Raw genomic sequence first — 144179 nt, 5'->3', positions numbered from 1 at the left:
CCCCGAGCGGGGAAACCCGGCCCAGCGTGGGCGGGGCGAGAGCGGGGGGAGCGCTCCCGTCAGGGCCGGGCCCGGGAGCTCTGCTCCGGCTGCCCCGGCGGTGGCCGCGTCGGCCCCGGGCAGAGCGGTTGGGAGGGGAGGCTGCAGTGCGGAGCTCGGGGGGCAGAGGGTGCCTGCGCTGGGCTGGTGAGGGCAGGGTGCGCAATGGGCAGGGCTGCGCTCGGTGCGCCCCGGGGGAGGTCCTCCTGCAGCAGGGGCTGAGCTGCGGGACGCTGTCGGTAAGCTAAAAGATACCGGGGAAGTTGAGAGGGAACCGGACTGCTTGCCCAGGCCCAAACTGTGCAGGGCTTGGGGCACCATAGTGGTGGACCCAAAAAAAAAAAAAAAAAAAAAAAAGAAAAAGAAAAACATTAAAAAGAGGAAGAGGACAATTAAAGGCAAGGGGCTTCCTCCTAAATCCCATGTCCCTACCCAGAACCGCTTTGTGTTTCTGCAGGGGAATAATGAGGAAACACACACCTCACCACATGAACAACCGCCTGATGCACCGGTAAAGAGAATCACTACTGGTGCCTCCAGGAAAAAGCAGTGGGTCACAGTAGTAGGGGACTGAAAGGCACAGAGGCACCCATCTGTCAGCCTGACCCAGTCTAAAGGGAGGTGTGTTGCCTACCAGGGGCACGGATCAGGGATGTTGCAGAGAGGCTGCCTGCACTAGTAAGTCCCACTGACTATTACCCACTTCTAGTGATCCATGTGGGTGCTAGGGATATAGATAGCAGGAGCCTGGAGAACATGGAGAAGGACTACAGAGCCCTGGGAGAGGTGGTTAGGGGCTCTGGAGCTCAGACTGTCTTTTCGTCAAGTCTCCAGGATAAAAGGAAGGACCTTGAAAAGACCAGGTGGATTTGGCAGGTTAATAGGTGGTTAGAAGGGTGGTGCCATAATCAGGGGTTTGGGTATTTAGAACATGGGGCTCAGTTTGGGAGGTAAGGTCTACTGGAAGTTGGTGGAGCTGGTCTGGTAAGGGGAAAAGTTGCTTTGGCAGGAGACTTGCCAGGCTGGTCAAGAAAGCTTTAAACTAGATGTGTTGGGGGAGGGGAGCATCATTCCATCCCAACACTTCCAGTCAGTTGCCAGCACCTGTAGTAAACACTCAGAGCGATGCTAAGATATTTCAGCTGCTTCACCAATGAGCTCGGTTCATTTGGAGGTTGGCTCAGATGCCTCTATACAAATGCCTGTAGTATGGGGAATAAACAAGAGAAATTAGAGATGTGTGCACCCCTACAGGGATGTGATATCATTGGCATCACAGAAACATGGTAGGATGGCTCCCAGGATTGGAGTGCTGGAATGGAGCATTATAGGCTCTTTAGGAAAGACAAGCCAAGCAGATGGGGAGGGGGAGTTGCTATTTATGTTAGTGATAGACTGGAGAGTATGGAACTCTGCCTGGGGATGGGTGATAAGCCAACAGAGAGCTTGTGGGTCAGGGTCAAAGCAAGAACTGCAATGGGGGGATGTCCCGTCCAACTGTGAGGATCTGTTACATACCTCCTGATCAAGAGGACTCTCTGGACAAAGCATACGATAGACAGGAACAGCCTCACGCTTGCAGGCCGTTGTCCACATGGGTGACTTCAACCATCCTGATATGTGTTGGAGGGACAGTACAGCCCAGCACAAGCAATCCAGGAGGTTCCTTGATCATGTGGAAGACAACTTCCTCCTGCAAGTAGTAGAGGAGCCGACAAGGAGAGGTGCCATGCTTGATCTCATGCTCACCAACAGGCAACGGCTGGTTGGAAATGTGATGCTCCAGGGCAGCCTTGGATGCAGCGATCACGAGATGGTTGAATTTGAGATCCTCAGGACAGTGAGAAGAGCGTGCAGCAAGCTCACTGCCCTGGACTGCAAGAGAGAAGACTTTGGCCTCTTCAGGAACCTGCTTAGTAAGATTCCATGGGATAAAGCCCTAGAGGGCAGGGAGGCCCAAGACTGTTGGTTGATATTCAAGGATCACCTGCTACAAGCTCAGGAGTGTTGCATCCTGACTAGAAGGAAGTGTGGCAGGAGGGCCAGGAGACCTCCATGAAGGGGGCCTACAAGCATTCCGGGAAGGGACTTTTCATTAGGGACTGTAGTGGTAGGACAAGGTGTAAAGGGTTCAAACTTAAACAGGGGAAGTTTAGGTTAGATACAAGAAAAAAATCTTTACTGTGAGAGTGGTGAGGCACCGGAACAGGTTGCCTAAGGAAGCTGTGAATGCTCCATCCCTGCAAGTGTTCAAGGCCAGGTTGGATGGAGTCTTGGGTGACACGGTTAATTGTGAGGTGTCCCTACCCATGGCAGGGGGGTTGGAACTAGATGATCTTAAGGTCCTTTCCAACCCTAACTATTCTATGATTCTATAAGTTCAGTAGGTAGCTTGTTTTCATGGTAGGTATACAATACAACAGATAGTTTTTAAGAGTTTATGAATGACAAGTAACTTTAGCCATAATTTTGTGATACCATTCTGGCAGGATGCCTGTAAACATTTCTGTCATGTGCACTTGTCTGCTCTGATTTGCTTGAACTTTGAAGTCTGAGTAAGCTTCAAAATATAACACAACTTAGTCAAAAACATTCACCTGTTTTCTAAGAAATTGCCTGTGGTATATCTAAAATTAGGTGCACCTGAAAATTCACTGTCTTTCAGTGATCCTGCAGTGCTTTCTGAATATTCATCTAACTCAGATTTTTTTGTATTTCTAGCCTGTATCTCCAGCTAGTGCCCTTAGCAGCCACACTTAACATTCAGTTCAGCTTGAATGCCTGTAAATGATGTACAGGCCTAGAAAAGCTGATTAAATGTATTCCAAATTTGCATTCCAAATTTATTTCTAAAGGAGCTAACAGCCGTAAAAATTGCTGAAAATGAAAATTGCTACTATGATCCTACAAACATCCAGAACTTCTGAGAAACAGCAGCTTCAGAAGTTTCATTCATCAGCCGTAAACTTGCCCATCCTCATTCAGCATTTTTTCTTTATCTGCAACATATTCTTAACAGTTATCCTGAGCAGAACAATGTATTTTCTTGCATTATTCTACCAAAGTCTCATTTTCATCTGACACAAAGCCAAAGTGATGTTAGGCCAGACTGAAGGAAGTATTTTCAAAATCAGTTTTCTGTAAAGGTTAGTGGCCAAGGATTTCATACTGCCTTTATTTTATTTTTTCAATCATTATACATAAAAGACCTGAAAGATTTGAAGAGGATTTTTATTTCAATTTCCTGAGATTAATGGTAGAGGATAACTGCAATAGAAGAGTACAATGCCAAGCTTGTGATGAAGGAAGAATCAACAGGAAATTATAGAGAAGTCAAAGAGTAAACATATATTTGAGGGGTAAAAAAATTTAAAGAAATTCTGAAACACTTTTAAAGTAATGCCTGCAGTGGAGTGCTGGGCAGTTAGCTACTGTAGGATCAAGGAATTTGTATGCATAGAAGAGGAGTTCTTTGGCTGTGTGTGCCAAACTACTATGTATTGACCCCCCATATGAATTAATCTAATCTATGAAAATTAAGTTAATATTGACCATTTTTAAGAAAACCGTATTTTTTGAGAGGGTGATTTTTTTTTCTCCAAAGTCTTGTTATGTTAGCAAAGGAAGAACACTTCATATAAATTTTAGCGAAGAAATAGCACCAGATATAAATTGCTCTGTAAGGAGTTTCAAGTAGTCTGTGTAGTGCTGCTTAAAACATGCTGCAGAGTACATTTTTTTAAGGACTACACTGCTGTCTGCTTTTACAGTGAAAGACATAAAATGACCTTTAATTTTATAGCTTGTAAAAGGGTTTTAATGAAATATCTCCAGCACTTACAATGAGTAAGGCAAAGTAGTAAGTGTTTTGGAGATGAAGATCTTTCTTCTGTCTCTCTCAATCCTCTGTAAATATGGAGTAATTCAACAGAGTGCAGCAAATGTAGCTGAGGGGTAAGACTGAAGGGACAATTTCCCGTCTGTGACTTTAAAATTTGATTGACTTACTAATGATTGCACAGAAATGGCCATTGGCTTGAGCAGGTGCTGGATACAGCAATCTAGACCAGTGAGGTTGTCCTTTAACTGGTATATGAAATGCGGTAGTATTCACAATACATAAATGTGCTGTACTGGGTTTATGAGAACTTTAATGTAATTGGGAAAGGTATTTTCCATTCTTTTCAGCTTTGCTTTAAAATGTGCATGCTGTGAGATTGTCATAGTAGTTCTAGGAAAGAAAAAAAATACCCTTCTGTTCTCCCCAAGATAGTTTGTGGTTTATATTATCTAGTTGGTTAGGCAGCAAGCAGATTTGAAACTATTTAACAGTTTTTATCACCTTTCAAATTATTAATCACTTAAATGCATTTCACACCTTGTGCGTGCTTCCACTGTGAGTTGAGCTAAAGTTCCTGCAAAAGTGGAAGAGAACAGCTTTCCCTTGAAGAGACCGTGGGGGTGTTTTGCCAGAAATTTTTATGAGAAAATGAGCATGAGCCGCCTTCAGTGTGCGCTCGCAGCCCAGAAAGCCAACTGTATCCTGGGCTGCATCAAAAGGAGCGTGACCAGCAGGTGGAAGGAGGTGATCCTGCCCCTCTACTCTGCTCTTGTGAGACCTCACCTGGAGTATTATGTGCAGTTCTGGTGTCCTCAACATATAAAGGACATGGAGCTGTTGGAACAAGTCCAGAGGAGGGCCACGAGGATGATCAGGGGACTGGAGCACCTCCCGTATGAAGACAGGCTGAGAAAGTTGGGGCTGTTCAGCCTGGAGAAGAGAAGGCTGTGTGGGGACCTCATAGCAGCCTTCCAGTACCTGAAGGGGGCCTATAGGGATGCTGGGGAGGGACTCTTCATCAGGGACTGTAGTGACAGGACAAGGGGTAACGGGTTAAAACTTAAACAGGGGAAGTTTAGATTGGATATAAGGAAGAAATTCTTTACTGTTAGGGTGGTGAGGCACTGGAATGGGTTGCCCAGGGAAGTTGTGAGTGCTCCATCCCTAGCAGCGTTCAATGCCAGGTTGGACGAAGCCTTGGGTGGGATGGTTTAGTGTGAGGTGTCCCCTCCCATGGCAGGGGGGTTGGAACTAGATGATCTTGAGGTCCTTTCCAACCCTAACTATTCTATGATTCTATGTTTATAAAAAAAGGACTATATTATCAATTATTACTGAGCATCAAACAAAAGGCTTAACTGACAGTAACATGCAGATTACTGATATCTTGAAATCAGAAACAGTTACTCTATTAAGTTTTCTGCTAGGATGTGTGACTAAAAGGTCATCTGCACACCCACAACAAAACAGAGAGAGACAATGTTAGGTGGAGGACCCTGAATAATACTGTCTCAGAAGATCCCAGGCCCACCACAGGACCCCTAAGTGCATCACAGCTCATCTCCACAAGCCCAGAGAAAAGCAAGGTCCAGAGGTAAACAGGAACCAAATGAAGGACTCAGAAGGGACACCTAGTACCTGTCTCTCACAGATGTCTCCCCGAAAAGTCTCAACCATCTGTTCAGGCGTGAAATTCATCAACCCTAGAGCACCTTTCGGACTGAGTAGTGTTTCTGCCTAGGTGTATGGGAGACAATGTGGGATGCAGGGGAAAAGCATCCTAGAACTGCAGAAGACTTACAATGGGATGTTTAGGGGATGAATCAAAGGCAGGGGAAGGAATGGATCCTAGGTGATTTGGGGAGGAACAGGGAAAAACAGGGATAAAGAGTGACATTTGTGGGTGAACAGTAGGCTGGTTGGTACACTTGCCTGGCCTTGCTGTGATCAGGATAGTCTGCCCTGTCTTCTCATTAATTTCCATTTCTACCTTCTGCAGGCAGGGATTGTGTGCATGTTGGCATGGGGTCTGAGTGCCAGCAACTGGAGTGAGACCATGGGTCAGATGGATCATCTGACTGGTGCCAGGAACTGGAAAGACCAGTAAGTGAACTTAAGCACCATTAACTGTGGTATGACCTTGAGCCATGGGTCCCACCTGTCTGTTGTGCCAGCAACTGAAGTAAGTGAGGGTCTGAGTGTCAACTATTGGTCTGGGGCCACAGGCTAGAGGACCTGTGTGCATGGGTGCCAGCAAGTGGAGAGGATGGAGTGAGTGAAACCAAGTGCCAGTGGCTGGGCTGGGAGTAGGGGCCAGAGTGTGTTCATGATGCCAGCAACTTCAGTGAGTGTGGGTGTGCAGCGGGAGCATGAACACCAGCAAACATCAATCTGGACAAGCTGGTGAGGAACCATAGGAAGTTCCACCTGAACATGAGGAAGCATGGAAGCATGAGGAGCATTGGAAGAGGTTGCCAAGAGAGGTTGTGGAGTTCCTTCCCCAGAGATATTCAAGAGCTGTCTGGACACAACCCTGAGCTATGTGCTCTAGGGGACTGTGACTGAGCAGGGGAGTTGGACTAGATGACCTCAGGTGCTCCCTTCCAACCTCAACTAATCTGTGAGTCTGTAACTCTGTGAGAATAAAATTCTGGGTTCTGGTCCAACTTGTTTTTAAAAATGCATTACGTGCTGAATCAAAACTTCAGTGAAGTATGCCTGTACAGAGATGACTGAGCAGTCCATGCTGCATAATGGGACTCTAGCACTACTATGTAGAGAACTCTGCATTGTTAAAGATAATAAATTCTATTCTTGCCAGCTCTGTAAAAAGCTTAACTACTTACAGCTAAGTCCTAAAATATGTTTTTCAGTTCAACAGTGGATGGTAGAAAGTAAGTGCTGTCTGAAAGGTTTTGCAAAAGGTATAAATGATGTTTTTAAAAATAGATATGTTCCTAATTGAGGCATGTAGCAGAAATAGGCAAACATCCAAAAATTTTTAAAAAATCAGCTTGGATGACTATTCAAAGCTGTACTGAGATACTGCATTTCTTTGATGTGAAAAACAAGCTAATATCCTCAAAGCGCTTTTGCAAGTGTTGTGTTGATCTTTATATCTTCTGTTATGATATTTTTTAACTTTTGTTTCCAGTCACCAATCAAGACAAGAACAATATGTAAGTTAACAAGTGCTGCTTACATTATAAACTGCCCATTTTGTCTAATTAATTCGATCTGCCACTCAATTAACAGGTGTATTAAGGTGATTAGGCTCTCCAAATCCACCATGAAGTTTTCAAATAAAATTATACTTTCAAAATATACATAGCCTAAATTTAAGATATAAACTACCTTACGTTCTTCTACTTGCTAGCATTTGAAGAACCAGATTAAATTATAAAATTACTCATTAGACTTTGCTGATAGGACAGCATATATTGAGAGAAAGTGGTTGCAGTACTAAAATGAAGATAGATTGGGAAGACAGTGTTTTTTCTCTCTCTCAGCTCTTTTCCCATAAACCATTTGATTTCCCTTCCCAGTTCCCTGTTGGAATAATTAGCATTCCTTTAATTCCAGCACACTTTTACCTTAAAAAGATTTGAGAAACAAGATGACTTTAAGATCTCTGGAACAAGAAATACATATCATTTTGCTATTTAACTGAGGAGGGAAAACTATATTCCTAGTATTTTGATGCAAAAAACAGTATAGAGACACTCAAAAATGAAACAAGAGGAGGGGGAATGAGGCTGTAACACTATTTTGGAAGATCATTCAATTTACGATAATCCAAACAAACAAAACAGAATGAGTAAAAACGATCTATCAGTCCATAAGGTTGATAACGGACCTTGTCAAAACCAACTCTGTGTCACTGGAGTGCCATTGGCAGGTGGTTCTTCTCAATAACACATCTCACAGAATATGTGGCAAGCTTTGACAAGTGAAATGTAGTCATTGAGAACTAAAACAATAAACTTTCTAGCACAACTCTTCTTCCTGAATCTTAAATCAGAAACACCAAGAATTAGAAAAAGGAGGTGTGATGTTATTAAAAGAAAAAAAAAAAGGAAGAGCTTCCTGTACAGGTGTCAGTAGGAGTCAGTTAATCAAGGCCTTGCTGCTCACTGAAATACTTCCTTAAAAAAATGGTTTAGCTTTTTTGTTTGGGGTTTTGTTTGGTTTTTTTTTTTTTTTTTTTGGTGGGGGAGGGTAATGGTTAAGTAAGGAATGGGGAATTCTAAATATGTTTTGATTCTGTTAGCTCTTAGCTAACCAAGCTAAAAAGAAGGGGGAAAATGCAGATAAATTCAAAAGCATTAAGTGCTTTAAGCTAATAGGAAGCTCTCGGTTTCAGCCACAAGCTTCATCAAACTTTAAATTACACATTATGTTTTCATCTTCCACAGCACTTAAAATATAAAGGAGGCATTTTTATATATATCGTAATAATTTTGCTGCACACGCCTGAGGAGGAAAGCCCCATGTGCCCAGGTCTCAGCAGCTGGAAAGATCTGATATATAGGGTATGTTACCTGGCAGACTGAGCACCTGAGTTAGTTCTTTGGAGAGCAGACTTGTGCATACATGTATTTCCCACTAACAGATGCTTATCTGACAAAGAGGAGGACAGGACGAGGCCACTGATGCTTTTTTGCATTTGCAAGAGTAAGGTGTTTTTTTGTCTATGACCTGTGCAGCCTCCTGTGTAAATCTGGAACATATGCCTGTCTTTGTGTTTGTCTTTTGGGAATACATGCACAGGATTGGTATTGGTTGGGCCTAGGGACACAGAGCAACTGTGTGGTACCAGATTCAGCAACCCCTAACACAGAGGATCCTTCCAAGATTAAATATTTAATACAGGTGTGGGGTTTTTTTTTGCTATATATACATATGAACAGAAGAACTACATAGAACTACATCATTCAGCATTAGAGTGGTAGATGAAATTGAGTGTAGTTAATGCTTTTAACATAGCTGAGGCAGTTAAACAAAGATTAATGAACATGGCAAGTAAAGACAGCTTTACATTAAAATCAAAGTTATAAAATTACCTTTGCCATTAAGGAGTAAAATCTTGGGATCATGGCGCTTAGTTCCATGAAATCACCAGCTTGGTGTTCAGTAGAAGTCAAAAAGCAAGCCACGGATTACAGTATTAAGAAAGGAAAAGACAACAAAACAGACAATACCGTAATACTGTGGTATAAATTAACATTTCTTCCAAAATTCAAATCTTATGTGCATATCTCCTCTCAACTTAAAAAGGACACATATAAATGAGAAAATGTTCAGAGGAGGGTTACAGTATGTAGAGATTGGCTATCTATGAGATCTGACTGACTAGGCAAACACTTTTCTCTATGGAAAAAAGATAACTTAGGGACCAAATGATGGAAGTATATAAGCAAGCAGTGATATTGTGAGACAAAAAAAAAAAAAAACCAGTCTTTTCCAGTATGAGAGTATGAGTTCCAGGGAACTTCAAGCAACACAACTGAGGGTCAGATCGAAAGGAAATGAAAGGAGGGAAATCTAGAGCATAGAAAAGCATAGTGTGCTGTGGATGCAGAAGGTTTTTATGGGTTCAAAGGGACACTGAATTATTACTTAGGGTCATTAAGTAGACTGCTCATAAAGTGGAAATAGTCTGAAGATGAAGACTACTCAGAAGCATCACACATATTTGCTTTCTCCTTATTCTTCCATGAGTGGTTTCCAGTTGTCTGTACAAGAAAAAGCAGAGTGCAAAACTTGGTCTGAATCCATACACCTACTCTTATATTTTCCCAAAGCGGGCTAGATTTTCATCCAGTGCCTTACCTTGAGCAATTTTGTCTAAACATTCTACTCCCTTTCTGACGTCCAGTCTGGTAGCCCACTTAGAAATATCAAATGTAGTATTTTAGGCACTTAAGAAACAACTTTCAATCTTGACCCATTGCAAATTAGCATCAGTGCCCATAAGGTCAAATGGTACACCAAAAATAAAACAACTCAAGAAATTTCTGAAAGTTTTCCCCTCAATAAACATTCAGAAGTCAGCATGTGTTAAAATATAGGTTAGTTTGGCAACCCAAATAGTAGTAATCCATAAAATTAGCTTATACATATGTACTAACCACAGTTTCCTGCTTAGCTGTGACAGAATCTCTGTCCTAACTCTAATCTGTAAAAAATTCCAGGTTAGCCAACCTACATATTCTCCTCTCTCCACCCCAATTTAGCATCAGTAATAGTGAATGTGTAGCCACCACACAAGTGAGGTCAGTGTACTGATCTGCAAGAAAACAAACCATTTCCCTTTTTTGGTCAGTTCATTCTCAGCCAACTGACTAAACTCTCCAGACACAGTGTGTCCACATACTTAATGAAGCTGATTCAAACCAGGGGACAAAGATGGCCCTGGCACTGAAGGAATGGCTGTTAAGCAGAATGGCCTTCTGACTGTGAATTTGCACATACAGTTAGTGTAACTTTAATGTAGACATCCCTTTACTAACATGGTGGAAGTTTTGTCCCGAATGTGGGCTCATTAGCTGATGCACAGCACTAATTCACACGCTTAGTAAAGATATCTCTATTCTTTCATTCTAGTTTGCACAAAGTAGGGAGCTAGATAGAAATCCACAAATGCCTAGCTCACTTTCAACTTTTACACTATATACATGTTAGCAAGCAAAGACATCGGCCTTCATTGGTTGCAAATTACATAAATCTTTCATTACTTAGTGCTCTGTTACCTATTTATTAAACAGCAATCTTCTTTCTCATGTTAATTAGTCCACATGCTCAGTCTCTGCTTCTGTTTGGGTCTGGGGTGTTTCTTGAGTCAATGGTCTATGAGTCAGTGGCCACAATCTACCCCTGCCAGAATTACCTTCCCCAAGATAGTGCTTAGTTTTGCTGAGCTCATTTCTTGCGGTAACATCCAGTCAGTTCATCTATCTTGTGGTCTTGTGGCAGTACCTCCTTTTTGAAGTTACTCCTCTAAACAAAGGATTTGCTGGTGCTTAACGGAGCATACAGAAATGCTTATTACCTAAACTATTAACAAATTATTGCACTTAAATATGAGTTCCTAGCAATGCATTTAATTTTATTTAAAGTTTGGTATCAGAAGGAATTAATTTATTCCTCCAAGTTAAGCCTTATAGAGCATAACAATCCCTGTCAATAAGGTTGGATCACTGTTTTATTTTTCTTCTGGAAGGTAGATAGAGGAAAGGGAAAATTATATTTAAGAACACTATTATACCCATTTAAGGTGGAGCAGCATTCAATCAGCATATCAAAGTAATGTTGCGCTGTTTCGCTGAAATAACAAAATGGCTCAAAACTGTAGATGACTGAAACACCTGTGGTGCTATTAGAAAGATTTACTAGAAGAGAGACAGCAGTTTCCATATATGCTGAATGGCATGGAGATTGTTTTGTTAGAAGGTCTGTAGAAAGAGTAAAAGTAATCAAATACAAAGGCATTTTAGAGTCTCTTAAATTGAAAAATGTTGGGGAAAACTCCTTCTAATTATCATTTCAGCATTTATATGGCATCTTTTCCCAGCACCCTGACACTCTTCCCTACTAATTTATTCATATTCTTTTTGCTGCAATAACAACAAAAACCTGATCAGGCATGGAAAGCTCGATACCATAGACAAGATTTTAAAGTCAAAACATGGTTGGATGCAAAACAAAATATAGAAAAAAAAAACCAACAGATGAAACCCAATGTTAATTTAAGTCATTACACCACTGTAATTAAAAATGTGAGGGTTTTTATTCATGTCATGCATGGGTAATTCAGAAAAACCTCTGTAAACTACAGAAGTATTCAGTGTGTAGAATGTGGAAACATCACTTTTTGGTCTGTAAAAGTCTGATAACAGATGGTGTTTTAGGAGCATTGTGAGTTAGAAAAAGGAGAAAATTCTCTCTGAAACAAAATAATCCTGTAAAAGACAGCCTGCGATGTGTGCTTTTATTTGCTGGAGATGTTTCATAAGTAATATGCTTTCTTAAATGTCAGAACAAAACTAGTGTTTCAACAGGCAGCAGTGATTTCAAACTACAGAAAAGGAAATACAATCAAATACAATACTTATGAGAAAGTAACTACCTGGCTAGAAAATTTAATACCTGACTAAATGTTCAGCTCTTCTAACTTAATCCCAGCCAGGAGGCATGTCTGCAAGGCACCTCTCCGTAACCAGTATTAGGTCTACCCTCCAGTGATGGGGTCTGTAGCATAGGCCTATTACCCTTTACTTGATCATTTGTGTTTATTTAGTAACACCTTACTCATCAGAGTAGCTCTGAGCATGGAGAAACATGTCTTGTTTTGTGGTGCAGACTCTTTGTATAAGACATTTGCACGCAACACTGGGGCCTTACTGCAAAGCTTGTACTTAAGACAGTTCTGGACAGTTCAATGATTCTTCCTCATCTGTATTTCTTCTAGGCTAAGAAATTTAGTAGCTAGTATTTCACAGTTTGAGACATTTGTCTTCTATTTCTTTTTCTTCCTCATTCCTTTTGCTTTTATGCATAATAGTATCTCCTTGAATCTCACCTGTTGATTTGGTTACCTTTGGCCTCTCTCTCAGGACAGAATGTATAATTTGATTGATTTCTGAAAATTAAAAATCTGTTTTAATTTCCTGAATATTGTAAGTTGGAAACATGATATTCAGACTTCAAGTATTTGTATACAGCAAATACTATCCATATTGTCCTTCTTCTAAGTATCATATTATTTCATCTAAACTCTGGTTAAACTCACTCAATTTTCACCACAAAGGAAAAACACAGCATACATTTGTGTTTTAATATATATGTATAATCTTTAATTAAAACCTTCAGGCTATAATATCAAGGTTGACTCTTGTTAAATATGTTTATCTACTTTATATAGTTGTATGTCAGGAGATTTAAAGTCTTGATATACACAAAGCGGAAAACTGCCTTTCTTTTCTGAGAAATATCAATGGATAAAACTCAGTGGGTGAAACACTGATAAGCCCTAGGATTGTAGAAACATAGAAAACATAAATTGTGGGAAACAAGGACTGAAATCTGTTGCCATGACAACAAAATCCTAATTCCATTTTCAAGAGGAAGTTCCTCAATGAAAAATAAACTGCCTAAGCAAGTTAAAAAATTATGTTTGGGCTCATTGGCTCACATAAGTGCACAAAAATTACCAATGTCTCTACATAAGCCCACTTTAAAACAAGACACTTACCTCTACTAAAAATACTGGAAGCGCCTCCTAAGTAAAAAACAAAAATAATAAAACCGTATGTCAATGTGGCAAAGAAACTCCAATTTACAGAATCAGCAGCATCACTGATTTCAAAAGAATCTAACATACTGAAGACATTGCAGAAAGTATTTTCTTCCAGTTTGGTCTCTGAATTTGACACTGATGCATATCATGTTGTGCCTTTACTAGCCAAATACTTCTGGCACTCATACCTTCTGAAGGGGTCTTGAACAATACCTGATTCAGTGTGAATCTGTCAAAACTTGAACCCACGGTTCCTGCAATTTCCCTCCACTGCCTCCTAGCAATAATTATTTTTACATCTGGATTTGTTTCAAGTCTTTCAGCATTAGCCCAATGCGGTAAGAACAAAATTAGGATGCCATTTTCAATTATATGTTAATATTCAACATATAAAGCCTTTATTGATACGAAAAACACATCTTAAAATAATAAAGGGTGAAGAAGTAATTTTCTGAAGAAAAACAGAATTGGAACTTGCTCTTAGAATGAGCTTTTTTTTTATTCTTGTTGATGCTCACTCGTCACAAGCAGCTGTACATTACTGGGCACAGTGCTTTCATCTATGTTGCTAATAATATCACATCATCATCTAGTGAATATAATCAACTGAACATGCACATCTTCTTTAGCTGTCAGTCTTCATTTAAATTACATTTTTTTCCCCCTTGTTCCAGACCTAGTACAGACAACATTCGGTTCTGAAGAACAAAGCTCACATAAGGGGGAAAAAACGTGGAAGTATTAACTTGATGCTACCTTCCTTCCATTCCATTCCATGTCCCATAGAAGTTACAGTTAGTAAAGAACTTCAGAGACTTACAGAGAAACGTACATGTTTGAGAGTCTGGAAGTGTGGTGTGTTGCAGTAACTACACAGGAGTAAGACACAAATTCTACCAAGATCTCAATTTTTTCAGCATGTAATAAAAGATTTTTTTAATCCCACATTAGTGTATCAGTTGTAAAGCACTCTAATTAAGCAGAGTTTGTTAAAGAATGTAGTGGGAAGAAAAATTGTAGGCTTAGATTCATAAAATGTCAGAGATGCTAAATGCACTCATTCCAAAACCGGCAAACTAATACCTGTTTATGTGTCACAATGAAATGCTACTTTTTCACTGAACTTTGAGATCATATAAAGCCCATAAAAACAGAAGGATTACCGGGGGGGGGGGGGGGGGGCGTAATTCGTTTTTCACACCGCAAGATGCCCTTCGGTCGCTCTGCCTGCTTCTCCTTACAACTGCGGCTATCAGCCTGTGTCCCCCCCGGTTCCGCCGCGGCACAGCGCCGAGGCATGGGTTCGGCGCGGGCCTTTGGCGACCCCTGGCGGCCGCTGCGCTGAAACGGGCCTCTGCAGGGCACGGACATTCCACTAGCCTTAAGGGCTTCTCTTCGTGCTCGGTCCTTTCACTCGTGGGTTTAGGGTCTCCAAAACCACCTCTGAGTCAGAAATTGTTAATTTATTTTTTTTCTCAGCTTTGGAGAAGAGGGGTTTTTTTGTTACCTTCATCTTGAAAAAGCATACCACTATTACTAAAAACACCAGGGGAAAAAAAAGTTATAATTACAAAATTTAGTCCTAAACTTGTTTCCATCATTGCCTCTCTTCCTTTGGAGAGTCATTTTATCATCCCTGGCAGTGTTCAAGGCCAGGCTGGACAGAGTCTTGGGTACATGATCTAGTGTGAGACATCCCTGCCCATGGCAGGGGAGTTGGAACTAGATGATCTTAAGGTCGTTTCCAACTCTTAACTATTCTATGATCCTATATGTTTTAATGTCAGTTTTATCTTTGATGTGCATTAATGAGGTTTAACCTGTAGCTCTTGTCAAGCAGGTCAGACAAGTTTAGTATAGCACTCTGAGACAAAAAAAGAAAGGGATGAATACAGAAATAGACAGAACTACACTTCATTCCAGCTATTTAGCAAGTTTACAACCCTGTTTGTTCATCTATGCAGGTGTTATCCACAGAGATGAATAGTGATTCACCTGTCATTTCAAAGTCAAAATAATCAGATGTATAGGAAAGTTGACATAAAACAAGTAGAAGGCTGTAGAAGACTGTAATAGCAGCTAGCATACCAATAATCATAATACAGTAGGGACCATGAACCTTTGGGCACCTATTAGAATTAATTTTGAACGACCATTTAGATTGCTTTGGAATGCATTTTCCACACTGACCTATCTGGAAGGATCCAGGATATCTTATTCATAAATTTATCCATTTTTAAAGCTTAATAACAAATGTTAGCATACTATTATAGGTTATTCAAGAGAATATACAATTTCATTTTAGATACCAGTTTTTCCAGACTGTATAAAAAATTGTTATTAATCAAATTATATTAAGAATTAGTTTACATGTCTGCATTTTCCATTTTGTAGTTCTAAGAAAATTACAAAATTAATTTGTTATCATGCTTGCTTCCAGAGAGATTATTAGTCTTCAGAAATACGAGCTATATTTGAAAACTGTGAATTGATATTCCCTATGTCCCTATAATATTTACTTAATAAACTCAGATCAACAATAGAACAGTTGTTAGAAAAATACTAAACAACTCACAGGGTGCAACGGGAACAGATTTGAAAGTAGTTTCCTGAAGCTTTGAGCTCTGTAAGTGAACTGAAATGCCACCTAGTGAACAAACTTCATGAAGGTTTTTGTTTGTGTGAAAGGCATCACTGCCCTACTGCACCACACACAGCGTCTCAGAAGAAAATTCATAGGTTATTCAGGCAATATTCCCAAAGTGAAAAGTACCAGATTTCGCTTTCAGTCAACACTGACTAAACTTCATATTTAACAGGGCAGCTCTCAGCTAGGAGGCAGTGAGTGGGGTGTGAAGGGGGACAGGAAACAAACGTGTTTCACATTCTGAGCAACAGGGAACAAACGTGTTTCACATTCTGAGCAACAGTTTTGAAGATATAGTAACTAGTTGTACTGAGTTCTCATTCTTAAGTACCATGAAACTAAACAACTACAGAAAGTTTATAAATGACAGCACTGTAGAGACGCACCATAGAGATGCACTCACGGGTTTTTCCACGCAGATTACAAATGTACCTGACATACCTGACATAATATCTACATGCCAGTTTTCATAAACTTCTTTCTACAGGCTCTTGCCATCATTTTACAGATGTGAATCTTGCTGCAGTGGTTCAAAACATAATCCCAAGCTGTTTATACTAATTTTCTGCCCGGCTTCACACTTCTGTAAGATGGAAAGCACAAGTGCCTGCTTGCACTTGAACCATCCCAGTTCACAGCCCAGAAATGTCACTAAAACCTGTCAATGCTGCCTTCCAATAGATTCACACTGACACATGCTGGGGAACACTAGCAATATAATTCCAAAGATCAGCAGGCTGTACTCAAGTGGTCTCATATTTCTGTGGACAGAATTATGTTCATGGTTTGTTGCACTCAGAATTGTAAAGGACCACAAGAGTTCAATGAACAGTTCCCACCAAGTCCTAACATGCTCTGCCATGTAGCTCCCTTTAAAATCTTTGCCATAACCGAGTAAGGAAACTTTAGCCTCCAAGAAAACAAAACAAAATCCCCACACATTAAAGACAAATTATGTGAGTCTCGGTAAAGGTGAAGAAATCAAATTTACTTGTCAAGGAAGTGAAATTACATTCACTAATCAGACATGAGAAAAAAGCCTTAATCTTCCTACTTGTTGAAGGATTTAAGTTATGCAAACTTTAATCAATTGACATATTTTACCCTGTTGTAAACGATTTTTAAAAGTTAGCAAAAGTCTGAATAAATCTATAATATTACTGTTTGGGGTCCAGGAGTTCAAAAAAAAGAATGACACCCTGTCTCCAGAAAGTTAGAAAAAGGCTGAAAGAGGCTTGTACCAGGTATTTTAAGCTCATTTCTGACTTTATTTGCTGCTGATGCTCATTTCAGTTACAAAGACCATGACTGCTTTGAACAGGAGCAAGTCAGAGATGGTTTGTGTAGATCTACAAATAAGCAGGAAGTGAGTTAGTAGCAAGACAGTATCTGTGAAATAGCCATCTCAAAATTGTCTGTGTCTCCTTTATTAGACTATTGTTAGGTACATGAAGAAATGTCCCCAGAGTCTCAGTTCTATCATTTGCAACAAGGATCTCCTCTGCTGTACTCCAGAGGGTCATCAAGCCATGGTCAAGCATCTACTTAAAGGCTGTCTGATATAAGGAAGAGACTATGGAGACCCTCATAGGCATGCTATTTTGAAACTCTTACTTTGGGTTTAACACATCCTTGCAACTTTCTTGTAGTGAAATCATATCTCAGTGTTTCAGGAGTTTCATTATAGTTCATTCAGGAATACACATATTCAAAGCTCAGAGTGAGCAATTCACAGCAGTCTTGAAACTGAGAAGTTTCATTTGGTTTAGGCAGCAGTATATTCTAATAAAATTGAAAACTCAAAATGTAATTTTGTCCTAGTCTAGCATCCTTCAGAGACAGAAGATCCTGTAACATGGGATCTCGGGGTCTTTAAAATTGTTTTGCTTTCTTGTCAGAGTAATACAGAACAATAATGAAGATGTATTTTTGGCCATAAACTGAGAAAAGCAGTAAGACTACCCTAAAAAGCAGCACAACACATTTGAGATGCAACTGGACAAAGCAAGGACCTCACAGCTTTCTTTCAGGATCAGCTGTGCATTTTTCAGTTTTGTGTCTACTATCCACATTGCTGCTAAGCCTGACTTCCCATTCAGAAAAGAAACAGCATCTTTTCATTACAAGGACAGGTAGGGGAAAAAAAAAAAAAAAAACAGCTTGTAAAGACTGTTTCACTGAGCAAAACCAAACCAAATGTTGTCTTTTAAAAAGTCACAGATGTTGAACAGGATCAGTCCCAACACCGACCCCTGAGGGACACCACTCATCACTATTTCTGCTTATGCAAGAAGCCTTATCTTGACGATGTCCATGTGCTGTACTAGGTTTCAAGGACAGTCCTTCCTGACTAGAGATTCATTAGCTCTGTTTCTTAATCTGCCTACACAAGGTCAAAGCCGCCTCTCCTGCTGTCAGTTCTTTCTTCATCAGTGATGTTCATCCTGACCTTGTAGGAGGCCTCGGATCTGTCCAGGATTCTCCATTGTAACACAGGCTTCAACTTTTTAACTCTCTGCGTACGGAGCTTGAGTGAGTCTGGTCATACACATTTTGTTACTGATGGGTGTAAAATCCTCTCACTTTGATTTTACAAATACAGATCTAGTTTCCTTGTTTGGCAGCTGCTGTGTAGTTTAAAAGTACATGGTGAAGTTCCCGCTCCTGCAGGGAGTGTAACAGAGCCTGGCTGTGGGGCCTTCACTGTGCTCCTCTCTCTGTTCAGTTTATCTCAGCATGTGCCAAGGCTGCAGGATCACCTGGAGAACTGTTACCGGGTAGATTCCGTGTATGCCAGCTGCATCCCATCCTGGGAGTAGAAGCTGCGTTTTACCCTAAGGTTTCCTTAGCGTTATACCTTTGGGATATAGACTGGGGGGAAGTGATCTCTAGTTTCCCCTATTTCCTACACAAGGGAAGGATGTGAGGAGTCTCCTTCTGCCTGAAGTGGCTGGTTAACCTGGTCCCAGAGGAGGGTCTGTGAGGTGCAGAGGCTCCCTCAGGAAGCCCCTGGCAAAGGCTGGCTTGCTGCAGTCAGCAGAATGAGCCACCACTGATCCCAAGAAGCGCTTCCTCAAGGGCTTCTGCCCAGACAAGCCTCCTTTCCCAAAATGCAGCGTCACCTTCGTCACACTGCTGATTTCTGCCCTCAGCTGAGACATCTCCAGCAGAAGCTGCAACTTTGGGTTTGCTCCATCAACAAAGCATGCAAATTCCTGCAGGAACAGGAAAGCAGATGTTGCCAAACAGCAGCCCGTTCTCCTGGGAAGCATCTGAGCTGAGCAAAGAGCAGAGACACAGGTGCTCTCCCTGCTTTGCAAGTGCTTCCATCCCTCTCCAGGCTGAGAGAAAAGCAAAGGATGGAGGGAAGAACAAGAGCCCTGGCCGTTGAGAAAATAGGTGCAGGTAGCATGAGGTCAGCTGACACCTCTGCCCAGACCCAATTCCAGCTCAGGAAACATCTCTTACCTCTGCATCTTTCTTTCTGCTGCAGATGCCCAATTCAGATCCTGAAAGGGATCTGACCATTAGAGTATACACCACCAGAGCTGCCAGGGCAGCTTCCCTAGGAAGCTCCAGCAAAAGCTGCTGCTTCTTTGGGTTGCCCTGCATGAAAGCAGAAGAGCCCGTGATTTAGCCATCCACTGTCAGCAATGCTCCCTTGCAGGAGGTGCCTGTCCCACAAGAGTCAGAGACCTCCCTCCATGCCTTTGCCTGCATTGTCCACACTTGCAGTGAGGTCCCGCAGTAGATAGCAGCACTGTGCAGCTGTGATCTTCAGGTGTGCTTGGTGCCCAAAAAACTATTCCCCATTTCCCCTCATTGCTTCCCTGAGCCCTGAGACCAGGCTGCGTTGGCCAGGAGAGGTGCCTCTCCACTGCTCGCCCTGCATGGCCTCTCTGGAAATCCCCCGGCTGAATCTTGGAAATACATACATCCTTCTCTCACAGCCTTGCAGACTAAGCAAGCCCTCTGGTCCTGTGGCAGGTGCAGCAGCGTGGCTGGGAGGCTACCAGCCTTACTGGTAGTCCAAAAGCAAGTCCCCATCCGGGACATACTCTGGAAGCACTTGGGCCATGGAGTTCCACACCTCTGAGCCAAAAAAGAAAGCTGGTATCCAGCCCAGCTGTCACTCTCAGATGTTTGTTTATGCAGACTCATCAAGAACCACTGGGAGCAACAAGAAGACAACTTTCAAGCACCTCTTCTAGTCCAGGACCATCTTTTGCCTGTAAAAGTGGGAGTCCTTTGTCTGTCAATGAGCCAAGTCTTGAGCCTCTTTACAGGTGGATTTTCACTTTTAGGCCTCAAAAGCCATTGTTTCAGAAGCCGGCTGCTGTCAGAGAGCTGTTAGAGCAGTGCCCAGGAGGAATATGCTTTCTATCCACGCTGTTCAACACTGCCAGCTGCTCTTACCCAAAGTACAGGCTCCAGGAGCACCATCACTACTCTTGAGAAGCAGAAAAGTTGAGCAAACCAAGGCTTTTGGCTCTGCACCCCAGCACCTCTTTGTTCTACCTCAGCCAAAGTCTGGGCCTCCGGGAAACACACAGCAGTGCGACTGCTGAGGGGCTTTGCTCTTGGCCACAACAGGAGCAGTTGAGAGCAGGCAGCTGGCTGAGGAACACCTCCTGCTCTCCTCTTTGCTTGCACTGGCCCTCAGACATCCCCTCTCTCTTCCCATCTAAAGCAGAAATGTGTAGTACATGCATACTCCTTTCCCCGCCTTTGCTTTACAGGCCTGCAGTGGAGGAAGAGGAAAGAAGCTGGCATCAGCAGCAGCATTCCCCACCACTGGAAGCGCAGCTGGCAGCACAGCCTGATTCTCACCCCCTCCCTCCTACTCCCTCCCCCTCAGCCAGGCAGGTCCCAGGGGCTTGGCAAAGCTGGGCCCTGACCAGCACATGATTGAAAAGAAGACTCTGGAAAACACACACTTTAAGAGGAAACCATAATTGCACATAGAAATTAAATATAATGAAAGGAACAGAGGGAAAGCCACCCTTTGGATGACTGGCTTCTTTAAATTTATTTCCTTATGAGGAAGGACAGGTTCCATATACCCATCATAGTATCACCAAACTCCAGGAAATAAACTCTCCAGTCAGAATGATAGGTTTGCAAGTGACATGACTTTGTTATGGTACCCGGTGCATGGGGGATCGATTTGCCTGTCACACACATCGAAGAGACAGTTCGCAGCTCACGTATCTTCAGTACATACACATTCATCATAATTCTGTGAAATGCCCACCCAGCTCCTGTCACTCATTGCATATGGTAATTTGGGCAGACAAGGCTGTGGCGCAGGGGCTGTGAGCTTGAGGAGTTTTCTCTGGGGGTTGCAGTGCTTGTCTGGGGAGAAATACCCCCACTGGGTTTACCCTTCTATGGAAATCCATTCGTTAAGGACACTGGAATGTGTTCAGTGTTTCCCATTAACTACGTGTTCTTGCTTGGGATAATTCATGACCCTGAGCGGCTCCTCGAGCTGACTCCTTTCGCAGCCGTTCCCGTCCCTGTCAGGCCCCACCAGCAGCAGGAAGGCCCACACTGCCTGCAGCGCACACACCCGCTCCACCCACACACACACTCCTGGCAGCCTCGCCGCGGCCCCGCCTGCCCGCTGCAGGCAGCGCCGTGCGCCTGCGCCGGAGGCCGGCCTACAGCTCCCGGGGTGCCCCGCGCGGGCGGAGAGCCGCACGCTGATTGGCTGCGGCGGAGGCCGGACCGGAGGGCGCAGCGGGGCCTGCGCCCGGCGGCGGCGCGGAGCCGGGTGAGCGAGGGGTGCCGGGGGCGGGGCTGGGAGCCCCGGGGAGGGGGGGAGCGGTGGGTGGGGTGCGCCCGTGGCCCCCAAAGGCCCCGGAGCGCGGAGCTGGGCGCTACGGCGTGCCGGGGGTGCGCGGCGGTTGTGAGCGCTGGGGAGTGCGGCTGGGGGCCCCCCGGGGATCCCGCAGCTTCCCCTGCCCACCCAGCCTGCCGACACGTGCAAAGGACGCGCCACGAGGGAGCAGGTCTTCTGCGCGGAGGCCATCAAACTAGCCATGTAACTGCAGGCCATGCGGTGATGAGTTGGCTGCGGAGGAGGGGAACATCCTGTCTCTGCGTGGTTAGGGAAGAGCTGGCCTGTAGGCACAAGCAGCATTGCTGTCTGTGTCTCTTTGGTGGGGGACTAGCCCTGGCAAGAGGGTTTGGTTCTCAGCTTGGTCTGGAGTGAGCATCTACTTTGGGGCGTGGGATACCATTAACACCTTGCCAAGTCAAATGTGAGATTGTTCCTTGCTGCCCACTGGCGTCCCTCCCGCACTGCGCTAGGAATGGAGCATGGCTGGTTGCGGGGGGAGGTTGGAGAACTGGTTTTATTCCCCCGGTAGGTAGCACTTCCTTCCTAGTGCTGAAGGCCCAGCCAGAGCTGCAGCAGAGCAAGCTGGAGCTGAGCCGCTTTGACCTCTAGCAGGTCTCTTTCTCCCTGAGTCTGATGAGTCTCCACTTTGGGCTCGGAGGAGGGCAGTGGCAGACGTGAGCCTGGGCAGTTTTGGTGCCAAGGACTCTTACACCCCATTTTGGACTGGGGTGAGAGATTCGCCTTGCGCAGATGCTGTTGAGGCGGCTGATCCCCATCAGCCAGGAGAACGCAGAGGTGGGGAGTAACTCAGACATATTTCCTGCCGCCCTGCGCAGGCTGGCTGGGGCAGGAGCTGGGGGGCAGGGCTGAGCAGGGACTATATCATAATAACCATTCCCTTCGCCTGCAGAGTTCAGAGCCAGCAAGGCCAGCTGAAGAGCCTGCTCAGGAAGGACAAACAGAAGCTGCAGCGGCCCATCTCTGAGCCCCCTGGGGAAGAGAAGGGTTTCCTTCAGACAGGGCCCCGCATTGGCAGTTATGGCCATAGTGAGCGGCTGGACAAGCCATATGCTCTCAGTGCCTGGCCAAGCTGAGCTGGAGGAAGACGCTGGCCCAGACAAGACTGTGATGGCCCCCTCTGCGATGTGCATGGGTGTGCAGGGGCACAAGCTCCAGGCCCCCATCTAGGGACATGCAGGCACAGTAGAGGAAGAGGAAGGATGCCAGGCACTGCAGGCTCAGACCATGTCAAAAGTTGCTCTGGAACCACAGGGCCTTCTGTTTCACATCCAGGATCAAAAGTCTAAAGAGCCCGGAAGAAGGGAAGTAAAAAAGAAGAAACCATGCCAGAGCAGCTTGTATTCTGCGGGGCAGTTGCTGTCTCCCATTGCCTCTGGCAATATGTTCCGTGGCCTCCACACCTGAGTTCTAGAATCTGATCTAGAATCAGCCACGGAATGTTGATTTGCAAATGCTCTTTCAAGTCAATTCCCAATCGGTTCTCCATGAACAGGGATAATAAGTGCCGCTACACTGAGTAAGTTACTTTAAGCCTGATGGCATTTAGTGAGAATGCGGAATCATCATCACACATCATTATTCTTGGTTTTACAACCTGAAGTGCTTGGTTCATGAAGAAGCACTGAAGAGTTCCGGTTCCCTTTGCCTGCTGCTTTTTATTCCTCTCTGGCCAACACCATAGAAAAGACACAAGGTTATCCAGGCTGCTGTCAGTAGAAAAAGGCTGACTGCACTTCTTGCCAAGAAACCTTCTTGCTGCAATGACAGGGGTGCTGTTCTTGAGTGAGAAACAGAGGGAAAGGGATGGAAAATACATACATAATTGAGGAGTCTCCCACTACCTGAAGCGGCTGGCTAACCTGGTTCCGGAGAAAGGTCTGTGCAGTGCAGAAGCTGCCCCAGCAAGCCCCTGGCAAAGGCTGGCTTGCTGCAGTCAGGAGACTGAGCCCACAGCTGCTCCCAAGGAGTGCTTCTGCACAGACAAGCCTCCTTCCCCAAAATGCAGGGTCATCTCCTTCACACTGCTGATCTCTGCACCTACCTGGGAGGTGGGAATCAGCAGTACAAGCTTCCCAGAGGGATGAAACACACACACAAACAGCACCCTGCCCAGGGCACAGAGCCTGGCATCGCACCCAAACTCCAACATCCCACAACAGGGGTTCCATGCAGACCTGCCCTAAAATCCATTCTTTAGGTGCCACCTGAGGGTTTATTTCTCCAGTTAATTCCTGAATCTTCATGACCAATAACATAATAAAGTTGGGATAACCCCAGGACTGGAGAAGACCCCACCTCATTATCTGTCCCGCAGTGGGTCTGATCCAGGTTTAAGGCATGCAGTGAAACCTGAAGCAGTGCTGGCCCCAGTGGCACACCCTCGCAGCCCAATGCCCAGCGCAGCCTAGGGTCCTTGACATCCCAGTTCAAACTGGTTGAGGTGGGGAGGAAGCCCTGCTTGGGATTGGTGAGGAGCAGGCAGGAGTGTGCAGGACAAAGCACTATCATTAGGCACATTCCATAGGCACACAGTCACCTCCAGCAGGGTTCTGGGTTGCACTCAGGGGTTCCCAGTAGTCCTTAGAGACTCCTAATCACACTCAGAGGCTCTTGAAGGGTTTGCAGTTGCTCCCAGTTGCCCACACAGGTTCTGTGTTGCCCTCTGGGGTTCCTAGTTGCCAGCAGTAGCTCCCTAGTTACCTCCACAAGGCTCTGGGATGTTCCATTTTCCCCTTCAGAGGCTCCCAGGGTGACAGTATCCCATGTGCCTGCGTCCCATCTTATGCAGCTAGGCTTCCTGACGCATTCAGCCCCACAGGCATGAGAGGCAGTGCTTCCCAGATTTTCCACTTACTTAACATGTACTTGGTTGGAAGGAGGGAAATTGTATTTCATAAATGTAAGGATTGAAAAAGCTCTCCCTGCTCATAGCAAGATGGAAATTCAAAACAAAACAGAAAAAAAAAAAAAAAACCAAACCCACACACATAAAAAAAATTTGCTGGATTTGGGCTGTATTTTGACTGCATCGGAACAAGCCAAAACTCCTGAATACCTGCAGTATATTGATGACATGAGTGTGTGGGCCGCACAGCAGAGGAAGTGTTCAAGAAAGGCAGAATAATAATACAGATTCTTTTGAAAGTGGTTTTTGCCATAAAACAAAAGTCAAATGACCTTCATAGGAACTCCAGTTTTTAGGAATAAAATAGTAAGGTGGGTGTCATCCATATTCCAGTAGACGAGACCGAAAAGATCAGTTAGGTCTCCATCAACTAACAAAAATAAGCACAGGCTTTCTTAGGTGTCATGGGGTTTTGGGTAATACAAATTCCAGGTTATAGTCTGATTTTAAACCCTTGCTATCAAGTGACCTGGAAGAAGAATAATGCTTTACACTTCAGCCAGGCACAACAGTCCGACCTGGAGCCTCTGGCAGAAAGCACCTGGAAAGACTTGAGATTCTCCTCTGGGGTTTTGCAGCCAGGGATATACAGGATCTGTGATTCTGAATCTCACCTACACCTTCTACTTAAGTCTGAGATCGGGTCCATAACACGCAGCCAGCAGTCATGTCTCCCAGACAGCTGTGGCCCAAACCTAAAGCGGTTTGCAACCCTCACCTTCATGTGACACCCCCTTTGCATACCACAAACCCCTGCAGCTCTGAACACATGCTACCACCTCACCTACACCCTGTTCTAGCAAGAACAGAGGAAAACTATGACAGCTGTTGGCAATGTTTCCCATACAGATAAGGCCAAACTAAAAGCTTTCAACAGCACTCACCTTTCCCCTACAGCCCCCTCCCAGCCCCACAACTAGAGCCTAGGTTGCAAACACACACAAAGGGCTCTTTGTCTAATCCTAGCCAGATTCCAGGTCCAACAGGAATGCTGCCAGCTATGGCTCCCAAGAAAAAGCACCCAAAACAAAGCTTTTCACAGCCCTCACTTTCCTTGGCAGCCTTTTTGCAGCTTTTGTAGCACTGGGGCTATATAATTTGTCTTGCATTGAATCCTAACCTTTTTCCTGACCCTCACTCTACGCTAAGACCGTGTATAAAACGGAGCCTCATCAGCAATGGCTGGCTGCCCCACACCAGATCTTAAGACATTCCACTCTCCATCTATTCCTAATATACTGGGAAAGGGAGGAGTGTAATTAAACATTTCTCATGGAAGAAGGACTCCAGCACAGGTTTTAATAGGGTCAGAGACTCCATGCCAAAAAAGACTTGTTAAAATCTCTATACCTGACATACCAAAAGTATGCATATGCAACAAACAGTAAACTGAAACATTATTCAACAATGCCTCCACAACTTCCCCAACTTTCCAGAGTTTCTTGGTAAAGACTGTTGTCCAAAACTCAGCTTTCATAATCGTCATTAAAGCATTTGAGCAAAATAGTAAATTTTTTAAATTCCCACAACAAAATCAGAAGATGGGATCTTCCACAGTTTCCATTTTAAATTTTTTATGCCTCAGTACTGCAGTTAGGGATGAGGTAAAATACTTGTGAGGGGATAGAAGAGAGAGAAAAACTTAAGTTTACTACTGACTTCTCATTTAAAATGAAGACGTGATGAGAAAGAGAGATGACATATTTATATACAGATATGCAAAGATGGAACTCGTGATTCTGTAGAGATTCCAAAGATTTTAAATAAACAAGGAAATGAAGCTGTAACACATGGCAGTACAAAAATTCCCAGAACATACTTAATTACAATTCTAATTCCATAACTTACAAGGAAGTACCATTTATTTTCAGTGTTCATACTGCCAGTTCCTTCTTCAGTGCATGTAAAACCTACTCATTTCTGGGCCTTTTGAGCAAAAAAGTGTCTACACACTATTAAGATCTAACATTCTTTCAGATAATTTCAAGGTTAAAAAATGACATCCATAATTCTAATGTGAGCTGAAAAAATAGGAATTTCTTTTCCAGGTGTCTTCACAGATATTCAGGAAAAAAAAATGGGGGAAGCATGTTAATGCCTAAGCTATCATTGCTTACAATTTTTGCTAACCAAATTAACAGACAATGCTGTGGTTTCATTAATTAAAGCATTCAATTTAAGTTCCCCTGTGACAAATTTTTAAGTCTATTAATTTAACTTTAATTCAAACTATTATATGCTTCAGAATTTAGTGTAGCTGAAATTAGCTTAATTAAAACAGTACAACTTCTAATTGTTAGTGCTTTCATTCTAGTTTATAACTGACCACATAACTGGACAATGATAAGACAACAACAGTCCTGAATCTGCTTGCATGAATCTACAAAAGGTGTATTAGTAATGAAATAAGTAAGAATAAATCTCCAGATAAAAAGGTATGTTTATACTTGCATGTGTTGTATATGTATATGCTATACCTCAAAAATGCCTTTTTCACTGATTTTGACACAGATGCAGATTGCACAGTAGGTATTTCACCTTTTTTGTGTAGCACATTCTTGTTTTGGATCATTTTCTTTAAAAGAATTTGGAGATTTGTCTCACAAGGTTTTTCACAGCAAATCACTAAAATCTGAATGAGAAGATTTCCTAAAGGTGATGTCAGAAAGAGTGAGCAAAGTCCACAAAATACACTGTGATATGCGAGTTATTAGCCAAGGAAAAAACAAAAGTTTACACAAAACAAACTGGCTGATACAGGTATTGATTGCAGACCCTCTGCAACAAATGGTGAAACTAAAAATCAGTAGTCAAAAGGGCACAAAACAGTAGCCATTCTAACAGGTGAACCAACCTGGAAAAATTCAGTTTTGTGCAGTTGCTCAGAGATCAGTACAGCAAAATCAGTTAAAGTTCAGTGATTAATGATGAGATTCTCAAAAATGTCTAATAAATTCAGAGTAAAAGTTCCAAAGTCACATCAGCATTTCCGGAAATCCCATCTCTATCACACCTGGTTTTGCTATCTGGTTTTTCTTTTCCACACTACTACCCAGCCACTTCATGCATCAAAGTGTATACTACCAGCATGAGATATTATTATTTCCTAAAGACTACTATGAAAATAAAAAATCCAAACTTAAATCAGAACCTTATTTAATTTCACCTCAAACTGGAGTACTTTGTAAGATCCACTATTACTTATGCATCTGAAGTATGGATGTTGTTTCATAACAGCTTCTATGTACAAATGTGGAAACCACCTACAGTTTTACATTATAAAAATCTACTGCTCAAGAAGCAGTCTGCAAAGAAGTAACAGTTCGTAGTAACTCATTCTTTCTTTCTAACTGTCGATATTAACCCACTGCTAAGGAAGCACAACACAGCTCCAAATGAAAGAGCATATGTTTCAAATATAAAATTATATTAAGTCATTTGTGCAGATATTTGGTCTATAGATGGAAACAGTTTCAGAATAAATACATCTTGCTCATTAATGTTCCAAGGAAAATAAAGATCTGAGGCATGCCCTGAGCTATCTAGACTCTTTAATAGTGCAATGTTGCAGTGATGCCTGGTTTAACCCCAGCTTTTGCAAAAGAAATACAGCAACTGCCCATAGAGCTTCAAAAGGGCTGACACACCACAGCATTATATGCTACAGTAGTTCTTGTAGCATTGCTAAGTTCCTCTCCATCCACTGGATGTTGAGCTGAATTGTGTCGATTGCCTCTTTTACAGAATGCAGTTGAGAACTCTGCTCTGATTTTGACTCAAAAAATGACTTCACCTGCATAGCAAGAGAAAAGAAAGAAAAAGAACATTTTCCTTAAAATCAACACTGCCCACACAAATAGATTCAGGAACAAAGGCTACACTTACGTTGCAGGAAATCCCTGAGAATCACTTTTATCTATGCAGTAAGCAAACCTCTCAAAGGAGTTCCCAAAATGCAAGGAAAGCATTTTTCATGGGAACTGCAACAGTAATTAGTTTGGTTTCAATAAGGTATTTCACCAATAAACAGACATTCACTTATAATAATAATAACAGAGCACTCAAAAATTCTGGAAAAGGAGTCTTGTTCTGTGACAACTCATTGTTCACTTCAGTGCCTTGGAATGAACCTCACACCCACACCCACTCATCATTATAATTATTAACACTAACAATTATAATACTATAGATCAAACTTTGAACAATTATCTCTACAAAATTACCTGAATGATAATATTAGACTAAGCCATAAGCTTGATACATTAGCTTGTTAGGACCTTGTTAGATTTCTAATTTCTTATGGCTATCAACTGGCTTTTAACTGGCTTTTAACTGATACTCAACCCCTACAATAGCTCTGTGGGAGTGTTACAGCAAATTCAGGTTTTGTGGCACTGCATCACATTCCAGAGATTCCATAACTTCTTCACAAAATGTGGACCAAAATTCTATTTAGACTACATAATTATTTTGGGAGATAGTGTTATTCCAGTTAACAGGAAAACAGTTTAAACAGGTAACTGGATTCAATTCTATACACAACTGTGCCACATACTGAGTATGTAATCTTCAATAAGTTTTTGTATGTATTTGCCATATTTGCCATGTGTGAAGTAGGGAAAGCAAGAGATGTATATCCTAGCAAAAGGACCTCAAGGACAGAAATCACATGTGTTTTCTTCTTCCCTCAAGTAAATCAAAACAGCATTAGAACTAAGGAAAGATCCCTTACTGGTAGATTAAGCCACCAACCTCAATCAGGTGTGCCTTTGTTGCAAACTGAGAAGTCGACCAGCTAATGATATTCTGGATAGTGTATGAGCCTAGGTGAAACCTGAAATAAAAACAGAAGTTATTTTTAACTGAGAGCCTCTTCAAGATGCAAGTTCAGTATATATGTACATATTCTTATTTCTACCTTTTCAATAGTTGGAAATCATTAAAAGCATTTGGATTCAAGTTTACAGATCTAATTTATTAAGACACACTAGTCTTAGAACTCCAAGACTTCTAATACCCTAATCCCTCTAAAAATTGAACTTCAGAGCAAAAGACATGGAAAATTTTCAAGCTTATATCACAGGTAAACAATAGAGAACTGAGGACACCACACACTGAATACAAAGAGCTTTATTTGTGGCATGTATTCAAAACTATACAGTAACTGAATTTGCAACCAGGTTTCATTTCAAGCAAAGTAATTTTGTAATACTGGTTAATAACAGCTTGCTAGAACAGAAATTTTCACATGGAAGAAGCGTTTTTAGCAATGTGATACTGTTCCAAATCAATACGAGGATTTAGAAATACAGTTTTCCATGAACTGTTGGCATTTTGAAGACATGCAAGCTAGCTGTCCTGCTGGATACCTTTCAAGGCCAGTTAAGGAGAACATGTATTTCTAAAGCAAGTGATATTTATTGGTTATTTGGATTTGTGCTTTCTGTAAAAAGGAAAAAATATATAAATCTGAATGAATTCCCTGGGTCAGATTTTTAATGCATTTGATCCACATAAATATCCTGCATCTGTGGCAATCATCTTAAAAACAGTACCCTTTTACAGAAATCCAAATCAAGATTTTTCAGAATTACTATGAAGCTCTACAAGTCTACAAAGTCCCATAAGCTACTGGTGGTACTTCAAAGTTTATGTTCCACGTAATTTTTGTTAAATAAGATTTTAAAACAGGGGTTAAAATTTTAATACAAATCATCTTGTATGAAACCAACTATTTATTATTGTGCTTGAAAGAAACAAACAGGTGCTTTTGCCATTGTGAGTGTGAAGTTTCAGCTACATCAAAAGCCTTACTTTCGTGTAAGCTTTTCCCAGTTCTCTTTGACAAAGTCCCAAGCCAACAAATATCCAGGTAAACTCTGGCTAACAGTTGCTATGATGTGTGAAAGCTCCTGTGTCCTGATGACTTCTCCTTCAAGGCTGTTCTGCATTAACCTAAAAGACAAAGCATATGAAAAGGGACAGGTAAAAACATCTGTTCAAATCTTCACGTGATTCTCCTGAGACTCCTAAATTACATGGAAAAGATTATATAATAGACCAAATAACAAAGAACTCCTGGCATCTAGAACACACCGATGCTCCATTTAATAACCACTGCACTTACTTCACATTAGTTTCCAATTACCAGAGAGATATTAGCTCTAAGCCAAATAACTGAATTTTCATTGTTCATGGAAAAGATGAAGTAAATTCTAACAATGCGTAAAAGAAAACAGAGAGGAAAGCTGTAGCACAAACTACCTAGCAGGACAGCCCTGGTGTCCTTCATGCAGAACTGAGATTTGGTCTACAGAGTGGTGTTGGAGCATAATGTAAGGTCAAAATTTCACCCAAGGAAAGAAAGAAAGAAAGAAAAGAAAGAAAGAAAGAAAGAAAGAAAAGGAAAAAAACAACCAACTAAAACCCAAAAGCAACCACCAACAAACCCCAACCAACTAAAACAAAAAACAAAAACAACGAACCCAAACTAATTATTATCTTTGTTATAAAGATACACCAGTCTTTTATGACTCCATAAAGCAACCTGCAATTTTGTTACCTTCACCACAAAATCTTCAATTTTCTATTACCAGTAGCACAAAGCCTTGAAGTTCAACTGTTTTCTCTTTATAAATATTCAGAATTCTGTCCTTTTAAGCTACTCTGTCACATAACCTTGAAGAACCTGATACTTCTCACTTAAAAATAATTTATTTAAGCCTGTACAAAATATGTGGATAGATTTTCATTAGCAATCAGAAATGTTTTCAACAATACAAAAAAGGCAATACATTTTTTCATAGAAAATTTTTAACACTTTTAGTTCACACAGCAACTTTTTTTGCTCCTTCATACCAAATTAGCTTTCTGACATCTTCTGTGCTGGCCAAGGCTTCAATCATTTTACTTTTCTCTGCTTCAGAAACTGAAGAGGAGTACATCTTTAGGAGGAAGTCCCAGCCATCACTAGATTTGGCTCCAGCTGTAAATATGGCTTTCATAACATCACTAGGCAAACTACAGGGAAAAAAAGAAATACAAAAGCAAAACAAAACAAACACAAAAAAAAAAAAAAAGAAACAAAAGGGGGGAATAAAAATGCTCATCTGAGAAAAGAAGGAAGAAAAGTCACAAAATGAAAATATTAGCTTGAAAGAGATGCCTCTCTCTTGAGCCATTGTAAGTTTGCTGGACTAAACTCATGACAGTCTAATACCTTAAGTCACTGGGAAAAAAGCAAATCATTTTAGTCATGTGAAAGCACAATAAATTCTACAAAAATCTGAGTAATTTTCTATGGCTCAAAATGCACATGAATCAGGAGCAGAATGAATTCTGCAGGATTAAAAGGTATGCTCTGATGTTGCTATTAAGTAATTCTTGAGCACACAGGAAAAGCAGATGGAAGCAATATCTGGCTGACTTTGCAGTCACACTTAGTAAGACTGCAGATGAAGTCAAATTCTAGCACAGTACTCCCTCTCATCTTGAAATAGCAACTTCTTCTACATAAAGAACAGTAAAAGAATGAAATGCTTATCATCCATGCTTAGTTGGTGCTGTGGTTGGAGTTTCTTTTACCTTTTTTTGTATTTATTATTGTTTTGTTTATTTACCCACCCACCCAGAAAAAAATGGTGGCAAGGTAACGGGGACCAGGTAAGATAAAAGAATTGGAAACACAGTTTTTGTGGTACCTCATTGTTCCATTAGAGTTCACCCACTTCTCAAACATGTGAGTGGCAGTTGTTCTACAGTTTCTTATATCATGGGTGCAGGCAAAAGATAGCAGCGTTGACCGGAGCTCTCGTTCAGACAAGGCCCCATCATCTGTCCAACTCTGTTGATCAATTTTATCTCCAAGCAGGCGCTCTATTCTGTGCTGAAGGATGAAAAATTATTAGCAATAGCTAATTCTTCCCAAGAGGATTTCCTAGATATACATATTACAAAACTGTCTACATATATACACACACAAAATTAGTTAAAAAAAAAATATAAATGCCTTTAAGTCTGCCAGGTGACAGTTAATACACTTTAGTTTAGCACAAACAAACCAACCAGCCTTTACCTATAGGCTGAACACCCTTCATGTTTCTAGTTTTCTACCTTGCCAAAAACACAGCTAGGTACCCACCAGCTACTACATCTCAGGTAAAACACTTTATTCTTAAATATTACCTCATAGACACTGCATTGCAAACGATAGCTTAGTCTGTTTATCACAGCATATCTCTAAAATCTTTGAATAAATACTAAATAAGGAAAAATAACATAGTAAGAGGGGTTTGGTTTTTATAATTTTCCCTAAGCACTCACTAATTATCCTTACCAAAAGCCCTAAGGAAAGCAGGCAAGACTGGCAACTACCTAAAATCCCCATCCAATTTAGTGAGATTACTCAATATCCTCAACTGTCAACACTTAAGAAGATAATGTAACTATAAAGAACATTATAGATAATTATTTCGAATCTAATTTACAGAAAACTAAGACATACCATGAGGCGTGCTGCCAGTTGTTGTTCACCCTTTTTCTCTAAAAGGTTGTATATAAGACTCAGCTGAAACAAAGCTTGAGTGAGTGGTGCAGTGCTGCTCTCTTTGTTAAGGTAATCAATCAGCTCAAAGGCCTTTTCCAGAGACTCTTTTCCTAGACTATAGGTCAATGAATACAAACATTAAAATGGCTTCCAAAACAAAAGCCCTCCCTGAAACAAGATCAGAAGTGATGCTCTCCCATTACACTAACAGAGGGATAGGCAAACAGAAAGATTAACAAAAGAAACACTTTAGATTTAGTGATTTTTATATGACAGCATTAGTAAGATCTGAACAAAGCAACAATGGCCAAATTTGCCTTTAATTAACAAAACGATGTCTAAAATGTTTATCATAAACAAGGGTATTCTGATACAGGAAACAGCTGTCAAAGAGGCCATCCAGAATGTTGTGTCTCACCTGCTCTGACGGCAGTGGTGTAAGAGGAGAGAGGGAGCCAGTAAAAGTTTGACAGGCAAATAGCTTACTTGTCTAAAGTGAAGCACTCATTGACAGAGTACAGGAAAACAGTCTGCTAGGCAGATTATCAGAAACTAAAGAAAACCGTCTTTCAGAAACGGCAGCTATCATGTGGCTTTTTTGTGATGCAAATAAATGGATGCTGCTATAAAGAACAGGGAGATAACATGAAATACCAATATGGAAACATCTGTGAAATAATTAAAAAGAAATACATTAGTGAAGAGTGAACAGTTTCAATTGGCTACTAAAGACTGAATTAAAACTCCCCTGAAACAGTCTTTCTACAATCTAAGTCTGATCTTCTTTGACTTGGAAAACTCTTTAAACACAGATCAACTGTGTTTTCCAATATAAAAGTCTTACCCTGCAAGGTTGAAGATATTGTTGATTAAATTGGCTCTGTCTTTAGGACTCAAAGCAGTATGGTTTTTTTTCAAAAGATCAATCAGTGTATTCCAGTCTTCACCATAGTGTACTATGTAATAGCCATTCATGTCCACATTGAATTTTATCCATTCCACCTCTTCTGGAAGTTCAATGATAGCTAATAGACAGACAATCAGCAGCAGAAACACTTAGCAACTGTTTGTTCAAATCCAAATCTATGAAGTAGACTGGTTCTAGAGAATAAATAAATCCTTTTCCACCCACTAGTTCCCCCTACTATGAAGAAGCAATAGTCAGTACAAAGGTTCCATGAGAAGGCTCCAAAATTCCAGGCTGTACTTCTTCCTCTTTCCTATATCTGACTGAATGAATAGTATTACAATCTGCACCAAGATTCATCTATGCAGTTAATTTTTCTCCTTCTATCCAGTCCTCCTTTCAAACCCCATCTTTTCTCTGCACACTTTTGGATATATACGAAGAGAGGGCATTAAATAGGTGCAAGGCCAACTCTAGTTTCAAAGTCAACTAGATAAAAGAAGACAGGTTTTGGGAAAAAGTTCAACTGAAACGAAGAACTAATGCCCAAAAGGTCAATTTGCATAGCACCTACAATGCGTTTGAAATTTAGTAAATATTCTACCTAAACCACTTCTGTAACATCTCCTACTCTTATATCCCCCGCATCCAACTTTCTGCAGTGGGTGAGGTACTAACATGATGAACATGAGACCACCAAAAGAACCATTTAAGGTGAAACAAAAATTATGAAATCAGGCTACTTTGGTATTAGTTCTCATAAGATCAAAACCACATCCAATTAAACAGCTTTGTGTGAAACAGTTTGTGTGACAAGTTCTACATCATCCCTGAAAAACTTAATCTGATCCAGATGCAGTATTTTCTTATACAATTACAGCAAATATGTAATATTTCAGTGGAAAATTACTTCCTCACATTTCAGCACACTGGCAGAGCAGCTCTTGCATTACCTGCTCTCTGAAGGACATGCAGTTTCAGAGATTTTATATGTGCATTTGGAGGAAAAAAATACAGATTTTTACAAATTCCAAACTTGTGCTTCTGCTCCACTTGCTGCCATTTACTTGTACATATAACGCTACAGGGAACCAATCCTCTAATGATGACACCACCAGTAGTGGCTGACTCCAGATCTCTGCAATTATCTTGTACAACATACGGCTTCATCTTCACATCTTACTGAAGTGTGCGCTCAGAAACATCAGTAATCTCTAATACTTATGTAACTTGCTATCAAAGCTTGGAGACATACCTGACTTCTGGTCCAATAAATATGCATTAGTACAATGGGTAAAGTTGCAGCTGCTAGTTATGTAGGTGAGAGGAATATGCCACAGATAACTGCAAAAGAAAAGCAAATATTTACTTACATATTACACATATATTATTCTTGTCTTGAAGGGTGTTTTTGTTTGGTTGTTTTCTTTAATTAAGCATTTCAATATATTAAAATTATTATTTCATGGCAGGGGGGTTGGAACTAGATGATCTTAAGGTCCTTTCCAACCCTAACTATTCTATGATTCTATGATTAATGGTATTAGAACCACAGCATGCTGTGTAAAATAATAGCCTAAATCTCACTCATGTAATCAGAATATGATAAAATAACAACTGTACAGTAATTATTTGTTTCTTCTTACAATGTTGAGAAGTGTGAAAGTTCCATAAAATCACAGAATGGTTGGAGTTGGAAGGGACCTTTAAAAGGTCACCTAGTCCACCACTACTGCAATACACAACTAGATTAGGTTGCTCAAAGCCCTGTCCAACCTGACTGCGAATGTTTTCAGGGATGCAGCATCCACAACCTCTCAGCAGCAACATCTGCCAGTGTTTCATCACCCTCTTCGTAAAAGATTTCTCTCCTCTATCTGGTCTGAACCTACCCTCCTTTAGCTTCAAGCCATTATCCTTATGCTATTGTCATATGGACAGAAAATCTCTGCTGTATTAGAAGTATTATTTTCACCTCAGTCAAATACTCTGTCTTCCTGAAATTTTACATTAATTATTTTTTAAAACTATTTATGTTGAGTCACATAGAAGACTCAAATTCCAAATCATTGCAATAGAAACCAAAAGTGACTGCATACCACAAAGACTGTCTCAAGTGAATAGCAAGCTGGAAGAGTAAGTGCTATGTTTGCTCACAATGATGATAAGGACTCTAACTGTTTAGAGAAAACACAGCTTTGTGGGAGATGAAATAAGTTGCACATATGCAATATGCACATATTCCAATTTTGACAAGTACCCCTTCTGTGTAATGGCTCACACGGAGCACTCTTCTTCAAAAGCTTTTTATGCATTGCCCAAATTGACACTGACTAGAAACAAAAGAACAATTAAGCCTAATGATCCTTTCCTTCTTCTTTTACCTTTCAATCACACATTATTTTCTTTCCTCCATACAACAAAAATAAAACAAAGCCCTGTAACATCCAATATTTCAAAAGACATCCTTTCATGGCCTGACTCTTTAAGACAATGGAAAGGACTCAGTTCCTATCAAGACTTCAAACCAGAATCTCAAAAGGATTCAAATGTTCATATTTTGGTTAGTTCAGTAAGGTTCATAATATAAGATGTATTTGCATGAATCCATTCTTATAATTAGCAACTGCCACAATTTTGCTTTCTCATCATTTGCATATGTACTTCCTTTTAGGCTTTGGTACCATGGATATTGTCTCTCATATATTTAGCCATGTTGCTGTCATGCATTACTGCCATCTTAACAATTTTAAGTGGAGAAAGCTTTAGCTCTAGCTTCTCAACTTTCCACTAACATAGCCCAAGATATACAATGAATTTTGGCAGGAAGGAGTAAAGGCTCTTAAGTAAGACATGCATCTGTAACTTCTGCAACCGGCCTTTCTTCAGCTTCCTATTATCCACACAAAAACTTTCTGAAATTAAAAGAAAGTTTTACCTGTGAAATCTGCCTTATGGTATTAAAATACTAGATGTGTGCATGTGTGCCACATTTTCTATTACCACTTGCCTTCAAAAAACAAAAAGTACTAGAACCCATGAATATAAGTGAAAAATATGTACAAGATACAGGAAAGATATCTGTAGGTAGATTTTAATAAATAAAAAGTATTAAGAAGGCAATAACCTTGCATCTGACGTCCAGTTTTCTGGTTCCACGAGGTACAAATATTTCTCTTGTTTTACAGAAATAATCTTTCCCTTTCGGACAACAGTGACTAAAGGAAATCCTTTCTGCATGATCCAAGTTTTCATCAACTTTTTTACATCTAGTGTTCCATTGGTAATCTGTACAAAACAATCATAAAATAACAAGCAAATAGCAAATGGAGAACATTCCTAAACCTTCCTCCTTAACTTGCCAAGTACGTAGTAGCGTGATTCTGTATCTGTAAGCAAACACTTTGACACTGAGCTTGCAACTTTTGTAAGCAATGATTTAGGGGAGTAGCTGGGTTTTATATTCTTAAATTGAGTGAATCCTAGCTAAGCAGTGGAAAGACAAATTGGAAACATTAGGTATGCTGAACCAGTGTGTCATGAGAGTGAAGAAGAGAATGCTACAGAAAAGGAAGTTACGGTAAACTCCCAAGTTCCTTCCTACCCTTTTCTGTTTCCATACTGGTATTCTGATATTATATGGGTGTTTTGGATTCAAGATCTTCCTTTAATTCTGAAATGAACATTACAAATTGAATTAAAGTAAAGTAGTTCGTACAACAAAAACAACATACCCTTTATCTTGGTGTTTTTTCTTTCCTCCCACTGACCAGCCTGTGCATAGCTTAACCTTCAACCTCTTCTAATCTGTCAGGAACTGTTTGTACTAAAACATCCCCACTGAAGGACAAGTACTTTATAATGTCTACGTATCACTGCTTCTTTATTAGCAGAGATGATCATCCAACCTGAAAGGCAGTATGTCCTCTAACTTACAAAAATATGGTTTAGGTTGACCTATCAGAAACATAACAAAATTAATATATCATTATTCAATTCACATTTAACTTTTACCAACCGATACTGTGTCTTTCTCTAGTTTACCTCAGAAGCATCTTACTGTCAACTGTTCTCTGTTCAAGCCAACAGCAACATGTGCAGTTTAACCTCTTGGGAAAATACTACATTATTTATCTAGAGAATGACCATAAACTTTACATAGCTGTTTCAATTCAAGGGTAACAATTCTCTATCAAAAGTTTAAAGTTTATAGAATTTGCAGCCTAGATATTTTTTTTTACTTTTTTCCTATTCCCAGAAAACCACTGTTCGCTAAATCCATTTCATAGAATAGTTTGGGTTGGAAGGGACCTTCAGAGGTGAACCCCCTTTGCAGTAAGCAGGGACATCTTCAACTAGATCAGGTTACCCACAAACACACCCATCCAAACACAGGCCTTTTCTTCCATCTTGTTATCACAAGCTCTCATTGTGATACTTACAATGGTACTTTATACAATCCTTCAATAAATTCGCCAAAAAGCCCTGATGCATGCTATCACTTCCTTTTGCCACTATCTTTTCTTTCCTTCCTGCTACACTTTGAAAACACCAGGAAATCTATAAGGTCAATGCCAGCCAGCCAAAAAACAAACAAACAACAAACAAAACCCCACAAAAAACCTCAAACCCAGGAGGAATGTTAAGAGATCAGGAAACTAACGAAGTCTAACATTTGCATTTTGTCAACTTGCCTGTTTCTCATCTAAGTCTTCCAGTGTAACACTGTGAGCCACCTAAAAACTGGCAGAAAGATTTATGTTTAATCTGTATAGAGACATGAGTAAAATTGAAGCTTGCTCTACTGAAATAATTCTAATCCAAAAAAAGGAATATGAAAGTGTACAAAAGTGTAGGCTATGTGAAAATACAAAACCAACAGCACTACTACCTACATGAAAAAAAACTCCACAAAACAAACCAAAGGCTCAGGCACAAAATGAGGTGCAGCTAGAAATGGACATAGGAGAAAAGGTAAATATCGTAAGAAGCATCAGAAAACATCTAAAGGACCAGTTAGTGGTCCCCTCCACACAGAAGGGCAACTTCTGGCAGGTAATGCTGTTGAATAGTTGGTACCAGCAGGAATTTGGCAACTATTAAATTTGCACTAAATACAAATGTTGTTTGTCATTAAAACAAGAAATACACACTGAGTTCTGATGTTAGATGTTACTAAATTGGTTGGATGCAATTCACTTAATACTATTACGGGTGGGTGAAGCAATCCCACAGTTCGTAGCTATTACTTTTGACTCTTAAAAGATGACTGAGGTTCCAAAAGACTGGAGAAAGAGGTCTGCTGAGTTTGCAGAAAAGCTGACCTTGGCCCATGGGCAAAGAGTAGAGTTATGATAAAAAAAAACCCTTCTTTCTGAGCTGGGGAGACAGACTAAGCAAGTAATCTAAAGTTTTGAGAATGACACCTTTCTCATGCTCTAGTAACAGTTCAACACTGCAGCCAGTAGCAGTTAAGCCCTCAAATTTAATTAATGTAAGGCATGTGTGTGGTCTCTTCAGCCACCCTGTATGGATACTACCATCTCCCTGAGGTATGTTTTCTGTGTATGCATGACTGAAGTTGTATGGTCAGAAGGCTCCATTTTGCAGAAGTTGAGAAAAGTATTTAAAAAAATATCACTATACAAACTAGAAGACCTCTCTGTCATAAGAGAGTCAGTCTGATATCACTGATAATCCCTCACTAGCTGACAGACTAGTGACTGTGTATAATTGAACACACACAGCCACTTGTGACATGTAACAGTAAGTAACAGAGGTTCCCCATTCTGCAGAATTTCAAATATCACAAGGTAGATGTGAAGAACCAAAGCTAAACATTAAGTTAGTATTCTGCTTAGGACTCAGCTTCTGCAAGGAAACCTCACATGTATTTCTGAGACTTTAATACACACTATGCAGTACACATACTCACAGGGAAATCTGTTTCCTTCTCTTACACAACTACCTTGACATTCCTTTGGTGATACTCATCAGCTCTTTCTTGTTGGGATCAGTCTCTCTCTTACACTCTGAGACACGTTTTCCCTTTCACCCCCACCTCAGTGCTCTCTCCATTGCACTTCTCACACTCCACCCCTCTTCCTCTCCTCCCTTTTGCTGTCTCTCCCTCCTCCCTCTTGCCCCTACTCTCCCTGGCTCCCAGAGGCTTGCAAACTCTTGCCCTTGCTCTCTCCTGCCTGTGCCATTGCTTTCTTGTGCCCTTACTCTCTGCTGTCACACCCACTCTAATGCCTGCCTTACCATTTGAGAGCTGCTGAACTAAACTGCCCTCCACAGTCTGTTTTCCTACAATCCCAGCTCTGCTTCTTGAAATAGAACTTATCACTGAAATGAAGTTAGACTAGTAGAGTGTATCCCAAGACCTCTACAGAGGTTGGATTATTGGAAAGTAAAGTTTCGTCCTGCTTTTCAGACATTTTTATTCTGGTCTTAATACACTGACAATGCAACTTGAGAAAGGATATATACATAGTGATGTACACACACATATGGATATGCATGGTAGTGCATTCCCACTTCCAATGTTTTTTGGGATGACACTCAATGGGGTCCTAGAAGCTACAGGAATATCCATCTCTGTATGAGAGAACTTCTGACTGTGATGAACAAGAACTTCAGAGTATTTACCTACAATCTATTATCTTATTTTTTTCACAAACAAAGAAATAAATCAAATTTACAACAAACAAGAACAGCGTATCAAAGATGGATACCTCATTCATGCTGTCCCACAAGTCATCACTCTGGGCACATCCATACTTGTGATTATGCAAGTATACCTCAATTCCAGCTTGGAAAACATCCTTAGTGAGATAGTGCTTCAGCATCAAAATAAGTGAAGCACCCTTCAGGGAGCGCAAAAAAAAAAAAAAAAGGAAAGAAAAGAAAAGAAAGAAAAGGAAAAAAATTGGTAAATTAAAGGTATAGAATTTGTGGAGGCATATGCTTTTTCACAGTACAAGAAAAACTCAGTAGCTGGCAGATTTTATCCCAAATTATATCATTTGAATAATTACATTAACACTCAGATGCCTTGTAAAAATATTTTTTTAGTATTTCATAAAGTCCAAATACACTTACAGAAAATTCTGATACAGCTTGAAAATTTTTCTAGTTAGTATCATCTCAAAAATATTGCCTTCTTACTGGTCTCTGGTGGCTGCCATATTTCATTAGAAATACTCTTCTGTATGGTACAGAACTGCACTTGTGAGAGAGTATTTAACAGTCATATGATTTGCAGTTATATCAAAAAGCTAAAAATACAGGGAAAAGAGGAAATCTACTTAGTAGATCTACAGATGACTGTAGGACAAGTGCATTTTGATAGTGACCAAAGATGGACAGGTGGACCCATCAGCCCTGAGTAGACCAGGTTTTTCAACTGAGTCTCAGACTATTCAAGGATGCCAGTCAAATCATGTTGACCAGTTAAGACTTGCAAAAAGAAATCGGAGAAGACAAACCAAGACAGCTGTGGGAACAGCACTGCACTGAGGTAGATATAATATTTGATTATTTCCTAGTAAGCACTAGCTGCCCCCATGGTTTCTTATTCGATGAAATTGCAAGCACAGACAGATAGCTGGGGGGAAAAACACTAATCCAAACAATATAAAAGGCTTTCCTCTAACACTACCAAAATTATGTGACGCAATGTGTAAAACCTGAGACAATGTGAGTAAAAATTGGGCAAATACAGATATTTGCTCTCTCATGCATTTTCAGGTGAGGGACTGTGGAGTTCACAACCCTCACTAGACATTAGAAATAATCAAGTTGCAGACAACCAGGATATGTAGTGAAATAATTTTGCACTCCAGATGCAAGCCTACAGCTCAGAAAGTCTCCAAAATACTGATTTTTAAAAGCAGGGAGAGTATAAAAAGGAGCAATTGCTTTAGTAAAAGCCTTGTTTTTACTTTTTTCATAAGCCCTTCTTACAGTTTGCCATCAAAATAGAAAATATATCTAACTGGATATTTTGTTTCACTTGCTGGGTAACCCTCTCACATCTTCGTGAGTATTCTACTTTCTGCTGAAGCATGCATCAAGCAAAAGGATATTAAGTAAGAACAAAAACAGACACACAGAATCTTTCCCTAATTAAAAAGCTACATAGATGCTCAGAAACACTACTGAGAGATCCTGCATTGTTTGTGCTAAGTATAAATTACCCCCAAACAACTGTCAGTATATACCTACTTATTCATGTTTTCAATACCAAATATATCATTTCCCAAATATTTCAAAAATATTTTTAAAGTTACCTTGATATAAGAAAGTGCATCAAACATTTCTTCAATTTGCTCTGAAGACTGAACAGCAGAGGAGACTGGATGTGAAGAATTCAAGGAATCCTTCATCATAGCCTTGAAAATCAAATTAAGGAAATCTTCATCCTAAAAAGGAAAAATTATAAGTGTCTGAGAAGCTTGAACATAGAGCAGAACAGTAAAAGTTGTCTCTGCATTGCTCTCCCATTGGCTTAACATGCCACTGCTCATCTTCCTGCCAATGGAGGTAGCAAAAAATTTGTCAGGGTAGCATTTATAGAATCTATTTATAAAATGATTATCAAATCATTTAAAATCTATTTAAAATAAAAAATTTTATAAATTATTTAATAAATAGATTTATAACATCATTTCAGCAGTGGAGTCTCACTCTTGAGTTTGCATCATTATCCAAACATCTTAAACTCCTGTTTCAGGTAAATGCATCATTGGCATTAGTGAAAATAAATTTACCTACTAAGTAAGTATGTGTCCAATTTCAGATTTGGCTCACCGGTGTTTTCAATTCATTTACAGGAAACAGGGAATCCAAATTATAACTTCTTTGGTATGCTTTAATATTGAAGCATGAAGTCTGGTGAAATTACTCACTATGGTGTTATTTGTGAGAATGTAAACAACATCTCTTCTAGTGATCCTAGTAACAAAGTCTCTTCCTTCTTTTCTTCTAGAATTAAGATATTTCAATTGAATACATTGTTAACAGAACACAGCAACTCCGAAGGCTCAAAAGAAGCTGACTGCACTGGTATTTGGCCATTTAATTTCACTGAGACTTGAGCAAAGAATTCTCTATGCAGTTACCTCTACACAGTAGAGAATTCTCTACGATACAATAAAGATACTCTTTAAAGTTTAAAATATTAAAGCCATTCTTCTTGAATGCAGAAGTTATGAGTGATTTGAGTTTTCTGTTATTTTCACCAAAATACATTTTTGGCATCACCAACTGGTGAAATTAGATGTTGGTGAAGGCCCTTTGTCAGGCATCTTTCAAAACAAAGTATGCAAGTGTTAGATGTGTTTTTGTTAAAACATTAGTGTAGTTTTCTCTCCTCCCATCACCACATATGCACCCAAGAAGCACCCCACAAGCATACTTTCAGTGAGCAAACTCAACAACCAAGCTAGGCCAAATTGAAAAATTTTTTAGACACCCAGTTCCAAAAAAGAATTCTACTAAACCAAATTAGCAGCCCAACTTTCTTAATGCAGCAACAAAGATGAATTAAGAACTAAAAGTCATGCTCAGTCAGAATGCTGAGAAGAAAACAATCCAGCAAGCAGGACATGGTACATGTCAGGTTTTTAATCCCATGATTAAAACTGCAAATCACAAACACTCCTCAAAGCTGGTTCCAGAGCCTTCCTCTCCTAGGAGATACCCTTACCTAGGATGCAAAATTAGTCTCCCCACAGCTCCCTCCCTTTATTTCCACTGTCTTCATTCAGTGACAGAGATGCTTTACAGCAGAGCTGGTATCCCTTCCTTAGACAGCAAAAGATCAAACTTGAATCCTTCAAGTTTTCCAGGGTTTGAAAAGCTAGGTCATTTAGTACTCGATTACTTTCCTTCAGCCACATGTGCAAACACAAGTGCCAGTGGGAGCAGTGCTTTGTATTATTTGTGTAACTCAATGCTTTCAGAATTCATTAGGTGGCACCATATGATACATTTATATGAGATCCCCTGATTTGTGAATCCCAGACTGATTCAGACAGAAGCAAGTACCGCAACGGAAAGACAGAAATTATCATAGTAATACTTAGTAACCCGAAGCTCTGCTGCTTCTTACGTCTACTAGGAAAAGAAGGGTACTACTTTCCTAGTAGTTTACTAGAAAAAATACTTGGTCGATTATATGCCTGGACTTTCTGTGTAAAGAAAAGTTATAATTTGATATATAGACACCTACATGTTTTAATACCTGCTGTCCTGCATGGAACACTTTAACTTACACAAAACACAAAAGCTACATATAGACTACTACCAAAACAAAACAAAAACTACAAACACAAAACCAGAATACCCAAAGCCCACCTCCCAAACTGCTTCCAATATAATGAAATTGCCAAAGCAGAGGAGATAAAGTATAACCTCAATGGTGCCCAAAGGGAATTTCAGTATAGGTGCGTAAGTATCAGTCCTTTACAGGCAGCATTAAAACATAGATCATACCGAAGGTATGGTAAATGTAGTTACAGAAAGAACTTACTGAACGTAATTCTGGAAAAATCTCTTCCATGGCAAAGTACTCCATGAAAGTGGCAAATCCTTCATTCAGCCAGAGATCATTCCACCATTCCATAGTTACCAGATTGCCAAACCACTGCAAAAGACCAAAAATATTATTCATTTTCCATTAAAAAAAAAAAAATCAGATTAGTACAGTAACACCTCATCCATCCTTAGCTTTGTCTTGCACCAAAATCAAGTTCAGTCAAAAACACAGTAATAATTTTGCATGAACAACTCCCTACGTACTTCAGGCAGAGATGCACCCCACCTGCTGTACTGGAAAAAATACACCTACAGGTATTTCCAACAGACACAATGTACAACCCCATCACAGTGAGGATAGGGGTGAGTTTAAGGACAAAATTACATTTAAAAAAAAAAGAACCCACCACATTTAAACAATGACATCCCCAGTCTAGTACCTGATGGGCAAGCTCATGTGCTATCACTGCAGTTATTGACTTTTTATCCCTTGCTGAAGAAGTATGACTGTCAAACAAGAGTGCTGATTCTCGAAAGGTAATCAAGCCCCAGTTTTCCATTGCACCAGACTGAAAATCAGGAATTGCTACCAAATCTGGAAGAGATTTGAGAAAAGCATTTGAAAACTGCTAGTTAGAGCAATTATGTATTTCAAATCTACCTGTTCTATTCAATAATCCCTGAAAACCTCATTATTAAAATCCTGTGGTCTGGACATGTGTTCACATCTCAAGCGGCACAGAAGCCCCATAGACTTACAGCTATCTTTCTGTAGCACTACTCTTAAACAAACAACGTAAAGCACTACACTACCTTTAGACCTTGCATTAACAACTAATGAGGAAATGAGGCTGCCCTACTGAAAGCAGTGGTTTAGAGGACTACGTTTCATTATCTTTCCAGTCAAACTAATACATGCAGAGAAGTCAGAGTGCAGATTTTGCACTGGTGAACATGATTCACAGACTGAGAATTCTGTGTCTCCCTACCAAGGCATATCACATTAAATTTACATGAACTGCTTTGATGTTACGTATAATTATAAGCAATCCAGTGTCAAAAGCTTATAAAAAAATTCCAGCTTGGGAATGACTTAATGGTCCTACTTACACACTTTTTTTTTTAATTTAGGGGAAACCTTATTTTGCAATTTTCACATGACAAGGACTTACCTAACTTTTCAAGAGGGTAGTTTATTAAAAAGTAGCTTTGATAAAATTCCAGAAGTTTCACTGATGTGTTTAGGGCATACTCAACTTGGTTTAGATTCTGTGGTATGGCATAGACAGATACCTAGTCCAAACAGAAAAACAGGTTTTGAAACATATAGCTACAAAAGCTTTAGAAGTAAAAGAGAAGCTTGCAGAAGTTCCTGAAACAGATAGGACAGTGTCATGGTTTAAGCCCAGCCAGTAATACAGAACCACGCACCCTCTCGCTCACTCGCCCATCTTCTTCCTCCCACCGCTCCCAGAGGGATGGGGAGGGGATCTGAAAGAATGTAACTCCCACAGGCTGTGATAAGAACAGTCCAGTAACTCAGGTATAACACAAAACCACTACTGCTACCACCAATAATAATAATGATAAGGGAAATAACAAGGGAAGAGAATACAACCGCTCACCACCCGCCGACCGATACCCAGCCCGACCCGAGCACTGATCTAGCCCTTCTGGGTTACTGCCCCCAGTTTCTATACTGGGCATGACGTGCTGTGGTATGGAATACCCGTTGGTTAGTCTGAGTCAGGTGTCCTGTCTCTGCTTACTCCCGGCTTCCCCTCCTCCCTGGCAGAGCATGAGACTCGGAAAGTCCTTGGTCAGAGTAAACATTACTGAGCAGCAACTAAAAACATCGGTGTTATTAGCGCTGTTCCCAGGCTGAAAGTCAAAACCACAGCACTGCACCAGCTACTAAGGAGGAAAATGACTGCTACTGCTGAACCCAGGACAGACAGTTTTGGGAGTACACAACTCAGTTACAAATACTAATCATGAAGCTGACAGTGAATAGTAATTTTTTTTTTTGCTAAAGCCAGTCAAAATACAGACAGACTATCCAGGTGACCAGTGTATATGTGAGAACAATTCAATGCTGATACCCTTAAGGAAAGTATTCATTAAGGGTCTACATAAACAGAAGTTGATCCAGTTGCTTTTTCACTCCCTCATGAGTTAAGTCACACCCCCTGCATGCCTCAATTAGTCTGTAAGTTTAGTCTGTCAGTATGGTAACACTAGTATCATCTGCAAGAAATTCTCCCAAGAAATAATAACTGGCAAAAGTTAATCCATTTTCCTACCTAAAGTAGAGCCACATGAGACCTGATGTAAGAAGCATTCCTAAAAATTGAGAGGTTACAGTCTCCCTCTAGGCACACTGAAGTGGCTATACCAATAACATAACTTCGATTAGGTGACAGGCTGATCCAGATTTAGGATGCCCTTTCATACACAAACAAAAAAATATGTCGAGACTAATTTTCCTATTCTCTTAAAAAAAAACATACTACAAATCAGTAAACAAATGACATTTCAAATAGATATATAGGGTGATCTTTTAATTTTTGATTTTGAACCAGTAAGGACAAAATCTAGTGCTCCTGGAAACGTATTCTTAGCTGCAAATTTTAAGATCAAAACCAAAGGATCTTCTGAGTTCTTAGACTTCAACTCTAAGCTATTTTATAACATTTAAGACAATAAGCTTACTCTGTGTGAACTGGTTAGCTGAAACCTTTGAATCTCCCAGCCACAAAGAGCTGGAAGCATTCTGATAAAATGTCATTATATGCTTCCTTCTTACAATTTTCCTCGACCTACTAGATGCTTCTGGCAACAGAACAACCCACTAGCTAGACTTTGGCCTTACTCGGTATAACCATTCTTATGCTTTCTTCCCTTAACCTGTTGAGTACTCTAAGATACTGCTAAAACCCTTGTGTTTGGTGCCTTCTAAAGGTCTGCTGGACTTCCCTAGCTTGGCCAAATCTTGCTTGGTGGTCAAAATGGAAGGAGAAGGACAGTTAAGAACCTTTTTCGTTACTTAGAACACATCACACAGTCCTTTTCTCCTGTCCTACATACTTCTGCCATAAAATGCCTCAGAAGTACTGACAATCCATGCAAATTACTCTCAGTTTTATGAACAAAGCAAAGCACACCTCCACAGGTAGTTGTTTCCAGCTCTGCAAACATGAAACATTTAGTATACTCATCAGTTTTATGCCTGGTAAAGAACTGCCTACATGGTTTTACCAGACTACAGTTCAAATACACACCTGAATGGTAGCCACAAGGTGGGGATTAGAGGGGGAATAAAAAAAAAGGAGTGGTCTAACTTTACTGACCTGTAAAGTTTGGTCTAACCTGACCAAACAGTCTGCCCTATTCAGCTATAATTGGAAATACTTGTCCAAGTCAGCTTCAAAGCTTATTGACTAGTACGTTTACTTGTGTATACTGGATTAAACAGAGGGCTGCTTCTCCTTCTCAGTGTTACTAGCAGTATTTATTCCCTCTGGCCCCCTCTAGGCAGGTACTGGCACTTCTGACTTTTCATGAGGAAGGGCCAGTTCCTGTTGGAGGGTCATTGCTCACATGAAACTCCTGGAACTCCTAAAATAAGATAAAGGAGCACCTCCTAATATTAAAATGCTTTTTCTTTAGTTATTGTAATTGCACACATCATATGAACTGCTCACTGATCATGCAGGCTATATCCTCATGAAGGACAAAGATCAAAGAGGAACAACTGTTTGATTTTTCTACCTTCCAAAACCAAAAATCTCACAGTGAAATAATTGTATTCAGGTGACTAAATGCAGATATAAACTTAGTCTGTTTGCTCTACTGCAGGGCATGGGCTTGTTTGGGGCTTTTTTAGCAGATTATCTTTGCAGGCATAGCTTGAAAATAGCATGGTATGCTTCCTTGGTAACTGTAATGTTTCTGTACATCACCTGAACAATTCCAGGTTTTCATGACATTACTCCCTCACAGATGAAGCATTAAAACTAAAAGTTTAAAGCTTTCTGCTCTGACAGCTTTTAAGAATTTTAGATTTTGTAAATTTCCACTGTTAACAAGACCTGATGCTGAGTCCCTTGCTGGAACAGTCTTCTCAATCTGGTACAAGCACTGAAGTCAGCCCAACCTATAGCATATGGCTTTTTCCCCCTATACTATTACGAATATAATAAAAGCAAGAAAATAAATCCAAAACAGAAAGCTTGCTTGTGGGTTACAGATTTTTTATGTTTTGTTTTGATTGGCTGGTTGACTTGAGACGAGTGAGGGAGAACTTAAAATGCAACAAACATACCAGACTCCCATTAGTTTCCCTACTGATGTTTTTCAAGTCTGCAACAACAAAGGCTACTAGGTAGGTGCTCATCTTCAAACTCACAAAAAACTCGTCTTGAACAATTCCATTTGTCACAGGAGTAGTGGCTTTCTGCAGGTGAAAGGAAAACTTATTAATACAGACAAAAAAAAACCCCACTAAGACATGCAAGGAAACAATGTTAAATAAATAAATTAAAAAGATATATATAATTTAGTTCACACTTTGACCCCCTCTATAATCCAAAATCTATGTAAAGATTAGCATTCATTCAAGAGGGCTTTAGGCTTGATAAGAGACACAGTTCAGCATGGCCTACTAAAAATAGTGGTATTGCACGAGTTAAACATTTGTCTTTTCCCAGAAGCCTCTTCAAAACTAGATAACCAGACATACTCACTATTTTAAAATGGCAGAACAAAAAGACACTCACACACCTTTATAAAAGAGATTGCATTTTAAAAAGTGAAGAAAACCTAAGGTTTCTGTTAATTTAAAGCAAAAACTTGCCCAGCTTAAAAACACACTGCCAAATGTAACTATCTGCTCAGTCTTCTGAAATAAGATACCACCGTGTATCTTAAATTACATTTAGTGCAGAAGTTTTTCTTTAATATTAGCCCTGGAAAGGGCACACTATATGCCTTACTTTTCCGTATAGTCATTCACAAGTATAAAATACATAAAGAATAAAGTGAAATGTTTAAAACCAATGTAGTGCAGAATAGGAAAGGTCTGGAGAGAGAGATGGTAGTTCATATGGCTTCCTAAACTTCATAAATAAACTTGCTTCCAGAAACCACAAATATTTAAAAAACAAAAATAACCTTAGTTTTAGACATAGTCATTTCAAACCAAACAATCATTTAATATTTAACTGCCACAGAAAATTTAGCTATCAACCTTAAAGAGGAATAGATTTTTAAGCCTGAAGACACGACGGTACAATTATCTAGCCTGACCACTGCATATAACAGAATGCCATCACTGTATTCCTTCAGCAACTCAACATTTCTGCATTTACTACAGCTTAATCTTTATAAAGAGGTGATACCCTGCACTGTGGCTGCAGATAAACTGGTTCAAAAATCAGTTTTCCTCATTTAAAAAAAAAAAAAAAAAAATACAACAAACAAACAAAACCCACTAACAAAACCACAACAGAAAACACCCAAGCATACACAGTTTATTTCTAGCCTTAATGTGTGTCAGCCACTATATATTGATACCCTAGTAATGTGCATGCTAGTTGAGAAGGCCTGCCTTGAAGATCTCTTGCTCATGTAGGTATTTATAGAAAATGAAGTTCACATTTAACCATCTCAAGGCTAAATTAAAAAGCCTCTCCATTCAGCACAATTTATTACCAAGAACTGCAGTTATTACAAAAGTATCTGTACCACCTGTACCCCTTTTTTTCCTAATAGGAGTTTATTTGTTTATTTTCAGAAAAAAGCCTATCCCAGTAATGATCTCATCAACACAATATACTTCTATAAAACACAGTTTCTTTCTTTATTCACACAAGAATCAACTCATTAGCCTGTCCATATTGCATAGGGAGCCCATAGTATGTAAGAGAATACCTTCCAGGCTAAATCTAAAATGTAAGAATTCAGCCTGTGCTAAAGCTCTTGTGAGATCAAAAAACTCCAAAGAAATAAATAATTAAACCATGCCACTTAAAAGAAGATTTACATATAAAAATGGGTACCATTTAAACAAACTGCCACAGACACAAGAAAAAGTGTTGATGTAGCCTACTATTTCACAGACACTCTTGTCTAATCTCTTCATTTTTACAGTTAACAACAAAGTTTTTATTGTAATTCACTGTGCAAGTTATCTGGGCAACTTGCTAAAACAAAGGAACTACTTTTGAACCCATTAAGAGACTGCATGCTTGGACCTTGTACAACAAAAGCGGAATTATACAGTATCAAATTATCAGGGCATATATTTGGAGAACAAAATGAAAATAATATTGTTTGCAGTATAAGCACAAATAAGCAATTACCTTGGAGATGTTGCCCATTAGCAAAATCATCAATTCATTTTCTCTACATGTTTCTGTATCTTTTTGATAAATTCTAACTAAACCTGACCTGTTCTTTTGACACAAGAAATCACATTTGATCCCCAGCACTAAACATACAACTTCATTGCTTTTAATGTCTTTTTCTAATATTATCTTTGTTCCACATCCAGAAGCTTTCTCAAATCTTTATCAGACATGCAGGTGTTATAACAGCCTGTTTTTTCAGATTTAATTTACATTTCTTGAGGTGAGAGAGCTATTTCCAGTCTAATTAGAGGAAGATTCTCTGGCAACAAATAAAAAACTCACTAAACAAAAAATGCAGAGTTGCCCTTTCAGGCATCTTGGCTGGACTCAAGTTACAATTCTTGGCAACGCAGAGCTTCAGCTTCGCTGCAGACTCTCTCAGGAAGGCTGAAAAGTCTGTTCATATCTCTGAGTGAACACTCCGTGTTCACTGCATCATGACCCACTCGCATAGTTTGCAGAAAGACACAATCTGAAATGCCACAGTCTTGCCCAACACTACAAACACAGGCACAGCATTTTCCCAAGTGACTTCTTTCTGTACATGCAAATTTGAATTAACACCTCTCACAAAAGACATGAAATCTGAATGAAATCATAGGAGAAAGTAAGGAAAGTGATGGGGGGGTCTAGGTTAAATGATTCAACAAAGCACTTACTGAGGAAGGCACCTTGGAGGTGCTGCACAACCACATATTGTAAGTAAAAGAAAAAAAGGAAGTAGACACACATGCTTGCTACCATGAGATAAATCACTCTATCGCTTATTCTGCTGGAGAAGTCTACTACCACAATGGACATGAGCAGACATATTAAGTGACAGTAGGCAGGTAACTGCTACCAAAGCACTAGCAATTATCAACCACAGGAAACACCCTCCAATGAGTTTCTGTTCTATGGTAAATGGTAATAATGTTTTGGTGAAAGATAACCTAGTTCAGACACAGACTAGGTAAGAAATTAGTCTTGCTGCTCTGTCTAAATGAATTAGGCTTCCATAAATGTTTGTCAAAAGGTTTAACATCATAAAACATCACCATAAAATTCAGATATGCTCTTACAAGATTTTGCATTAAAATATCTAGCTGAAGAAATTTCAGATCCCTCATCCATATTCTGGGGTTGGCTCTGTATTCACACCTTACTTCTCCTCATTTTAGGTTCAAATGCACATCCTTCAAGGTCAGGCGTACCTTTCACGGAGACTGTCGCTAGTTACACAAAGTATTGGTAAAGATATTCCAGTATTCTGCACATGTGCAGCATCAGCAAGCATAGAAAACTCAAAAGTGAATCTTAAGGTCTATTGAGACTGTTGTAGCCAACAAAATTCCTGCAAAATAATGATTCATTTAAATGTAAAAGGAATCCCTGCCATAGCCATTCAACATCCTACAGTAACAGCCCTACAACAACATCCTACATTGTGCAGTACATTGATCAGTTTTCTGTACAAAGTTACTTAGTTCAAATCTTTGAGGAAGAGATAGTTGTTTTATTAAAAAGTCACAGACTTTATAGCTTATCTGCTCAAGTCAATATTCTGAGCATTAATGCAATAAAACACAATACGAAGCACTTAAACAGATTACCTAGGCAGCTGCCCTACTAATATTTCTCTACATAAGCAGGTACCTTTGGCATATTTGACAGAGTGGAAAGATTCTCATCTCTCTTGATCTTGATTAAAAAAGTAGCTTTAAATGCTGGTTCATCAAAGCATGGAAAAGCAGACCTTGCTGCCACAGGTTCAAACTGAGTTGCTGCAAACCACCTAATGGGAAGAGTAGAGAAAAGCATATTAGTAAAAGAATAATGTCAGTTTATTTATGACAGAACAGTCATTTCCCCTCAAAACTCACAAGTGTGTTACGGGAGTAGCTTTCTGACCCATACTGCTTTTTCTATCTTTCATTTATTGCACCACTTTTTTTCTAGCAAATGTGCATGGACAAGTGTGTGCCAAAAGCATAAACACTCTTTAAGTACATGACCAGTGTTAAGACCCATTCAAAGTGGGCGGTGGTGGGTGGCAATTTCATTAACCTTATTGGTAAAAAACACTGATTTACCCTTTTTAAAAGTGGGTGTGGTGTTTCTCTTTTCTCCAGTCACTGAGGACTTCATGACTGACTTGACAATTGAGAGCTGCTTGGCAACTACCTCTACCAGTTCCCTTAGGACTGTAGGATATGTCTCTTTGGGTCCCATGGTTTTGTGCATGTTCAGGTTCCTCAAATAGTCTCACACCTGATCTTCTCCTACAATGGTGAGACTTTGTTCCATCAGTCCCTTGAGACTCAGGGACTGGGGAGATTTGGGAAGAATTTCTAGGGAGAAACTAAAAATTAAACAAAAAGCCACATTATAACTACCTACAACCACTATGCTTCACTACATTTAACCAACAGAGAGGCTGCCCTGACTTAATGAAGTCATCCATTAAAGACACTTTTTCAGGTTGATTAATCAGGAGATTAAAGATGGATTTTGCTCAATAGGAATCAGTTGTACAAAACATCCAACAGAAAAAGCAATCCCTGTTATTTCTATTATTATTAAAGCACAATCTAGAGTGATAGAAGACAGAAGACACATTTGTGGGCATACCTTTGCTTGGAATTCTCATCCTTGTAAGCAATTTTGTAAAAGCCGTAATAGGTATCTGATAAATTAGATGAATATGCTATGTTGACAGTATAATTCTGTCCTACAAGGAGAGCCTCAGGAGCCATGACTGCAATCTGGTCATGCAGTGGATATTCCAGGAATTCAGCTGGCTTTTCTTGATGCCCTCCTGCTGAAGTAATAGTTGCCTTGGTGATATTAAGCCCTGAACTATGAAGTACAATCTTCCAAGTTACATGGATGATTTTAACCACTATCTTTACAGAGCCTGAAAATTTCAGAGTAGTTAGGTTTGGTTGCAAGACAAGATCATAATGAAGTGGTACAACATCAGAAGGAAGTCTAATGTTTGCCCATGGAAATAGTTTCCCATTGGTTGCCAAGGGGTATATTAGTTCGATCGTATGATTTTTTTTATGGCAGCCTTCTTTGGTAAAGGTACATTTTGGAAGAAGATAAATCACCATTATTAATGCGACTGCAATCACAAGAGTAACTGTGCAAACCACCATGGTCCTTGTAGAGGGCAGTGAACATGATCCATTTGAACTTTGTCTATAGACAGACATGTTGTTCCGGAGACTGGAGCTTCTGTTCATGAAGGACATCCCCAGCAATTTTGCTGATGACTCATAATCCTCTTCATCATCATCCATTTCATGCTCTCCAAGGCCACGCACCAAGAGCCGCGAGCTCCTCGGCTCATATTCCACTTCATCAGGCTCCAGGGGATGTAAACAAGGCTCTTTTGCCAAGTCAACAACGTCAGGCTCTTCTTCAAACATGCTGTTTTCAATCATATTCCTGGGTAACTGAATTTGATCTGAAAAAGAAAAGACCGTATGTTACATGATAAACAAAAGTCATGGTTATAATGCCTCAGATATAGTTTACTGAATTACAAAATGGGAAACACTTTTACAGAACATGCAATCAAGAGGTCAATTTTCTCTCTCAGGTTTGTTTCTAAAAAACTTTCCTGTGCTTTTCTGCCTACCATAATTTCTCATTCAATATCTCCAAAAAATGCTTCCGCTCTGCATACTCAATCATGTCTTGCACCATAACCAGGTATCAGCTATACCACTACACAGCACTCCCATTTAGAATCACAGAATGGTTTGGCTGGGAAGGGACCTTAAGATCATCCAGTTCCAAACCCCCTGTACATGTCCCCCAGACAGAGCACCTTCCACTAGACCAGGTTGCTCAAAGTCGCATCCAGCCTGGCCTTGAACATTGCGGGGATGGGGCAGCCATGGCTCCTCTGGGCAACCTGTGCCAGCACCTCACCATGGTCTCAGTAAATAATTTCTTCCTTATATCTAACCTTAACTTCCCCAGTTTAAGCTTAAACTTACTACCCCTTGCCCTATCGCTGACGAATCCCTGACAGTCCCTGACAAAGAGTCCCTCCCCAGCATCCTTGTAGCCCCCCTTCAGACACTGGAAGGCTGCTATGAGGTCTCCATGCAGCCTTCTCTTCTCCAGGCTGAAAAGCCCCAACTTTCTCAGCCTATCTTCATATGGGAGGTGCTCCAGCCCCTTATCACCCTCATTCATTGATGTCAGTGTCTTGGCTATATTATTACTACCCCAGTAAACTGTATTTGTATTCAACTAAATTAGTCAAGATGGAATATACTTCCATTTGCAGGATAAAAAATAGGCAGCCAATACAGTTTTAGAGGAGTTTCTGAATATAATAGTTAATGAGTTCTTTAATAAAGGCAAAAATCTGTCAATGTGCTGACAGCTCCACAAACAGAATATCCATTTGACATTTTTAATCTTCATTTTCACATATACCCAAAAAAAAGATGAAAAGTATTCCTCAAATAAAAATAGCAGTATAAAAATTATTGTTCCAATAGATACCTTCTCATACAACCCTTGAAAAAATCCATGCAGGTAAAAAGTTAAACCAGTGCCAATCGGATTTTGTCTCCACAAAATTTGTCCTTGATAGATAACATAACTGAACATAAAAGAAGAACTGAAATTCATACAAAATTTTAAAAGTATCAGATACCTTCATACTCCACATGCAGTTATATTTTAATCAAAGTTCTGGTCATGTCTATAATTGTTTATATAAAAGGTTATCTTTCAACTAACCTACTGAAAAGTAGAAAAAAATTAAAAACACTTGTGGAAATAAAAATTGGACATGGACATCCAAAAGTAGCCAACTTCTGAGCAAGATACATTTTTCATCCTGTATTTAATACAAAGTACTATGAACAACATAGAAAGGATGTTAACTGGCTTTTCTCAGGACACCACAGAGTTGTCTAGAGAACAAAACAACTTAAATAGAAAAGCCCAAGAAATCCCACTACCCCAGTGTTTTAGGGTCTTGACATTACACTTGAGTTAACCCCCTCTCACAGCTTCTATGGGACAAGACAAAACTCTTGTCTGACTGCAAGGCTTCAGAATGAAACTAATCTCTTTCAGACGTGAAGGTCTACTTATAATTGAACAATAATCCGCCACCTTTTAGGTTCCCAGAATGAGAAAGATAATTTTTTCTTTTGATTTAAACATACTGAAAAGCAGGTTGATTTTTATTGATTTCTGATAAAAATACACATATTGCCAATCTATATAGAACGTACAATATCAGTGTTTCTAGAATACATTAGTGATTTTCTCTATACTGCTAAAGTCCCATCCAATAACTGAGGATATTATAAAGAAACAACATTAATAATTTCAGGACTATAACTATATATGGCTGCTTGATAGGATCTAAGATGTTGAAACAGACTAATGTAAGATAGTGGGAGGGTAAAGATTTGTGGTTCAGTAGTAACCTTTTTTTTTTCCCCCTTTTTTTTTTTAAAGTCAGGTTTCTATATGGCTGAAATTCTCATAGGTGAAAATAAAACATCTTAAAGAAAAGATGGCAAGAATGTTTTCAAACCAGATATACAAAACTCCTCAACATTTACTTTAAAATGTACCAAGACTTCCTGTTTCAAGGGTACAAACTCCAAAAATGGTGGCGTCTGTAGCTATAACACTGAAAAGGATGGAGTAAGAATTTTTACTCTAGCCTATGTTCTACTACGCTTTTCACTTTGCATAGTATCTGTGTAATAAATCTCTGATGATACTAGCCTGACAGTTATCCTAGAGTTAGACTGACAAGACTGTTCAGATACCTTCAAAACAAATATGAGTTTTGTAAATCAGCACCTTGCATCTCCAACAAAAAACTACTGGGTTACTTGGGTGGGAAAAAAAAAAAGTCAACCTTGAACATTTCCCTGCAAAGGCCTTAAAATAAGGAAAAAGAAAATAAAAAAAATCCTGCTCCACAAAAGTCAGTAGAAGGAAGGTGCACTGGTCAATCTGATCAAGCAATACAGAGATGGATGAAAGCAGGTAGATTGCTGGAATTTGGATCTACCTGCTCACCCTTTGTCTCATTGTAAACATGCTGCTCTTAGTAGCAATACGATCATAGGGTCACAAGATACCTGGAGTTGGAAGTGATTTCAGGAAGTCAGCTACTCCAACCTCCAGGCAAAAAGCAGCTTCTGAAAGTTTCTGTCCCTATGGCATTTCCCAGAACAATGTTCATGTTCCACCCTTTAGGCTGTGGTTGCAGTTTACTTGTCCAGCACTATGGTCTCTACACTGCAGCATGTGCACTTACATGCCAGATTGGAAGCCTCACAGAGTAAAGAAAGAGGGTAGAGAGCTAAGTTTCAAGTGAACACATAGATAAACTAGAGCAGAAAAATTAACGGAAAGACAAAGTATTGTGCAACAGAAGCTTTTTTATAATTCCTCTGCCCAAAAATAGTTTATCAAGAATTCACTAAACCACTTGTAACAGAGATTCCAATTATTCCCTCTGCTGGCTGCTTTTCAAATCTGCTGTCTAGGTTCAATCAAACTTGAAAACAGACCAAATTTCTTCAATTCCCAAAGCAATCCCACCCAAAACCAACCAGCTGCTGGTGGAAGACACCCAAACCAATATCTGCTATGTAGAAAAGGGAGGTATTAAGACTCACATCTCAACCACTCCAAAAGGCAGAAGACAACACAGCTCCAGCACCAGCCATAGCATGTGCTGCTGCATGGCCAGCAAAAGAGGTAGATGACAGGGGAGGCACTGCAGAAGGAAGGAGGAGAAAGATAAAGAGTATAAATCTGGCAGAAAGCAGGCTTTATCAGCTGTGTTGCTAATAGAACAGTTTGCTTTTTGAACAGCTTATTCTCTAGTAAGTTTTTTCCTAAAGCCAACTATCAAAGTATTTTAAAAAGTTGCATGCAAGCACTCTTTCAGTCAAAAAGAATTATACAAAATAATCTCCAACTGAAACTAGGATAGAAAAGCTACAACAAAAGTTAGTTTCAAGGCAACTCACATTTTTAATACCTAAAAGACATTCATTTCCATGAAAACAACAGTTACAACCAATTTCTGCTGAAGCATTTGCAAAAACTGGAAGCAATCAAAGTCTTGGTTCTTCTGTAGTGATGAAAATCTGTAAAATCAGAACTTTACTGAAGATCAAGGGCAACACCGGACTACCATTCCGCACTGGAGAGCATATAGACAAGGTATCAAAAGCTTACTGGAGTTACGCATGTGCATTTACAGAAGCATAGAAATCAGGCTACTTTTTGGAGAGGAGCCATGGCAAACGTATAAATTTTTTACACTCAGATTAACTCCAGATTGTTTGTTCCATGCTGGTTCACTGGGATTTATAATATTATAGCACGAATCATCAGTCATATTAATTGAACTCTTACAACCTCTTAATTTTAATCCATGAGCTGCTACAATACAGCTAAAAGCCCATGGGAAAGACAAAAAAACATATTCTTAAACAAAAACAAGTCATTAGGAATAAGCAGCAGCCCGAGGAACATGACTGCAACCATCACATTTCAGTGTGATCTTTCACACCAAGCATGGCCAAGACACAAACATTCCAATTCAAGACATATGCACTGCACATGCATTCAGATTCCAAATATGACACACAAAAACTTGGTATAACTGCAATACTAGGGAATTTAATCTGTAAAGAAGCTGCACATTCCAGTGAACTACCACTGCCACGCCAGAGGCTGCAGGCACACTAGAGGCATTTGTGGTCATGCAAGTCTACAATTAGGGAAGTACCGATCTGAGCTGCTAAAAGGCACTACAAAAAAATTATCTGTCATGAGGCATGAAAATGTAAATTGAAGTCTGTACTAAACACAAGGAAAAACAAGGAGTAAAAAAAGAAAAAAAAAAAAGTCACAGGGCTGAGTATTGTTGCTCCCCAATTTGCATTAATTAAATGATGCTAAAAGCATAAAGCTTAAGCTTTAGCATGCCCCAGTGAAAGTGTCAGTGTTTGCTGGAGTCAAAACCAGTTCCTACAGAGTGTTTGTTTGTTTTGTTTAATTTGGGGGGGGTTGTTTGTTTCATGAATGTGAGATCAAGTACTGCAGTAATGAGCTTCTGCACACACACTGGAGCAGAATTCTGCCAGTTGTTCTGTATCATGGAAATTAAAACAATACATGATTATGTATTTTAAGACCCTCTCTTACCTTAAATTGCCATAAGAAACAGGAGCTGAGAGCATAATCTCATGTAAGTCCCTGTTTATTAGTCTTGGGTGCTTGTAAAAGGCTTTCTGAAAGTGTCTTCCTGACTTTTAAGGAAAGCACAAATGCATTTTCTTCAGCAGGCTGACGAACCACATGCATCAATTACTTTCCAACATTTACTAGTTACGTTTATACAGAGATAATCAGACTATCACTGATACGTCTTTAAATTTTTACTTTCATGTCATCAACAAAAAGAGTGTGGTTAATTTACTGAATATTTTACTTATTCAACTGGCAAAAAAAAATACAGGGTTTTTTTAACATTTATCTGAAGGTCAATAGAGATAACTGAAGAATTTAAAGCTAACCAATACAAGCTTATTCTAGACTTTGATAACCAAGACAGGCATATTGTCATAGCATCACAGACTGGTTTGGGTTGGAAGAGACCTTGAAGCTCATTCAGTTCCAACCATCCATGGGCAGGGACACCTTCCACTAGGCCCGGCTGCTCAAAACCCCATCTAATCTGGCCTTGAACACTACCAGGGGTGGGGCAGCCACAGCTTCTCTGGGCAACCTGTGCCAGCGCCTCACCACCCTCATAGTAAAGAATTTCTTCCTAGTATCTAATCTTTATCTACTCTCTGACAGCCTAAAGCCATTTCTCCTGGTGCTATCGCTACATGCCCTTGTAAAATGTCCCTCTCCAAGTTTCTTGTAGGACCCCTTCAGTACAGGAATGCTGCTATAAGGTCTCCCTGGAGCCTGCTCTTCTCCAGGCTACATAATGTCCATTCACATCTTAGCAAATATTTTTAAATTTCAATCTGGTATTTCTTCCACAGTGAAAAGCAGGGGAAGTGGAGGGAAGGGAAGAGGAGGGAGGTGTTTTGAATTATATTTTGCTCTTTGGGCACTACTGAGAGAGAAAACCTTCTACAACTCCCAGAAACATTAAGCCAACTTTCCATTCTCAGCCAGGGATTGAACAAAACACAGGATGGGAAAGAGGGCTCTGAACTTTAATGTTAGACCATGGGGTTTGTGTTTCCTGTTTCCAATCTGATCTAGAGTATGTTTTGCAATTAAACATATAGAAGCTGTTTAACCCCAGAGGCCTAATAAAAAGGCCCTTAGCCTTGCAGGAACAAGACAAGACAGGAAATAGTGTGTCAAATTTCTTGAGCTACTGAACATCCATAGTCATTACTGCTGACTATCTTCTTCACTGTATCTGTCCACCAATTTCATGGCTGATAAATACCAGGCTCATCACAGCTGAAGTTGCAAAACACTTCTCTGCCAGTAACAGTTGTTCTGCGGAAAAATTTGTAGAGAACTTTGCAAAATATCTAATAGACTATGAGTCATACAGTCTGACAGGGTTTTTTGGTTTGTTTGTTTGGGGCTTTGCTGTTGTTCTTAAAGCAATAAATTCAAATTATCATACCTTCTCACCTAGAACAGTTTCTTAAAAAACAACCAATGTGCCTTCCAGATTGCTATTGTTAATTAATACAAACTTGACAACTTGTATGATAATACTATACAAACCATTTGTAGGTCACAAGCAAGTATTGCATGCTCATTGCTTCATAACTGGTAGTTCAGCTCACAGGAGTAATAATGTCTAAAGGTTATTGCCTGTGACTTGCAATGCAGCAACTTTTATATGGTTTTAACAGAGTAACAACATATCTCCCTTTTGTCAGCCTCATTATGTAGTAAGACAAACAACTTTGATAGAGAAAGACATGGCAGTGTGCCTGCATGGTAGCTCAAGAAATACTGAAATATAAATTGCTCCAAAACCCTACCCAGGTATCATGTATCAGCTTTGAAATCAGCTTCGTTACAGCCATGGGGTTAGAAGCAGTTCAGACACCAGATACTTTTCAGAAGGCATCCTAGGATCACTTCTTCCATTCATTCTCATAATTGCAAAAGCAGGTGAGAGAGCTGCAGACTGCACTGAGTGACAGACTGATCTATACAGCAGATGAACGTGCCCGGTGGGGTCTGTGAAATGCTTCTGCAAAAATACCACCAGGGTCATTCTAGAGCCAACCCTGAGGAACCTCCAAACAACAAGGTGTTCATACAGGCAGCTAACCTGGGTTGCTTTGCCCAGCAATGTACATATCCTTGTTCACACCACTGTTACAAGAAGGTACACACATTTCAGAACATATATACTGCTACTAGAAAAAGAAAGAAAATAGCAAAATTAGGGGAAAAGTTACAACAGAAATAAAACCCACAACCTTTTGCTCCTCTTTAGACAAAGCATATTTTTAATCACCAATTTTATTTAGAAAATAATAATTTCTTTAGATCATAGCCTTGCCAATGATACAACCCACATAGTAACAGTTCTAAACTCACATGAGGGTTTTTTGCCTTGATTGATCTTAATCCCACAATCATAATTTTTACAGATGAAAAGTTACCACAATACGGCCTACTCTTTTTGTGAAAAGGACCCAGGTTTGGCAAAGCCAAGGTTTAGAATCTACATATTGTTATTTTAGATATGCCACTGGAATGGCTTTCATGGCTTTGGGTATAAATGGGACGAGGAGGAAAATAATCACAAAGAACTTTTAAGTGCAAAGGATATTGACTCTCCTGCATTTTAACATTTCGTGTAGCCTCTTCTATTCCAGGCATCATCCCTCAGCACAGCACTAGCCTGAGCTTTTGCCAATCAAGACAGCTGCCAACAAGTCAGTTGCTGTGATGGAGCCTGCTAGCCTAATCAGTGTACCTAATGCAGGACAAACACAGCATTCCCACCATAAGCAGTTACAAGTAATTCTATTGATGGGTTAACAATTCTTTCTCTGTTCTCATGTTTCTCTACTTCCCTCATTATTCTAACCACCAAATTGCTTTTAACTTCATGGCAGGTGCTGGAATATTCTGTCCCAGATTTGTTCCTAGTACATCCAGACCCCAGCATTGTAAAATGCCAGCAAAACAAGGATGTAAATCTTAGCCCATCTGAATGGAGCCCAGATTGTTTCTCAGCTACACAGAGTGCATCCAAATTACTAAATTCATTTCTGAGCAGCCATTGCTATACAGGGAGTTCACAGAAATGCAGTAAAAGCAAATACATATCAAATGCATTGATAAAACAGGTTCCTGTTTAACTTAGCTGACACAAGAACACAAGACACAGATGCTACAACGCAGCTTTGTGGAAAAATACTATCCAGCAACATGCACTTCAACAACATAAAACTCACATATAGAAACAGATATAATCAGCATTTTTTTCTGTCAGTAATATTTGACTAAAGTAAAATGCTTGGGATATGCAAAACATGGGGGAGGGAGAGAAAACACTGAGATTCTGAGACTTTTTTATCTACTGTCTCACCAAAACAGATTACTCGGTCTGTTGATCAAGACTGAATATACAGTTTAAAACCAACAGGAACCCTTCTGCTCCATGACACAACAGTATGCAATACTGACAGCTAGGTGTATGCCTGTTGCTCCCAGCAGATTATGCACACAGAACATGCTTCTGCAATCTCCAATAACAGAATGGAATGGACCTTAAAATCATTTAGTTCCAAACCCCCTGCCATGGGCAGGGACACCTCACACTAGACCATGTCATCCCAGGGAAAATATATATATACTGAATTATATACTGAACAAAATTACACAAAGACAGAAAACATTGCTGAATAGTCAAGAACTAGCTGAAATTACTAGATTTTGCAAATGACATTTTTCTCTTTGTAAATTACATTACCTAACTTGAATAATTTCTAGCTTCTACAAAAAAAACCCACTTCTTCCCATGAAAGCCTTTTTATTTTGTTTACCAGTTTAGTTATGCAATTAACTTCAAAGTTTCTATTTCCTGTGTAAAAAAGATAAAAATAATCTAAGAATGTCAAAGTGAATATTCTTTATGTTTCAGCAGATCATCACAAGTGTTCTCTTCTGCAGTTACTTGTTTATGCACATCACCTGTCGTGAGAAATGCTGTAATAGTTCACTTTTACCTTTCCTTTCATCTCAAATAGAACAGTTCCGTGTTTAACATGTTAAACAGGAAACAGTGAAGTAATCTTTCAGAAACACATACAATCTAAAAATAAAAGCAAAAAGCTTGCAAAACATTTCACAATATTGTCAAAAGAGAGATGTCCAAATGACATGATATATCTCCTTTAGCCAGTATTTCACCTTTTTTTTTTTTTTTTTTTTTTTGTGGAGGGTTTAAAATTGTGTGGCTTGCAAATGACTAAATTCTGCTCATTAATTTTTAGTTACCAATTCAGAGGATTTGAGATCATATAACTTGGAAAAATAATTATGTGCAAACACAGTGAAGTTCTCCATGCACTTCTAATTACAGTTTGACAATTCACATTTCTGAAAAGGTCTCAGATTAAGAATGGTCATGCAAATTTGACAAAATTTATATAAAAAAATAAAATCTTACCAATAACCACTTCTGACACATTTACTAATTTACAACATTTCAGAGAAAGTTCAGACTGGGAATGAGGAAAAGGTTCTTCACTGAGAGGGTGGTTCATCACTGGAACAGGCTCCCCAGGGAAGTGGTCCCAGCACCAAGCCTGTCAGAGTTCAAGGAGCATCTGAACAGCATTCTCAGCCGTACGGTTTAGTTTTAGGTAGTCCTGAGAGGAGCAGGGAGTTGGACTCAATGATCCTTATAGGTCACTTCCAACTTGAGATAACCTATGATTAACTCAGTGATTCCAGGACCTAAGAATAGATCTGCAATTAACTGTTCTTCCAGAGCCACAGAACTCATACATTATCTTCAACCAAAGTCCTGGGCAGGAAAGAAGGCATAACAGAGAGCTCTCCAAAGAGGACTTGAGCTAAGTTTCCAGTACAGGGCTGGGGGCTGAAGTAAAAAATGAATCTTAAATATTTCTATTTAGGTTATCTGAATATTTCCACTGGAGAAACTATTCAAGCAATAAGAGTTCAGCACACCTGCTAGCATTTCTAGGAAAGGATTTCTTGACTTCTGAATTAGAAAAACAGTGATCTTTCATATCCACTTTAGTGCATTTGCTGCCTTAAAGACTGTTTTATAAAGTCTTTATATCCATTCTGAAACAGCACTACATCCATAAAGTAAAATAAGAAATTGTCTTCTTGACAGTTTGACAAATGGGCAACAAAGAGTTCCAAATCCAACTGAAATGCTTCAGAAAATCGTAAGGCTCAGTCTCTTCCCCCTGTTTTATAAGAGTAAAAGCCCCAAAGAACTCTGAGAGATACAAATATAATACTATAAGCTTCCTGTGACAACCACCTTTTTCTCTGAATTTACACAGCACTTTGTTCAGGAAATTAACATACAGATCCACAAACAGAACTCATTACTATTGCATAACTCAAACCAAAACCTTTCACTTACCATAAAGCATAGTTTATTTTAAAGATTTGATGCCCATAACAGCTTCAGACCACGAGCCAAAACAGTCTTTTCATCACTCATACAGGAATGCATATTACAACCCTGTGACTGTAATAAACTAAACCAAAAGATCAACTGCCTGTACAAACTGTACTATAAATATGGAAAAAAATTAAAAAACAAACAAAAACCACAGAACAAAAAATCCACAAAACAATGAAACAAACTCTCCAAACAAACAAACAAAAAAGGTCCATCTTGCTAGTTAAACCAACAAAACATACCCAGAGATCATGACCTTCAGACAGCAAATTTTTAGAGTATTTGAGAAAAGGGAAACACAAGGCAATGACAATATACTTCCCAAGTGAACAGAAAGTTTATTTTTTACTGCATGGTTTTTTTTCTGATTTTGGCAGAAGTTTTGTACTCTGATTCGGCAGGTCACTGAGGAGTTAAAATATAATGCAGCAAACTCTACCCTGTGTTTTAGCTATGGCTACCCAGCATGCTTGTAATTTAACAGACCAAGTCCCATCTATAATAAAAGAGCTGTATTTTCAACAGGAAAGCTGTTGCTTTACCCTGTGTCTTTTCTTAAGTCCATATTTGGCTATGGTTTTAAGACTAACCAAACATACTTGAGTTTCAGTTTGATCTGAGAGCTTAATTTCCTCTTCTGTCCTGGATCGATAGAATGTGTTACAAATACAGAAGCAGCGGTAACATGGACTTCACATGGCTTCTTTTCAGTCATAAGCACAAGCTCACACACTCTGTCAACAAACACTCTTGTATGCTTATCTCAAAACTGCAACCACAATGTTACTTTAAACATTATTATTCTGTCAATGCACCGACAGTTCTGAAAGGCTCCTGTTTCCGGGAACACCCTGAAACATTTTTTTAAACACCCTAAATCCTCCTGTATTTCATTTCTCCTTTCTTCCTTTGCTGTAATGAAACACTGTAGAAAGTGCTTCGGTCAGGGAAAAATGGCATAAACAGGGGGTTTGGGTCCTGCTTCTCATCAGAGTCATGATGGCCTTGGCATCATGCGGGTGCTTATGAGGGTTTTGCTTTCCACGGAGCAACACATAGTGAGAACGCACCTTGGTGCAGAAGTTGCCCAGGCTTCATGTTGTCCGTTATCCGCCAAAGTAGAGACTATGGCCAGGCAACAAGTACCGAGAAAGAGCAGGAGCCTCCTCTCACCTTCCAAGTTACAACACACGTGCGCCTAATTCACCCAACCAAAACAACACCTGAGGTGACTTCCACGCGAACAGCACGACTGAGGAGCCTTCCCTACTCCCCACGGCAAGCGGCTCCCGCTGGGAGCCCCCGCCGCGCCCGGGCCCTGCGGCGGGAGGCAAGGCAAGCCGGCCCGGCCCGGCCCGGGGAGGCCGTGGGCCTCCATCCCGAGCTCGGGGCGCGTCGCCGGGGTACTCACCACCGTGAAACGGCTGCATGTTCCCTCGCGGAGTGTGGCCTCCGTCCTCAACAGCGAAACTCCTGGTGAGAGGGGAGAAACGAAGCGGCGGCGCGGCCACGACTCTTCACTCCTCCTCCCGCAGCATGCTGCCAGGCCGGGCGCTGCCCCGGGCTGCTGCGGCACCTCACACCGCAGCTGATGTCGCCTGACCTGATCCCGCCCCTTCAGCGGCCGCGGATGCGCCCCTGCTCCGCGGCGTCCCAGCCCGCACCGACAGCCCTCTGCCCGGCCTCGGCGCCCGCTTCCCCCCCAGCCGCCCCGCCCAGTCCCTGCACAGATCCGCCCCCCGCCGACCACACGCTCTGGGCGCCGGCTCGCATCGCCACGCACGGCTCTCCGCTCGGTCCTTGCGGGAACGGGTGTCCCGGCGCCGGGCCCTGCCGGCTGCTCGCCGGGGGGTACGCCGGGGGTGCCGCGTCGCTGCAGAGGAGGGATGACCCGGGTGCAGGGCTCGGCTCCGGGACGCCGCGCAGAGGCTGCGCAGGGGACTGACAGCCGTGGCAACGCGCGGGGCCAGGCCAGCCTCTGCAGCGTGTCACCGTCAAGATTTAACCTTAATTTTCTATGTTTAGCCTTATTACTGCCTTACCACTACACTTCTGTCATCACGTGGCTGATTAAATACCTTTGTTGTACCTTCATATGGGAAAATTTTAACCCGATTGTTGGAAAAGAAGAAAACGGGTGTTGATTCAGAATCCAAAGGTTCAGTGTTTATTTTACCAAGTAAGAAATCTTACTTTTAACTGTCCTTAAGCGGGTAGGGGAGGGGATGGGGGCCAGGCATTCACAAGAGCTCGGACTCTGTTCCCAGTCCTGTACCTCTTCTCACTGTTACGCGAACCGGGAAGGCTATTTTTTTCACACCTTAGTCTTAAGTGTTTCAAATACTTAGTTACATTGACAACCCTGTGGCGTAAACTAGGTCGTAGTTACGACGTTTCACACTAAGCCCTTGGAGTTTAGTTCTAGCCCTAATGTAGAGCTGTATCAGTTTTAATTACTGTTTATGCACCAACATGTTTTTAGACACTCTTTAGCATGTAACAACCCATCCTCAAAAGAAAAACTTTATGAAATTATTACATCAGCAATGCATTTCTTTTAATATAATGGGATGTCCTGAGAGCTTTCTGTTCTAAGCACAGACCCTGCCTGGCCTATATTTAAATATATCAAGGAAACATTAACAACCATACAGGTGAGTCAGCCGGACTGGGATCCTACACAGTGTCATGCAGAGAGTGCAGAGAGGCCCTATTAATCTCTTTTTTTTAACAGCTTATCATTTGCTTTCACCATTCTTCATTTTTATCAATCCATAATTCTTCTCTGTGAAGAAGAACGGCTAAAATAAGATCATGCTCTAGTACACGTGTGGAAATTTCCATAACTGTATTTCCCTATTAAAATCAAGTTTTAAGAGAATACTATGGGAACTATTCATAGTTAGTATATATAGTTAGGTATAGAGGTCATTTCACAGGAGCACCTATTTGCATCTGCTCAGTATTACAAGAATAAGGGTTTCCATGTAATTTTGTATAACATTATTTAAAACACATTTAAACAGAATTGAAGCTCCAGCTTTGCAGGAGTTGTTAAAAACCTAGAATTTCTACAGTATGATTAAAAAAAAAAAAATCTCTGTCAAAAAGTTACAAATCCTTTTCACTATTAAACACCAATTTTAGTTATAGTTCAGTAGTAGGAGTGATTGATAAGAACAAAGAATGTTTGGGGCTTTTTCCCAGGCCTTAAGTAAATTACCACAATGGCTTTTTTTTTTTTTTTCTTCAGATGCAGAATATAACATTTCTTTAATTGCACAAAGTCCTAAATATATCCTTAAAACATCTGCTATGATTTATATTCCATCTTTTTTTGGCAGCCTCCATTCAGGAATATCTTAATTGAGGCTTTTCCATAGGGGAAAATAAGTTTGCTAGAAGCCCTGCCTCTTTCTCATCTTTGAAGACCTGCTTTCCCTAATAAATGCCTGAGTTATTTCAGCTTTTAAACAGCAGGAAACATGACTCAGAACTTCTTTGTTCTGGTTTATTTTTCTGGTGAGAGGAACAGAGTTTTGGCCACATGAATATTACAACTGTCAGGTAGACGCTTGGGTGTTTTTGACATAGTGGGAAGTCTCTTAATTTTTTTCTGTCAGGTCTGCACATAAGAAGAAGCTACGTTAAAATAGGATGTAGGGCTTTGTAGCTGAGAAGTTTCCATGACTCCAGAGTTTGAAGACAAGTGAGTTACCTCATCAGACTTGCTAAAACATGTCAGTTAGCTCAGAATCAAGTGTGGGACTGGTGAAACATTTGGCTGATGGCCTTAAAAGGAGATGAAAAAATTCCCCCAACAAATACTTGCACCTAAAGCTTGAGCAGAGATAAAGAATGGGGAAGCTGGCTTTATTCCTTGACTGAGGTAGCAAATACTACCGATTACTGTGTTTATTTCCTCCTTACTGTAAAGGGGTTTTTATTTAAAACTAAAAATCTTTCATTACTATATACATTACATAAACCTGACACACTTATGCCCTGCAAGCAAGAACTACATCTGTTAGTAACCACTGTCCGTTCAGAGTATTATCCCAAGGAATCCACAGGATGGTGTTTACAAAATAAATAGCCTTCTCAGCCTTCCTGTGTATCTTACCTGTTCAGATACCCTCACCTAGGAGAAACAGCTGCTACCACTGAAAAGTCATTGCTATGTATATTATGTTGTCACAAAACCTACCTTTCAGCAATACTTCCTAGATCTACATTCCTTTTTGAACAGAGCATAGTTAAATTACACAGTTACCTTGCCTCTTCCTGTGTCTCTTCCAGAAGCTTCAAGACCACTGCATTTATCTCAGGGAAAACATCTTAAAGGCAATAAATTTTCTACCAATTAGATGAAAATAGATCTGAGAGAATAGGTACCATAAGTGACTGAATAAGAGAAAAAAATCCATTGTGAACTATACAACAAAGAATCCTTGCAGAGGAACACTTATAATTGTGCATGTACAGGCACATACGAGAGGGAGCATTCAAGGATGCCAATGCAAGAAAAGTTTCTATCAATCAAGAATTTGCAATGAGTTAAGCTATGCAAAGACAACCACATCTCATTTAGCTCCACTGCTGACAAAACTATGTATTTTAATTGTTCTACTATGTATTTTCTTAGAATCCAGCAAATTCTTTATTCTTTGTGGCCTAGAACAAGGATTTGGCAGGATGCCAATTGCAGTCCCATTCTCAGCAGCCACGTAGAAATAAACAGCAGTGGCACATGAGCTCCTAGATGGATGACAGTGATACATTACAGATAAAAAAATAAAATAAAATACTCCCCCCCCAAAAAAAAAAAAAACCAACAAACAAAAAACAAACAAAACCCCACAAGTTCAAGACGTATTTTAAGAAGGAGAGGCTTGACAGGGTTAGAACATTAGAATGTTTCACTGTAGCATAGACCCTTTGCCTGTAAATGCTCTTCCTGCCTTGCTGTTTTAGTTTAATTCATAAAAATAAATAAACTACTGTAAAACTTCCACATCCTGGAATTAAATTGATGCATTTTTCTCTATTCCTTGCAACATTTCTAGTATGTTTGTATCTCACTTCTATACTCACACCTATTTTTTTGTGGCTTGGTTTTGGTTTTGTTTTGGGGTTTTTTTAAGGCATGTTGTCCTGGTTTGAGCAGCAGCAGTCAGTTTTCTCCTTCTTAGGAGCTGTGCTTTGATCTTTTGGCCTGGGAACAGTGCTGATAACGCCGATGTTTTCAGTTGCTGCTCGAATGTTTGGTCTGGCCAAGGACTTTCTGAGCCTCATGCTCTGCCAGGGAGGAGGGGAGGCCGGGAGGAAGGAGAGACAGGACACCTGACCCAAGCTAGCCAAAGAGGTATTCCATACCACAGCACGTCATGCCCAGGATGTAACGGAGGGTGACCCGGAAGGGGGGTAGAGGGACTGCAGGGTTGGAGGAGGTATCGGTCAGTGCTTGGCTGGGGGGAGTGGGGCGAGTTATCGGTCGGCTGGTGCTGAGGTGTTGTATTCTTTCCTCTTGTTATTTCCTTTAGCATTATTATTATTGGTGGTAGCAGTAGTGATTTGTGTTATACCTTAGTTACTGAACTGTTCTTATCTCAACCCGTGGGAGTTGCATTCTTTTTGATTCTCCTCTCCGTCCCTCCAGGAGCAGGGGGAGGGCAAGAAGGGGGGGGAGTGAGTGGACGAGGTTTGTGGTTGGGTTTAAACCACGACACATGTACTAATTAGAAATTTTCATGTACTATTAGTATATCATCCAGGTAGCAGAGAAGAAACTTTTCAGCTTTTGTGGTCAGTATTCTATAAAGACCGATTCAAAAGCTGCTTTTTCCTCAGGTACAATTAGAATACCATTAAGTATGATAATTTGTGCAGATCTAACAGCTTGCCACTTCACAAAATGGCAATGTCCTTTTTCTGCTCAGCTCTTCCTCTTGGCCTATACTTGCTTCATACTTTCACTACTAACTTTGGGCCAACTCTGATACTAGTTATATTCCTCTGCAGGCTGATTCAGCCCTTCTACTGCCTTATCTGGCAGAAAACTAATTCAGCAAAACAGTGGATAATTTTAATTACGGGTTTTATCAGACTCTGCAAAGGATAACATCAGTAAAAGGAGGGCTCACAAGCATGCAGCTAAGCAACATCAGCTCAGAGTGAGACAAAGAAGAGAAGGAAGATTCTTTTCAGTGGTGAGATGTCTATGGCAATCTCCCCATTTAGGGTTCAGTTCTTCAACTTTCTACATATATGGACTTAGCTCTCTCTTTCCAGTGTTTCTATTCTTAGCTCAGCTCAGGAAGCAGTCAGTTCTCTTATCTAACACTAATTGAAACTGCATAGAATATAGAATGGTCAGTGTACTGCCACAGAACATATGCATGTTATTGCAGATACTTCTCTGAAATATTCGATGTTGACAATACCAAATTTGATTTCACTTGCACAAGGCTTTCATGAGTGCAAAACCTTTGCAATCATCTGAATAAGATTATAAAAGAAAATTGTAAGCAAACAGTGGGAATAATACTGTTTAGCAAAATAATATATTCTAGTGATGTTCTCTCTCAGTCTTAAATTATGTAGAAGGCTGTAGAGCTTTTACTTGCAAAGAAAATGTAGCCTCCAGTGTTATGCTAACAGGCAAGGTATGCCACAAAATTACTATATGCTAGCTGTAGAATATAAAAAAAATATGCACAGTTTATTAAACAAGCACACTAAAGCAAACAAGCACACTAATGTGAATCGGGTGTATATCTCTCTAAATATGTTAAATATATGTAAAGTACAGAGGAAAATTAGCAATGCATCAAATCATTACTGCATAAAGAGAATAGAGATTAAAAAGAAATACATCACTAATTACCACTGAATCACCAACCAGTCCCACACTTCAGCTGGGAAGCCCCATTGCAGCTGATGCCCGCAGTCCCAGGTAATTGGGAAAACTCCTACTTGGTGCGTCCACCCATAGGTGAGTCTTTTAATTCAGGCACAAGAGGGTCCTGCTTTTACATCCTTAGAAAAACAGATGGCTTTATGACAGAACTCTAACTGTTTACTTGTGGGGCCATGCAGCTTCTCACCATCTCACTGTTGACCATGTCGACAGCGTTGGCCAGGAGCCCTGATGCGGCCAGGTATGAAGGTCATAGAACAGCTGCATGATAAAGTCATGATGAACAGAAATATATACACTTTACCAAATACACTTTGACAAAAAGCATACTTTGTCGTCTCTTGGTCATGAGAGGGAAGCAATTCTCATCTAGGCTCCCATCCGTTACATCCAGTCAGATAGCATATGCAGCAGGGTAGAGGTCACAGCATATGGTAATCAAGATGTATATCAGTGGCACCTTTTAAACCATGGTCTAACTTGCAACATCTCAAGGAAACAAGAAAGTATAAAGTCTTGCCAATGTCTTTGAGCTCTGATTTAAGTATATATTCAGCATCTAGATTCTTTTCACTTGCCTGTGATAAATTTTCTGCTCTTTCATTTATTTCACTGAAAGCCTTTCCATGTCGTCAGTGTTCCTTTAAAAATAAATCTTTGAGAAAGGCAGGTAACAAATAACCTGATAACACTATGTTGAAGAGACATATCACTGTTCTTAATAAAACACTGTAATTATTCTGCTATATTTTTAATTAAAACATTAAAATAATTTCAGATATTAACGAAATCTCTCTTATATTATCTATTTTAAGCAATAACTAATGCTTTTAGGTATCCATTCTAAGCAACAGATTGGACTTCATAGGGCTTGTGTGCTACTGCTTGATGCTAATTATGTTTGTATTATGAGAAACTAGTTATATAATTGTTACTGGTATTAAAATTATAGTTTACATCCTGTCCATTGGAAAGTCTCTGTACAGGCATTTGTTCCACAACCACATTTAAGAAACATTTATTTCATGTGATTCTTGTTATGAGACTAGCAGTATATTACAAGATTTCTACAGAGAAAGTCAATGCAGCCAGAGAATAGTACAATAAATAATCATGGATAAAACCAATGTTCATACACACAGGTTTGTGAACTTTGCAGCTGGTGGCAATTGGAAAAGATAGGTCTAGGTGGTGAACAAAAATGTTGATTTGAAAATTAACATGCCACTTGGTTAGGATAACTTCTTGGATGGTATAGATGTGAAGAGTCAGACAATCCAAACAGCTAAAAAGTGGTATGGCTTACCAGATGGATACCACTGTCAGACAGCGGAAGTTGGTATGGATTAGAAATACATTCCTGCACCTCTGGCTCCAAAGGCACAGGATAATTACCAGTTACGAAAACAGCATTAATACACAAAAAATGTTTGTGAACATAAGACATACTACAGAATAATGAAATTTAATCTGAAGATTTTTTGCTCCTATTAAATGGCCGATGCTCCTTTTTTTTGTCCTGGCACCTTTCACTTTAGTAGTTTCTTCAAGATTGAGTAATACAGTGAAACAAGATATTGTCACAGGACTCAAAGATAAAGAAATAAGGTATAACCTATCTGAGAATTGAAAAACATTAAAGATCACTCCAAGGGCTCAGAGTTAACCAGTTCTGCCTATTTTTACCCCTTTATGCAGTATTTTAAATGTACCAGTTTTCAAAAACTTTTTAGATAACACCCAATTTTCATAAAATCATAGAATCACAGAATAGTTAGGGTTGGAAAGGACCTTAAGACCTTAGTTCCAACCCCCTGCCATGGGCAGGGACACCTCACACTAAACCATCCCACCCAAGGCTTCATCCAGCCTGGCCTTGAACACTGCGAGGGATGGAGCACTCACAACCTCCCTGGGCAACCCATTCCAGTGCCTCACCACCCTAACAGGAAAGAACTTCCTCCTTATATCCAATCTAAACTTCCCCTGTTTAAGTTCTAATCCATTACCCCTTGTCCTATCACTACAGTCCCTAATGAAGAGTCCCTCCCCAGCATCCTTATAGGCCCCCTTCAGGTACTGGAAGGCTGCTATGAGGTCTCCACGCAGCCTTCTCTTCTCCAGGCTGAACAGCCCCAACTTCCTCAGCCTGTCTTCATACAGGAGGTGCTCCAGTCCCCTGACCATCCTCATGGCCTTCCTCTGGACTTGTTCCAACAGTTCCATGTCCTTTTTATGTTGAGGACACCAGAACTGCACACAATACTCCAGGTGAGGTCTCCTGAGAGCAGAGTAGAGGGGCAGGATCACCTCCTTTGACCTGTTGGTCACGCTCCTTTTGATGCAGCCCAGGATATGGTTGGCTTTCTGGGCTGCGAGCGCACACTGAAGCCGGTTCATGTTCATTTTCTCATTGACCAGCACCCCCAAGTCCTTCTCCTCAGGTCTGCTCTGAATCTCTTCTCTGCCCAACCTGTAGCTGTGCCTGGGATTGCTCCGACCCAGGTGTAGGACCTTGCACTTGTCATGGTTGAACTTCATAAGGTTGGCATCAGCCCACCTCACAAGCATGTCAAGGTCCCTCTGGATGGCATCCCTTCCCTCCAGCATATCAACCGAATCACACAGCTTGGTGTCATCGGCAAACTTGCTGAGGGCGCACTCAATCCCACTGTCCCTGTCTCCAACAAAGATGCTGAACAACACTGGTCCCAAGACCGACCCCTGAGGGACACCACTCGTTACTGGTCTCCAGTTGGACACTGAGCCATTGACCACAGCTCTTTGCATGCAGCCATCCAGCCAGTTCTTTATCTGAGTGGTCCATCTATCAACTTGATGTCTCTCCAATTTAGAGACAAGGATGTCATGTGGGACTATATATCATTTTAATCAGACATACAGCTGATATGAATGGGTACACTGACACAGCTCTATTGGACTTGAGCACTTTTACAATGAGTTACAAAGGGAAAGGATTTAATTCCATAGTTTCTAGACTGAAGACTAGTTTCCCCATAGACTGATTTAGAGAAATCAAATATTGTTATCTTACCTAGAAATTAAACTACGGAAATGCACATACCTGCACATTAATTTCAATAATACGTTCAGTTCTCACACTGGTGATTTCTATCCAAGTGTACAATCATAACCATTACGATCCAACAAAATCTCTCCGAGACATATGACTGTTGTTAGCTAGTTAGAGAAGAAACAGAGCTCTGCATTCCAAAGTGATTATATTTATCATGATCTGGTGAAATAGGCTACCTCACTGCAACAGTACATTTTCAACTCAGTTTCCAGAAAGAAAAGGAAAAGAAAAAAGGAAAAAAAAAAATCATTTTCTGGAATAGCCAACTGCAAGTACGCATATGCAATTACTAGCCTGCTGTTTGCAACATCCTAACTAGCTTCCCACAGTACCCCAAACATGCCTGGCACTTACCAGACCCCATCATACTGAAACTGCCATTCTTTCTATCCTACTCTCTATAGCCACACTAACCTCATTAGCGTAAACAGAATAGGCAGAGAACATAAGGGATTGTTCAGAAACTGCTGACCAAGGCCTTGAGAATGGGGAATGGAAACAGAAGTATACAGCTTTGAAATTTCCACATTAGCCTCTAAGTCTTCTTCGGTGACACATCAGTGACAGCAGTGACCAAATAGCATGACACCGAGAGTGTTATAGTCACTTCAACAGTCTTAGGAAGTGCGTATCTATTGAAAATAAAATAAGATTAGGAATAATATCTAAGAGTCTTATGCTTCTATTTCTGAAGAATTCACATGACTTTGGTTGTGAGCCTGCTTGTACTCACAGTTACAAGATATTTAGCTCTCACCAGTGCTGCCTTGGCTGGGCATTGAAGAATGTCACTGTCTTGAAGGAAAAGAACAGAGTATATTCTAAAAAAAAAAAGGCTGATAAAACTGCTGTAGCTGAAACCTTCAAAATACTTTTCATGTCTAGGGGGAAATCTTACACAACACTTAACGCATACCATCAGATGCACACAAAGTAATGTTTGCAGGATTATCTGGCTGAAACACAGAATACGTTTTTAGAAGCAGTGTGCTTGAGGTGATACAACATTAGGAGTCACCATGTAACAATTCCATGGGTAGCTGACTGCACATTCAACAACTGCCTGGGATCAAAAGGAAAAGCAGCACAAAGGACTTCCAGCCACTCCAGCCAGTAAGTTGGGTTTCATCTGTGTGCAACTGAAATGCCTCCATGCCAATGCATGTAGCTTGGGGAACAAGCAAGGGGAGTAGAGATGTGCCACACCTGAAGGGCTGCGGCCTCATTGGCGTCATGGAGACATGGTGGGACACAGCCTATGACCGGAGTGTTGGAATGGAAAGATACAGGCTCTTCAGGAAAGACAGGCTGGGGAGACAAAGAGGGGATGTCACCCTCTATGTCACTGGAGTGCACAGAGCTCTGCCTGGGGGTGGATGAGGAGCCAGCTGAGAGCTTATGGGTCAGGATTAAAGGGAGGGCAGGGACAGGAGGCATTACAGTGGGATCTGCTACAGGTCATCTGACCAGGTAGACCAAGCAGATAAGGCCCTCTATAGACAGGTAGGTGAGGCCTCACATTCACAAACCCTGGTCCTCATGTGGGGCTGCAGCCACACCGATACCTGTTGGAGGTACAACACAGCAGGGCACAAGAAATCTAGGAGGTTCCTGGAATGCATTGATAATTTCCTTCTCCAAGCAATATAGGAACCAATAAGGAGATGGGCTATGCTGGACCTTGTTCTCACCAGCAGAAAGGGACTGGTGGGGAATGAACATGTTCACTGGACAAACATGTTCACACAACTGCAAAGTTTGGTGCCACTCACCAACATCTGTCAGCATTCCCTTGGTAAGCAATCTTTGCTTTTCCTATCTGCTCTTGAAGAAACAAATGCACACGCAGCAAGTACTCAAGGGAGACCACAGAAGAAAGTCCCTGAACAAATGCTGGAGTATCTGGATGGGCACCGTACATACAAAAAGGTCTGCTGCATGGGAGAGTGGTCACTACAGCTGCAGGGAAATTCTGCCAACAAGAACAAAGACTCAGTCATCCTGATGTTAACTAATACAATGGAAATACTGCTTCAGGATTTGGTTCACCTGCTTCCTATGACCCAGGGGGTGTGGGTGATATGGAGTGGAAACAAAGAGTTGCACCTCCAGGCTTTGGCAGAAAACTGGGTCCCACAATCTGTCACAATGCTGTCCTGCAGGCAACGGCAGTGAGACATATGCTGCAGCAACAAACATGAGGTCTGAGAAGCTGTAGGCAGCTTCTTCAGTAGAACAAAAATAGCCACCTTGACAAACAAGTCCACCATCATGAGCATCATTTTATACCCCTAAGAGGTAGGCACATTCACAGTAATATACATTGCAATAATTTCACATAGCCACTCAGGAGCTGTTAAGTGTCCTGTGGCTTTCTCTTGACCTGAGCATAGACACTGCAAGACCAAACATAATTGGCTGTCATAAACAGCCAATTCTCACCTCTGCAAGAACCTAACAGCAGCAAGCCTGTGGGATCCGTGCTAGGATTGCTAAGGTTCATTAACTTGCTACTTGCAAGACAGTCTGAACACTGAGCTGGCAATGTATGATTGTGATTTACGTTTGTGTAGATTATCTACATGTAGGCAAAAGTTCGAGGTCTTCAATAGGGCCTGGGAAAATTAGGTAGATTGAGAAGCACTGATGCAGTCAACTACAAAGCAATACATAATGAATACTACAAAGTAGTCCGACTGGTACCTCTGCTCCTGACACCTGGTAACGTGGTTAACATAACTAATGCCATTTTGTGATAGCCTGTGGGTGGCAAACTTATCTGTAGTCATTATCTGAATATGATGCAATATGCACAAATAGGAGGAATACAAGTGCACTATGAATGCTACAGACTCTTCCTGAACTACTCAACATAAGTCAGCAAAAAGGAAGCATATTGAAAAAGAGAACATTCCTATATTTTGTGATGACAGTTCTTAATATGCTGAATGCTTGTGATCTTTTGCTTAGCCCGAGCCATACTAATAAAAGGATTTTTCTCCTTTCCAGTTTTGTTGTAGATATTTCAATATGAAGAATTGGTCAATACTGAAAATGTTGGATTTTTTTGTAGGATAACTCTAAAGTTAGAAATGGCAGCACCATTTGGGTGTTCATTGATCCAGAAAGTTTTCTCTCTATGTTACTTGCTACTTTTTCATTTTTATTTTAATTTGAAATGCACTGCATGTACTGCAACATTTATTACACATGAAAACCAGAAGAATGAGTGGAAATAAATGTCTTGAATTCCAGTGTAGCTGCTACTTAACTTCATTATTTATTTAAATTAGTACGATTAGAACTGTGCATACTTTGTCAACACAAATTAATTACTTGTGTGCAATAACAGACATGTCTCAAATGCCATCTTTTCATTTGGTCTCAGAGGAGGTAAGCATCTCTTTATTACTCACACTCTAAGTTGGAACAAATTGCAAAGCCTCTCTTGGTACTTCTACTACAAGAGATGCAGAGCCAAGCAGAAGCAGATGTTCAACTTGGATCATAACACTTTATTTTGTAAATTCACAAAGAAGTTTTAAGAAAGTTACCTTTCACCACTACCCCTCCAAGCCTGTATTTAGTAAAGAAACATTTCAGAAACAAACCAACCATAACTTGTAACTCCATTCAAAGCTCAGAAAAGATGAAGTGTGTTTCCTCCAAAAACCCATGTGAAAAATCATTTGGAGACAGACTAAGAGTTCCACAGGTGCAGACATACCCTGCATTAACAGACTGGGGTTGGAAAGCACCCTGTGCACATCCGAGATTGCTGTGGTCCTTGAAGACTCAAGCTGAAACAACCTCTGAGATTGGCATACTTCACACATAATAGAAATATTAAGCTCATTTCTCTGCTATTCCTGTCTTGCAGATTCTTCTATTTTCATTCATAAATATTATCCAGGGTTGGCTTTTCCTGGGGTTATCCAGTATCCTATCTTTCCTATCCTCATACATTGCTGAGATTTGATGGTAGGTAAATTAAGGGAACGTCTGAAATATTAGAGAAGCTTCCCTGAACTGTCATCATTCTGTCACTCTAAGCTGTCAATGCAGATGAGAAAATGTAGTTCCGCATTAAGCCACAAGGCACAGTAGCGGTCTGAGTTTGAGGTAGTCCTGGACCCTTCTTCCCCCTCCCATGCTGGAGCCAAGTTCTTTGTGGAAAGACTGGCAGAACAGGAATTAGGGAGCTGCTAGACTTTTGGGTAATGAGATCCTTTGATTTTCAAAGAAATTGAAACTCATCTTGCTTGAAGGCAAAACCTCACCCCTGTATAAAGATCCCAGAACATGCCATTCCTAGAAACAACTGTTGGGAGTCGTGCAACCCCCTGAAAGACCAGAGTACTAGCCAGATAAGAAAGAGGACATTTCTCAGACTCAGGCTGAGAAACTGGTCTGAAATAAAACCCTGAATTTTGACAGGATGAATGTGCCAGTCAGAGGTGTGAGAACAAAACCGAGGGTATAAAAACAGAAACGTTTTTTTCTTTTGGGCAACCGAAACAGTTGCCCAAGCCAGTAAAGGCAGCATGCTGTTCTTCCCACACAAACTTATGGCAATGCCATAGGAAGTCCTGCCAGGTAAGAATTATAATAGAACCCCGTGCTCATAGTGGAAAAGTTCTGTTCTCAGGAGGTCACTAAAACATACAGACACCCTTACCATGAGCAAGTTGCATATTAATGACAGAACTCAAGGAATTCCCTTACATTCAGGTTAGATATAAGGAAGAAGTTCTTTACTGTAAGGGTGGTGAGGCACTGGATCAGGTTGCTCAAAGAAGTGGTGAATGCTCCATGCCTGGCAGTATTCAAGGTCAGGTTGGACAGGGCCTTGGGTGACATGGTTTAGTGTGAGGCGTCCCTGCCTATGGCAGGGGATTGGAACTGCATGATTTTAAGGTACTTTCCAACCCAAACCATTCTATGATTCTATGATTCAAGAGAGAGAATGAAGCTTCTTAGAGAGAATGTGCAGCCAAGTGCAAGGTTAAAAAGGTCCATAAAACCAGATACAGTCATGTGAAAATCCAACCCATCTTTACTTCATGAAGAAAACTGACTCCATTCTGGCCTCAGAACCCACGACAGCGGGTGGGTGTATAAAATATGCTACAGGCAATACTGATGATTGGCTTCAGTAGTGCCAACAGCGAACTAAATAGGTTCTTGCCAAAATGCAACACAGCACTGGTGACTGGTAATGAGAAGTAGATAAAGGGTTCCCCTTCTCTTCCCTCTCATATTCTGAATATAAAAAGGGAAGAAGACGTCCATCTCCCAAATGATGAAAAGCAGCAGTGCAAATGTGACTAGCTCCTGACATCTTCACATCACTCTCCAAACAATGCAACCATTTCCTATCCCTTCTTCAAAATGGGTTTACATCTCAGTTCTAGCGTCAGGGACCTTGATACACTTTGTAAGGTGGGCTGATGGCAACCTTATGAAGTTCAACCATGACAAGTACAAGGTCCTACACTTGGGTCGGAGCAATCCCAGGCACAGCTACAGACTGGGCAAAGAAGAGATTCAGAGCAGACCTGAGGAGAAGGACTTGGGGGTGCTGGTCAATGAGAAAATGAACATGGGCTGGCAGTGTGTGCTCGCAGTTCAGAAAGCCAACTGTATCCTGGGCTGCATCAAAAGGAGCGTGGGTGATCCTGCCCCTCGACTCTGCTCTTGTGAGACCTCACCTGGAGTATTGTGTGCAGTTCTGGTGTCCTCAACATAAAAAGGACATGGAACTGTTGGAACAAGTCCAGAGGAGGGCCACAAGGATGATCAGGGGACTGGAGCACCTCCTGTATGAAGATAGGCTGAGAAAGTTGGGGCTGTTCAGCCTGGAGAAGAGAAGGCTGCGTGGAGACCTCATAGCAGCCTTCCAGTACCTGAAGGGGGCCTATAAGGATGCTGGGGAGGGACTCTTTGTCAGGGACTGTAGTGACAGGACAAGGGGTAACGGGTTAAAACTTAAACAGGGGAAGTTTAGATTGGATATAAGGAGGAAATTCTTTCCTGTTAGGGTGGTGAGGCACTGGAATTGGTTGCCCAGGGAGGTTGTGAGTGCTCCATCACTGGCAGTGTTCAAGGCCAGGCTGGATGAAGCCTTGGGTGGGATGGTTTAGTGTGAGATGTCCCTGCCTGTGGCAGGGGGGTTGGAACTAGATGATCTTGAGGTCCTTTCCAACCCTTACTATTCTATGATTCTATGATTCTAAATCAAGTTAGGAATTTTGCTGTTAAGAACATGTCCATGGCTCCTAATGAAACTGGAATGTTCTTATGCAGAGCTTTGACCTATATGAAAAGAACTCCTGTGTTGCAAGTCCCCAGCTTACTCATGTCTCTGCATTCATGGGCTTGATAAAGCAAAAGGGATCTGGAAAACCCTGTCATAAGCTGGAACATTGTGTGTGGAGGACTGACTTGTCGAAAAAGGTCAAAAGGTCACGTTCCCATCAACGGGCTGAAACAAGACATCTGTGTAGAACATGGTGCAAACCTCTCATGCCAGATAATGAGGAAATGAAGGACACCGGCAAACAGCAACATACTATGACCAATCACAGCCAAGGCCACTAAGTGATAAGTGCATGAGAAGGAGAATGGTGGGGGCGTGCACGGTGTAGCTGCAAAAATGTAGAAGCTATAAACCAATGATCTTGTAACATGTAAAAGCTACAAGCCAATGATCTCTGTATGCAAGGTATATAAGTATCCATCTGCTTAGCAATAAACTGAGACTTGTTGGTCATCATCTGATGAGCTCGTCTCCCGGCGATTCCCACAATTGTGAATTAAAGGGATGAAAAAGATGATTCAAAATGGAAAATAATTTTTTATTGCCTGTATGGATGGGTTTGAATTCTGAATTAAGAAAGCCTTCAAAAGATGTAATTGTGAGGTCTTCTCCATCCTTTATTTGAAGCGGAATTCCACCTGTGCAGTATAGCCAGAACTCGTCTGGTTGTTCCAGACCAGCAAGCACAACGGAAGCACCACAGGCCAAGCTATGGCCTGGGTAGTTCTTTTGTCTGCTGAACTTCTTTATTGTGGCAGAAGCCATAGGTGGGCCTGGAGACATCAGCCTAAGGATATTCCTATGCCCACTTGCATATTCAGTGCCTCCAGACTCCTTTGAGACCAGACAGAATCAGTACTGGGATGGGGACTAAAGATTCAGGTAAGGCTTGGTAAAACCTGCTATGTTAGGTATTTACCTTTGGGTAGGTGGAGAAAGACAGACCAATACTAACTGATCACAACAGTGGTGGGCCAGAAAATTCCAAACCCTCCCAGCAATATGGAAGCTGAGCAGCATGATTCACACAGATATCATCTCCGCATTTGACTTACTGTACTCCTCCTTACCTAGGAACACACATGGGAAAAGCACTTACTAACAAAATACACCGTACCCTGTGCGCTTTGCATCATAGAATGATTAGAGTCGGAAAGAAACTTAAGATCAACTAGTTCCCCTGCCATGGGAGGGGATGCCTTGCACTAGACCTTGTTGCCAAAGGCTCTTTCCAACCTGGTCTTGAACACTGCCAGGGATGGAGCATTCATCACTTTTTCGAGCAACCTGTTCCAGTGCCTCACCACCTGCACAGGAAAGAATTTCTTCCTTATATCTAACCTGAACTTCCCCTGTTTAAGTTTGAACACATTGCCACTTGTCCTATTGCTACAGTCCCTGAAGAACAGTCCCTCCCCCTTCAGATACTGGAAGGCTGCTACGAGGTCTCCACGCAGCCTTCTCTTCTCCAGGCTGAAAAGGCCCAACTTCCTCAGCCTGTCTTCATACGGGAGGTGCTCCAGTCCCCTGATTGTCCTCGTGGCCTTCTTCTAGATTTGTTCCAACAGCTCCATGTCCTTTTTGCGCTGAGGACACCAGAACTGCACACAGTACTGCAAGTGGGCTCTCGAGAGCAAAGGAGCAGGGGTCATCTCCTCCAACCTAGCCAAACCTTGGGCTTGGTGCCCTTTGGTAGGGGCCCACCCCTCCACCCCATTGATGGGAAAGGGGGAACACCCGCAGCTGTACTAGAAAAGCCAGAGCCCGACCTGTATAGGCAGTGCCTGACCCCACATCGTGCAGGCTGCAGTGCACTGCGCTCCGGACAACCGGCTGGAGGAGAAAGAGGGGCTTCTGGAGCTGAAGCCAGCCGGGAAAGAGACGAAACCCGCGCCTGCGGTCTCCTGACGCGGCAGGTCCCACCCGCTGCTGCCGCGGCCGGCGTGGCCCCCGCCGCGTCCTTTCCGGCACGGAACGCGGGCAGAGGCCGTACCGACACTGGAGGCCCGGACACGAGCGTTGCTGCAGCTGCGGGTCCGGTCCCTCCCAGCGCTTACAAAAGGAGACAGCGATCCCACACAGATCCCCGTCTTCGTGCCCGCTCCTCTCCCTTCCCTTCCGCGGCCCGCCCCGCAGCCACCCGGCCCGGCCCCGGCTGTGGGCGGGCCGAGGCCTGCTTGCGGCTGCGGCGCCCGCCTCCCCGGTGCGTGCTGAGGTCAGGCCGGGCCGTTCGGCGCTGTGAGGGGATCGGGCTGCGCTCGCGAGAGCCGCGAGGGAGCGCAGGGCCCGGGCCGGGAGGGGTTCCGTCCCGACGGGAAGCCGGTGGGGGGGCTAAGCGGAGCCGGGGAGCGGCGCGTGTGCAGAGCGGGGCGTTCGGTGCGCCCCGCTGCCTCGCTTCTCCATGCGGGCGCCGGCGGTGAGCGGGGCTGGCGCGCCGGGCGCCGGAGGCAACGCACGGTGCTGAGGGGCCGCGGCCCGGGGAGACGATGGCCAAATGGCTGAACAAGTACTTCAGCCTGGGCAATAACAAAACCAAGAGTCCCCCTCAGCCTCCGCGGCCCGACTACCGAGAGAAGAGGAACGGTGCCGGCAGCGTGCCCCGCCCCGACGGGCCGCCGCACCTCCACCTTCACCACCACACCTCGCCCGGCTTCCCGCGCCGCCGCCTGCGCGACGACACCAGCGACCTTCTCCGCGCCTACCGAGCGCAGAAAGACCGCGACTTCGAGGACCCCTACAGCGGACCCGGCTCGTCGCTGCTGAAGCTGCGGGCCATGTGCCGCCCCGATTACTCGGTACCGGAGGATCTGGGCGAGGCGGCCCCCAAGGCTTTCTCCTCCTCGTCATGCTGTGCCCCCCCCCCCGCCGCCGGGGCAGCCGGCTCCCCTCAACTCTTCCGCAGCCACAGCGAGCGCCGCCCGGCCACGCCACCCGACGTGAAGTACATCTCCCCGAAGCATCGGCTTATCAAGGTCGAGGGTAGCGGTGGCCGCGAGGTAACAGGCAAGAAGCTCAACAAGGGCTCCAAGCAGCTGGCGACCTCTGTCCCTTCTGCCACGAAAGACAAAGTAAGTGGTGTGGTCCTGTACTCGCACCCGTAGATTTGGCAGTAGGGCTGGGGCTGTGTCAGCCCCTGGGAGGGACTTCGGTGACGGGACAAGTTCCTATCTGAATGCATCTGTCGCTGCTCTCCACCTTGCTGCAGTGGGTGGCTTGGCTTTTTTCAGTATCTCGGGGCAGGGAGGCTGGCGCATGAGCCGGTGGTGCCCAGTCCTTTCAAACACACCTCCCTTCTGATGGGGCAGGTGCGCCTAGCTCTGCAATGGGCACAGTGCAGTGCCAACTTCAGGAGTGATAGCAAGGCTCTGACGTTGGCATGCTCCTGCGGAACAGGATGTGAGTCTTTGAGGGAGTGCTTGGGGAGGCCTGAAGTCATTTGAGAACCCCTGTGCTTGTGACCCAAAGTTGTGGCCTCAGACCCATGGCATGTGGTATGGAATGGTCATATGTATGTATATATGACCACATACCGCATGCAAATATATGCATATAATCTTTATATGTAAAAATAATAATCTGATGCCATCCTGAGTCAGACTGCCTGTTTTAAAAGAGACAACTTGTCATGTGTCTGGTATAGAGATTCTTTGACTCCTAGTTCAGCATTGAAGGTGAAGTAGTTTGAAGTCCTGTGTACAACAGCATCACAACTTCCGTGATAACTGTGTTTCCAACTGGCAGGTACCTTAAGCAAACATTATGGCTACTCGCTCAGTTGCAAATGTTCTCCTATCTTTTAATCTTTGTTCCCTGCAAATACTAGCAAAATACTGTAGACACAGCACTGGAAAGTGCTGAGCTCAGGTGCTTGGTTAACAACTGGGAAGCTTTTCAGAGGGAATCAGTGTTAATTATTTTGTAAGCACAGCACATATTACCCCTAAACTTGTTGGTTCTGATAGTTTAGTTCTAGTTTTGCCATATATTAGAAATTAGTATTTTTTCATTTTGTAAATTGTCATTTACAGCTTCAGTGTAATAATTGCATCACAGGAATTCCAAGAACGTGCTCAATGTTATCAGTTTAAGTGATCTGTACATACAGGTTTGAATATGTAACGTGATTGAATTGACTAGTGACACATTTCCATGAAATCTTGATAAATTACATCCTGTCCAGGTGAAATTCCAAATAAATCAGCTTGTGATGGTGATGGTACAAGATCTAAAGTCTAAAATTTATTACATAGCATGTCATTTTAGGTGTACTTCCTGACAACAGCTGCAAAAGCAGCAACTTCTTTTGTTGGAGTAATAGATTAGAGTCTCACTGTCTTGCAGCATATTCAATCTTCTTTCAATCGCTTGTCTTGATACCATGTATCTGCTTTTGGCAAATACTTTCAGCAACTTCAGAGAAAATAACTGCTTGGGATAAAGTGCTTCCAAGTGCAACTGCTGGTCTTTTTTGGGTTTTGGTTTGTTTTTTTTTTTTCTTTTAATTTATTATCTTTCCATTTTAGACACTAGTCTTTTTTTTGACTGGGATAGAGTTATTTTTTTTTTTTAGTAGCCGGTGCAGTGCTGTGGTTTGGTTTTAGTCTGAGAACAGTGCTGATAACACACAGATGCTTTAGTTGCTGTTCAGAATCATTTAGCCTGGTCAAGGGCTGTTCAGTGTCTCATGCGCTGTCAGTGAGGAGGGACCCAAGAAGCCAGGAGGGAGCAGAGTCAGGACACCTGACTCAAACTAGCCAAAGGGGTATTCCATACTACAGCACGTCATGCCCAGTATAGAAACTGGGGGAGTTACCAGGAAGGGGAGATCCCTGCTTGGGTCAGGCTGGGTATTGGTCAGCAGGTGGTGAGCAATAGTATTGTGAGTAAATTCGGTTTTATGTGCTTCTATTTCTTCTCTTGTTGTTTTCTAATATTACCATTATCATTGTTGTTGGTATTCTTTCCATTATCACTATATTTTATTTAATTTTAGTTATTAAACTGTTCTCCTCTCGACCTGCATGTTTATACTCTTCCAATTCTCCTGCCCATCTTACCTGGGGAGGAGGAGTGAGCAAGTGGCTGTGTGGTGCTTAGTTGCTGGCTGGACTTAAACTGTGATGCTACTGAAGCAATTTTTGAAGCAGGAACTACATCTGTTGCTAGGTAACTTGCTACCTACTGTGTGGTCATAAATCTGTGTGCTGCTCCCAAGCCCTTGTTGCGGGTTCTAAAATTTTTGTCTTTGGGAGAAAGAACTATATGTGAACTACATGTGAAAAGCAAAATGTGCCTGCTGCCATCCACAACAGAATTTGGTTGTGATGTGCTACATAGCTTGCCTTTTTTTCATGTTTTTTCCTCCCAGTAATGGAAATGAAGTACCTTATATTTCACAGCCCTGGAATGTAAAGCCTGACAGGTGAACCTGGTAAGCTGTGGTCATAGTGGACAGGCAGAGAACTGCTTCTCTCCTACACCTGTCATTCAATGAGGGAAAAAAAGGAGGACATTAGTTAACAGAATAAGTCTAGTTCAGTGGCAAAGCAAGTGGAAATAAACTTCTGTAAGAAGGCCATAGCAGAGGGGACAGTAAACATGTTATCAAAAAAGCTAGAGGTTTAACATTCAGAAGAGTTAAGAAATGTTGAAAACATCGAGGGGGGGAAAAATCTGTGAGTAGCATAGCTTAAGCTATGTACCTTAGGAATAAAAAAAGATCTACTTGCCATAAAGGCCTGTCATCATAGAAGTATGTTAGTGTTTAATGATCCACTAATGTCTGTTAAATGCTTGTGTCCATTTAGCACCTCTGTTTTTTTCTTCTTTGCATGCCAGGATAAAGTGCTGTTTTCCAAATGTTCACTAATGAGAAGTGTGGTTTTCAACAAATTCAGTGAGCAGCTTTATCATTTTTGTGACTGGTCATCAGTAAAGACTTGTCTGCAGAGCTCAGTTGTGTGTTAAACTGGAAAGAGTTACTAGAATGGGAAGGAGATTGAGGAAGGTGCTTGTTTGGTGTGGTTACTTCTAAAGGACAAATGGCAAAGTATGAATAATGACAGACAGGTTAGTCAAAGTTCCCAAGAAAAAAAGTGATAGACTAGCTGATTCAAGGGGTATAGGAGATGGACATTAAAAGCAATGGCAGGCATGATTGTATTTTGCAAAATTCCACGTACAGCTTGTAAAAGTAACCACAGACATGTAATGTATCTGGGCTTCAGGAAGGTTTGATGTATAGAGGTAGAAGTACTGCCTAAAGTTCAAGAAGACAAATTCAAACCACCATGAATCTTTAATAGTGAGGTGACTAACCTGTACAACAGATGTCCAAGGGAGAGTCACCATCCCCAGGTGTCTTTGAACTCAGATTAGTGGGTGGATTTTTTTGTTTAGGTAGTACTGTCAGGCAGGCTTTAGGGCTTTGGCAGTGATGCTTATCCTCAAACAAGGGAGAGCAGGCTATGTTAGAATTCATGGCAGAAGCAGCTCAGTTCCTCCAGTATGGGGGATAAGAAGCTACTGATGTCTGCCTTTAGTGCTGGCCTGGGAGATGTTAACTGCTTAGCTTTCCTGTGACAAATGAATGAGTGTAGGCAAGGTGGAACAACTTAGGAAATTACTGGCTTCCATCTATAGTGCTGGCCTGGGAGATGTTAGCTTCCTAGCTCTCCTGTGGCCAGCAAATGAGAATAGGCAAGCCAGAACAATATGTGGCTATGTGGTAGAACAACCTGGCGGCTACTGTGTTTGTGTAAGAATAAATTCAAGACTTGGCTTAACATCAACTCAATAGACAAAACACTTGGTGAACTGGGGATCTGAAAGAATGACTTGAAGTCTTCCTCAGCAACTCTCCTTTATGTGGTGGCGTATGGTGTGCGTAAATCCAGGACAGTAGTAATAGCAGAATGGAAAGTGTCCCTGTGAAAGGATACTTTGTGTATTTTCTCATCTGTTACACTTTTTTTGAACGTAAACTTTTCTCTGCCTGTATTTGCTACTGAAGAACCTGGAACACTATTCAAAGGGCTACTGAACTCCATCGGAGGAAGTTCTTAGGATTTAAAATCATAGCATACTTGTCCTTTAAAAGATAATTGTTTCATAATGAGCAGCATTTTGCATTCCTACTGTGGGGCAGATCTGTGCAGCAGTTCTGGATGTTGAATGCAGAAGACACTTGCAACACAAATTGCACAGTACATGTCTGATGCTGTGAATAGCTCAGTTCTTCACAGGCAGAACTGATCCAGTGCAAAAGCATGTCTGGGATGAGTGGCAGCAGCAGTCAGGCAGGAAACTACTCAGGGCAGCACAGTTGCTGGCTTGGTTTACAAGTCTGTGTGTGAATTTTATACTTGTATAAGAAAAAGAAAACAAACAAACGAACAAACAAAAAACCCAACAAACCACCCAACCCTTTGTTTCTGTGGGATCCACCATGGGAGTGTGTGGTGCAGAAATCTGGCTAAGTGTGAGGGCTAAAGCTGTTTGCCTGGAAAGCTTTCCCCCCATTATGTAAGAAACATGCACCTTTCTGACATTGCATTGGCCTATGGAAATGCTGTTTGCACTTTTAAGGTTTTCTATAAAAATACTTAGGCTCCATGGAACATTATTTATATCTGTATATAATTAAAAAATTTTAGTAAAAATTGAGAAGACATTTGTCTTATTCTGTACACAGAAGGTCTAAGTTTCATTTGATCTTGCAAGTGAGAACAGTCAGGTGTATTTAACAGAATCTAGCAGCTGGTATTTTGAGGTGCACTGAGAAAACACTTAAAAGATTTCTAAGCAGTGTTGGGGTTATTTTGAAAAGTACATAATTTCTAGAGATCCTAAACTGCCAGTGTATCTCTGTGTCTCTTTCCCATGTTTAACCCATTACAATAGGGTGTAAAGCTGCCACTCATTACAATTGGTTATACTCTGAAACACACTTACTCACTGCATGTGGCTCCCATTGGTGGATGGCTCTGCTTTGAGTCAAAGGTTAGAAAAAGATGCCACTGGTCTTGTGAGCCTGCATAAATGGCTTGGACAAGGTCACATTTGTCACACAAGGCAAGCTGCATATTTTTCATCTCATGTTCTACAGTGCAGCTATAATGCAGCTAGAAATGCATTTTTCTACATATATCACTCATTATTAAGGGAAGATACTCAGTTATTACCTGAGTTTGTGGAGTCTTAGTCACTTTAGGGCTGTTCAAAGTAATGTGGTAGGCTGTTCAGTTACAAGCATGTCTGGCATCTGCAGTTACTGCTCAGCTTGGGAACAGCCTCAGGTCTGGGAACCATTCAGATTTCTAGACTTCTGGACACAGTCTTTCGCTGCTTGGATCTCTCTATCAGGAAGGAGTATGAAGCAGTTAGACACGTGGAGATTGAGGGAGGGAGTAGCAGTCTTATGGGAGAGTGTATTGTGTATTGCCTTGCGGTAAATGGGTCCAAACCATTGTAAAAAAGTACCTCAGTTACTGAATTCAAGTGAGAAGACTGACTGGTCCCTTCTGAATTATGGTGCGTTTATTGAGCTGTCTAGTGGGAGACTGTAACTGAACATGTTCAACATGTATTTATTCTGAAAATAGGGGACTAATACTGCATTACAAATGCTCAAAAGGGAACTGGGCATAGTGGCGGACATTTGTTCTATTTTTGTCCCTTTTCATGCAGCCTGTGTGTCTGGTGTCTATGAACCATGTTCACTTGTTCCCCAGGCATCAAGAACATATGCTTGCATCACTTTTTCATGTGACTCTCTTGCTTCAGAGGAGAGCATGCAAGATGAACATGTTTCTGTGCTGGGCTATCTTCCTGAATCCAAGTGACCCACATAGCAGCTAGGCTCTGAGCTAGTGCCTAAGCATGTGCTTAGTTTCTGGGCTCAGTGCATAAAATCATAGAATTGTTATGCTTGGAAAGGACCTTAAGATCATCCAGTTCCAGCTCCACTGCCATGGGCAGGAATGCCTCTCACTAGACCAGTTTGCTTCAAGCCCCGTCCAGTCTGGCCTTGGACACTGTCAGGAATGGGCTATTTACCATTTCTTTGGGCGACCTGTTCCAGTGCCTCACCACCCTCACAGTAAAGAACTTCTTCCTTATATCTCACCTAAACTTCACCTGTTTAAGTTTGAACCCATTACCCCTTGTCCTATCACTACAGTCCCTGATAAAGAATCCCTCTCTGGCCTGTGGAAAGCCATTTGGAACCGCTCCTCCTCGGAGCAGGAAGCCTGCAGCAGGTGATTCCCCTCTTGAGTCAGCATGCTGTCCCAGGAAACTCCTTGAGGTTGGGAGCCCTCTCTTTCTTAGGTGAGGCATTTTGGATCATTGGCCACAAAATTTTAAGAGTCAGCAGTGAAGTGACAAAACCATGTGACATCCAGAATCAGTAGTTCATGTTGGTGAAGCTTTAATTGAGTTTGAACAATAAATTTTGGTTAGCCTCAATTTTATTGGTTCGGTGTCAGACTCTCATTTATTTTTAAGGATAAGAAAAATCTCCTCTGGTTTGGGTTATGAAACAAAACAAAGATGCAGGAGAAACTATAGCTACCATATTACAGCTGATGTCAGAAACCTTTACTTAAGGTTTCAGTCATGTTTTGCCACTAGAGTCTTTCAGATTTTGGATGCAAAGTCAGCAGGCAAAAATTATATCCATTTACTAGCAGGCTAAGAACAAGGAAGATGACAAAATATCACAGTTGAAAGGGTGCCTTGTTCCTTCCAAGAAGTATGATGTTTGCTTCATCACATGCTTAACTAATACTTACTGTACCATCTTATAGGATCATAGAATAGTTAGGGTTGGAAAGGACCTTAAGACCATCCAGTTCAAACCACCCTGCCATGGGAAGGGATGCCTCACGCTAAACCGTGTTGCCCAAGGTGGTGTCCAACCTGGCTTTGAACACTGCTAGGGATAGAGCATTCACCACTTCTTTGGGCAACCTGTTCCAATGCCTCACCACCCTCACAGTAAAAAGCTTCCTTATATCTACCTTAAACTTCCCGTGTTTAAGTTTGAACCTGTTACCCCTTGTCCTGTTGCTACAGTCCCTGATGAAGAGCCCCTCCTCAGCATCCTTGTAGGCCCTGTTCAGGTACTGGAAGGCTGCTATGAGGTCCCCACGCAGCCTTCTCTTCTCCAGGCTGAACAGCTCCAACTTTCTCAGCCTGTCTTTATACAAGAGGTGCTCCAGTCCCCTGATCATCCTCGTGGCCCTCCTCTGGACTTGTTCCAACAGTTCCATGTCATTTTTATGTTGAGGACACCAGAACTGCACACAGTACTGCAAGTGGTCATGCTCCTTGTGATGCAGCCCAGCACACGATTAGTGTCTGGGCTGCGAGTGCACACTGAATCCAGCTCATGCTCAGTTTCTCATCCACCAGCACCGCAAAGTCCTTTTCTTAAGGGCTGCTCTCAGTCACTTCTCCACGAAACTTGCAGCTTGCTGCATGCTGGTATTGAGAAGAACCGATATCCCTAAGGCTGCAGCATAGTATCATGGAGTGGCTTTTTGGTGTCTGGAAAGCCTGCACAGAGACGTGCTACCACTCTGAAGTCAGAGCATTTAGTGTGCTGGAGGAGTCAACATGCTTCTGTTGCTGAAGGTAAGATTGAAGAGGGCACAAACAGTGGCAGCTGTTGAGATGGTTTATGCATGTACATACACACACATATAAATACAAAATCAATGTATACAATATATAGGTGAGGGTTGGACTAGATGGCCTTTGAAGGTACCTTCCAACCCAAACCATTCTATGATTCTATGGTTATTACATGTTATTTTACAAATATAAGCATGCATATTGCTGGGAAAGAGGTTGTGACCTTCTGTCTTTGGAGACTTTCAAAACATATGTGGGAAAGGCCCTGAACAATCTGGTTTATCTTTCATATTACCCTTGGTTTGACCAGAACAGTGGTTTAATTGTCCTTAGAGATCTCATGGAACCTAAGTCTTAATGTAACTTTGATGTTCAAAAACTGCCATGGAGCCTGGGTGTTGCCAACAGACTTATGTTAATATAGTGCATTTCTGTAAGGACACTATTGCAAGATCTAAGGTACATCTCTGTCAAAGTGGGATGTTTTCCCCATTCTTTAGATGAATCTGTGCAGTAAGTGAATGTGGAGTTTGTCTGACAATAGTGTCTAAAGCATACAAGCATACCTTCTGCAAAAGCGTGAAAGAATGTACAGACCTTTGTTCAGATCAAGTGCATGTGTCTATAGTTGGGAATGGCTGTGTGAGTCAATGGGAGAGAATGATGTTGTGAGGACACTAAAGCAATACTGCATATTGGTGCTGGTCAGCAAGAAGAAATGAATTATGCTTGCTTCTATGGATTGTCCTCTGAATTTTCACATGGGTATGTGCAGGACTGGGCTTAATTAAATTTACATGTGGACACAGAAGTACTGAGACACGAAGCACAGCTAAAACAGCATTACACAATTCTGTTTCAACAGCTGGGCCACGATAAATACAGCTTACTTAATACTGCATGATAGCGCAGACATTATCTGCAGCCTTTACTTCAGAACTGTTCAGATAAAGAAAGAGGTCTGTATTACACTTTTTACACATCAGCTTAAGGTAAACTTGCAACAAATGGATAGGTAGCATTAAGACTGTTGTAGTGTAGAAATGAAACTTTCTATAGCCAGAATATTGTTAGGCAGTTTATTGTGATTTAAACTCTTAATGAGAAATAAGGCACAGAAAGAATATGTATCAGAACTTATGTAAATGCCTTTTAGTCTTATTAATGAAGGTAAAGGTTCTAGAAAGGAAAAAGATGAATCAGTGGGTTTTTTAAACCATCAAGTTTGCTAGTAAATTTATGTTTTGCAGTCTGATTTTGTGGTCACCAGTTTGCCATTGTATTTGCTTGGATCCCTCAAGAAATGCTTATTCTGTATTTTTTTTACAAGTTCCTTTGCTCCCTAAGCTCACTGACGCATACAGGAGAGATGTTTGTGTCTCTAAACATCTTGATATATGTCCTTGCCTACCAGCAGTTGGTTATAGTGTCTGACTCTTGGACATTCATGCAGAGCACTGCCCCATGGCAAAGGGTATGGTTTAACTTCTCATTCCTTAGCTGCTATGCATCACTGTGATTGCATCGTTGACTAACAGTATGCTAGGCACTGTGCTGAAGTGGAGGAAGTAATACAAGACCTGGCAGTTGAAACATCACATGGTGGATTCTGGGGATATGGAGTAAATGGACTGTGATGCTGATCTTCCTGGGTATGGCACTGTTTCTGTACATGTTACTGTAAAACAGTTCATGGATGAGGAAACAGACATAAGGTGTGGTTTTGGAGTAGTTGTGCACTGTGCAGGAAGTACGGAAAGTGACTTTACAAAACATATTCTGCTAATGTCAGTATATGGGATACTTTTTTTTTATTTTATTGTTTGGACTTTTTCTTTTGGTGTTTTGTTTTTTGGGGTTTCTTTGGTTTTTTGTTTGTTTTGTTTGTTTTTACCTGCTAATACCCATTAAACTGCTCTGTCTGTCCTTCCTTCCATAACTCTTGTATTTGTTGGCAGATGCTCTAAGATGTATTCAGACTCAAAACAGTAGCATGAAGGCATGAAGTAAGGACCCTTTCCTTACTGGGAAAGCAGGTAGAACTCTGTTTTTAAACTTGCAGCAACAGCATCTGGGTGGCCTGCATTGCTGTATATGAAGTAGAAACTCACATCGCATAGTGGGGAACTGCACTTACTGCCTGGGGAATCAGGGGTATAGAGAAGAAAAACGGGGAGGCAAGAAGTCAGTAACTGTTGTTTATGTATCAGCTTGTTAGCAGTTGAGTCCTGTCACTGTGAGTGTGTGGACTTGTAGAAAGCACAAAAAGCAGTTTATCATCTCTGAAAACTAAGCCTTGTGTATAGGGGAAAAGGTCTTGAAAGCCTCTTAGTAAATACTGTCTTCCCTTCCCACCTTGCTTACCAGTCCACATCTGTTTCAGAAATTTAGGATCTGTCTTTCCCAATTGTGCTTCAATTCCATTTTAGACAAGGAATGTGTCCCTCTCTGGAAATCAAAGGTATGCATGAGTCCTGTGATTTCTTAAACTCAAGAAGAAAATTTATGGGAGGAGAAAAAGGGGGCAGGCCAAGTGGAAGAAGTATAGGAACATCATCAGGGCCTGCAGGGATGAGATAGGAAGGCCAGGGCCCACTTAGAATTGAGCCTGGCAAAGGACATCAAGGACAACAAGAAGGGCTTATGCAAGTATGTCAGCAATAAAAGGAAGATAGGGGAATGTGTTCCAGGTGGCACTGCCTTAGCAGGGGAGTTGTACTAGATCTCCAAAGGTCCCTTCCAGCCCTAATGATTCTGTGATAGAGTGACTTCTGCTGTAGCTAGTGGCTGGTCTTTGTGACTGTAAATTCTCAGAAAAGATGAGGAATTTTTGTTACGCTGTAGTAAATGTGTTAACCATGATGTTCTCTGACACAAATTCGCAATTTCTAAGTGTTCTTGACTTCTGTATGTCTGCGGACAGTCACATTGACTGTGATTAATTGCCAGTCACAAAAGCCAAAAGAAGAATAGATGCTTTGTACTTAAAAAAAAAAAAAAAGTAAATGTATGTTAGTAATATATTTATAACATATAATATTTAATAGTAAATCTTCCCCCAGAAAAGTGTCCAAAGGTCTGTCTGGCAGGGGAGGTCTTTTGTTTTTCTGCTTCATGCTAGTTAGCATAATTCTTCTTGGATGCTTCCAGAATAGTGTGTTCTTAATCATTATAGCCACTAAATCAAATAACAAACAGTTCTGTGCTGAAGTTGCTGTTTCAAGGGTAGATCTTTTGTATTCTTTCAGTTCAGAGAAGGGTTATCCCTAAAGACTCAATTTATTTCAGTGTGGTAAGATCTCGGTTTTTTTCTTTTTTGTTTGCTACCTTTAAAATGTAACTCACATAGAGGTATCTGAAAGATTATGCTTTTTTGTTTTGTTTTGTTTGTGGTTTTTAGTTTGTTTGGTTTGGTTTTGGTTTACTTTGGGGTTTGTTGGGTTTTTTTGTTTTCTTCCTCTGGCAGCATGTGCAAATCATGCCTTTGTGTATGCAAATTCTCGCTTAAACTTGTATTTAATATTATAATATAGGTAGTTCTTAAGTGGTATTTTTTGACTGTAAAAGAGCAAGGTGAAGCTTGCACTTTAGTTCACTTATATTAAAGGAGAAAACCAGAATCTCACTTTGTATTTAATTTTTGGGGGCGGGAGAGGGGGGAGCTTGTGATTTTTTGATCTTGTACCTCCAACATTTTAGCTAGAGCTATGGTTTTGCAGTTGTCAGTTTGTTTGGTAACTGAGCCTTACTCCTTTTCTTTTGCCTTTGAGTTTTAACAGCCTGCTAGGCAGAACTCCTGTGAGTGTTCCCTAAATCCTTGTTGATCTCTCTGATTGTGGAAGCTCAAATGCAAGCTTCACTTACTTTTGATCAGTGCATTTCTCTTTATGTTTTGGAGTTTCTTTAGCATGAAGTTACTCGTGCCTCAAGTTGCTATTACTAGATCTACATGATAGAAAATAATATCATGCGTAAGGGGTACAAAAAGGAAGGGCTTGCATAGAGCAGAAATTAATAGTTGTAGCAGTTCACAGTTCACTCTGATAAACTTGCATTCTATTAAGAGATAAGCCACAGTTTTTTAAAAATATCCCTGACTAATGCAGCAAATTGAGACATGAATTTTGAATTTAAACAGCTTCCCGAGGCTCTCTGGGGATTCCCTGATAGCTGTGATTCATTTTGAAAGGTAGGACCCACTTGAAAGGTGACAGGATTTGGCAGAGAGAAATTTACTGTTGTCCTGCCCCAAATGTCAGACCCGGTGTGAATGCCTGCAGTTACAAAACCTCAGCATGCTGCCACTCCTCTGATTGCATCTATGTGGCAGGTACAGCATTAGATCCTGGGTAGCCTGGGTACTTGAGATACTTGGAGACACTTCGATTGTCACATGCAAACGCCTGTTTCTACGTGCCCATGGGGGAGAGCTGACAGCGTGAAGCTCTCACATTAGATCTTCACCACATGGCATGGAAATGCTTAAGACTGTGATCTGGAGAGCTCCACTGGACATGCAAGGAATGTAGCTGGAATACTCACAAACTTGTGAACAGAACCTCCATGTAACGTTGGCAAGCTTGTGCTTTGGGAAGATAGCATAAAGGGGTATGAGGAAAACATATTCATACCTCTGGCATGAAGCAAATGTTTATTATCTGTACCATGAGTAGAAAACTCTTGTAATCAGAACCTTGTAGTTCCTCAAAAGATTGCTGGTACATTGTCTGATTTTGTGTGACCTACTGCATATAGGCTTGGAAGACGAGCTTGCTAAGGTAAAAGTAACTTGTGAGAAGATGGCACAAAGTCTTGCAGAGTAGGAGCTCTTTTTCCTAAGAGAACAGAAGAAATCTTCCATAATGGGGTTGCGAAGAGGAGTTTAGAGTTAGACGTTTACAGTGAGTATGCTATAATAGAACTAACAAGCATACTCTTCTGAGGTTTTCAAGCCTTTTTGAATGAAAGCTTCTTTTTGAAAGAGGTACTAAAACTTGAAAGTTCCTAGAGAAGGAGAATTATAGCTGTTAGCAAGTACAGAAGAAATGAAATGTTGGCACTGAAGCTGAGATTTAGTAAATTTTAAGATACATGGAAACAGTCACCTGGAAAGCCCTCAGACAGCTCAGAGCTGTAAAGCTACTCTTAATAAGGAAATACTGATATGCATCTTCTGGAAGGTGAATCAGATGGCTCTTTCTGCCTGACTAGGTGCTGAGAGGTGGGTTTGGGATTTGTTTGTTTGTTATTTTGCTGTTGCTTTCAGGGAAGGTTTTTTTTTTTGAGTGGTTATTCAGGGGAGCAAGTTTGCCCAATCTGATAAAGTTGATAGGTGGCCTGATTGAAAACATAGTTATGGTGAGCAGTATAGAATCTCGCAGTGCTTGTGACACTATTACTTATCTGAAGAGGAAGTGTTTACACCCACTGTCTAAGTAAGCTAGGGGAGATTTTCACTCCAGGAATTACTGTAGTGGATACATTTCCAGTCACAGTCTGATCTGGTACAGATTTACAGATAATAAAATATAACAATAATAATGATAAAACCAAGAATAAGTTAATGTGGATTTGAACCTTCTTACATTTTTTTCAATTTCCTTGTTAGAAAGCAGCTTTTGCTTTGTTTGACCTTTTCTGAATAATGAATTAGTTGCTTTAGTCCTTCTGTTCATGTTTGGTGCAGTAAAGCTCTTGAATAGGTTACCATTGTGCTTAAAACAAATCAGTATTGACTTTTATATTGTTTGACAGCATTTTTTATATGCATATATTATGCATATTTATATATGTATGATTTTCCTCCTAGTATATTTTTTTGTCAAATGGAGAAGAATAAATAACAAATAAAAGTGTTCAAATTATTTCTGTTTCATGTTATAGTACAGTTATGCAGGGATTGCCAAGTATTACTTGCTAACATTTGTAGTGGGAGAGCAGCACAGAGCCCGTACTACCACCCAGCAGCTCTTGACAGGATTGCATCAGAAGACTAAATGGATGGCATTTCAGCTGCAGCACTTTGGGTCATAAATCTGTCTTCGTGACTGGGAGAAATTACTGCTGCCTGACATGCATTGTTGTCTTTGACTTAAGTGTCTGCAGCTGCTGTCACTTGATTTGCTGCTTGGGGATATGTCACCAGACATGGGGGAGGGGGCTTTTTTCCTTTTGTTTAACCGGTTTTTGCAATAATAAGGCAGTAATTTTGGACAGTGAATGAGAGAAAGGATTATTTTTTTCCTCCCACTATTATCCAGGTCAGCCTGGTGGTTTCAGGTCAAACAGAAATGTCCAGTCAATTTAGACATGGAGTGGAGGAAAGCAAAATTAGCATACTATTAAAACATCAATTCCAGGTACTTTGATATCCCAGCTGTTAACCTGTGACTGTAGGGCAGCTAAGTCTTGCTCTGACACTCACAGCTGTGTGTTCAGTCATAACAAATGCATCTTCTAAAATGTCCCTTTTTTGGGATGTGCTTGTGTGTGATCAGGGATCACACTTCAGGGACTGGGAATTTACAGTGAGGGATGTGGGATTTTTTTGGTAGACTGGGTTGTCTGGGTTTTTGGGTTTTATTTTTTTGTTTGGGTGGTTGGTTTGGGGGGGGGGGGGACACGACATTTTTTTTCCTTGATTTTTGTTTAGGGTTTTTGCTTTTTTTTTGCTTGTTTGTTTGTTTTCTGGTAATAAAAACAAGTAATAGAAAGTCACAGTGTTGCAGGGTCTGACTGTGTTAGATGCTTTGTTCGCTAATATTAAAGGAGATCTCTGCATTTCCCAGTAGTGTTCCTTTACTCCATGGCCTTTGTGCAGGTTTTTGATCTGGAAGTACGTGTGTTTCCTGCTCTTTGCTCTGTGTGGTAGGATATGCTGGCAGCAGGAGACAGAACCAGATGCAGCTTCAGTCTTTTCGCTGGCAATATGCAACCTGCTCCTAGTTGGTAAGATTGAAGCTGTTGGTCTTAATAGTTCTGCTCCTAAAGATGTAAAGTGACTGGTGGGAAAGAAAAAGTCTTGGGTGAAGAATCCCTGTTAAAGAAAACGGACTTTCTGGGCAGAACCTCTTAGGCTTGCTCTGCTTTGAGTGAGGGGTCCTGAGGTCTTTTCCCACCTGAATTATTTTATGATTCTATGGGTATTCTGGTGCTGAGGCCTGCCTCTGCTTTCTCTGCTTCATTCTCTTTTGCCTGTCCTACATAACATCTCTGTGCTCTGCAGTAATTCTCATATGAGGATTTTTTCCTTTGCTTGCTCCTTACCAGCTTCTAGAAACTCAGATTAACTCTACCCCTTCAAAACCAGGGAGGAATGATTCCTGCTGCTTTAATCAACTGATTTAAAAGCCTCCATAACCAGTGGGATTTACACAGCCTACAATGATTGTGCAGGGATCAGAGGGCTATGATAATGAGGTAGGGATTAAGATTTTCTAAACTACAGGGAAATTTGTTCTTCTGACAGATAATTTCTTTTTGTTACCTTTTGTTCTAGTTCACAAAATACAGGTAAATATAATGTTCCCTTGAAAGAATGGCACAGATGGGTTCAAGGAGCTAAGTTTAAACAAGAAGTGTCCTTCGTGTCTTGTTCCTTTTCAACTGACAACTAGAATTAAAAAGCTTTTTATTAATTTAGTGAAAAGAGTAGCCTTTGAGTATTTATTTGGACAGTTTTTAGCAATATTTTCAGTTGTAGCTGATATACTTAAAAACAGAGGGAGTGAAGTAAGTGAAAGTGTGGTTTGTTTGATTTTTGTTTTCCTGAATATTAGCAACTTTCTCTGGTAAGAGTTGCGTTGGGTTAAATATGCTGACTGATTGGATCTTTCTGATTTGTGCATCCCAGTTATTCCATATCTTGTGCTAGTCAGAAACCCTTTGACACAGAGTCTGCCTCATGAGGTTTGTGTTATGGAGTACTCTTCTCCTTCAGCACCGTTTAATAACTGATTTGTGGCAGCTGTATATTTGTCCTCTAAACTCAGACTGTGCTTAGAAGATGGCGTAGCATGTAGCTGTGTGAAACTGTGGGGTTTTTTTTCCTGGTAAGGTGTTACTGCCATCTGACTGGAGATTCTAATAACAGCTACTTTCCTGTCTTTCAGGTATTGATAGCTGATGACTATTCAGATCCATATGATGCCAAAAGTGAGTTGAACAGAATTGGGAAAGGGGAGAATACTGGCTATATGGAACCGTATGAAGCCCAGAGAATCATGACTGGTAAGAAAAGCCAATTGAACATGTGATCATGGCAGTTCACATGGATATTACAGCTGCTACGAAACAGAAATGTTCTTTAGCACGCAAAACCACGTTTCAGAAGATGCTCAGTCAACACTAAATGCTATGGAGGCTTTTCATGTACATGCACGTGCCTTTTATCTAGAAATACTGCTCTGGGCCTCGCTATTGAATATAGGTGGTTTGTACTGTCATGTGGAAAGATGAAACTGTGAGCAATGGGAGTTCAAGTGGGTATTGCTCAGCTTGGCAATGTCAAGGCTTTCAACTGTGTATGTGGTAGGGATGACCGAAAGAATGACATTGTGTTAGTTCACCAAAAAAAGTTGGTCAGTTTGTTTATGGCCTTTTTCTCCCCTTGATCAGATTCAGACTTCCTGGTTTTCCCTCTGTTGGACAAGGAGGGTGCAAAGCTACATCTTTGTGTAGATTCCTTCTTTCCTTTCTCACTTCTCGCATGGATATTTTTTTTTTTTTTTTTTTGGACCAAAATGAGACACTTTATGGTACCTGTGAGCCTTGAAATACTATTCTTGGTAGCATCCTTTCTTTTTCTGTCACATAATGAGGTGGTTAAAGGTGGCATTGTTGGAGCAGTTTGAACTGCTTGTCCAGGCATTAACTATGTGGCTGTATTTTCCTCATACAATCTGCATCCATTTCGTATTTGTTGGCTGCGCAGTCTGTAAATTTTTTGGGTTATGGGGCCATATGTTTCTAATTTATGATGATTTCACTCAGTCAACACACTTTATGCAGATCAAGTGTGCATTTCCTGGATTCGTACAGCAGGTCCTCTTTTTCTCATTACGAGGTCAAAGTCACTCTTGTGCCCAGTTGAGTTGATTGTATGCTTTCCTTTTCTATTGGCAACTCTTGCCCTCAGAAAAAATTAATCAGTGGGGGAAGATGAGGCTGTTGGATGCAAAGATCCTCTTTCCATGCAAGTGTTCCTATTTTTCTTTTCTTAAATAGCATACAGTGTTTTAAGTTGGAAGGGACCTTAAAGATAATCTAATTCCAATCCCCCTGCCACAGGCAGGGACACCTTCCACTAATCCAGGCTGATCCAAGCCACATCCAAACCTAACATTCCCAGGGATGGGCATCCACCCAATTATGGGAAATATTAGTCCCGGTAAGTTCTTGTTCTTTATACAGAAGTGATGAAAATTTGTAATTTTAACTATGAAGCTGACAATGCATTGATTTTTCTTCCTGTGATTAGGGTAGGAGCTTATTCTATCTTCTTTTCAAGATTAGCCATAATAAATAGGATGTTTTAGTGGACAGTATTAGGTGTCTTAACTAAATTAAGGGGCAGAAATTTGTGTACGCTTGCAATTGTAGGACACCCTTGGTGTTTGGTGCAGTGACTAAGCTGTTATATCTGCTTTGTGTGTTATTGCAGGAGGAGCTCTAAAAGATGCTAAGGGCACTTTTGAAACTGGGGTTTAATTGAGTATAATGTAGCAAGTGTTCTGAATATGCATTTGATTAAACCAGTAGCTGAAATCTTCCTGAAGATCTTTAGTGTTTTGAGATCTAGGTATTTGGTTTCCGGTCATCTTGTCCTAATGCTGGTAGAAATAGAGAAAGTCTTTCCATAAACCTTGGTGAGGTTAGGTTATATTCCATTATATTCAAACATGTGGGTTTGTGTTTGTTTTTTAATTGCATGGATGTTGCCTTTTTATTTTACTTGACAAATGAAAATCCAAAGGCATCTTTTTGGAGAGTTCTCAAAGGTTCAGTTTACATTTCCCAGGTGAGTTATGTTATGTATTTATTACTTCTAAGGAAGACCTTTGGACTGCAATGTGGTTGGCCTCAAAATGTTTACTGCTGTTTGTTGTGTTTGTTTGTTAGCTGTGCTGTCTGATGAACATAAGAATGTTATATGGCTATCCATTTAGTTTAACTAATCTCATGAAGCCCTTCTGACTGTATTTCGCATGGCTTAATCCCAGACAGGAGGAGTCTGCATACTTCAGCAAAATGCATTTTAGGAGAGAGAGAAAACAAAACAGCTTTTTGTCAGTTATTCCTTGTTTACCAATGTACTGTAATTCTTGATCAACTCTGGAAACCAGATGTAAGGGCTAGTTTGAAATAGGAGTCTTGTATGTGCTGCATGCTCCTTGAGTTAGTCAAAGATTAGGCAAAAGCAAATGTCCATATGAAATAAGACCCTATTAATTCGAGTAGAAATGTATGATGTCTGAAATAAGTGTGTTCGTTCAAAACATATTCTTCATCCCTGAAAGCCCTGTGGGTTTGCACTTGTGATGCAGTTGGCTGTCAGTTGATGCTTAATTTAAAGAAAAAAAAAAAAAAGAAAACAAAACAAAACAAAAACCCCACAACAAAAAAAGCCTTTAACTTGATTGTTTAGATAAACTATTGATCCATATGATTCCATGCTGTCTGTGGTTAGAATTAGGTTAGGTTTAATCAGGCTTGAAGTTTCTTCTGCTGATAGTGTCCATAAAATACACTCTTTTCCTGGATTTGTGGTTATGTTGAATGAAAGAAAGCAACCTTTATACCAAGGTTTGGAAAGGCTTTTTGAGGAAACACTTGACCTGAGGGTAAGGTAGAGCATGTTGAGAATGAATGCATGTTTATAAGAAGCTGTCACCTCCTGGCAGCCAAGCACATCTGCTGGACAGTGATGATATTCGTAAGTGTCTGCCCTGTCTTCAGGAAATCTGCTCTGGAGATGCAGAGAAAATCCCTGGGAATTCAGTTCCTGGTGCAATGTGAGTCTCATCTTGGCTGAGTGTGCACCCAGATCCACAGGAGCTGTGTTACATCTTTGCCTTATCCCCAGCCTATTTGCTGAAAGGACTATTCTCTCTCAGACCCGCACTATAAATCCCTGTTGTGCTTTGCAAGAGCTAGACTGTCTGTCAAGTGTGTTCTATGTGTTTCCACTGCTTTCTTATGCAAGCTTTCAATTCTTTTTTTCCCCCTAGCATCAGCCCATAGCTGATGCAATAGCTGATGCAATAACATGTGGCCTGTCACAGGAGCAGGCCTGTTACCAAGTATGTAACCAAGCATCATTGCTTGGATCAGGTATAGGAGATACATCATGCTTGAGAGAGATTCCCAGAGGAGTAGTGGCTGGAGATGCTGCATTTGAACAGTCGAGATAATGTCAGGCCAGAGTGGTAGTGCCCATAACACTGTGTTGGCACAGCTCTTCCAGGTGTGTCTGCCTCTCAGAAGGAATAAAGTAAAGTTCACAGACTGCATGAAACATTTGCAATCAAATACCAAATCAAGACAGTCTTCTTCCTACGAGCCTGGTCTATGTAAGACGGACTGAACAAATGAGTACATGCTCCAGGGGCAAGAGACTGGTTGTCCTGGTTTCAACTGGAACAGAGTTATTTTTCTTCCTAGTAGCTGGTACAAAGCCATGTTTTGGCTTTAGTCTGAAAAGCAAGACTGGTACACTACAGGGATCTGTGTGCTGGACCTGAAGAGCTGGGAATTATTTCTAGGGATGCTCTAGAGGATTTGGATCATAGTCCTTTCTGTTCTTCAATGCATTCATCAACTTGGGTGGTGACATATCTGCACTATCAGCAGAAGTGAACATAAACTAAAGGAAGTGCTTAATGAGGAAGGGCAGAGCCTCCATCCAGATGGTCCTTAATAAATATGAAGATTCTATCAACAGTAGCTTTTTTGAGGTTAAGCAAGGGGGATATTGGAGAGAATTCCAAAGGGAATTTCATAGCTTTGTTCAAAGTCTCACAGCATTAACATCCTCCTTTTTTAATTCTTTTTCTGTGTATTTATCATTCTGTCTCTGTAAACTTCATCCTGACTATGCAGTAAAACACTGGTGAGCAAGATTAATTCCCTCACATTTAGGGATTTTGTGCTTTGACTGCTAGATGCAGAAAACTAAGACTTCTCTTTAGGAGCAAGCACTGCTAGAAGAGCAAACTGCTTCCTGCACTTTACTGTTACTTTCTAGGGACTGCAGTAAGAGTCTATGCCTGAATCATGATGGAATCTCCAACACATGACTGGCAGCCTAGCAAAAGCAGTGCATCTGCCTTAACTGGGAGCTCCCCATGGACATGCTGGGAGCAGTAGCTTTGTCTTGCTTCAAGCTATCACAGAAATGCTGGGAGTGTGGGGAAAACGGCATTCCCATGAACCTGCATCTACTTCAAAAGGTCTTGGGTGTCAGTTTCCCTTGTAACTGGAGAAGCTGTTATTTGTTCAGACATGTAACTTCATCTGAATAGTCACTACAGCACCATGGTGGTGAGTCAGTTCTTGTAAAATCCTTTTCCATGTGACTTCTGACATATTGCTTGTCGGTGCCTAGTTTACCACTGCGATGTGAAAAGAGCAATGCGAATTACTTTTATAAATATTAGGCTGCATAGATTAGCACGTACAGCATGGGATGTTTAGAAAAAACGTTTTTGGCCTATTGAGGGTCAGTGAGCCTAGCATGCCACCTGTGATCTTTAAGCACTGTAGTGACCGATCAAGGTTTGCCATCTGAACATGGCAAACAGCTGTAACCACCACAGAAGAGGCAGTGTTTATGGTCACTAAGCTCAACAGCTGGCATGATTTTCAAAATACTTTAATCTTCTTCTCTTGTTCCTGCATTTTTGTGTGTTTCAATTCTAGATTCTATTTAAGGACCTAACACTAGGCTTGCCATGACAGAAATCAACCCAAAATGGGAATTTATCCGTCATCAGTCCATCTCATACGGTATTATGGGTTCCGGGCTAAAACTCTTATGTTCGTTGTCCTGTTACCAGATGGTGTGAATAAGACTATATGCTGGTCATTCTAGCAGAACAAGATTTTTATTTTTTTTTTTCTTTAAAAAATGTGGGGAAAAATGCAAGGTAACTCTTTACTCTTTGAAAACTAGATATGTATGTTGATTTCTAGAAAAACTCCAAGAACTCGCCAACAAAGTTTTAAGTTGACAAGCAGGTATTCTTTGTTGCAGCCCTGGGAGACACAGGGTATAGCTCCTCCACGCGTGTCCTGCTTGAGCACCAAACAAGCTGTGACTAGATAATTATTAAACATGCATATTCATTACATTATATGCATATCCATGAAGTTACTTATGCATTACATCATATCTCTAGAAAATTCTTCCCACATGCGCACAGTAATGTGGTAGTTGTCTTTGGGACCCCTGGTGGTTGTTTCTTCATCAGCTTCCTCTTCATCACTTCATCCTTTGGCTGAACTTTGGAGTTGGCCAGCCTTGTTGTCCATTTGCCAGCTCCTTAGTTGGTTCTGTTTTCCCTAAACATTAACTGAAGAGTTCTGTTGTTTATCATTATTATAGAGTACACCTGGGGTCCAGGTCACTTGGTTACAAGCAAAAGGTTCGTTCTACAATGACCTATGCTTCATTCTGTCTTTCTTGTTCTTTTGCCATCTCAATGTGCTCTCAACTTGTTGTTTGCAATGTGGAGGGCCACTGAGTGAGAGATAAAGTTCAGTAGTAACACACAGAAGTAAGCTCTTGACTGGTTACAGGATGGCTTTTTGCATGTTGGGAGTTTTTTAAAGGACTGCACTGGATATCTTGGGAGCTCTTCCTATACATGACAAAGAAGGAGATGTCGGCATCCTGAATATACCCACCGTTTGGAGCATACTGATAGTGTTACTGTGTGAGCTTGGCCCTCACCTGTTTCTAGCCTGATTGTAGTGCAGAATTCCCTGCAGGCCAAGAGAAGCAAGAACGTATTTTCTGAACAGCTATGCCCCTTCTTTAAAAAATGCTAGATATCATGTTAGTTAAAAACTTCCTGGGCTTCAGCATCTATTTCAAGTTGTTTATTCCTTCGTTAGAAATTTGGACAGAAATTTCATTCATTAATGATTTAAAAAAGTTGTCTACAGACAATTATAGAAGAGGACTTCTTCCTTTGCATTAGGTCTGATGTACATGAATAGAAGCATGTTTGAAATAATGCTGAATCTGCATTCACATAAATCCTTACCTTCTGAGTGCAGCAATAGATCTCACATGTGCTGTGAAGCTATATCACTTCAGATCCATGCTGAGTTGCCAGGATTATCAGTACTTCTCTTCCTGTCTTTGTGGGGCAATTTGCACCTCATCAGTGTGTGTTGAGAAGATAAGGCCAGAATGCATAGAGTCTTACTTATACTGGGAGAGACTGTGTTGTGTTATGGTTGCTATAACTAGGTGCCCAACTAGGGGTGGAAACCAGTTGTGCATAAAATGAATATCATTCCTCTATGTTTAAATCTTTCTCCTCCCCTACAATAATTTAGGCATTCTCTCTAATGTTTAATATTAAGGCAGTGCTAACCGCTCTGAATGGTGCATACTTGCTTACAAATGAGTGAAAATAAAACATGAGCATTTCTTCTCCAGTCTGTACAACTGGGTAACTGTAAAATTAGTTGTTCTTCTGCAATATTGTTCAAAAGCAGAATAGAAGGGATTTCTTATGTGAAGAATCAGCAGCTTGGGAAGATATGTATGTTGGGTTGTTTTTTTTTTCAGGAGTACTTTCTCAATCATCCTTTCAATATTATATTTTCTTTTACTCTGATCAGTTTGTTTTTTTCTCTATACAGAACAAAAAGTTAAGTAAACTCCAATAAGGACTCGGGGGTGTTAGTCAATGAGAAACTTAATGTGAGCCGGCTTCAGTGTGCATTTGCAGTTCAGAAAGCCAACTGTATCCTGGGCTGCACCAAAAGGATCATCCATGACCAGCAGGTTGAAGGAGTTGATCCTGGCCCTTTGCTCTTGTGAGACCCCACTTGCAGTACTGTGTGTAGTTCTGGTGTCCTCAACATAAAAAGGACATGGAACTGTTGGAACAAGTCCAGAGAAGGTCATGAGGATGATCAGGGGACTGGAGCACCTCTTGTATAAAGACAGGCTGAGAAAGTTGGAGCTGTTCAGCCTGGAGAAGAGAAGGCTGCGCGGAGACCTCATAGCAGCCTTCCAGTACCTGAAGAGGGCCTACAAGGATGCTGAGGAGAGGGGCTCTCCATCAGGGACTGTAGCAACAGGACAAGGGGTAACAGGTTCAAACTTAAACACGGGAAGTTTAAGGTAGATATAAGGAAGCTTTTTACTGTGAGGGTGTTGAGGCACTGGAACAGGTTGCCCAAAGAAGTGGTGAATGCTCCATCCCTAGCAGTGTTCCAAGCCAGGTTGGACACCACCTTGGGCAACACGGTTTAGTTTGAGACATCCCTGCTCATGGCAGGGTGGCTCGAACTGGATGATCTTATGACCCTTTCCAACTCTAACTATTCTATGATCCTATAAGATGGTACAGTAAGTATTAGTTAAGCATGTGATGAAGCAAACATCATACTTCTTGGAAGGAACAAGGCACCCTTTCAACTGTGATATTTTGTCATCTTCATTGTGCTTAGCCTGCTAGTAAATGGATAGAATTTTTGCCTGCTGACTTTGCATCCAAAATCTGAAAGACTCTAGTGGCAAAACATGACTGAAACCTTAAGTAAAGGTTTCTGACATCAGCTGTAATATGGTAGCTATAGTTTCTCCTGCATCTTTGTTTTGTTTCATAACCCAAACCAGAGGAGATTTTTCTTATCCTTAAAAATAAATGAGAGTCTGACACCGAACCAATAAAATTGAGGCTAACCAAAATTTATTGTTCAAACTCAATTAAAGCTTCACCAACATGAACTACTGATTCTGGATGTCACATGGTTTTGTCACTTCACTGCTGACTCTTAAAATTTTGTGGCCAATGATCCAAAATGCCTCACCTAAGAAAGAGAGGGCTCCCAACCTCAAGGAGTTTCCTGGGACAGCATGCTGACTCAAGAGGGGAATCACCTGCTGCAGGCTTCCTGCTCCGAGGAGGAGCGGTTCCAAACGGCTCTCCAGCAGGGCTCCATTTATACCCTGGTCAAATCTGAGCTGTGGTCAGACATGGTCTTGTAGACCCCAAGGGCTCAGGACCCAACTTCCTTGCCTTTGTACCTGCTGACCTCCATCACACAGGTAGGACAAGAACTATTCATGTGGGAAACTCTCCTGGGTTTTTGTCCATGGGGAAAAGCTTCTGTAGGCTTTGTCAGGGCTTTTGTTAGGGCGTGTGTTCCTGCCACAGATTTGAAGATTCAGCCTGTTCTGTGCTTGCCACAGAGACTGAACATCCTGCTACATCAGTTTACAAGCGTTTTAATATGGTTTCACAACAGTGTCGTAAAACGAGCTTAAAACTTCAGTGGAAAGTGGCCAGAAACACAACTTCTTTTGTGCTCTATGCGTTTTATGTAGGCTGGCAACAATATACAGCTTCTCTCCTTCTCTTGTTTCTGTCTGCGAAGAACATTGCTTTAAAGTGCTGTTTTGGAGGAGCTCAAATGCCTATGCAAACTTAGTGGTTCGTTACTTGGGTTGTTTAAACTATTTTTAAACTATATTTAAACTATGTTTAAACTATTAGAGGCTGTTTTCTGCAGGAGCAGCCTGCCTTTCTGGATGGGGTCAGGTAAGTCTTGTCTGTTTTGGTGTGTGTTGGTGTGCTGATATGTTCATTTCTTTCTGTCATCCCTACCCAAGCAAAGACCTAGGAACCCTACAGTGTGTTTATGCTTGCTGACTGACTGTGTTGTCCTACTGTGACAGAATTTCTTGAGCAGTATCAGTGTGCACAAAACTAGGATGGAAATACTCAGTCTTCATCTGAGCTTGCTCTTGGTTCTTCCTTTCTGAATTTCACATGCTGGTGGCTTAGGAGTGGAAGAGGAAGTATACAGCTTGGTTTTATGAGGCAGGATGTAGGTATGCAAAACTGACACTGTCGTAGGTCAGACTAGCAATTGAGAACAAACCAGGCAAACTAGGGGGAAATAGGGAAACTTGCCTGGAGGAACTCTGGGCTTGCTCTGAGTTCTGCATTCATTTTCTGCAGGATGGATAGTTTGAAAACCTATGTGAAGAAGCAATAGGTTTTGTGGCTCTTGCACTGTTGTAGCTCTTATATGGTTTGTCAAACAGTTGCACATGGCTGGGGTGGGCTGCAAGGCAGGAAAGTGTGATGGCATAGCTGAGCCCTCAAACTTTTCCTCAGCAAGTCCTGCAGCAGCTGTCATGGCTGTAATGCAGCCTGAGGTGGGCTAGAAGGTGTCCGTGCTGCTGTCTCAATTGAAATAGAAAGGCAAGAGGGAGATAAAGGGGAAAAAATTGGTGTATTTCAGATACACCATTGCTTTTGTATGTTAGGCCAACTAACACTTATTATTGCCCTTTCATTTGGTTGTGAAATGCACTGTCACTGAGAAAACTTGGCGTTGTGGTAGAATATAGAGCATATCAACAGACAGCATCTCCGTACAATTTTTCTTTTCTTAAAAAAAAAAAAAAAAAAAAAAAGAATAATTCTGTATCTTTCTTTTTTTGAAAAAAGAACAAAACACCCAGCAAAAGACCCCAGCTTTACGCTATTGTCCCTTTGGGTGGGGTTTTGTGCATTGGAAGTGTTTGCAAGCACATCGGTGATACAGAGGGTTGACCTTAAGAGAATAAATGTAGAGGGAAAAACGACCCTGGGTGTGCATACTTTGGAGGAACTAGACCCATGCACCTCAGCGCTGAATAAAAAACATACCTACTTTACAACTTTAATGAGTTGTGGGGTCAATCCGCATATCATTGGTTAGTAGTTTAAAGATGCATATTGGAAAATAAGAGTGTAACGAAAACTTGAGAGAAAGTGTTAACTCATTTGTATGCATCAAGATTATGACTGAAATGAACTTATATAACTCTTCATGATTTGTGATACTTGTGTTGCAAGAAGGGGAGAACTGATTTACAGTGTTTGCATGACTGTGGTTTGCTGTCCAGAACAGTAAGGTCTGTTCTTAATGATGTTTTGCTGAATGCTAGGCAGATTTGTTTGCTGTTGTTAGATATCTGTTTAAGCATAAATACTTTTGAGTGATGACCTGATAGACTGTATATTTTAAAGCATATTATCAATAGCTGCATACATTAAAAAACAATACTGCATTACTAAAAGATTACTCTGTAAGAGGACTTTCAACTAAGAATCAATATCTATGTGGGGTTTGACTGAATAGCATAGTAATTGCAGACAAATCTGCAAACAAGTGCAAGGTACTGAATATTAGCAGCTGAACAGGTCAGCATAGGGTATTTGAAGTCTTACAAATTCTAGGTAATAGTTGCTCCTTCTGTCAATCAGTTGCCGAGCTAACTCAATGAGTAAGGGATCATAGGGCAAGGGGATAAGATGAAATATTTTACTAGCAATTCCAGTGTTCATATCGCTGTCACTTCTTCTGTGATAGCAATCAGCTGTGTATAATTTCATGCGAAGCCTTGGATTGTGGAAAGCAAAATCTGTGACTGGATGTGATGACAACTGAGCAGCTTCCTTGTGCTACTTATGTGGAGGCAGAATTCTAAATTAAACTCTTTTGTCTTCAGACCTGAACAGCAAATGTATACTATCTTTCATGTCTACACATCCAACAGATGGTGGTTAGTCTTCGTTAAGGTACTTAGGTACTGATCAGAATTCCTAGATTGTGCCAGTAGATCGACTGAAGTGTCAGAACAGAAAGACTGCAACTAGGACAGCACTTTCCTTGGGAAAGCAAGTCAAAGTGAGTAAAATTGCAAACTGTTTCTTGCAATTTACCATTTGCAAAATTGCAGACAGTCACTGTAGCAACTTGCAGTGAATGGGAAAAGAACAGATGTTCTAGCATGCAGATGCTCTGTGGCTTTTAAGTCCTGCCAGAGGATGAAACAGAGTACTGCTAGTGCCTGCTCTTGCTGGAATACTGGTCAAAGGGGAAATACATCTTGTATGTGCATCAGATATCACTTCCAAAGCTTTGATTTCTCTTTGTTTTCATGACATTTTTCTGAAAAATTACTAACAAAGATAAAATGATGGGCATTAGTCATCAGAGAAGCTTCAGGCTATATTTTGAGCTCTTTGACTTTTTAATCACAGTTTCACATTCATTCACAGCCTAGATGTTTCTTTAGAAACAATGTACATTTCAAATGTCTGGTTGCTTTTCACCGTATAGTCACCATGTAGTCTGTGGAAGAAGTCTATTTTAGGAGTTTTTAGGCAACAGTCTTTCTCCCTGCCTTGTACTCTAGGGGGAATGCTAGCAGGTGGCTAGAAGAAGGTAAGAGCACATTTCATCTGGCTTTGTTAAATCAGACATGGCACCTCTTTTGGCTACATGAGTCTACTATCTCAGTATGCTGTATGTTTTTCCTGTATGTGTTTTCTTCCCCAGTATGTATGAGAAGGCAATTAAGTCTGGAGGGAAACCTCTGTCCACTTCACCTTCTTCTCTGCCCCTTCCCCATCTCAGGTAAGGCCATGTTTAAAGTTAGTTATGTGCAGAGAAGATAACTTCTCTGGGTAATTCTTATTGAACTTAAACCTCTGGCTGTAAGGGAAATAGTTGAATATTTTATCTTGGTTTTGATAAACTCAATTTTCTCACATCTAGATGCCCCTTGCAATATTATCTTGCATGTATAAATGCAGATAAATATTTATACTCACTAAAAATGTTTTTTGATCAGTGCTTATCTCATTCAGTGATTTTGAGTAAGCTTTCAGTAAGCAGACACTCTCACAAGCAGACAAGATTCAAGGAAACCTTTTATCTCTGTAAGCGTTGAATGGCATTTACATTATCAATGGGTTCTTCTTCCACTCCTTTTGCCTCTTAAGGTGATTCCTTTGAAGAGATAAAGTTGTGTGCCTGAAGTGAGCTGTCAAGGACATTGTGAGCATCAGTAGCAGCCATGACTAGCAATAACTGCAGGAAATAATAGTTATATACGCTGCAAGCTTCTCTGTCCTGATACTGGAGAGTGTTAGCTTGTTTAAAATAGCTACCATTTTGATGTTAGAATGTCTCTTTCGGAGAAATGATTTTGCTAGTGCTAATCTCTTATATGTCTTTTGGAGAAGCTTGTAAGGAGTAAGTAGCTAAGCAGCATCAAAGCACCTCTGAAGAGGTAAAATCTGCAGAAATAAGGAATTCTAAGATGGCAGTTATAATGTTTAATCACTGCTTTATTTAACAGGACATTAGGTGTTGAGGAGGAAAGGCTTTGTAGAATAAACTTGTGCTTTCAGGGAACTTTTTTATTTCTTTGCCTCTGCCATAAAGGAAATATGTCTCCAAGGACAGTTTTCATGTCCTTTAGAAGCAGCACCACCTCAAATCTACCAAGATTTTGTTTTCTTCCCATGTGTTTTGTATTTTTTTAATCTGCCTCTCAATGCCACCAACATCCCCTGCTCATTTTCCCTGCCCCTTCCCTCCTCTGGAAAAAAACTTTTATGTCCTGTTCTCTTCGTCAGAGTGTGCTTGCTTGTTTATTTTAGCTCAGCACATGTGTTCTGTGTAAGATAATAATGTTTTTTCTTGCTGATTTATTGATACTTCTCATAAAGGGACTTCTTCCCTCCTGCCCTTGCTCTGACTGGCTTAATAGCCTTTCTTTATCAGGATTGTTGGAATGTAAAGTTGGTTTGAAAGCTTCTTCCTGGGGTTGTGAATCATACTTGGACTTCAGTAAGATTTCCATGATGCAGACTGTTTCCAAGACATTGCTTTTCACATCAAGAGATTATGCCGAACTCTTACACCAAGGCAGGGAAACAAATGTCTGTCATTCATTCCTGGAAAGTGGCTCATTTCTGAGTCACTTGGCTTCTGTTCAGAAGCAAAAAATGATGGAAGATTGTCTCATATCCAGCTTTCCTGCAGCAAAATCTGGAATTGGGAGACAGTTGCTGCAGTCTCAAAGGAAAACAACCTTCCCTGATATTGGAATATTATTGGTGTTCTCTTGTGTCCCAGCAGTTGGAGGCATCCAGCTGGACCTTGAAGCTGAGCAGAAAGCAGCTTGACTTCTGGTGGACTGAGGTGAAATTTGAGCAGAGGTAAAACTTAGCTTCTGTGGTGAATAGTCTTTGCACTAGTACAATGAGAATTCTGCAGCATGACTTCTAAAATGTTTCCAGGTTTTCTTGGCCAAGATGGTGAAAAGAAACATTGATGGTGAGGCTTGGAATAAATAAGTAGTTGGCTAAGTATTTCTGGCCTCTTTATGGAGAGGGAGAGGAAATGGATTCAGTGGGAACAAATATGCTTGTGTCGGGGTGATCTTTGCATTAGCATCTGCTTTTGCCTCTGGCAAAGTGATGAGTTTTTGATTCATTTGTAGCCTACCCATAGACTCTATGCAAACAGCTCACTGCCCTTTACTGCAGCTACTTGATGATTCTGTGGCTCTCCATTGGAAGCCTCAAGAGCAGAGCATGTGGAGAGCAGAGGTTTGGGTGAGTTCAGCAAGACCTATTCCCTGATAGACAGCAAGAATAATTCCATATGAGACTTGGCTTTCTATGTTCAGACCTTGCTCTGGTGTTGCCTTCTGCTAGAGATGATCAGTCTGTCAGGGTAATATCTGGGGAGATGCATCAGGTATTCACCAGTACCTCAGGGTAACTCTGATCCTTCCCGAGTTTCTATTTACAGATTTTCAATGCTGTGTAAGAGTACTAGGAATACAAGTGGCTGTAGTCCACGAACAGGCTTTATGGTTTGGTTTGGTTTAGTTTAGTTTAGTTTCATTTCATTTATATTTTTAATGTGATGCTCTTCTAGTTATCCTAGGCTTATCTGTAAAAAACCAGCATGCTGCAGCAAGTCCTCCAAGCACTTTGCAGACTCTGGGGCTCTTGAATATGAAATATTTGAAACCACATTTCAGAAGTTGTGCTGCTCTTAACTTTGCTCTGACTATCCTAGTTGAAGACAGATTAGCCTATTCCCTAACAGCTGAAACACTCCCTCTTTCTGAGGCATTTTGTTTATACAGGAGAACAACATGCAAATAGTGAGCTCCAGCAGGGGATTGTTGTTTGCTTGCTTTAATTAAACATCCAGGTCTTTCTGATGACAAATGTTTGGTTTATTTGTGTGCCTTGAAAACTTGATACCAGAAAGATCTGTGATTTCCAGATAAAGTTTGTTCAACACTAAGATCCTTGCAGCTGGAATTATCTTATAGATTAGAATGATGTAAATGCACTAAGTGAAAATAGGATCACAGTGGTATTTGCTCCAGGTTGGTTATAGTTTTGCATATTGTGTAGTTGATAGGAGGCTGCATTTTTCATGTGGTTAGCAGGAAACTAAATCCAGGTCACTAGGATTGAAGCTGTTTAAATGATCTGACCTCTGGGAAGAGGACTTTAGTGAAGCAACAGCCATCTGTATGAGACCTGCATAAATTCTTAAAGCTGACAGCTGTGCTTTGTACAATCCTATTCCAGCACTGTGTTTACACATTAACGTGTGTTAAATGACCAAGCAATGTGCTGGGCTTCCTTCAGAAAGGAGCCAAGTTAAGTGCATGCACAAATGACCTGGAAGAGTCATTGTACTTTCATTCAGGGGCTCCTGTAAATGCTAGGTTTTCAAAAGTTGGTCTTACATGTCAGTACTGTTCCCAGCATGTTACCTTCGTAGTCAGATTTGTCTCACTAGGATAGGGTTTGTTGGTAGGGGAAAGCAGCAGAGGAGGTAGTAGGACTAGTATTTTAAATCCTGCACCAGCCCTGGAATCTGTAGCTGAAGTGGAGATGGGTCTGTTTTATCGCAGTTGCATACCACAGCTGGTATGTGTGGGTCAGTACACTTCGGAATCTGACAAAATAGCTTTATTGTGCTGCACTTGTTTAGTTAATGTGTCTGTATCTAATTACATTATAAATCTATTTCACAGTGGAGCATGCATAAATTACTGGTTGCTGTTCGAGTGATAAAGAAAATAATATGCCTGTGTTACCACAGATGCTGTGAACTCCTTGCCGGTAAAATGTTTAAAAGCTTTTCCAGTAGAACAGAGGAGGTTATAAACATCAAGGGATTTGTATGACTTAGTACTTTGTCTCTTGCAGGCTAAGACTCTTTCTGCATGTTGGATGTAGACAAGAAAGATGTGTTTCTACTGTGATGCAGGAGCCTGCCTTTACTTCCCAAATTGCCCAACAAAGTTTATAGCTCAGTGTCTTTCACCAGACAGGAAAACAAAATTAAGTTGAGTACTTAAGTTGAGAGAATCTTTCTGTATCTGAAATTCCCTACACAATTGTTGCAGCACTCCTACATGTTGCTTGTATCATATTTCATCCAAAGAAATGTTGCAAAAGGGCTGTAAAATAGCATTAAGTTTATTACTCCCTGATGAAACTTATGGGCATTCTTGATTTGGAAAAACAGGATTTTTTTTAAGAGTGCAATTACCTTGTTTGACCTCTTTTTACTGCATGTTTTAGTTTGAGATGAAGGAAGTATCTCTTGGCATCTGTATGCTGTGGAAGAATCTGGTTGTTTTGTTGTCTTGCTTCCTCTTGGAAGGAAAGCTGTAGAAGCTCACCTACTGTGTTATAGAAGCAAATATTACTGTATTCAGAGTTTCCTTTGTTGGCTTTTTAGCTGTTCTGTTTTCTTGATACCTTACCTAATTTACTCCAAACTCAACTGAGGAATGCAGTGCATCTATGAGTAATGCTGCTGAATTATTTGAGACTATTAAGAGGTTTAGTGTGGTTGCTGGAAAGTTATCATGAGGTTAACTGCTCCCCTGCGGAGCTTTTTCGGTTCTGTACGTGTTTGTCAGAATTGTTCATCAAACAGGAAGAAGAATGTCAAATTCAGTCTTGTACCTTATAATCTTGTGTTCCCAGGTGTCTCAGTTCCTGTATCTTGCTTGTCAGGTTCTTGATTTTACGCTGGAGCCTGATCCTGTTATAACTGCTAATCTGTGAGAAAAAGAATTATTTGTGAGGGTCTTTCAGCTGGCTAGCAAAAAAGTTACTTCAAAACCTTAGTTACTTCTTCTAGTAGCTAAATAATTCATTGAGCATAATTCTGTATGTATAAAACGCATAAACATGTACTCTTCTGTGTCAGCAGTAAGAATTCAAAAGATACAATTAATAAAAGTGAAAAATAATGAAAAAAAAAGTGTTATTGTCACAGTTTCAGGCTCCCTGGCCATTCCAGACTGTTTCAGCACTTAGAGCTGTCATTGATTAGAGATTGCATGAAAACCATGAGAAATGCTTCATCACAAATATTCTGTTGCTTTCAACTATCTAATTCTCAGATATCAAGTCTGCATTGAACTGTCTGTCTGTAATGCTTGTGGTGCAGATTGAGCATTGTTGTCTGTTACTGAAAGCAGCTATTGGTGTTTTTACTTCTATTAAAATTAAATTTTATAAATACTCTTCCAATGTATTACGTAAAAAAAAATGGAGTTTCAAGCAAATTTTTAGGAAGCTTTTTAAAAAAGGATGTGTGTAAGTATGTGTAAGTGTGTATATGTATGCACACATATATTTTTATATATGCGTGTAGATACATTCTCCTTCTTCCACTTCTTCGCTCTCCCTAAGTTTTAGTTTTGCCTAGAGAAACTTTTCTGCTTTAGGATCAAGTATTTTTGGTTTTTCTAATTGAGCATGAATTATGAATCAGTAGCATACCACCTTCTATTTACAGGTAATTTTTCCTGTGTAGTCTGGTGCTTTGGTCCTTTCTGTAAAGTCTCTGATTTAGTAGGACTGTGGCTTTTCTTTCTCAGAAATGCAGATTTCCTGGTGTATCAGTGGCTGGCTTCACAGTACTGAAAATCAGATACATACCATGTTTCTGACTTTAAAAGAAAGAGAAAAATATCTTTTTATCCTGGAGAATTTATCCGAGAGAGTCTTGGCTGTGTATCCTTTCTAGTATAGGTTTTTCTTAATGCATCATTTTTTCCTTCAGCAAAATTCTTTCCAAAAGATAGGTGAAAGGCAAAGACTGTGTTTTAATTAAAAAGGTTTAAAGCACTTTTTTCAAATAAGTTGCCCTTTAAGATACCGTTTTCTAGGTTTTGCTTGTATTGAAAGGTGGTAATGTGGTTGTCATTCATAACTAGGAATTATCATGACCTATCTTGCTTGAATTTACACCATTGGTTTTGGTGTATGTTGCATCAAGTTTACTATATTTGTACTGTATAAGCTTTTTGGTTTTTTGTTTTTTTCCAAATAATAAGGGTACTCTTTCATATTGTTTTCAGTATTGTAGGCATTTCACAGTACTTTTGAAATGGTTTGGAGGAATTAGAAATTACTTGGTTGTAATATTCATGCTGATAGATGAATTGATGAATGAATTTTGTTACAGGAATGAAAAGAACAGCTCTAAATCTTTACTTAGGTTTGTGGGTTAAAAGCTGTCTTCCTTCTCCCTGTGATATCATCTAATAGAAAACCATATTCAGTCAGGGTCAGCTGAAACAGGTTGCCCATGAGGACATTCAGTCAAGTCTTGCATATGAAGACTCTCCAGGCAACCTGTTTCAATGTTTGACCATTATCACAGCAAGAAGTTGTTTTCTTGTGTTCAGATGGAATTTCATGTACTTTGATTTGCTGTTTGTCCTGTCACTTGGCTTTGCCATCCATCTTCTCTCTCTGCCATTGGGTATTTATATTGACAAGGTCCACACTGAAACTTACCTTCTCCAGGCTGACCAGTCTCAGGTCTCAGGCTCTCCTCATAAGAAAAACACTCCAGTCATATATCAGCTTCATAGACCTTTGCTGGACTTGCTCCAGTATGTCTATGCCTATCTTGCACTGGGGACGTGAGAACAGTCCAGGTGTGTCCTCACCAATGCTGAGTAGAAGGGAAGAATCACCTCCCTTGACCTGCTTTCAACGTTTATCCTAATGCAGCCCAGGTTAGTACAGGCCCTCTTTACCTTAAGGGTGCATTGCTGGCTCATGTTCAACTTGCTGTCATAGAGGAGCCCAGAGTTCTCTGCTGAGCTGCTTTTCATCCAGTTAGCAATTTTCCAGTATCTCCGGGTCCTTCTAGATGAGGGCACAGCCATCTGGTCTATCATCCACTATGTCCAATTTTGTCAGTAGATGGAGTGACCCTGGGTTTGTCTAGTCAAGGCTCTGCAAACCCCAAAGAATAGAGACTCCTCCCATGACCTGCATGATGACCTATCCTAGGGTTGTGCTACAGACCAGTGGAGGAAGGTTCCCCAAATGTTCCACTTGGATCTCTCAAGCTACATCTTAGGTCTGTTTCTCTGTATGGCATATTCTGACAATGCACAAGAAGGGCTCTGACTGCTCCGCAGGCAGCTGAGAGCTGCTGTCACATCCCCCTCTTGGCCTTCTCCTTACCAGAATAACAAAACCATCTCTTCTTGTCATAGACCCTTGGACCTTGCTCTCTTGGTAGCTCTGCACTGGCTTCTTTCCAATTCTATAAACTAGCTTGCTCCTTGCACACTACTTTTAGGGAGTGTGCAGACTACTCATAGATAGGACCCACCTTTTGGTAGGGTCCTACTACGAGGGTGTAATCTTCTTGGGGCCAGCGTGAAGGCCTGACAGCTTGCCCCTTGATTTACTAGCTGTGCTTCCCCTTACAAAACCCTGTTTCTGGTTTGCTGTATTCATGAGGGCAGTATATTGTTTCTTTTTATGAAGTTTCAACATGTTTATTTTTCATAAGATCAGTGTTAGTTTACAGAAATACATGTTTTTTAATACAATGTGAGCTAAGCTCTAGTTGCCAGTGCTTTTGTTTAGTGTTCTTACTCTAGTTCTAGCTTAGTTTCTGCTGGTATTCTGTTCTTACTCTAGTCCTAGTAATTTTTTGCTGATATTCTGTAGAGGTAACTGCAAAGAATTTTTTATTAGCGTATTGTACGGTGGTATTTATTTTTTTGTGATCTTTATATCTTCGAATTGCACCCGTGAAGGATCTTCTCTTAAAGATTTAACGGCATACACGAATTTCTGTTCTGCAGGTTCAGATTACAGTTCCTTGTAAGTGTGCTTTACACACACTGCCAGGGATAGTGTGCTTCCTGTAATCTGGCTCTTATGCAAGCTAGGGAAAGTTGTTAGAGGCATGGTACTGTGTGTACTACAGTTGTTAGCCAGAGAAAACTTGCTTCCAGCCAGTTACCAAGTGTAGAGTTTGGAGTCTTGTGCAAGCTTGCCATCTGTATAATTATATGGCTATTAAGAACTGGATGGAAGTTGAATGCTCTGGAACTACTGAGTGTAATGATAAGGCATGGTTAGCAGTGATGCTGACGCAATTTTCTTTCTTGCCAACAGAGTTTCAGAAGCAGGAAGGCATGAAGTCCCATCAAAAAACCATGCAGCTCTATGACACGCCCTATGAACCAGAAGGCAGTGGTGTGGAATCTGATTCTGAAAGTGTGGTGAGTCACCGTTTACGAGAAAGCAAATTGCCACAGGATGATGACAGGCCTGCAGATGAATATGATCAGCCATGGGAGTGGAACAAAGTCACCATCCCAGCTCTGGCAGGTAGGTTTCCTAGAACCCAACCAGGAAGTTCTCTCTCACACTCATAGTATATGTACTTGCCTTGGGAGAATTAAAGTGTTTCTGCTCTTCTAGTGTGTGTCTCTGTGTGTGTGTGTGTGTGTGTGTGTATGTATGTGCAGGAATCTCTGGAAAGCAAATGTGGGTAGTCTCAATTCTTTACCTGTTGCAGGAATGTGGACCTTTTGTATGGTTCTTCAACTGACCTGTTGTCAATCACGTCAGCACTCCTTGCCCCTACCCCAATTTTAATGGGTGTGATGTATATAGTGTTCATTCTTCAGTGGCTCTAAGACAAGGGAGTTGCTTTCCAAAATCCTGAAATTGTGGGGCAATTCTTAAAGGGTCAGGACAAAAAAATAGTGGAGTAACATGCATGCAGTAACATACTTTTACTCAGTGATTAGTTTCTTGGTATTTAGAGTATTTTCGTTATAATTGCAAGCATTTCTTTGGATATGCTAGATTAATGGTTGGACTGGATGGTCTTAAAGGTCTTTTCCAACTTAAATGATTCTATGATTTAATGTAGAACTTGGTTTTGGATTAATCCCTTTGAACTGCTGAAGTTCTCCCATATCAGAACTTGTCAATCAGGGAGATATGACAAAAGACGTTTTCTGTCTCTGTGAATGTCTGTGCTTGGTGTTGGTTAAACTGCTCTTCTTTCTTTTATTTGCTTTTCCTTTTGTTGCTTTGCAGGAATGGTTGTGGGGTCTTCGTTCAGTGAATATGTGATTCCAGGGCTTTTTCTTTCAAACAGCCTGTGTGTGCCCAGCAAAGCCCAGCTGTATCAGTTGGTCTGACTATGTTCCAGGGTGCTCTTGTAGGGTGCTAGAGTCATACATGCTCTATGATTTTCTCCTCAGTAGCATGTTCTTGTGAAAAGCTGTGTCTAGGATCAAGGTTGTTCCCCATCCTTTTTAGGAGTTAGCTTGGCAGAAAGTTTAGAAAGGAGAGTTGTATGTGGTGATGGTTGTGGGGATGAGGAGGGAAGAAAAAGAGATGTGATTCTGGGAGGGAGCATGGAAGAATCCTGAGAGCAATGATTAGTAGTCAGCATGCATTTATCCTGGGTAAATCCTGCTTGACAAACCTGTTTGCTTTCTGCATTGAAACTGCTAGATCTATTAATAGAAAGAGAGCAGTAAGTGTCATCTATGTCAAACTTCAGCCTGCAGCATGCTGTGCTGTAGCATCAGCTGTGCTAGCTGATTTGGAATGCTGTAGCCTAGAAGGGTGGACTACTAGATGCATGAAAACCTGTCAGGGTCACTGACCTCAGAGGATAGTGCTTAGTGATTCATATTCTTCCCAGAGTTTGGTTAGAAGTATGATTCTTCAGGGGATCTGTTCTGGAACTCTTCGTGTTTAGCATCTTTATCAGTAACCTAAAGGACGAGGAGAGGGAATGCACCTCATCAAGTTTGGAATGATATCAAATGGGGAGGGGGTGTGTGCAGAGCTGTCATTCAGAGGGACCTGGACAGACCGGAGAAATGGGCTGTGACAACAAGCCTACAAAATGCAACCAGGACAGACTCAACACCTGCATGTGGAGCAGACTAACTCCCTGCAATGGTACGGACTGAAGACTGGCTGTCTTGCTGGGTTCCAGCTTTGCTGATAGGGGTTAAGGAGTCCCGGGGGAACGGGGACTAAATGTATGGCGAGAACTGGACTTGCTTAGCCTGTAGAAGAGAAAGTTTTGAGGGGATGTAGTATCAACTTTCCAATGCCTATGAGGAGAACTTCGAGAAAGTGGAGCCAGATTCTTCACAAATGAGCAGGTGTGATGGGAAAATGAGACATATGTTGAATCAGGAGAGGTTCTGACTCAATACTGGAAATTTTTTTTTCCTCTGCAAGGACAGTCAAGCATTGGAACAAATTGCCCAGAAAGTCCTTACAATCTCTATCTTCAGATTTTTTCATCCTGTGTGAAGGGAGGACTGGATAAAGTTTGGAACAACCTGATACGATCATATAGCAGACCCTGCCTGGAGCAGATTGGGTTGGACACCTGCCACAGGCCCTTTCCACTTGAGCTATTCCATGATTTTGCAGTTCCATGTGCCATGATATTGCCACACTGCAGAAATGAAAACTGACTTCTCTCCACAGCTACAAAGGGCCACTCTTCTGTAAACAGAGTTTCTTATGACTGTACCCTTTTTGAGTGTTTCTGACCTGTTCCCCTAATGGGTAGGTGGATGTGGATGACAGAAATGTGGTTCTTTTTAGCACAGTGGAGTAGTGTTGTGGCGATCTGTTGTGAGACTGATTCTGCCTCTCTGCTTCGTTTGTTCTTACATCTTCAGGTTGTGGTTGATTTGGGTTTGTTGCCAAGCCAAGCTGATATCTGCAGTATCCATCCTGTGAAATGTGGGTGGGAGAGACAAAAGGATGAAACTAAAGCAGCTGCTTAAAAAGAAACTTCTTGTTCAGCATTCCCTTTCCCCTTGTTGGGCTCCTATGGAACAGAAGAGAAGGTTAGAGAAAAATGATTTCTACTTTCTGGCAGCATGGTTTCCTCTGGCATGCGAGCTGTTAATAATCTTGCAGAGTTCCAGGCTCAGACACTTTCCCATTAAGCATATGCTGACAGTTCTTTCAAGGCTGGAATTAAACCAGCATCCAGTTCTATTGGATGCTGTGCAGGTAAAGTAGTCTCTCCCTAAAGAGCATGAACTTTTAATACAGAAGTCTAACCTGCTTGTTTGGCTTCTAGTATGTTACACAGTTCTGCTGCTGAGCTCTGCCTGGTGGAAACAGGCTTTGGCTCAGGCTTGTCTGAGCTCACTCAACCCCTTTGCTGGGCTTGTGCTGGGAGATTGCCTGGCTGTCAGATCCTGGCTATGATTTGGGATAATCTGTTGTGTGTCAAGATAGGCTAATCAGAGACACCTATCACCAGGTTTCCAATGCCATAATAGCTTTTTTTGCAGATGCTGAATATCGGTCTGGTGTGTGTGTGTAAAGCCTTCTGCTTTGGATTTATGCTATAGCACTGATGTCTGCCCCAGTTCACATTTCCAAGCCTTTTCATGTGTCCCTAGGATGGCAGGAGTGCTGCCTTTGCCTAGATGAAGGCATATGTGCAGCCTCCAGCCTCTGAAAGATAAGCCTTAATGTGCATCAACATAGTCAACAGTAACTCTATTGTAGAGGTAGGGTGTCTGCTACCTGAAAGGACCAAAAAGTTTTTCAGAGCACATATAGGGGCTGTGCAGAGCCACAGTCAGTCTATTTGCAGTAGGTCATAGGCTGCTCTCTACATTTTTTTCCAGGGAATTTCTCTACTCTCCATTCCAGATTCTGGAAAGTTTTCACCGTTTTCTCTCTGCCACATCTGCTTCTTGTCCGTCTTTCTTTTGTTTGTGGTCATCTTTTACCCTCTCTTATGTCCCACAGAATTCCATCTTTGTTTAGTCTCATTCATCTTTCTAGCTGACACTTGTTGGCACTCTGTTACCTTCTTACATCTTGAGATTTCTCCCACCTTCAGACACCTACTCCCTATCACCCCAGACCCTTTCCTATTAGCTGTGTGTGCATTTCTGCCCACAAAGAAGAAGAATGTTGTGCTTCCTTATTCATACCCATTCTTCTAGACCTTCGGGCTAGGCCAGATGCCATGAGAATGTCTGGGCTACAGTGACTACAGATTGCAGTTGAACAGCTGCAAAGAGGCTGAACAGTTAATTCTTGCTGACTCAGCTGAAATGCTTCCAGTTATTTTTTGCCAATCTGTTCAGTGTTTGCTTGGCTGGAGGCGTGTTCAGCCATTCTTGTGTGTGTTCTTGGATGATTTTGGGTTAAAGATACTTGAGAACAAAGAATATTTTGTTTGAAAATGAGAGAGTAAGTAAAGCCTTTGGACTGAATAAAAGACCATAGGGGGCAGCATGTCTTCTCTGTGACTCCTAAGCACTGTTGCTGGGGCTGGCATCATGCGGACATTGTGGAGCAAGCTATGTACAGCCTTCCCCAGGGACTTCTGCTGTTAACTGTAGTGCTGAAAGATTTCTGTCTGTGTAGCAAAGCTGGAGTGCAGCATTTTGACTGCCGGAAGCTTGAGTTCTTTAACAAACAAATTTGGTTTTATTTCCTTGGAGGCTGTACAGCTGAAGCTGAAATGTGGTTTTGAAGGCTTTTATGGGAATTGGGCAGGTCTTGTTAGACCTCTTGCTGAGCTGGGCAAGCTAGTTTACCTAGAAGAGCTGAGGCTGGCAAAGTAGCATGCATGAAGTAGTTTTGTGGTACATCAGTCTGCATGGGAAGCGAGAGACCAGTTCAGGAATGTCAGGTTGACACTGACTCCCAAATGAACCAATGAGGCCTTTCCAGGTTGTCATATGGGACAGCAAACCTTTGGGTAAAGCAAAAATCTGTAAATCCTGTCTTGGGTATTGCTTTACAAAATAAGTGAGCCTCTGTTACAAAGAGGGCCATGTGGTACTAGTTTTCAGCACTGATCATGAGCTCCTTGAAAACTGCTGTTGTACGGAAAGCCTAGGACCTTGGCACTTGAAGCAGAGAATTTCAGGCGTGAGTCCACCAATAGAGGAGCATGGCACCAGCTGCAGGGTGGGGGAAGAGAGGCCACGTGAACTGTGAGGAAGGGTCAGGTATGCACTCAGTTCCATAACTGCAATGGCTATATAAACAGAAGTACTACATCAGTGAAAAACTTTATATTTCCCTCTACATGTAGCCAAGCTTCTGAACCTTCATTGTATATACTGTAGCTTTGGTTAAAAAGGGACTATACTCAGCCCTGATAACAGCATTGCATGGGTTGGTGCCTGACTGGATATCACACTTGTCAGTTTAATCTGCCTGGATATCCCTTTCAGACTCCTTCTTCCTGCCAATTTAATTCTTTCTCCACCACACCCACCGCCAAAAAAAAATACATGAAAGGGCAAGAGTTCTGAGATATGCCTGAGCTTTTCAGACAGAGAAAACATTCAAAAGCATCTGAAATTTAACTTTGTGCTCTTTTTGGAGAACAGATCCTACTTTTAACCATTGTGTTATAAAGATATTGCTGTTTATGAAGCTGAGTTTCATGTGTGTCCTATGAACTGAGTTTTTTGGTGTGAAAGATGTTGGCTGGTCAGAAGCTGACATTAAGTTCACCAGTTTTCACAGAGTTCACAGACTATATCCAGGTGGTTTTCTTACAGCTGAAATAATAGTGCTGTTCATATATGTCACTGGCAAGTACACACATGCAATGTTTCTCCTTGTTATGCTGATCGGCTTTACTACCCAGGTAATGAGGTTAAATCTGAGTTACCATTTTAAGAAATAACAAGTATATTTCTGCCATGCATACTTCAGAATATGATGAAATACATTAATCCAATTTTTGCAATAATTTGTGCCTACTTTCTCTGAATAGAAAATTTGGAAGCGTCCTAAGCCCCATAAGGAAGGCATCCAATATACCTCTATTTTGTATGCATTATGTTTTTGAGCATTACAGCTATCTTCCTGTGGTATAGTGTCATGTTAAAACAATAAGTACTACAGCCACATGCCTAAGAGGCTGTGTAAATGCATGAGATCTACAACATGCTGTTGTCTTTGTACCATTTTCTCTGATCTTGAAGCTCACAGGTCTTGAAACTCGTAAGGGAGCTGGTTGCATTGTGTGTGTTTGTGCACATTTTGTTGATTGCCTCCTGATTCATCTGCAGCTTAGAGTGTTGGTTTTTGATGAAGCAGCAAACCATAGAAGGCAGCAAAAATAAGGAAGATGGTGTGGGTAACTCCTTTCACGGTTTCTGTCAATATTCTGTCTTTAATTTTTTGAAATTACATAGATATGTAGTATCTATAAGTGTATTAAGTGTAGAATGAGGATGCTGACATAGAATCACAGAATGATGTGGGTTGGAAAGGATCTTCTGATCACCCAGTTTGCGGGCAGGGACACCTTCCTCTAGACCAGGTTGCTCCAAGCCCTACCCAACCTGGCCTTGAGCACTGCCAGGGATGGGGCAGCCATGGCTTTTTTTGGCAACCTGTGCCAGCGCCTCCTCATTAGTATGTGCTTTGCTATAGATGTTGTAGTGCTCTAAAAATTAGATTTGGAAAGCAAGTTATTTTGGTTTTCCTGGAATAATATAGCTTGTGAAAGAGACTAATAAATGCTATTTTCCTTTTTTGTCACTTTGTACCCTAATGTTTCAAAACAAAAGTTTTGTGCCCGTTTTGTGCCCATTTTGTATAAGCAGATACACTTTTAATTCATTGCTGCTATGTGGATGTTAGATGGGTTAGGATAATTGGGATGATTCCACTGAGGCGAGCAGGATTCGGGATGTTCTCACTTGTTTGTTACTGTAGTTAGGGCAGGAGCCGATCTTTGTTTCTATTACTTGCTTAACAGTATCATCTCTTGGAAAGTATCAAATGCTAAGTTAAGCCCTAGTTATTGTAACAAGGTTTGGAAGAGTGTGGATTTTGCTGTTGGAAAATGTGGATTTTGCTGTTGGAAAGGCAGAAGAGTTTTAGGACTCAATTTTGCATAGTTAGAAACACCTTTACAAAAGTTTGTGGATAAACCGCTACATCCCAATGCTTTTGGGTGCCCACTGATTCTCGCTGGGAAGTGTGAAACCTCTCTAAGTGCTACAACTATTCTGGTCCTTGTTAACCTTGCTTGGAGAGGTAATTATTGTGTATCTTGCAGCCCAGTTTAATGGAAGTGAGAAACTACAAGCATCTTCTTCTCCCTCCAATGACCAGCACAGGCAGTTAAGAGCACCTGGAGGAGGCTTTAAACCCATCAAACATGGCAGTCCAGAGTTTTGTGGGATCCTGGGAGAGAGAATAGATCCAACTATTCAACTGGAAAAGCAGATGTAAGTAATTGCTCTCTAGCTCTTTGCCTCCCCAATTACAGAAGCAGCAAGTGTCCCAGATCTTCCTGTCTAGATCCCCCTCCAGTTTCCCGTATTAGTGGAAAAAACTATTCCTGTTAATCCTGTGATTAACTTCTGTGGGAGACAAAATACTTTTAAGCAGGAAATTCATCTCAGGGACAGTTAAATTTGTCTGCCAAGAATGTGCAATTATTCCACTTTCAACTGTGTTGATTACATTGCATTAGCGAAAACAGATGCATATCACCTATATAAAAATTATGTTTTAAAGCTATACAGATTCCATATCTTTGTGGCTGCATAGTATGTTTCTAGTGCCTCAGATGTACCTTCCTTCTGTCTCTAATACTGCTCCATGGGGAGACTGATGAGACCACTTACAAAGCCTTCCGAAAAGAGGCATTTCAACTCTGGTGGTGTCAAGCTTGAGGGTGGTATTTAGAGGCAGTTCTGTCAGCTCCAAACTCAAGTTCTGGAGGAATTCCCCGCAGTGAATGTCTGATATCCACAAAGGTGTCCTCTGTCCTGCCATATGGTTACCCTTCCTTGAACCACCTGTACAGACTGGCTTGTGTGATGGAATGACCCACTGTACTATGTTATACCAAAGGTGCAGCCTCACAGAAGGTGCCAGGATCCTCTGTTACACAAATAAAATAAAAAATATTTTTGTGGACCAATTTGCACAGGTTACACTGATATTTCTGAGCACTGTGAAGCCAATGGATTCACACAGAAAAGCGAAGAAGTCGTGTCTTGATGTGAATGTGTTTTTTGTGAGAATACTTTGTTCCTGAGCATGCAAGTAGACAAGTAGATTAGCAAGTTTCCCAAACAGGGAGAAATACCAAGGTGTAATAATATATCAAGAAAATATTTTTAGTTGTTTAGTTGTGATTAAGAAAAATGTAACTATGAACTTAGTAACTCTTGGATCCAGGAGAGCTGAATGAATTTGTGCCAATTCCTCAATAACACTGAAAAGAAGAAAGTATATTCTGCTGTTTCTATTGTGTTCTTGAAAGTGAATCCCTCCCAGCCTTATGTACAAGACCTGATGACTTCCTGTTTTGCTCTGACCAATTCAAAAACAGAGTAGTGTTGTGCATTATATGAGCTGTAATAACTTATTATACTGAAGTAAATTTAGCAGATAAATAAAATTACAACAAATGGAAAAAAAAAAAACTTTTTGCCCAAGGCCAGTGACAATTCCTGATAGTAACACATAGCAACCATTCCTGATGTAAGCATTACCCTGATTAAGCAGTCATGGTAGTGTCACATTGTGCTTCAAAGTGCATTTGGCAACTGCAGGAAGGGACAGATCTTCCTCAGAGGTGTGACTGACCCAGTGCAGGACCAGGCACATTACATTGCTCTGGAAACTTGAGAGAAGGGTCAGCGTTCACTACGGTGACTGTGAGATTTTAATTGCTGGTGCAGAGCAGCATGTGCTGAGAAGGTTCTTTGCAGCACTCAGTTTAGTGAAGGACCTACCTCTTCTCTCCCCAGTTCCTTTCTTCCCTGAATTGATTACACCCACTCCACAGATCCACCAGAGATTTACTTAAAGTGCTCTGATTTGTCACAGCTCTATTTAGAACAAGTGTCTTCATTATAGTTCTTCACGCTTCATTTTTCTTCTTTCTCAAAGATTTATTTTCACAAATGTTTTCCACTGTTAACTTTCATATTCATCAGGTGCAGTTTTCTTTTTGTTTGCCTTTGTTTAATTTCTTTTTGTTCTTTTGTATATTATTTGAAATATTGATATATCACCAATAATGCAACTAATGTGTGTTAATTCATAATACGGATGTAAAAGATATCCATGTGATAGTAACCATTATTCATACCTTAAAGAAAAGAAGTAGTGAAAGGAGTATGAGTTGGAATGTGTGTATTAATCTCTCTGCTTTTTCCTAGATGGTATCATGGAGCAATCAGTCGGACGGATGCAGAAAACCTGTTACGTTTATGTAAAGAGTGTAGCTACCTTGTAAGAAATAGTCAAACAAGCAAGCATGACTATTCTCTTTCACTGAAGTAAGTACTTATCAGTAAAAAAATAAATGTAATATAATAAATAATAAACTTAATTTATAAGCTATAACTCTTCTGGTACAAGAGTAGAAAATGATCCAGTCTTTTGCTACAGTGGTTCAGCTGAGAAGGGCACCCAGTGAGTTTGAGACTGTCAGTGTGTGTGATATATAGTGACAATCACTGAATTAGGACCTTGCAATTTGGGGAAGTTAAGAGATTTTTAGTCTTCATTGGTGCTTATTTAACGAAATGAATGTGCTGTTTTTGCTTCAGGGTGAATAAGCAACTGTATTGTTTGGGGATTTCATTTCTTTTGCTTCATACATGGAAGGAAAGCTTTGTATGGTTTACTGGGCTACAGCTGTACAGTATTGCTACAATTCTTGAAAGTAAAAAGCCCAGGATCAATAATGAAAGATATACAGAATTAGGAAATGATCATTGTTCTAGTCTCAGTGCTGCTTTGAACTTGCTACACCTACCTTAGGCTGATTAGGATACATTACAGATGTTGGCTTAAACATGTAATAGGATGGTTTGGGTTGGAAAGAGCCTTCAAAGATCATCTAGTCCAACCCTTCTGCCAAGGGCAGGGACATAAGTTCACTTGCATTTCCAGCAGAGGAAGTTTACAGGCACTCCATGCAGGAGAGCAAAAAGCCCCTTCCCCTTCATATAGGCTGTACATCTTCAAAGAGAATTGTTTCCTTTTCTTTCCTTGTTACAGGATAGGGTCTGATGTGGAACCTACCCTTCCAGGTAGGTCTGAGACACAAGCCTGTTTGATTTTTTTGCTAGCATTACTCCTGCCAGTTTGGCTTTTACATGGTTTCTTAATAGGTCTGTTTTGGAGACACATTTTCCTTCCTGGGGATGATGGTGAAAGGTATATACCTCCACATATATATATACATATATATATATACACCTCCACATACATATATATATATATATATATACCTAATCCTTTTTACATTCATAAGTTCCTTAGAAATAAGGGGCCACATCTACTCTACCTTGGTTTAGTCTGCCGGTCTAAACAAGTGAATTCCAGATTGGGTTTGTATCTCCATTTTGGATTGAGTAGAAGTGCATGTGCTGTATGATGGTCAAAGAGATTTCAAGCCTCTGTGTTCTTTCAGTTTTGTTGACTTCACTGAATTGGCCGAGCCAGTGTTCAGGTGGCTTCTTACACTTTCCTGTGCTTCATTTTTGAGTGACATATAGAAGACCCATTTCACCAGCACAGATGTATGGGTTGTATCGAAGTGCTTAAACAAGGTGTGCATGGGGTGGTTGGCAGAGTTAATCATGGCAACCATCCATCCCCTCTTCAGATCGTACTGAGGATGTGTATAGCCCACTTCATAGTGGTGACACCACTGCTGGAAGTAAAATTGTTTCTGTTTACAGAAAAGTGCTGCTCAAATATTCAGTTGTAGACTTTAGTTGCTGCCTGATGTCATTGGCAGGCAGTTAATTTCCATGATGATCACGAGGATATGAGTAGGATATGCAACTGGACTTCTCTTTTAAAAAAATCATAAAGGAGCTGCAGGCATTGGGTTCCTGGCATGAGCACTGTTGGAGTTGTGTGCCCGTGCCTCATCGCAGTGTTTGTGATAATACCAACTGAATATAAGACTCTTTTTAGTCATAGAATCAGCCAGGTTAGAAAAGACCTTCAAGATCCTCAAGTCCAGCTGTTGCCCCAGCACTGCCAAGGCCACCACTAAACCAAGTCACTAAAGGTCTTGTCTACATGGTTTGTGAATACTTCCAGGGATGGTGATTCCACTACTGCCCTGGGCAGCCTGTTCCAATGCCTGACCACCGTTTCAGGGAAGAAATTGTCCCCAGTATCCAGTAAACCTCCCCTGGCACAGCTTGAGGCCGTTTCCACTTGTCCTATTGTTTGTTCCCTGGGAGCAGAGACCAGCCATCTCCTGGTTCCATCCTCCTTTCAGGCAGTTGTAGAGAGCAATAAGGTCCCCCTGAGCCTTCTCTTCTCCAGACTAAACCCCTCCAGTTCCCTCAGCCGTTCCCCATCACACTTGTGCTCCAGGCCCTGCACCAGCTCCCTTGCTCTTCTCTGTACCTGCTCCAGCACCTCAATGTCTCTCTTGTAGTGAGGGGCCCAGAAGTGAACACAGGATTCAAGGTGCGGCCTCACCAGTGCCCAGTACAGGGGGATGATCACTGCCCTGGCCCTGCTGACCACACTGTTGCTGATACAGACCAGGATGCCTTTGGCCTTCTTGGCTGCCTGGGCACAAGCTGGCTCATGTTCAGCTCTGTCAGTCAGCACCCTGTCTGTATGTACACGTACACACACAGAGATATCATTCCTATAGTCCCTGGACTGCCCTTATAGAGGTTTGTTGAGTTCATTGAGTCCATGACGTTGGGCTGTAACAATTGGATTATGACAGGTTTTTGGGTCAGGAAAGATGGTTTGTGGTGCTGGATTGCTGAATACTGAAGCCAGTTCTGATTCTATCACCGCTGCACTTTTCTGGTTCATTGTTGGTTAATCAAAAGGGACAAGGGTTCCAATCCTTAAATCTGGAGACAGATGCCATGAGGTGCCCAGTGTCCAGTGATGGACATATAGCCTCCATATGCATACAACCAAAGTGACAATATATACAGTATTATGAAGCAGTTAACATCATATAGTTTAATTTATTGGCTATTCTCATTCAAATCCCCCTGAGGCACACATTGGAATTCCTCATCCTCTTGCATTACCCACCAAGTGCATCCAGGTCCTATTGCAAAACCCCCTTAATCCTACCTCTTTAATGTTTTGATTCAAAAACCATATGCCATGACTTAACATAGACAGACTGTGACTGAATTGTGACTTTGTGAGCTGAAATGCCAGAACTCTATAAGCAATGCCTCAAGGCCGCCTATGGGACCTATGGGTCTCTAGATCAAGTGCTGCGCAGACTGATCCACTCCAAATGGTAGCAGGTCCAAGCATGCCTGTCTTCAGGCTCTCCATATCATTTAGCCAGAGACCACTGTGTGCTACACAGCATGTCTTAAGTAGTCTGCAGAGGCGTAAGAGCAGCAAGGGCTTTTATTCTCTGACAGAGCTGGAGGACTGCTATCCTTAGTTATTTCCAGTGCCCCCTCTACTTGAAATCTGTCTGTCCCTAGCACCTGCATACTTGGTGCTTTTTGTCAGTGCTAGATGTGCTAGTGCAGTGGAAACTAGACACAATGTATTCACCATGGGCTGTTGCGCAGCACTTTGAAAGCCTTAGGGAACAAGATTGTCCTTAAATCCTTGGCTTGGGAGAAACCTGTTCACTTGTTTGATTCCCATTAAAGCACATAGCGCCTTCTCTTGGCTTGTTGTAACCAAAGGGAGGGGCCTGGGATTTGAAGCCACTGCTACTGTTGTATGTCCTTGAGCTGATGTGTCTGTTCGAATAGTAGGTTACTTGTGATTCACAAAAGCACATCCTTGGTTACATTTCTTGCCAGAAGCAAAATTGAGGATGAGAACAAAGGCCTCCTAGAAATACCTGGAATAGAAAGGTTTACTAGATCTTAAGCATAGTGTCTCTCAGCTTCTCCACCTCTGTCAAGTCTTGTGACTTTCTGCTTTCTTTTCTCTGTTGTTTCTAAGAACATACCCCCTTCTCATAAGGTAGGAGAGTTGCCAGGGTAGAGCACCAAGTCCTCTATCAGCTGTGTGGTCTCAAGGAAGACTGAATGAGACCTTAAGGCCTCAGTGTCTGTTGGCTGTGTGAAAACCATCTCCCAAAAAAAGAATGTTGTCAGACTTGAAGAAGCAGGTGGAGTTGTCTTGAGCTTGTACCGTCCACATGAGGGGCTGGAAGGCTCTCTGATTTATAGGAGGGTAGGAAGTACTACCACACAGCTGGGCACAGTAAACCAAGTAAAACCTGTTGGTGTAAGGTTCAACAGCCAAACTGAAGGGGTTCACAAGAGGAGAACTAGGATGTATACTAGATTTGCTGCTCCTAGAGTCCAGCTTTAATGAATATTTTCTATACTAGAACACTGGAGCTGCTTCTGGGTGCCCCTTAAGGCCTATTTCCCAGTTCAGCTGTGTTGAAATGGAAATTCAGGCAACAAGAGCCCTGAAGCAATGGATATGGTCTCTGCTATGACCCTGCTTTGAACATGGGAAAGCACTGCTGAAGATTAAGCTATCCAGGCTTGCTCTGACAGTGTATTGGACTAGAGTCCTAAAGTGATTATCAAATTTGTCCTTGGTTACCTAATTGAGTTTGATGTCTTGCTGTTACTTTCTTTGTGTAATAAGTTTGAGGAGAAATTGCTTCACTGTTTAAACCTGTTGATTAAAAATTATGACTGGCTGCAGAAGCCCTAATGAAATACTTTCAAATAACCACAGTCACTTTTCAATTGCTAATTAATGTGCTCTGAAAGGCACTTAGCCATCTGTAGCCTGCACCCTCCCATTAAGGCTGTTGGATAGGGATACATCAGCCTCTGATAGAGATAGTAAGGGATAGGCAGAATATCTGTATACTGTTCCTGTCCAAATGTTGCATGCTTCTTCCAGGCATTCAGATTCACCATTGACTTTTAGATGTGTTTGTGCTGCTCAGGGACATTTACCAACATGTGTGAGATAGCATTTTTTTTCAGTTAAATATCACACATTTCTGATTCAGGGAAGAAGAAAAACACCCTGATTTTGTACTGAGATTAAGTGACAGTGATTTAAAGTCTATTCCTTAGCTTCGTGAGGTTCTTACTCTGGGTTTTGGGTTTATGGTTTTCTTTTTATCTAGTAACAAAAGACTATCTTTAGGTTTCTCAAAACACAGCAATGTCTGGCAATGAGAATCTATCCAAGTATTACCTGTATTTGAAAAGTTAAAAGAGGGTAGAACTTGCTCAATTTCATGTAATGTAACTGAAGATTGCACAGTGGAGACATCTCTTAAGATAATCTTTTCCAACAGGAGGAAATCTTTCTTTGTTCCATTGACTTTGAGAGGGCCAGAGAGGCTCAGCTCACATGGGGAATTTACATGAGTTTTCTGTCTGATTCAAATTCCAAAAGTTATCATTCCAAAGGTATTAAAAAAGTGTCCAAGTTGCTTTGTTAACAAATTAAAATGTGACTGTAGATAAAACATCAGGGTAGCTTAAGCTGTTCAAGTCAGTGTCTGTTATTTTGATATATCATAGTTTACATAACAAAGAATAATTACATGTGAATTGGCTACATCTGGGGTCAACAAAGAAGATCTTAATGATGTACAGCTCATCTCAGTTAGAAACAAAGAACTATTATTGTTGATGGCAAGTGTTTGAGGCAAAAAGCATCTTTCTATGGATTGTAATCCAAAGAACTGGGCCTCCTTGTCAGCACTGTTTAAATTCTCCATAGCAGAATGAAGGAATATGATCTACCTTCCCAGAACAAAAAGGTTCGAAAGGCCCGAGGGGCAGCTGTGCATGCTTTTGTGCCTCCTACAGCAGCCCTGCACTTTTTCTTGATTTTCCTTTTTCCTGTAGGAAAAGAGGAAACAGATATTTGGCTCACTCATACCCTCTCACTCTTTACTTGAACCTATTTTTAATTGCATAAGGCTGGGTAAGAACTGGAGATCTATAATCCTGGTAAACTGTGTTGTGACCAGGGCTCCCGGTCCATGACTGCTGATGAAATGCCTAGATGCAAGCTCCTTATATTAGGTCTGTTCTTTACCAGCAAGGAGTGTGGTGAAAGAAGTGAAAGTAGATGTGCAAAAGGAAGAGGAGAGCCATCTCTCTGAGTTTTAGGTGTTCAGCAATGACTTCACTGCACATGAAGCTCATAGAGGTACCTTTCTAATGTAATAATAGAACACCTCAGTACAGGGTATTATTTTTCAGTCTTGCTCAGTGAAGACCAGCCATTGCCTAGGCTCTAATAGCTAATTATTTTGGTCAGGGTTTTCCCTTCCCGTGTCTTTTTGCAGCAGTGTGCACCGCACCTGCACTACTTTCATTTACTGACTCAGATTTCAATTTCAGGAAATGTGGCTGGATTTTAGACTAGGATTATTTCACAATTCAGCTGTATGTGCAGACTGAGTGAAAACAGTAACGGGCCTTGCTTTCTGCTCTGTCAGATGATTAGTGTACGATCATTGCCACTGGAGGGAGAACAGAGCTGAATTCAGAGAGTGGTGTCTACTGACATCCTGATCCTGTGGGCTCAGAAACAGGCATGTGGTTTTCCCTAAATAGCAAAGGTTACTGCAAGCAAAGTGTTTTGTCATCATGGAAATGAAAGATTCATCTGTAGAAGACATTTTCCAAAGTTGAGAACATAGACTTTGGGTAGTTTTAGGTTTGGATTAATGCTAGACTTTGTACTTTTTAGCTGGTTTAAAGCATGCAATATATTCTTGGAAAGCAGCTGTTGTGATATTGTAAGAAAATGAAAGTTTCTTCCTGACAATAGAATTTATGAAGTAGTGGAATTTTTGTGGCTCTCTAAATCAGCAATTGAATAAAAGTATTTAAAAGTGTATTACTAGTCTGGTGTTGGCGTAAACGGTAATAAGAACAGCAAGGATTTTGTCATTTCCACAGAACTTCAAGAAGCTGAACATCTTTACTAACTGCATAACAGTGGATGGCAATTGATTACAGAAACTGGGTTCAGTAGAGTGATCTTCACACAATCTGAATGCTATTACAACACTGCAGCCCTTGCTGGTAGGGGAAGAGACATGGTTTGGTGTACCATGGAGACAGTGGCTGTAAGATATAGAATGACAGTGTTGTGTATTCTGCGCTCGGAAAAAAAAATAAAAAAAATTAAATGATTTTTCAAAGTAGTCACTTATCTGGGGGGGGAGGAGGGGGAATAGTTTTTCAGAGGAAATTTTAATTTATTGCTTTGTTGCTGTAGGTTAGCATAAAGCATTATAGGTTTTGCTCAAAGTGACAGCATATAACATAAATGGAAGGGCATTTCAGAATGAAAAAACAGAACAACAAAACATGCTTTCTACATTGCTAGAATCTTATTTTTCTGATGTTACTGTAAAGTTGTTTCTTTTTTCCTTGTCCAGGTGACATTTCATCAAAATGAATGCAGAAAACTTTTCTAACAAAACAGCATTTTCTTCTGCAAAATCAGTGTTCAGAAAGCTTGGCCAATTTTTCTGATTGAGAACATCAATGATCTTTCAAAACCATTAACATTTTATGGAAAAAATTTACTAGGTTTAATATCTACTTGATACAAGAACAATCTAACTTGATTGTTCTTGTATCTTACTTCAGGCATAAGATCAAAATAAAGCACAGTCTTATGAGCTGTCTGCACAATTCCTTTCCCATCCTTACTGACTTTTGAAAACTGAAGGAAAATGTGTAAGAAAGCTGTAATTCAAAGTCGCTCGGTCTTGTGGTTGTGTTGCAAAACATTTTAAGCAAGGTGTGACTATTAGTCATGCATCAAGTATTGTGTCTGTGTAAACATCTGTGCTTGAGAATTATAAAGCACTTTGGTGCAGGGATTAGCAACTAGGAATTTTCCTGTTCTGTATTTGAAACCCATGGGAATAGTTGCAGTAAGGGAAGGAAGGAGCAAATAGTGTCTGTAGTGCAGAATTGTTGCAACACTTGAGAAACCACAATGGCATTCAGAATTCACGTAGTAATATTATCACATGACTTAGGTCAGGTCCCAGCACCTTTCTTGCAAAAAGTGTGTCTCACCTGTTCACGGCACTGGCATTTACCAGTGTTTACATATGTGAACTTGGGATTGCTGTTTAGGTTCTGCTTTTTGAAAACCTTGGGCCTGGCAGATTCTAATAGTTATTGCTGTTGAAATGGATGAAAAATCAGTATTCCAAAACCAGGACTACTCACTATCAGGCATATGTTCTGCTTGTACTTGTTCAGATAAACTCTAACAGTGCTTAGAAAGCTAAGCAGAAACTGATTTACAACCAGTTCAATCATGAAGTTTTTTCTTCATTGCAACCTGAAATTTCATCAGTCTTCCTACATGCTGAAATCAGAGCTTAAATCTAAAAGGTCTGGAGGAGAAGAAGAGAGAGGGGTACGACTTCTAGATTCCTTTCATAACTGTGTCCCTGTAATCCTAGTCACTGGTCTAGCAGCAACAGGGCTGTTAAACAAGTGTAGATGCCTTCTGCCCTTGCCAGTTACTGCTGGGCACCAATTCTTTATGAGTCCAGGCATACCAGAAGAGAACAAAGATGACTGAAGATTACCGATAACTGAATGAAGACAACCTCACAGGTTTTCATCTGCACATAGCCAGTTGACAGTTGAATTATTTGGGATGTTCCACAAAGACCGTGGCTAGCAGTTGGTTTTAACAGGAGATCTATATGTAAATAAAGTCTCCCCTTAATAGTGTCTAGCTTGAAACTGAGGTGGATTTTGTGTGCTCTCTTGTGAAATAATGGCACAAACCCCACATTTCCAATTTCAGGAAAGTTTTACTTGGGAGTCCTGACATTTTTAATTTCACAGGTTTCTCTGGTTCCTTTTTTTTTTCTTTTTTTTAATATATTTTGTCTTCAATAGTACATTTTTACAAATGTTTCAAACTAAAATTGTTGTTGAACTAGAAGCTCTGCTTAGTGGCTGCAAATATACAAATTGTAAAGATGAGTCATAGAATCATAGATCTGGTTGGGAATCGACCTCAGGAGGTGTCTAGTCCAACCCTCTACTCCAACCAGGACATGCTCATTAGGTTGTTGGGTGCTTTATATAGGCCAGGTAAATTTGGAAAACTTGGAAGGATGGAGTCCTCCTGATCTGCCAGAGCCTGGTCCCAGGGCTGCACCACACTAATGAGAGGGAAGTTTTTCCGTCTGTCCACTGGGAACTCAAGCTTCTTGACTCAAATTTCCATTTTCTCTGTAACTCCCCCATTAGGCAATGGATGACTGCAGCCTGACACCCTCCATCTCACCTTTTCTTCTCCAGACTGAACAGACACAGTTCACTCAGCCTGCCCTTGTACATCATGTGCTTCCACCTCTGGAACCCATGTGTTTAGTGGCCCTGCTCTGCACTTGCTCTAATGTTGGCTTCTCTTTTTTATGGGCAGTCCTTGCACCAGTTTGAGATACAGCTGCAGCCTTATCAGTGCTATGTACAGGAAGTACTCACTTTCTTCTAGAAGCTGGCCACACTTTTGCTACACAGCCCAGGCTGCAGTAGGCCTTCATGGGCAGACTGTTGAATCATGTTCTGTGTCCTGTCCACCAGAGTTCCTTTTCTGGCCAGCCATGCCACAGCTTGCACTGCTGCCTGTGTTTATTCTATCCCAAGGGAAGAAGCTTTCTATTTGCCTTGGAATTCCATCAGGCTGCTATCCATAACTTCTGTGTCACATTCTTTTTTACTCATCTTCACAAACCATGTAGCCTTCTAAAAAAACTGACCTGTCATGATATAGAGGATATGCTTTTTATTTGTTCGTGGAATTCTGGTAGCCATAGACATCATATACTTTCTGACTATGTACTACCCAGACCTAGGTATAGTTGTTTCTTAGGGAAGCAACAGCTATCTGTTGTGAATACACAGCTTGTAGCAGTTTGTTTGCATATATTTTCTTTCTGTTGCAGAAAGGGTATGTGTCCTTGCCCTTTCTGTATTGAGGTGCTTTTGGTAGATTGTTCTTCAGTTCTTGCTGTACTCCTGAAATAAGCATGCACCTGGGATTCCATTAATGTATCTTTTTAAGGCATCTAGTAGCAAAGCAGATGCATAATAAACTGAAGGAACAGAACAATACATCTGTCCTCATAATAAAATATTTAAAGATGCCACCCTTGTTTAAAAAAAAAAAAAAAAAGCCATTATGATTCAAAAGAGATATTTTTTTCTGCTAAGAAATTTATATTTAAAGCATGATTTTAAGTGTGTAGTGGTATAATTACAGTGTCTGTAGTAGTTTCTGCTCAACAGAAAGGGTCACTTCATCAGAGAATTGTGGAATACATCTGAAAGATACAAGCTTGATAGTGCTACAAGCACTTCTGGAGGGAATGCTACCCCTTCTAGGTAGAAAATGGCAGATTTTAGAGAAGCTTCTTTTAACATGGCATGATTTGTTTTCCTGCTGTAGCTTTCTGTGTCATCTTGCACCGTTTTTTGTTGCTGACAGAGACTGACTCTGGTTTTTAACACTTATATTTGTCCCTGGACACACTTGGAAGAGTCAATGGTTTGGAGCCACAAGTTAGGGAGTGGGACATGAACTAAGCCGTAAAAACCCTATACCTAGGCCTTATTTAACATCTTGAAGTGTAAAAGGTGCCCTTTGCTTTTGTTTTGTTCTGGCTAAACTCTATACTATTAAAATAGCCTGTGTGACATGCTTAAGACAGCAGACACTGAAGAGTCACTGCTGGGAAGAGATGAGGTCAGCTCTACCACTACTGTACTATGTGGCAGTGTGGGTGGTACCCCTCAGAGTGACATTGTGTTGTATGGGTTGCTTTTGCAGAAACAGACAGGGCAGTTATTACTGTGAGAATCTTCCCTGTATAATCATAAGCCTTCCCTCAAAGAGGCAATGCACTGTGCAGGCAGGTCATCTAGGAACTGCACGCTTCTGAATGTTGTCGTGGTTTAAGCCCAGCTGGTAACTCGAAACCACACAGCCGCTCGCTCACTCCCCCTCTTCTTACCTCTTGCTCCTGGTGGGATGGGGAGGAGAATCAAAAGAATGTAACTCCACAGGTTGAGATAACAGCAGCCCAGTAACTAAGGTATAACACAAACCACTACTGCTACCACCAATAGTAATAATGACAAGGGAGATAACAAGGGAAGAGAATACAACTGCTCACCACCCACCAACCAATACCCAGGCCGACCCAAGCAGAGATCTGGGCCTTCTGGGTAACTCCCCCCAGTTTCTATACTGGGCATGGTGTGCTGTGGTATGGAATATCCCTTTGGCTAGTTTGGGTAAGGTGTCCTCTCTGTGCTTCCTCCTGGCTTCCCATGCCCCTTCTCACTGGCAGAGCATGAGACCAGACAGTCCTTGATCAGGGTAAGCGCTACTGAGCAACAACTAAAACATGGGTGTGTTATCAGCATTGTTCTCAGACTAAAGCTGAAAGCACTGCACCAGCTACTAGGAAAGAGAAAAATGACTGTTACAGCTGAACCTAGGGCAGGTGTGGAAGTCACAGACTGGTTTCTGCCTGCAGAAAGGCTTCAGGATAGCAGCCTTTGCTCAGTAGAGGGCAGATGAAAGTCTTTATGCCATTGATGTTGGGAATGGGCTCATCTGCAGAAGTTTTCCCAGCTGAAACCACCAGATTCTGCACATAGCCCTGCTCTGGGCAGATGCTGTGAGGCTGGAATGGGTGTTGTCTGTCCTGTGGCTAACAGGACAGAGTAGGGAAGGCCTTGCTTCATCTGAGTGAGGCTCATGGCCTGCCTGTGTGTCTAATGAAGAGAGCCTCAGCCCTCTGGCAGGCCAAGACTAATGATACCTTTTAGTCCAGAAGTAATGATTAGCTGTAGTGAACAGTAAACAGGGAAACACTTGGGTAGGACAGTAAAGCGGATGTGCTCTAGCACACCTCTGGGTCATCTCCAGCCTTGCACCTGAATCCAGACAGCACGTGGGATGAAAACAACATACTGGGTTAGGCTGCCTGTGTGTTGCAGTGTCCTTCGGGGTTTGCAGGCTGTCATTGTCTGTCAGGGTCTGGCCACTGTCCTTGCCTGTCACCCAGCAACTATCTGTACGTTGTTATCCTACTTTCCCTTCCATGAGCCTGTTGTGGTTCTGCTCCCCTCTTCCTTATGCACAAGCATGAACTAACACTTTGCTTTCCTTGCAGGAGCAGTCAAGGTTTTATGCACATGAAGCTGATGAAGACCAAAGAGAAGTACATCCTGGGTCAGAACAGCCCTCCCTTTGACAGTGTTCCTGAAGTCATCCACTACTACACTACAAAAAAGCTGCCTATCAAAGGAGCAGAACACTTGTCGCTGCTCTACCCTGTGGCTGTGCGGACCCTCTAATAATCTAGTCTCACCCCTTCCTGTGGATGGGAGGTGAGAGGTAAGCTGGGTTGCACAGAATTCATTGCCAGAATTCAGTGCTTAAGTCTGTGATGGAGTGGCAGCCTTTAGTCTTGGGATTTTGGGTGCCCTGTCAAGTTGTGTATGGTACTCTTATGCTGCAGGGTGCCTCCAGAACCAGGCTTCTACATAACAGAAAGAAACCTTATTTTAGTACAAAGAGAACAGACAACCTTCACAGAGCTTCTCTGTGACTGGAAGTACTTCCCGACAGTTCTTCCTCCATGTTTTGAGAAGAATCAACAAGTTCTTCTCAGCAGTAAAACACCAGCAACTTTTATTCTCTTGCTACCCTGAGAAACTTCTTCATGTGAAAGAGTATCCTGACTCTGAGGGACCCCAGAGTCCCTTGGTGGACCTGAGAAAAAGCTGCTTAGCAGGCGAGTCCCTGTGGCTCTGCTCACTTAGCCTGGTGGGTCTGGGGGACTTTTAATGCAGTTTCTTGGGGTAGTCAAATGTTGAACTCCTATTAGGCACACAATCTTAAAATAATTTTGTAAAAGCAAATCATGGTCAATTATTTATGAAGATGGAATGTAATGAAAAAGTAATTTGTTATATATTTTTATCCTTTTTGGTAAAATAATCTCTTAAGGGTTACTGTATTCATTTGCAAGTTTCACTCATAGATGCAGGCAGCTAAGTCTGTTTGGTGCAGTTAAACTGTAATGTTTTACGTAGTTAAGAATGAGGCATTTTAGTATATGGGTTAGTATTTATGCATGTGGGTGGTCAAAGGCTTTTATAAAGCTTTGTAGGCAAAATCTTCACTTGCTCATTCATCTGTATCAAACAGTCCTACTGAGATAGCAGACTAACAAGTGTGTATAATACTGCCTTGCCGTAAGATGATATTTGCAGCTGTACAAATGAGAACTTTAATATGTAGCAGAAATTTGTTTTTCTGGTGTATCAAGACATTTTTAAAACAAGGTCCCTTGCACCTGCCTTCTGGCCAGTGTTCATTTTCACCATAAGCAGAAGCCTCCTGCTGTATTTCAGTCACTGTCAGCCAGAAGCACTGCACAAGCTGCTCTGAACCTTAGTCCTGCCAACTCAGTGCCCATCTACATGAGAGATGTTTTCTACATGCTCTGTGTGCTCGTTCAAGGGGATAAATGAGATATATATATATATATATAATTGTGCAGAAATTAGAACTGGACAATCAATAGCCTAGTAGTCCTCATTTTGTGCCACTTCCCACCTGTGTCTAGAATGATGTGCATTAACCCATCAGCTGTTGTAGTAGCAGACTGGTTATATGCAGTATATGTATTTTACAAGCTGAAATAGGAGTGTGAAATTGTGTGTTATTTAATTCAGCTTTCTTACCTACTACTCTTCCATTTTATTATGCTTAGAAAGAAGTGCAAATAGGAGAATTGTAATGGAATAACCACTTACTGCCTGTAAAAGTAGTGCTTCATTATATTGTCTAATCTGATAAGAACCTCAAGGATGTCCTGTATAATGTCACTGGTGATGAATGTTCTGCTTCCTTTTAAGCTTGCCTTGTTCTTTATGTGACATCCAACACAGTTTGAACTGGACTGGATCACATATGTGAGGAGCCCATTGTCATTCTGTGCAGCAACAGTAGTGGGTCAAGCTGCAGCTATCTCACCCAGAATTTGAATCTGCACTGTAATAGGCTCTTGGTGGTTTTCTGAGAGAAGGGTGGCACAATAGAGTACAAAGAGACAACATTCCTCTCCAATAAAACCAAGCATCCCCTTTTTCACATACTCACCTACACTTGCTTTTTATTTCCCTAAAGTCTTTCCAGAACTCTTCATTCTCCTCCCAACATCACCCAATTGGTAAGAGCATACAGGCACTTTTTAAATCAGCACATTCTTCTTCCAGCAGAGTAGGAGTACATGAGGGTGGCAGAGCTTGCAGAGGTTAGGAATTAGATTGAATCTGCTGCTGTCTGAGTCTTTGCCTATGTGGGTTCTGGCAACTCCATCATGCCCCTTGAGACAGAGGTATGTTGCATTTCTTCTTTTGCATTTGAAGTGCATTTTTGAGAATTTGGCAATATTGCTGTTCTGTGGCTGATTTATTCCTGTAATGGAAAAGTATGCCCCTACTCTCTCTAAGAGCAATTACCAGTAGAAACCAACAACAACCAAGGCCTTGCCAGGCTTCCTTAAGCACATTGTTTTTACCTCGTGGGGATAACTGTTGTACCAGATCTTGTCATGGACATGGTTAAAAGTCAGCTGAAGCCAGCAGGTGCCATTTTATTGCAGTCTGCAGATTTGGGGTTGGGATCCCTTGCTTCATACAAATCAGGCGAATAAGCATCACACAAATGTGTGTAAAGTTTATTACAGCTTCAAGGATCAGATCAGGGTTCTTGATTCAGCCAGAGGAAATAATCCCAGAAAATGTTGGGTGTCTGTGGGAAGTGTGTGGGTTTTTTTATTATGACTATTATTTTTTAAAAAGACTTTTAGAAAGAAGTGCTCATTAATTGCAGAATAAATAAAATGGGGATTTTCGTTTGCACTGTAATGCTGTCTTTGTTTATTTAAGTGATTGTATGATATTTTTCCAGTGAAGGAATATTCTTCCCAGACTTTTTAATGTACAGTGAAAACGCGGCGTGTTGCAGTATGTAGTATTGCGTATAGGTGGAAGATCTCGTAGCGATCGTGCCTATATAGCTCATTAAAAGTTTATTAAAAAAAACCCCAAAATTCTCCCTTTTCTTCCTTTAATTGTTACTGTTAATCTGATTGTCTTGAACAGCTAATAGTAGAAGCAGCCTTTCGGAACAACTTGTGTTTGTGTGTCTTGATGAAAGTCATCATTAGGCTATCATCTGGTTTGGAGTGGGTCTCAGTTCTGCCCTGAGTAATTCTCTTGACAATGTACGCTTTTGCAAGGGCTGTGCCAAAACTACACAGGTGCATGTGTGAATGATATTGCTGTCAAATTGCTTGAGGTGCTCAAGGAATCCAGTTATTGCTGTTTACAGCATAACACTAGTGAATCACTTTCTGCAGACTTTGTAAGAGGTGTTAATTAGGCTTCTATTTTGATGAGTATTTCTCAGTGTAATGAAAGCCCCCAAGCTGTGAACATCTGTATGATGGATAGGGGAGTGGCCAAGATTACATTTGACAGCTCCTTCCATAATTGGAAAAATCATAAAGGTTTGTGGATGTACAGTCATCACTGTGGCTTCTGTACTTGGTAATAGTGTTCTCTGAGATAAGTCTTTAGAGCCAAGATGCAATATGCAGGGCTCTCTGAAGTGCAAAGGTACAAAACACACATTTCCAGGTTCTCAAAGAACATGGCCTGAGTCTGTGCTTCAAGGAAAACTGGTGCTGCTTGGAGGTCAACACATTTATGTGCTGCTCCTTCTGATCCCAGTGAGGTTCAGGATTTGCCCTTCCTCTTGCTGTCGTGGCTCAGGTTAGGTACACAAATACTGTGTGGCAATGTTGGTGGAGGCTACAAATGCCACCTTACACTTAAGCTCTGATTCCATATTCAACCTGCTGCACTGCTAAGCTATGATCTGGGGTACTGAGCTGGTCCTCTGTGCTGTTTAGTCACTCATGTTGTTCTCAGGTTGTACCTAGGCTGGTACCTGAGCTGAACAAGGAAGGTCTTAGCACTTGTTTAAATAAATAGATAAATAAACAAACCAACCCACCCAACACACTGCTGCACTAGCTCCTTGTGGGAAAA

General features: G+C 41.0%; 2 protein-coding genes across 4 annotated transcripts; one reads left to right on the top strand and one right to left on the bottom strand.

Moving 5' to 3' along the window:
- Positions 1-27735: 27735 nt before the first annotated feature.
- On the bottom strand, positions 27736-66359 carry LNPEP (leucyl and cystinyl aminopeptidase). Of its 2 annotated transcripts, XM_065663517.1 has the most exons (19): positions 66087-66359; positions 57660-57760; positions 53611-54451; positions 52636-52774; positions 48915-49046; positions 45763-45883; positions 45031-45185; positions 44586-44699; positions 42343-42474; positions 40786-40917; positions 37176-37336; positions 35304-35392; positions 33986-34166; positions 33100-33256; positions 32297-32481; positions 31455-31616; positions 30411-30551; positions 29349-29430; positions 27736-28389 (listed from the first exon to the last, which is right to left on the bottom strand). In XM_065663517.1, the coding sequence occupies exons 3-19, from the start codon at positions 54426-54428 to the stop codon at positions 28258-28260; spliced, it is 3033 nt and encodes a 1010-aa protein (XP_065519589.1). In that variant the 5' UTR covers positions 54429-54451; positions 57660-57760; positions 66087-66359; the 3' UTR covers positions 27736-28257. The 2 variants fall into 2 exon arrangements, with proteins under 2 accessions (XP_065519589.1, XP_065519588.1); XM_065663516.1 differs by lacking the exon at positions 57660-57760.
- Positions 66360-83321: 16962 nt separating this feature from the next.
- SHB (SH2 domain containing adaptor protein B) lies at positions 83322-142991 on the top strand. 2 transcript variants are annotated; one of them, XM_065663519.1, is made up of 6 exons: positions 83322-84078; positions 99760-99877; positions 119170-119385; positions 126110-126281; positions 128232-128351; positions 140225-142991. In XM_065663519.1, the coding sequence occupies exons 1-6, from the start codon at positions 83497-83499 to the stop codon at positions 140406-140408; spliced, it is 1392 nt and encodes a 463-aa protein (XP_065519591.1). In that variant the 5' UTR covers positions 83322-83496; the 3' UTR covers positions 140409-142991. The 2 variants fall into 2 exon arrangements, with proteins under 2 accessions (XP_065519591.1, XP_065519590.1); XM_065663518.1 differs by lacking the exon at positions 140225-142991 and adding an exon at positions 134952-135108 and having other exon boundaries at positions 83408-84078.
- Positions 142992-144179: the final 1188 nt, after the last annotated feature.

This window comes from Lathamus discolor, chromosome Z (genome assembly GCF_037157495.1).
Source record: "Lathamus discolor isolate bLatDis1 chromosome Z, bLatDis1.hap1, whole genome shotgun sequence".
Taxonomy (NCBI): domain Eukaryota; kingdom Metazoa; phylum Chordata; class Aves; order Psittaciformes; family Psittacidae; genus Lathamus; species Lathamus discolor.
This window is presented reverse-complemented; position numbering and strand designations above follow the sequence as displayed.

Excerpts from the sequence above, each read along its gene's own strand:
- LNPEP (XM_065663516.1), bottom strand. Across the intron at positions 45,186-45,762 it reads CTACCCTCTTGAAAAGTTAG|ATTTGGTAGCAATTCCTGAT; the intron begins GTAAGTCCTTGT and ends AATCTCTTCCAG. Across the intron at positions 44,700-45,030 it reads CACATGAGCTTGCCCATCAG|TGGTTTGGCAATCTGGTAAC; the intron begins GTACTAGACTGG and ends GGTCTTTTGCAG.
- SHB (XM_065663519.1), top strand. The coding sequence starts at position 83,497 with ATGGCCAAATGGCTGAACAAGTACTTCAGCCTGGGCAATAACAAAACC. Across the intron at positions 99,878-119,169 it reads AGCCCAGAGAATCATGACTG|AGTTTCAGAAGCAGGAAGGC; the intron begins GTAAGAAAAGCC and ends TCTTGCCAACAG. Across the intron at positions 119,386-126,109 it reads CACCATCCCAGCTCTGGCAG|CCCAGTTTAATGGAAGTGAG; the intron begins GTAGGTTTCCTA and ends TGTATCTTGCAG.